Raw genomic sequence first — 140,206 nt, forward strand, 5'->3', positions numbered from 1 at the left:
TACACATTTACTTTCCCCTACAATTATTGTCCCCATATTTTCCCATGAACATGTTAACATACAACATATGAGGTATTATTTTACATAATATAAATAAACAATGTTTTAAATAGCACCTACAGCTATTTGTCTTTGATCTATATATCATTGTGCTTAATAAATTACTACTAGACTAAATTTTTCAATTGGAGCCAAACATTAATATTAATCAATATAATATTTGTCTTTGTAAGTTTTGTAAAGTTGCCTGAAAAATGTGTAAAATGGTTTGTGGTGTTAAAAATGAATCGTGGTTTATTATTTTGGTATCTCAACACTCTTACTTTTCTGTTTATAAAAAGGAAAAAAAAACTTTTAATTGTCATAATTAGAGTGGAAATACCAGAGGAAATATCCTACTTTAATTATTTCAAATAACTTAATTTAATAGTCAATATGTTTTTTTTTTTTTGGATATTTTGTTTTGGGGGCCTTGAATTCAAAAAGGCTATGAAGCACTGCTCTAGATGCAGTATTATGGAATAAATAGTAATTAATAATGGACTGTTTTGGACTAGAGGGTGACACAGGAGTGGATTTTCAAATCTCTCCTGTCCCACTCCCACAAAAAAAAAAAAAAAATAAAAAAAAATCCTGTCCCGTCCCAATCCCAGAAGAATGACTCCTGTTCCCTTTTAAAATCCTTAATCTGTCAGTTACAGTAAAAAGTAAAAAAATAAATTAAGTATAGATGAATGCATGCTTTATTTGGTTGAGTATATATATTGTATGTTTTTTTTTTGTTTTTTTGAACTGAAAGCCATCTTAAACAATGCACATTGTGCATTGCACACACATTAAATTTCATGTAAATCATCCATGCTAACACACACGTTTTCTTTTTTTTATTATTATTATTTGAAAGTAGACATTTCACTCTCTATTGATTTATTTTTCATACACAGAGTTTCAAAGTTTCTCGCTCAAGTTCACACGACCGAGATGGCAGAAAGCGCATCTTGTTTGCTTTAATTATTTTACAGAAGCGCAATGTTTCGTTGTTATTCTGAGTGCACACAAATAAACGTAGAGTCTTTACGCATTCAAAAGATGTATTACTTTTATCTGTATGACCAAAAATTACGGAGTATTTTAAGAGCAAGTGAGAGCATCAGTGCCTTCATCTGTCCTACTGTGAGCGCGCTGCTGTTCAGTTTCCACACACACTTCAATAGCGCACATTTCTGTAGGTTAACATTAGATTGAGTAGTTACTACATACATCTTTTAGATGAAAAGCTATATTTGAGGTCGATGAATGATAGGTGGGCTTTTGAATGTCCTGCCCGATGTAGGCTACTGTATTACCACACAGACCAGCCATTAACAATCTGTCTGTCACGCTTACGTCATTCACTTAACCAGCCACACCAAAGCAAACAGGAGGAGAGCATACAGAGACAGGGCAATTAGAATTGAGTTCAAAATTAAAATATAGGCATACAGTTTATAGTCTATTTATCTAAAAGGTAGGCTAAATTTGTGTATAAAGTTGGGGATCTAAGTGTTATTACGATTCCCGGTCCCGCCCACTCCCGCTGACATTTTTTCCTGTCCCGTCCTAATCCCGTGATTAATAGTGATTTTGTTTCCAATCCCGTGGGATTCCCATGACCCGCGGGAGTCCCCAAAAAATGTCAGCCTCTATTTTGGACTAATTAAGTTCCAATTTTGTATGTCTGTGTATAATTTCCTTTTAAAATCACAATTCAGTGAATGTCACAGCAAATAAAATTCCAAATCCGATCTTCCATTAAAATTCCAACTCATGAATTGAAATGGAGCCAGTTCTTAAATTCCAAATTTTGCTGCTCCACACACTGCTGCTGCCTTACAATAAATACTCATTAGGAAAGAGGGCTGATGCATGATAAGTGGAGCAATATGCATTTCTCTCCCCATGAGAGAATGCATTTTCACTTGATAAATGCTAATTATTTTTAGACCAGTGAAAGATTATATATCCCCGCTGGTTTGTTCTTAGAAGGAATCAAGCTCACAATCACACAAATGGGTGGCAGTAGCTGTAAAGTAGTAAGTCAGGGACAAATGAGGCTTTGTGCATAACATTAAGAGGTGGGCAGCCTGGCCCTTCAAGAGTGTTTCTGTCACATGAACAATGTCTGCTTTGCTGCATGCCTCATTATTTCCTAGTGTGCTCATGTGTTTGGCATAAACAGTCATATGGCATTCCATTCAATGGAAGCAGAAGATTGCTGCCTCATGCCATTTTTAAGTGACAAAGGGGGAATTCATGAACATGAACTCAACATAGCTTATCTCTCTCTCTCTCTCTCTCTCTCTCTCTCTCTCTCTCTCTCTCTCTAAGTTCCGTCAATCGATTAAAAAATTAATCACACTTAACAGCAAAATTTGTAATTATAAACAGATTTTCACATTGACTCTCTGAATGAATGGAGAAACAACATTACGATGGAAAATATAATATTTGTTAATGGCATCTTTTTACTGAGTATTATGAATGAAGGCAAGTATTATCAATACCAATACTGATGCTGATGTCTCTGTTTTTTCAAATCAATTTCTCGGGATTAAATGAGTAAATATAGCCATTTAATATCACAGTCAAATTCATGCCTTTTTAATCATTTAATGGGCCTAAACAGTTACAAAACATTAAAAACATATTAGACTAATAACTTTTAATTTAAGTGAAGCTCTAGTAATAGTGATGTTTCTGTCTCTGACAATATTGTCTATCTCAATTTCAATGCTCAATTAATTTTTTTTCCACACTAAGTTTATTTTTGTGCATTCATATACATGATAAATAAGAAAATTATTACAGTTGTAGACAAAAGTTTTGGCAGTGACATAAATTTTGTGTTTTGCAAAATTTGCTGCTTAAGCTGTTGTGGTGTTCAATCACATTGTTTCTAGATTATTGCTAAAAGCTTCATTGGCCAAAAAAAAAAAAGGAAAAATAACTTTTTACAAAAAAACTAATTTCACTGTTTTTTGATCATGACTCAAAATGACAAGCTAACATTAATTGGCTTATCATATCAGCAGCACATGTGAAAGTGTGAATGAGTACTGGTCAGATGAAATCACTATCTTACTAAATAGATTGTAAGAGCAGACTGATTGCTATAAAAGGAGGGAAGAAGTGCTTCCAATCATTGTGTTCTTGTTAGCTCCAAGAAACATGCAAGGAAATTGCTACAAAGAATATTGCACCTGAAAGAACCATTTACCGGATCATCAAGAACTTCAAGGAGAGCGGTCTGACTGCAGTGAAGAAATCTTCAGGACGTCCCAGAGTGTACAGCAAGCGCCAGGACCGTCTCCTCCTGAGGAGTCAGCTACAGAATCATGTCACCAACAGTGCAGAGCTTGCTCAGGAATAGCAGCAGGTTGGTGTGAGAGCATCTGCACGCACAGTGAGGCCAGGACTTTTGAACAACGGCCTGGTGTCAAGAAGGGAAGCAAAGAAGCCACTTCTCTCCAAGAAAAACGTCAAGGACAGACTGAAATTCTGCAGGAAGTATAAGTATTGGACAGCAAAATTATTTCCTCTGATGAAGCTCCCTTCCGACTGTTTGGGACATCTGGAAAATCGATTGTTCAGAGAAGAAAAGGTGAACACTTTCATGAGTCCTGCGACATGCCAACAGTGAAACATCTTGAGACCATCCATGTGTGGGGTTGCTTTTCAACCAAGGGAGTGGGCTCTCTCATAATTCTCCACAAAAACAGTCATGAATAAATAATGGTATCAAAACATCCTGCAAGAGCGATTTCATGATCCATGAGCAATTTGGTGATGATCTGTGCATTTTCCAGCATGATGGAGCACCATGTCATAAAGAGTGATAAAGAAGTGGTATGAAGTGGTATTACATTGAAATTTTGGATCCATGGCCAGGCAACTCCCCAGATCTCAATCCCATATGGCGCTTTTCCACTGCGTGGTACGACTCGGCTCGGCTTGGCATGGCTCAGTATGGTACAGCATGGCTCGGCAAATTATTTTGCCAATAAAAGCCTTTAAAACTTATGATATGCTGATCATTGTTTTTCAGTATACCATAGAAACGTGAAAAAATAATCTACAAATACTGAAGCAGCAAACTTTGCAAAACACAAAATTTATGTCACTGCCAAAACTTTTGGCCATGACAGTAGTTAAAACATTTGTTAAATAAGGTACAAAGATTTTAGAGTACCTGACATGCTGTTGTACCCCTAAAGGTCCAAACATCCAGATAATCACAAAAGAAAATGTGTCTGTTTGGCATGTTTTTAATTTAATTAAACGTTAAAAATTTGAACGTTAAAAAATTGTAATAACACTTTTATAACAAAAATGAATTACAGATTTTCTTATTTGATTGGTGAATTTGATATATTACAGTATCATGAATATTTCTTCTTCACTGTATGTTTTACATGTTTAAATTGTATAAATCACAGATTTTTAAATCTTTTCGGCCACAATTTTTCCTCTTTTGCTACAAATGAGGCGGGAAAAGTCCTCTTCACCCTTCATGGAAATGCACTCTTGGATTTTACAAGGTATTAATCCCAGATGTTTAACTTGTATGTTTGGAAAAGTGGCACACCTGAGATACAATGGCTTACGTTATTCCAAAGTGCCCGAAGGCAATGACAGCAGCGGCAACATCTGGGAATGTTTTTCAGATGTGTTTTCAGATGTGTTGAGTGTTTACTCAAAATAATCGTGTTACTGAAATAGACAGACAGGCTTCTGAAGAGACACTTTAGCAGCAAAGCAGACATGCCGGTTGGCTGACATAGATAAACACCCATTTATCTTGGTGTTTTCTTTTTGGGTAGGGGTTCAGGGTTGGATTACAACTGATAGAAATGAGAGAGATCAGTCAAAAGGGATTCTTTTGGGCTTTTGCACATATTAGCCATGTTTCTGGCTTTACACTAATCTATAGTTGTTTCTTTTCATTTTGGCCTTCCCTGACTCTCCCCTTGAAATGGATTTTCATGCTCTAATTAGGTGTATCATCATAATCTCTGTAGCCTCCTCCATCGTCATCTTCTTGTCATTTAGAGATGCTCACTTCATTGTATCCCTGACAGGCCTGGTTCAAACTATGTGTACAACATGGCTCCATATTGACTGTATCAAATCCAATCCCATGGTGCTTTGTTGAAGTGACCCAAAGTGTGTGAAACAGTGGCTTGAATGGCTGCAGCTCCTTTGAAACAGAAGCTAAATATGTTCACACCCTCACTTGTGGCCTGCGCCGCTCTGATTGGTCACAGTGCATCTGTTTGAAAGGTGCAGAAACAGAGAGAGTGGTTAAAGATGAGGATTTGTTCACAAGCATGATGACAGGCCTAACTGTGTGAATAAGAGCAATACGGGGCCCCAAATCTTTCAGCACGAGCACTGAAGCATGTGCACATGCACACACCCCGCAGGAGATGAAACTGTAGACACACAAAGGCGCCCATCTTAAAATCTGCCCTCTCCCTCTGTGCGTCTCCTGATCAATAGAGGAGAGAGATGTGTGTGGTTCGGGGGGTGGGTCACCGAGTTGGTGCCCTAGTGTTGGTGACATCTGCTACCTTTCAGTAAGAGCCTGATTGATTGAAGACATGGTCAGTCTTGCGAGGAAGGCCAGAGTGACTGCGAAGTGAGAGAGAAAGCATTGAGATAACCGAAAAGAGCAGTGACAGTTTTGTTCCCCTCTTTTTAAACCATGGGAGGAGATTGATGCAATTTTCTGGCTTTTGAGAGCAAGTAGCATTGGGTTAGGGTTTATTGTGTTCTGCCTGTCACTCCATTCACTCCTCAGACACTGACGAGAGTCGTGTGAATGCCCCCTCCCCCAGCCATTGAAGCAAATTGAGGAGAAGCGAATTGTCATTTAATTATGAAGTTTAATACACTCGGTCTGAAGGGAATACTTTCCTATTTAAAGTTCATCTCTCTAATTTATACAAATAAACACAATCTTTTAAATATTTTCACACTTATTACTTTGTCACCTTTGGTGTTTGGTGCTTTTGTTGTGGAATGCTAGTGAACAAGCTGTTTTTAGCTTAAGTCTCATGAAAATATTGTTTTGATAAAACTGCGACAACACTTTTTTTTTTCTTTTTAATTTGTTGTTGTGTGACTACCATCCATAATAATAACCATATGGGGTGACAGGCCGTATGTGAGAACATACAATATCGAGCAAACTAATGAAACATCTGCACCAAGGTTAATAGTTTTTCAGAAAACAGCAAATTATCATGATCCTGGTAGTGTAGTGAGCATGAAAACTGAGCACAATAGAGCATACGTGTGGTCAAAATGTGTTCTTCCAAGAATACATAAGCACTGATTCCCTATTATCAGTCAAGAATGTGGGTAATTTATGCTGCCTGTGAGCAGGACTTGAAGAAAAGAGATAATTGATTGACATGGCAGACATCGTTACACCCATTACCTGTTCTGAAATACTGGGCTGCCTCTCAATGAAGTCTCTTTGTCCCAGTGCAAGCTCCCTCCATGGACTAATTCGAGCCTCACATCAGGAAGCTCGAAGTAGCCCAGCAAGGAAATTGCAGTAACCTCACTGATACAAAAGAAGCATTATTTTCACTCTGTTGCTTAACCTCGGAGACACTGGGTTTCCATGGTGCCGTATGCTTCTGGTGTGGTGCTCTAGTGGGGGGCACAAGCCAAACATAAGTGGACTTAAACAGAGATGGAGTGAAGCTAGATCAAAAGCACTTGATGCTGGCGTAGAAGATGCTTTGTTTAACTGGTTTAAATTAAATGATTACATTTATGGCACACTGGTTTAACCCTCGATATATTGCAGTAGCAATACTTTCTGTTCAACATTTGTCATTATCTATAACAAATCAAGGCGAAGGCTTTAGTTGTTAATATATCAGTTATTTTCAGTGCCATCAACCAAACTCTCGAGATATCAGGCTTTAAATGCTTTAAAGGCACAGTTCTCCCAAATTAAACTCTCATGTCATTACAAACATGTATGACTGACTTCTGTTGAACACAAAAGAAGATTTTTGGAGAAATGTTTTTATGTCCGATTCTAGTGAATTTCAAGATAACTTCTTTTGTGTCCCATAGAAGAAAGAAAGTCATATAGTTTTGGAATGCCACGAGGGAGTACATGATGACAGAATTTTCATTTTTGGATGAACAACACTCATTGCTATGAGTGCAGAGACGATCTTCTAGAAGACTAATCAATCATCAGACAGATATCAAAATGACCAAGGTGTCAGGCCCTGTACGTCCATTAGAGGAGACAAATATACCCACCATACCCATCCATCAATCCATGCATTCTTCCATCCAACCATTGATCTTTCCATCCACCCATCCATCCAATAATTAGTAATCATTATTCAGTTTTATCAAACAGTCTGAACTAGGTTTAGCCATATTTCATTATTGCTAAACAAAAAGGTATATTCACTCATCTGGAGTGAATTTTTGCTCTGAACAAGACTTCGAAAGAAATAAAACCAATGGATTCCTATAACTCAGGGGTCGGCAACCTTTTCGGCATGACATACCATTTTTTATATTTCTGGTTAACCACTGTGCCAACAGCCAACTAACCCCCCCCCCCCATTATACAGAATGCATTAATGCTTTGTACAGTACATACACATTTTAAATGATATGACCAAAAACAATAGGCCTCTTTGATTTTCATGCAAATAGTTTCTGAAGATTTTTTTTTTTCATACATTGTTTTTTAAACTTTTCAAAAGTTTCTTAAATAAAAGATATACAGTGTGAAAGTACTGAACATCACTGTGTGTGTGTGACAAGGCCAGTGCATTAAAACCGTTCAATATCAATGCGCTGCTTTAATTGATGCGCGCGCATTCAGAAGCTCATTCAGAAGCTCATTTTGAAATTGACGAGCGCTGTTAGACTGCTGAGGCTTTGATCTGAAATGCCTATGTGCAGCGGTCGCGCGCGCATCCGTAGACTAGCGCAAGTTTATTCTCACACTTTAATGGTATTTATAGCTCCTAACAGGCTGTGTGATTATGAATAGTTATTATCTGAAATGTATGTCAGTATGCAGTTTTCCCTATTGCTCGTGTGCCAGCGAATATCCCTCTGCGTGCCACTGTTGGCACGTGTGCCTTAGGTTGCCGACCCCTGCTATACCTTATTCACACTAGGGACAAAATTTGACAGAACAGGGTGTTTTGTCTCATAGCACTGGGGTCATTAAGATTTAATAATAATAATAATAATACCTTAATTTTAGCAAGAACACATTAAACTGATCAAAATTGATAAATACATTTATATTGCTAAAAGATTTCCATTTCAAATAAATGCGATTATCAAACAATCCTGAAAAAAGGATCCGTTTTTCAGAATAAATAAATAAAGCAATTGTTTTCAACATTGATAAAAAGTGTTTCTTGAGCACCAAATCAGAATATTAAAATGATTTCTGAACGATAATGTGACACTGAAGACTCTCCTCCCCAAAAAATCTTTTGAAAAGTAGTGTACATTTATGCATACATTTAGTCATTTAGTAGATACTTTTATCCAAATGAAGAACTTTCAGAAACATTACAAGCGATTTATGATAAACTGCCAAAAATTCTCTCTGTGCCACAAATGGCATGTTTTAAGTGCAGAATCTGGAGCAGACATTAAAATATAGCAGAGAACAAGAAAGAATAAAAGAGATTTCTAATAGAGTTTATTTATAGGGAGTACCTTGGATTGTGGTTTAATTTAAGTGCTCATAGAGGTTGGGAGCTGTTTCTTGTGATATTCTCAGTTGATTGGGCAGAGGTTGGAAACTCATAATACCAACAGAGTGAATGTTCTGGAAAGTGACTTTCACATGCTCAAGATGGGAGAGAACATTTGTAGGATCATGTTCAGGTAAAAGGGTGCTGTTTCAGTGCCAGTCATTAAGCACCAGTGTTGATGCTATAAAACAAAAATGGATGATTGTCGAGATGTGAGCAGCAAAATCAATTTGATCTTTAAACAATACCCCCAGCTTTTTGTATGTCCTGGATGGCTTTAGTGTTGTAAAACCCAGATGTGGTCAACCAATGGGGAAACTGTGTACCGGAGCTTTTGGGTCATCATATTACAGTATGTCTGTAACAGATATTCCAGAAGTTGATATTGAGCACAGTGAACATGTAAAAATACATAAAAAAATGATATGAAAAGCAATTACTTACACAATGGAAATATTCAAATTTATACTATACTGTACCATGCATCATTCTTTTAAAACAACGTTACAATTGGTTAACGCTACATTTCTATATTTTGCGTTCACTTTTACCACATATGAATTCTGTTTGTGTGTTGTCTCTTTCCTTAAAGCATGTGAATGACCATGCCTTTTCGCTTCACAAAGAAGTGAATAGAGTGACTTTGACAGTTTGTTTCACTTTTTCTTTTTTGTATAAGCACTGTCCTTGATGAATCGAATTTTATCACTTATTTTCTTCACAATTATCTTCTCCTAAAAATGTATGTCAGCTTATGTGGACGCTTTATTTGGATCTTTTATAGATTGATCAGAAAGACAGAAAGGCAAGTGTGTCCATTTGGAGTATGAATAGTGTTCTCCAGAACACCACTTCACCTTTGAGGCAACTCCTAAAAAAAATTTCTTAGCTTCTCTGCACTCTTACAGTGCTCTGTGCACTCGTTGGCTCTACTTGTTAAATTGTGCACTTAAAGCAAATGCAATATCACAAGGCTGACACTTACTTGTATCACAAACTCCCACACACATTGACAATGTCCTTTAGTATCAAAGGTAAACTGTGGTTCTTTCTGTGAATGTCATGCATTGCCACAACTGTACAGCAGCAAAAATGAGATGTCTAGAAATTCTGCCTCTCTTGGTTTTAAACTTGCTTAGCTGCACCCTCACTTATGAACTAGAGATCTGGTCTACTATGCACTACTTAAAAAAAAAAAAAAAAAAAAAAAAAAAAAAACTCTTCCCCTGCCGCAGCGCTTCTCAAATGTGGGATTAAATGCAAGAACATTGGACACAGAGTAGCTCAGTGAAGCTCAGGGCTCTAGCTGTCGCCCATGTTGGTTAATCCAGGGCAATGTGACACCGCAGAGTGTCCCACTGTAATTGAGGAGTTGTTGCATTTGTGTAGTTTTGACTGGCTCAGCATTGTTGTTGAAAGCATAGGTCTATTGACGGTGACATAAGCCAGGAACAGCTAATTAACTTTTTCATAAAGTAATGCTCATGGCTGGATTAGAGGACTCTCTTCAATATAAAGTTTCTCTTGTTTGTTTTAGGTCACAGAGGGATTGAGCCAGAAGAGCCTTGCAGCTATGTGACTTATACTGGAAAGGATGAAAGATACAAGCAGACTTTCTTATTGGGAGCATGTCATAATTCCATTAAACAAACTTCAGATGTCAGAAAAAAAAAAATGGCAGGCTATCATATTCGAAGGAAGATCAAATTTTAAAATGTTACAATGGGTGCAGTAAATTCTTCTTTACAAAGAGAGGGTGGAAAGAAAGAGATACAGTAAACTTAAGCATTTATGTAACTTTTCATTCAACCATGCCAATAAGCCATCTCCATACTGTAACATGTAAATGTCAAGTAATAATCTATGCCTGTAATATCCAATACATCAAAATAAAAGAACAAAAACATGCTTGAAGTTTTTTGATTCATGAGGGAGCAGAGCATGCAAATACACCCTGGCTAGTGGTGAGGGCACAGATGCACAGGCCACAAACAAAACATTTGCATATATTTCTTATGATACACACTGCAGCTCATGTCCAAATGTTTGTCTTACTTGAAAATATACAGTAACTCTTGTGCAGAATTCATATTTGAAATGAAGACATGCACAGTTTTTGTTTTATCCAGCTGTATTTACTCATCCATATAGTGAAAGATATAACACCAAAAAAAAAAAAAAAAAAAAAAAATTCACTGAGTTTGAAAAAGGATCATCCCCTCCTAAAATGACTTGTAAACTCAATCAGGTGTAGCTAATCACCTTCTCAATGGCACACAAAGCCATTTGACTTTTAACTGTGATCAGCTGTGGTCATTTTGATTATCTCAGCATGAAAAAATCTTTCCTGGAGTGTTTCAGTCCTTGGTCGTGCAACTGAAGCAAACAATCAACGATGGGTGACAAGGCACTGCCAAAAGATCTCAGGAATAAAGTTGTGGACAGGTACAAGTCAGGAAATGGATACAAAACCATTTCAAAGGCTTTATCAATGCCTAGAAGCACAGTGAAGTCTATTATTAAGAAGTGGAAGGTATTTGGTACAACACAGACCCTCCCTGGATCAGGACGTTGCTCCAAAGTAGATGAAAGAGCCAGGAGGAAACTGATCAGAGAGGCTACAAATATGCTACAGCAACTCTGGAGCAGTTGCAGGAATTTATGACCCAGAGTGAAGAGTGGTCATTTGTGTGCATGGACAACAATATCCCAAATTCTCCACAAATGTGGCTTGTATGGGAGGATTCCAAGAAAAAAAAAAACACTCTTAAGAAAGGCAGCATGCAGTCATGACTGAGCTTTGCCAAAATGCACCTTGAAGATTCTGAGGCAGATGAGACTAAAACTGAATTATTTGGCCTCATCACCAAATGATATGTCTGGTGGAAATCCAATACAGCTCACCATCCATAATAACACCATTCAGTAAAGCATGGAGGTGGTAATATTCTGTTATGGGGGTGTTTCTCTGCAGCAGGGACTGGAGCACTTGTCAGCATAGAAGGAAAAATGAACGGGGCAAAATACTGTCAAATTCTTGAGGAAAATCTGCTGCCCTCTGCCAGAAAGTTGTCAATGTGAAGAAGGTTTACCTTCCAACATGACAATGACCCAAAGCACACAGCAAAACCGAGCACACAGTGGTTGAAGAAGAAAAAGGTGAATGTCCTTGCATCAGAGCCCAGACTTAAACCACACTGAAAATCTGTGGAATGACTTGAAATCTGCAGTCCACAAATGGTCACCATCATATTTAACTGAACTTGAGCAGTTCTGCAAAGAAGAGTGGCCAAATATTGCAACGTCTAGATGTGCAAAGTTAGTAAAGACAGAGACATCCCAACAGACTAAAGACTGTAATTAAAGCAAAAGATGGTTCAACCAAATACTGACACAAGGGGTGTTCCTTTTTCCAACTCAGTGATTTTTTTTTTTATATCTTTCACTAGGATGTTATAAGATGCACTGAGTAAATACATCTGGATAAAACAAAGACTGTGTCCATCTTCTTTTCAGTCTGCAAAACAACAAAATGTAATTCACAAGTTCGCACGTACATATAATTGGATTGAGTAAATAGTAAGCATATTTGGCGTGCTGTCCTGAGGGAGGGCTCCAGGAGGGATGCCGGAAAACCGTTGTTGGACAGAAGTAAGTTGGCTTTATTTATATATATATATATATATATATATATATATATATATATATATATATATATATATATATATATATATATATATATATATACGTATTTTGCTAGTTAAGCTGATTAACTGAATGAGTTTAACCTGTCCTGTGCCAAATTGGTTGATTATCTGATCGTGCTCCTCCCGAACCTTGTAAATAAAACATCATTTATTTTAAAGGGGGTGATTCTTTACTATACCCACTGTATATGAGTGGAGCGCCCCTCTCTGCTCAAAGTGCCCTTTGCCCCAGAACCACTCCATGTTTTCCAGTAATGCTCCATACTCAATGGTAAGAGAAACACCAGTCTGAGCGATCATGTGGCAACAGAAAACTGCAAAAGATTTGACTTTTAACAACCCGCTCCTCTTTGCTACAGGAATAAAATATACAGCTCTGCTTCCATTGCAAGGGATAAAATGCCAGTGCTCCGACTTTTTTTTTTTTTTAAAGGCTCTTCACTCCAGGCAAATCTGCTTCCTCTCAGCACCGCACACATTGAACACTGACACGCGGACTGATAAAAACAGTGAAACATCCCAGTGCTGCATCCGGAACTGAAGGCAGTTACCTGGCTGTCCAGTCATTCAGGCAGTGTTTTGTGTATAAAGGCAACGCTTAAGGAAAATTGTTTCAGACAGGCTTCCAAAGCACCATGTAATAGTCAAAATCAAGTGAGCTGTAGAGAAAATCAAGATAGCAGGCACAGGACCTTTTCTAGATATGTGGTAGGTATAGATACAGTATATACACATACACAATCACACTTACATATCACATGTATGTACACTCTCAGAAATAAAGACACAAAAGCTGTCATTGGGGCGTTACCTTTTTAAAGGGCTAATAAATATGTACTGTATTGTAAACTAATATGTACTCTGTAAACGCACACACACACACACACACACACACACACACACACTTGGAATCTTATATGCAATGATTTAGTGAAATGAAATGATTTAATCCAATATATTCATTTTATGGTAATAATAGTTTAATTCAGTAAATTAATTGGTGACGAGAACTAAAATATTTTCCATCACTTCAAATTTTAGATAAAGTTTAGGTTTGTCAACTAGTCTTTTTTTAAATAGCTTGGTAAAAAATGAAGATCTTGAACTCACTTCTCAGGAACATTGAATCATCTTGACGAGGTTTTAATTTGGTCCCTCTCTGCACACTTTGGCCCCTCAGCGCACAACCCCCCTTGAATCCTACAGTACAATCGCCACGGCACCTTGGATACGCTGACTGACATCGGCACCTCCCCTCAATGCAACGTTTCCCCGATGAGCGATGCTCCTGTAGCACACTAACAGAGACTTGTACATTTTGTCAGCCACTTTCACTAGAGACAATAAGTAGCGCGCAACCACTGTTTTCCCAGAGTTTGTGGGGACTGAGGCTCCCGAGGCATGCTTCACGGATGGCCGACAGTGTTGTGGTCCCTTTGTGAGTCTCTCCACAGTGCTCTCCCCTGGCTGAGGTTCGCTGCAGCTGTGGCTTCTCAATAGGGCTTATTGTAGACGCGCGGAGTGTGAGCGAGCAGCGCAGTGATTGAGCGGAACGGAGGGAAAGACGCCTGTAGTGCAGGATGCTCCTGAATATGTTTCCTTCACTCATTCGGGAAGAGCGCGTCTAGAACGGCTGCGGCGTGACGGAATTCTTCTGCATTTTCACAAGAACATTTACAATTTATAAACGCGAAAGACCAGAAGGAAAAGGTGAGTCTGATTTATGCGGTGTTTGCCGAGGTGCAATAATACGTACTGAGTGTATTTGCGGTGCATGTGTACACATTAGGAAGCTACAAAATCATATTATAGCAATCTAAAAGTTGAGAAATGGCAATACCATTATGACATTATTTGTTATTTTTATGTACTTCAGATTTTTCTTACTTTAATTTAACGTACTTGCATTAAAGTATAGCATAAGGAAATATAAGGGAAAGAGAAATCTGAAAAAAATGAACGAAACCTTTTTAAATTTAATCTAACGTTAACAAATATATTCACGCGCTATGCACTTTCAAACATTGTCGAACAGTGTGGTCAGCATTAAGATCTGAAAGTTTCTCTCACTGCCTGTGATGCTTTAATATTCAGCGCTTTTCCCTCAGGAGCATCTGTGATGTTATAAAAGTTAAGGTCTGGCAGTCAGCATATTAATCGAGTCTCTACGAAGTACAATTTCTCAGTCCTAAGAGCAATGCTTGGGACCTTGCCAGGGACTCGCATTTGTGATGCAAATACTGTCGTCTGTGCGACTGTGAAAGACTTTTTGATGTGAAAGTACTTCGGTGTGAGTTAGAGGTTTTTTGTTTTTATTTTGTGTGCGTAGTGTTATAGCAAAACAAAAGCGGATATCACAAGTACAGAGGTGCAGATTTTCCTCACACCTCCGTATCGATATCAAATACCTCCCTGTCAGAACGCCACTGCAATGCCAACAACAGCACGGAGGCTCGTAGTGGAAACGTCGCTTGTAATGTCAAGCTGACGGCCGCTAGGTGGCGCGTTGAGTGAACTGTGAGGCCAACTTGATGTGGCTTATATCCAGAAATTAATTCTGGCTTTGGGCGTGTTTGGGCACTTTAGTTTGTGCCCATGCATAAACTGGGCTGTCGTCAGGGAGGGGTGACCAAAAATATTGTGCTGTAATGTTGGGGTCCCAGTAAAATTTTATATGGTGTAGACTATGGCTGTCTTTTTGTTTTTTGGCCCCCTAGGACAAATTATGAAAATGGGACCCACTGGTGTAAAAATGGTATGAGATTGATGACGTTTTGCCAAGTCATGCTATACACTGAAAAAAAAAAAAAAAAAAAAAAAAAAAAAAAAAAAAAAAATCACGTCACAATAAATGACAAAGAAACAGCAAGTAACATATTAAATTAAACATGAAATGTTGAAATAGAAAGACTAAAACAGTATTTCAGGAATCTTTGTTTTAGTTACATATTTGAAAAAAGAATCAATTACATTGTATATCAGATAAGAAGTGCAGTATGCCTGTGTCGAAAATTTGAAATCTGCAGATTTTTCAGGGATGACCTCATGGGGCGGCCCACCCATACAAATTTTGTCCCAGGCCTTTTGAATTTAAGTGACAGATTTGTGCATAAACAGAAAGAACTTATTGCAAAAATATTTTATGAACAGGATATTTTTTTTCTTTGCCAAGCATATAATGAAACTCTGCAAGAAAATAGTTTTTTAATATATTATAAATTTATTCTTTATTAGAATTTTCATCTAACCTGCTCATAAGCAATCATATCCAGCCCAGATCCTTGCGTAATCTTGTCGTAGTCACCCTCAAGAGTCTGCACAGCGAAGGGCAGCCATAATAAGAAGGCCATATGCTACCAGTCCGCACTGTGCTGTGTTTGATGTCCAGATGCCAGGAGCCTTGCTTTGCTCTGTGTTGGAGCATACCGTCCCTGGTGAGTGCCACAATCGCTCTTGCACCGCAGGGGGGCTATGACTAAAGAGTGTGCTGAGATGGGTTTTTGGAGCTGAATCGCTGGCTGTGGCTGTGGGCGCTCTCTCACAGGGCGGTCTGCACTGAAGCCTCAGCTCCTCTTGTCAGATGGCATGGGGGGCTAATGAGACTTCATCATCCTGTCCCAGACCATTTTGGGCGATCTGTGCTGAACACATAGTCCGGGGCCTCAGCCAAGCCCGGCAGTGAGCAGATTCGGGCGAGGAAAAAATGTTAGTGGGGGGCTGGAAAGAAAAGAGGAACAAATATAGTACAGTCATAGCATGGCATATAGTTGCCTTGTAATGTACAGTAAATCGTTTTTTAGTCATGATCCATTTTTGATTAGTCTAAAAAATTGCTGAAATATCGTATGAAACCAAAAATGGGTTTGGGAAGGATCCCAATGCAAAGCACATAGATTTTTTTTAAATGTATAGTGCCAATACAGATTGTTTCAAAGCAGCTTCACATTAATAAACAGGACAGTGTTAATGTTGTAAAATTCATCAATTATGAAATATTTTGAATCATAACCTTTAAAGAGCTCCAATGTTGTTAATCAATGGTATATGCTTTCTCATCTATTTGCATTTTTTCAACTTATTTTTTTTTTTTAAATAATCATGTTTAACAGTGAAATTCATGGAGAATAACTACATTACACATGATGCTGTACAGAAAGTTTTTCTGAGTTTTTCCTTCACTAACTGTTACTTACACAGTCTTGTACCTCTGTATTTTTCTTTGATTTTCAAATGGGACTCTATATGAGGAAAAAAAAGTTGGAAAAATACAAACAGGACAAACGCTGCAAAAAAAATTGGGCAGGCATTAATGCATTCTGTGGTGTCATTATTTAATTTAATTTAATTTAATTCAGGATTGTTTCGAATCAGTTGAATAACTGTGTTGACGTTGCAAAGTTCATCAGTTATAAATCGAGTTAAATTCAGCTATAACAAGCTCTACAGAAAGCAACAGTGTCATTATACAGCTCATGTCAGTTCAGTGTTGATTCAATTCAGTTCATTAGCTGTGTTGATTTTGTAAAGGATCTAACTAAGACTGTGACATGATGTCCTCACATTAATTTCTGAAAAATCAGATGGTATTTCTGTCTGTTATGTAATTTGTTTTTTACTTATAGTATGGGACCAAAGCAATTTGAGCAATTTTGAGAAATGCAAACATGTCCTGAGATATTGCTTCAGACACACAACAAAAAATCCCAGGGCTTGTTTCCTATGTCCTTGTTTGCTGTGTTTTAATGCCAGCTTGATAAATGATCCATATCACCTTCCAGCTCTCTTTATTATTCTCCGCTACACTATAAGCATTCCAGACTCGAAGCTCTTTTTATTTCACAGTGGTTTCATGTGGCACTTCAATTAAACTATTCGAGGGCTGAGATAATTGAGACGTGTAGCGGATTATTTTGCCATAACTGTGTTTTCTTGATACCCGTCAGCCATTTTTGAAAACTTTTGTTGAATCTACTCAGTCAGACGCGTAAAGATCTAATCAGTCACTAAGCACTTGTAATTCCCATATAAAGTGAAGCTTACGATAGAGATTACAGGCTTTAGATGAGACTTTTCCCCACTGAGGGGTCCTGGCACTGTGGTCTTCTGAAGCAAAGCGCAAGACGTTCTGTTCTCCTCCAGCAGTGCTGGTGCTTTTGAGCTCGAAGGGAATACAAGGAGGGAATGGATTCCCTGAGGGATGCCTTGTGATTTACTCTTCTGTTCACCTTCAGATTCCTAGCTTCAAATATGCTATTATTTAGCACAGTTACAGCATCTGTCATATATTGCTTTAATGTCTCAGATGTGTTTAACACCTTTTATTTAAACCCTATATTACCATCAACACTTTTTAATAAATGTAATGCTTTAACACTTTCAAATCATTGCATCATTGTTTGAAGTCCATCTGAACTGCAGGAAATATCATAATAAATCTTATGCACATGCTGCAATAATTGCAAGGTTTCAAATAGCCATGGACTTTAAACCCAAGATAGGAGTTGATCTGTTTGTATAGAGTAGGTCAGATCTCATCTTTTTTCGGACAATGAGGGATTTCCTTGGAGATTTCGACATCCTCTTCAACATCAAAATAAACTGTTGGGGCGTGAATCCTGCTGCTGTGGGTTTGAACTGCTGGAAGGACAGATTTCTCTAGAGAACGTATATGTGCTCTACCCAAATCCCTTTTTAACAATTTTTTTCCAGACTTGTAAGTGTTTGACTTTAAAAGAATGTTAGAAACACCTAAAAGGCTCCCTCGGACCGAGAAGCTCCAGGGACCCCTTAGGAGAAATTTGTGCCTGGAATTTTGTCACTTCAACTTAGAGTGCACACTTTTAAATTGTAGTTCTCCATTGCAATTTGGAGCATGAGGGTTTTTTATACACTATAAAAAATCCAGTGTCACATAACATAACACACTTTTATGGTGTGGTGAGGCTTTGTAGTTTTTAGTAGCAGCTCTTAAGCTAGAGGTTGTAGGGTCAAACCCCAGATGGGGCCATTCACGAGCCACTGACATTGTGCTCTTGAGCAAAGTACTTAACCAACCCCAGTGTGAGTTTTAGACCGTACAAAAGTACCATAAGTCACATTGGATTGGAAAGTGACTGGTAAATAAAGAATAATTTAACACTGTAGCATACTTGTGATATACTGAGAAGCTGTGTCTCAATGACATGATTTTTTTTTCTTTGAAAAATGAAATTCATACATATAATGACCTGATACACAACACCACTTCTATGAATTTCCATATACAGGTGCTGGTCATATAATTAGAATATCATCAAAAAGTTGATTTATTTCACTAATTCCATTCAAAAAGTGAAACTTGTATTATATTTATTCATTACACACAGACTGATATATTTCAAATGTTTATTTATTTTATTTTGGTTTTTATAACTGACAACTAAGGAAAATCCCAAATTCAGTATCTCAGAAAATTAGAATTTTGTGAAAAGGTTCAATATTGAAGACACCTGGTGCCACACTCTAATCAGTTAATTAACTCAAAAACACCTGCAAAGCCTTTAAATGGTCTCTCAGTCTAGTTCTGTAGGCTTCACAATCATGGGAAGACTGCTGAATTGACAGTTGTCCAAAAGACGACCATTGACACCTTGCACAAGTAGGGCAAGCCACAAAAGGTCATTGGAAAAGAGGCTGGCTGTTCACAGAGCTCTGTGTCCAAGCACATTAATAGAGAGGCGAAGGGAGGGAAAAGTGTACAAGCAATAGGGATAACCGCACCCTGGAGAGGATTGTGAAACAAAACCCATTCAAAAATGTGGGGGAGATTCACAAAGAGTGGACTGCAGCTGGAGTCAGTGCTTCAAGAACCACTACACAAAGACGTATGCAAGACATGGGTTTCAGCTGTCGCATTGCTTGTGTCAAGCCACTCTTGAACAACAGACAGCATCAGAAGCGTCTCGCTTCAAAAAGGACTGGACTGCTGCTGAGTAGTCCAAAGTTATGTGCTCTGATGAAAGTAAAATTTGCATTTCCTTTATATATTATGGTCCCAGAGTCTGGAGGAAGAGAGGAGAGGCACACAATCCACATTTCTTGAGGTCCAGTTTAAAGTTTCCACAGTCAGTGATGGTTTGCGATGCCATGTCATCTGCTGGTGTTGGTCCACTGTGTTTTCTGAGGTCCAAGGTCAACACAGCCGTATACTAGGAAGTTTTAGAGCACTTCATGCTTCCTGCTGCTGACCAACTTTATGGAGATGCAGATTTCATTTTCCAACAGGACTTGGCACCTGCACACAGTGCCAAAGCTTCCAGTACCCGGTTTAAGGACAATGGTATCCCTGTTCTTAATTGGCCAGCAAACTCGCCTGACCTTAACCTTAAGAAAATCTATGGGGTATTGGGAAGAGGAAGATGCGATATGCCAGACCCAACAATGCAGAAGAGCTGAAGGCCACTATCAGAGCAACCTGGGATCTCATAACACCTGAGCAGTGCCACAGACTGATCGACTCCATGCCATGCCGCATTGCTGCAGTAAATTCAGGCAAAAGGAGCCCCAACTAAGTATTGAGTGCTGTACATGCTCATACTTTTCATTTTTATACTTTTTAGTTGGCTAAGATTTCTAAAAATCCTTTCTTTGTATTGGTCTTAAGTTATATTCTAACTTTCTGAGATACTGAATTTGTGATTTTCCTTAGTTGTCAGTTATAATCATCAAAATTAAAAGAAATAAACATTTGAAGTATATCAGTCTGTGTGTAATGAATGAATATAATATACAACTTTCACTTTTTGAATGGAATTAGTGAAATAAATCAACTTTTTGATGATATTCTAATTATATGACCAGCACCTGTATGTGACCCTGGACCACAAAACCAGTCTTAAGTGTAATTTTTTTTAAAATTGAGATTTCTACATCATCAGAAAGCCGAATAAATAAGATTTCCATTGATGTATGGTTTGTTAGGATAGAACAATATTTGGCTGAGCTACAACTATTTGAAAATCTGGAATCTGAGGGTGCAAAAAAATCAAAATACTGAGAAAATCGTCTTTAAAGTTGTCTAAATGAAGTTCTTAGCAATGCATATTACAAATCAAAAATTAAGTTTTGATATATTTATTTTAGGATATTTACAAAAAATCTTCTTGGACCATGATCTTTTCTTAATATCCTAATGTTTTTTGGCATAAAAGAAAAATCGATAATTTTGACCCATACAGTGTTTTTTTTTTACTTAATGCTGCAAATATACTCCAGTGACTTAAGACTGGTTTTTGTGGTCCAGGGTCACACACATACAGTATATATATATATATATATATATATATATATATATATATATATATATATATATATATATATATATGTGTGTGTGTATATATAAATAATTCAGACTATAAAATCATTCACCTTAAAATATATCTAATATATTAAAACCTTTTTTTTTTAATGATTAAGATATTATTAAGAAAATATGTTATTACAATTTACTTAATGGTTAGACCACGGCATTATCATTAGGCTTTAGAATTTATTTATTTTTTCTTGAAAATGGTCTAAACATTTTTCAAAACCATATAAAACCAACATGAATACAAAGTATGTGTGTTTTAAACTGGATTATTTTTTTTAAAAACATTTTAATTTGACATTGACCCATATGGTGTCTTGCATAAACTGAGTATGATAATGGAGCTACTCTTTCCATTGATGGGACTTGAGATGGTATTATCATATTTGCTTTATTTCTCCAAACCTTTGCATTGGAGTTATATCCCTCTATTGGTTCCCCCTCCCTCCTTGGTTCCCTTCAGCCCTTAAGATTAATGTGCTATTGTTTCAGCAGTGCTGTCAAATACCCATCCAAAGGAAAGAGCCACATGTCCGTTTTGCTCACCTGTAGCCCTCTGCCTGCACCAGCATCTCATACTGCAACCTCTGAAATGCCAAAAGTCATGTTGTCTTAAGTGGTATTGTAAAAACGACAGTAAATCAAGCCTGCATCTGTGCTGACAGACTCTGGTTTTGTATATTTCTTGGACTTGTTTCTCTCTCTCTGATTTTCTTCAACCTCTCCCCCTGATGTCTGTTCTCACCACAGGTTTGAGAGCTTCAGCTACAATCATCGTTCATTCCTGTGGTCTCTCCCATCAATCACCAGTCAGACGGTCCCGCTACCCACGCCAGTGCTGAGGGTGGTGCACAGTTTCCTAGGAGCCACCTCTTAGCCTCAAGATCTTTGGTGCCTCTTCAATACGGAGGAGTGTATTTTTTATTTCCTTCTTTTTTTTTTTTTTTACTTTCATCCTTTCATCCAAATGATGCAGATCGGCTCTGCAGTGTGGACTGGACTGACTGTAATGACTATGTTGCTGTTAGCCCAGCTGGACATGGGCTGCTGTGGGATGACTCTGAATTCTATCCCCCTTCATCCAGCTTCCCTCAGGCCCCTCAGAACTAGTGTGGGTGCATCTCTTCAAAGACACAAGCGCAACTGGGTGTGGAACCAATTTTTCGTCCTGGAGGAGTATACAGGAGATGACCCTCTTTATGTTGGCAAGGTAAAGCTAAATTTCTCCAATATTTTAAATGTATCAAGTGCACTGAGGTCATTTATTATTACAAATAGGGCTGAGTGATATCATTTAATTATTATTCTCTTTCTTTTTTTAATTCATTAAGTGAAAAAAGGGAAACACATAAATGTAGGAATTATTAAAAGGCTGAGAAATATACTAAAACATTGAGTTGCTTTCAACTCAGTATTGTAATTCTGTAATATTTTTCATTCTTTTGAGGATATTTGTTGATATTTTTTTAACCCAGACCCAATGACATGTACATTTTCTGTACTAAAACCTTGTTTGCTCTGCTTGTTGTCATAATGTGGTGTTACATCTCATTCAACCACTTTTAGTCAGATACAGTGTGGTCACATTTTCGATCACCTCACCTCTGAATGTAGTTGAAGTGGCACAATCTTAAAATGTTTTGGACTTTCTTTTCACAAAACAAATCACCTGAAGTGAATCTTAATACCAGGTGTAAACGGGGTCTTACATCTCAATCAGTGGCTGCCTGTTAACTGAGCTGACATGTTTATTTAGATAATGTACTTGGGGTGCCCAGAATCCTCTACAGCTGTCCAGTCGCTCAGACTTATTTCTCTGGAGTGTCTGGCAAAGTCTTGTGCCTCAGCCGCACATGATTGCCGTTTCTGTTAAACATGTGATGCTGTTTAAACATGACTATGACCAAGTGTGTGCTATTGTGCATTCACTTGGCATACAGGGACCTTGCTAATAATTTTAATTTTAAAGAAGTCATATCATAAGGAATCCAATTTTGCTTAATCTTTTGATATATGTGCCATGAACATAAGGTTTAAAAGCTTTGATTGTCACATTTTCTGAACTGATGTTTGGGGATAGCAGTGATGTATCAGCCAGTTAGCAAGTGTTCCTTCTCATTAATGCCAAGTGAAATCATAAAAAAACCTCACACGTCTCATGTTTCTACCATGATGAGGATTAGTAATACTTTGTGAAAATGTGTCAGTCAAACTCTTAATGAAGTACGTGTGAAGAACAGATGCTCTGCCTGCTTATTTCCTATAAGAATGTTTGAATCAGTCATATATCATTGCTCTAAGGTAGGAGTGTGCAATAACACGATTTTTGATCGTGGAGAATTTAAATGTCTCAACGATCTGCTTTTGAAGAAATATCATGGTATCGTGCTACAGTGCACATTCTATCAGTTTCAGTTCTGGCGCCTCCATCTCAATAATACAACATGACATACATTCCCATCAAATGTTAACTCAGCTGTAGAGTTACACTCACGGGACACTACACTTATTTGCAGTCATAAAAGTGCATTATTTGTGTGTGCTTTAAAGCCTTGCCGGTTAAACATTTAATTTGCTTGCTGTTCTGATGTGCGCTTTTTCTGAGAAAGCACACCTGAAGCACACACACACTAAAAAGCCTGTCAAACAGCGCCTGATTGGTTATGTTGAAAGTAAAAGAAAACAGCTGATAGTAAAACGGATGCGTGCCTGCAGACTTGACAGCAGACTAATTGTAGTTAACATGCCACCACTTGTCAAAGGGATGGTATCACGCAAAATGTTAAATTCTGTCATTATTTCACTCTCATGTGGTCCCAAACCTGTATTAATTTAGTTCTTGTGCTGAACACAAAAGAAGATATTTTGAAGAATGTGGGTAAATAACCAGTTGCTGGTCTTATCTTTGATAGTAGAAAAAAAGAAAGAAAAAAGAAGACAAAAACACTAGGAAAGTCACTGTGGACCAGCTGTTTGGTTACCCACATTTTTCAAAATAAATTTTATGTTCACCAGAATACAGGAATTCATTCAGGTTTAAAAGAACTTGAGAATGAGTAAATGATGACAGAATTTTCATTTTTGTGTGAACTATCTCTTTAATGTTAATAAAACACAAAGAGAAAAATCATTCACTGCTCTTGACTGAAGAACTTTAATACATTTGCTTTAATAAGAATCAATGTATAATTTATACAATGTATTATTATTTTTTAAATTTATTCATTAAATTAATTTCTTGAATGCTACTGCTAAATACACCCACTGTCCCTGAAAAATAAAGCACTGTATGTTTTATTTGTATATAATGTGTATTTGTATCATGTATCTTTGTTCTTGTATCTTAATAACAAAGATAAAATAATGACAAATTTTATCTTCACCCATTTTGGCCTAAATGTTTGCCATTCCTTTTTATTTTATATTTTGTTACCTTGTATGGCTTTGTTTTTAAAATAGGGAAATAGGTTTGGCTGTACTGCTCAGACAACTTGCAAAATAGTAAAACCAACGTGACAAAGAATCATGATAAAATCCTGATGTTCCTGGGAAAAAAATAATACTGTGAATTAATTAAAACATTGCGATATGATATTTTTGCCATATCGACCTCCCCTATTCTGAGGGTATTTTAAAGGCTTTGTCTTATATTCATTTTCAGACACCTTAAATTAAAGCACTGGGAAATGGAGGTTGACGTACAGTATACTATTCAATCAGTCTGGGCTTTTAAAGTGTTTAAGCCATCAGTTTTCCTCACATTAATGTCAGTGTGTAAATGAACATGAAGAGCTTGTGAATACATGATGCATTGTTTGATCAAAACACTTTGGCATGTGTATGATCATGTGTTTAATAAATGTCTCATGTATTAGACTCATGTATCATGTAGCGTATGATGAGATCTTTTTGATGCAATGTGGATTTTATAGTTATACTCTGAGCTACAGTAAATGAGCCACACAAAGAGGAAAAAAGCATTGTCACAATAGGAAGCATCTTTTCTTTTATGTATTGGCTCCAGTCTAGCAATGTGATTGCTTTATACACACAGGCTTGTAAGTAGTTAGCTCGATGCTAAACGCGAAAACAGCCAAACACTTTCCCATTTTAAAGATAATGAGCCAGATATTCCAGCATGCCACCTGCTCTACTATCCTTGGCTTATACAATACATTATCTCTCAGCCTCTACATCACACACACACACACACACACACACACACACACACACACACACACACACACACACACACACACACACACACACACACACACACACACACACACACACCTCTCTACCATCACACACTCTAACCCTGACAGCCAGGTTGAACCTTATTAGATTTTGGCTCATCTCCAATTCACCCTAGCCGGAGGGATCTGGGCAAAAGAGAAGTGACTGAACACAAATGTTTCCCCCGCGCTGAATGATGATCAGTGGAGTAATGTACAGTATGGGGTGGCCTATCTCTCTGTCTTCCCATAGGAAAAAGAAGCCTCAAATGACATCTCTCTAAGCCCTCAGATGTTTCTCCTGGACTGTAAAAAGATTTTTACTTTGGTTTCCTGCTTCTTAGATTAATTTCAGAGAAAATAGCCCTAATTTGATAACTCTATACTCTTGTTATATGTCAACATCTGAAATATTTGTGACTTCCTTAGATTCCTTTTTTTTTAAGTAATTCTGGGAGAAATATCTGAGACAAAGTTCATTAGGCAGAACTGAGAACTCCATTAAGAGCAACCTCTGAGCAATAACATTTTACTCTTGGTTTCTCTTTTAAATTTTTTATCTTTTGCTTCTCAAGTGATGAATGTATTCTGTAAGATGGTCATTGGCTGGCTGCTTGTTCTCCTTTCTTGGCTTTTATGTAGACATCCATCCTTTGATCATTAGTGAGCATGAAAGATGGTCTTATTCATCAGGATAAGGGTAGCATAATACAGACATAAAAGACAGGGTCCTCACAAACAACTTACCATGAGATCTTATAGACCGTTTTCATATTCTCTTTCTTTTTATGCCTATGCCCCTTTTCATGGTATCAACAGCAAAACAATAAAGATATGACTAGTGGTTGACCGAGATGGGTGTTTTCATGACTGATACTGATATCCAGGCAGCTGGCAAACTGATATGTTGATTTGTACTTACATATTTTATGTTACTACATATTTTATTAATTGTAATTAAATTATGATATGTATGCATAATTGCTGAATTATCTCCTATTTTACATAATTTAATTTTACACTATATTATACTATATTGTTAAATCTCAAAATGGCCAAATTTCAGGTAATTAATTTTGGACCCAAAAGTTTTTTTTTTTTTTTTTTTTTTTTTTTTTTATCTTCAAAACACAAGTTTCATGCATATTACAAAAACATATCATGATAATGTTACATACTGTACAAGTTAGAAATGTTACATACAAGGTAGATAGGCGTAAGTTGTTTATTCTGAACTTTTTACCCTGCCTTAACAGTGAGCAGAGACTAAACCCTGTCAGCAACAGTTGGCTTGATGATACTCCAAACTTCTAAAAGCCTATTTTTATGTTTGTGCAGAAAGTTGAAAGATACGGTATGCTCTCATATACATAAGATAAACACACTTTCCAGGCAGAAATTTGATGTTGAGACTCCAGGCTGATTGAAGAAGGACTTTGATGCTTCCAGAGAGTAAAATAGAAGAACCTTTTGAAGCCATTTTCACATCACCGATCTCCATCATACACATCTTGCCATTTACATCTTTGTTTTTTGGGCTTCAAACACTTTGCAGGAAGCATAAGAAACTTTTAATTTCCGTCTGTAATCAACACTTGAAATAACATTTTCTGTTCTTGGTTTTATGCTTATCGATTGTCTCTCACTTGCAATTAATGCTGGAAAACAAGATTTTTTGTTACTCTGAACAAAGAGCAGAGAAGCGAACAGAGAGGCTTATCCTCAACCAAATATGTTGTCGAACATACCAAAGTCGAATCTGCTCACCCGTTATTATCTGCGAAATTATACCAGAATGAATTTAATGAATATATCTTTGCCATTTTGATATCGTACCATTAGCGACTGGGATTATTGCCCATGGTGACCTCTTTGCAGCCTGATGAATATGGATATGATAGGTCCAGCTTGAATAAAATGCTCAAACGCAAGGGATGTCAAAGAGAGCGCAATGAATAATGCATATCCGTGTCTCCGGGGTGAGTTCAGTAATATCAACAATTATTAGAAATGACCCCAGTGTCCCCACTGAAAGTACACATTCATTACAGCACTTCCAGGCGAGTTCACTTCAGAATAAGCATAAACAAGTGTCCGATGTCGTTAATAGTTCCATCGCACTAAGTTACCTGGACTTGTATCCTGCCACGTAATTAAAAATCTTGCCTCTGGTTCGGAATCACAGGAATGCATCTCTGATTATCCGGCACACTGTATCAAGGCCTCTCAGCTGCTTGCTGTCCTCTCATTCCCGTATTTGAGCTTCATAGGATGTGCAGGGCCCGTCGGTTTGAATCCCTCAGCTGGGCATTGAATGCCCAATCAGGTTCTGCCTGCCTCACTGAGTGCACCAGAGAAAAATGCTTTGAATTCAGCCTTAATTGGGGGGGGGGATCCTTTGATGGTGCAGTCTGTGTAATAGCAAGGGTGGGGGAGAGGGGGAGCGTTCCCAGGCCGACTTCCGTCGCAGCCCATTTGCATTTCCTTTTTCCTAGCCTGCCAAAAACAACTCGTAGCTCACCTTCTAAATGCGCACTTAATGAGAAGCAGACCAGGAGTGCTGCTGTAACCCCGTGGCGAGGATGAGAGATCCACACTTCTCTCCCCTTCTGGCCACTGGGAAGCTTTTCGTCAGCCAGGCCGAGCAGATTAAACGTGCCCTCTGTCGTGCCGGCCCTCCCACCACATCAATGATTTGCGCAAACTGAATTAAACAAAATGAAACAGAAAAGAAAGAGCTCTTTTCATGTTGTGGATCAACAAGCGTTCCCCAAATCCTCTCTGGAGTGATTTCTAACATATGCTGGGTAATTAAATGCAGCACTGGAGAAGATGGGCCGCTTTTCATCTGCTTCCAGTCCGTACTGGTCCATGCCATGGCCATTTGTCATCAGTGCAGATGAAAGTCATTGGTTTGGCAGTCTCTTCCTGGGCTCTGGTGCCAACCTTGCGAGTGCATGCGTGCGCATATATGCTCCCTGAGTGCGCACAAATGGAGATGGTGAAGAAAGTGAATCGTGTCTTTTCAGATAATTAAGGCTGTGGGCATTGAGGGTGTCTAGTCACAGAGGTGCTTTTTAATAGAATCCGGCTGAGTCTTTCTCATATGGAGAGTGATATGAGCTGACACCACTGAATCTAATGACAGGGAATAAGGAATCTTCCACAATAAGGCTGAGATGTGGCTTGCACTTCCTCGATGAAGAGCAGCTCGGCTACACAATAAAATACGATTTGCATTTATATAGCACTCTGCAGGTGTTGATTCAGGTGAAATATTACAAGAGGGGGAAGAATCCCACACCATGAGAACGTATTGAAAGGCACTGGCAAATAGATCCAGTATGTAAAAAGCTATCAAGTACAAATGACTGCCTTTCCTCAGACTCAGTTGGTTTCCTTTATTATAGACCGGATTTTAGCCCGGCTCTTGATTACCCGGGGTGGTAAGATGGTTTTAAAGCAACGGAAAATGACATTGGAAAACGTTACATCACTTGAGCTTGGCACAGGGAAGACAATGCACATCTCAGTTCTGTCATTAGCAGTTAGATGTTGCAAACAAAAAGCATTGGTGTACGCACAGCTGCAGAATCCCATGCTAGGTTTCTTTCACCTTTAAACTGTGAGCCAATGGTATCTCTTAGGCAACTGTCGCTTTAATGAGACTGTGCAGGTCTATGTGCTTACGCAGCGATTAATGACAGCTGACAAATTTGTAACATGCTTCACTTCAGACCTTTATGCTAAAGGTTTGTGTTAAGAGCTTTTGTTGTGAATGTGAATCAGAGTTTGATTTGTTTGATTCGTGTGAATGCAGCTTTCTCAATCTAAATGTGTCTTAGTAATTTATTGATTATTGATGGATGCAGACATTTTGTTGCAAAATATTTCGTTTCTAACTAAAATACTAAAATTATATTCCCTTACCTCTGTTATACATTTAATACAATATACATCATACATGTCTTAATAATATAACAACATTAATTATGAATATACCACATTTTTGCCAAAATACCATGGTAACAGTTAGTGTTAGTACAGTAAATCCATAACAGATGTTGGCTATTTGTGGATTGAACAGCCTTCTAACTTGTTTATTCCACAAAAATGGTACTAAGAATGACAGAACCATTTCATTTGGACTTAAATTAGTTTTAATCACCAAAACATGTCAGGTTTGTTACAGAACTTTGTGCCAAATCCAAATGCTTCTCTCTGAACATAGCAGCACAGTTTAATAGTGATGTTCCATGGTCGATCTGCAAGCACATAATCTGAGCTTGCGCTGCACTGTCTGTTAGGCCGAACTGATAAATGGTCCATGCTACATGCTTCAGAAAGTTAGCACTCTTTCTTTCCGCTTTTGAAAAGTGTGCCATTTGATTTTTCTTATGTGCACAGCCCATAATCAAAGAAAGTTATGCAACTTGCAACCTCTAACAAAACTTACAGAAAAATAGTTTTGTAAAAAATGCAATCATTTAGTCGCAGTATGGAGCCCTGTTAATGTATAATTTGCACATTCCTGTTCATGTTAATTATGGTATAAAAAAATCTCCCATAGCTGATTGTCTCAACAGCTCACATTCTTTGCATTGCAATTCATTTATGGCAGACAAATGCAAATGCTGTTTTTGGCTCTTAAAGTTTTGGGGGTAAATCCAAGGTGACAAAGATATGAATAAAACCTTCCTGAACAATTACCTAGCTACAGTTTTGCGTAGCACTCATGGTGGTACTTATGTTGAAGACGGTCGCCGTGATTTTCGATTGATGTTCCTGGATCAACATCTTTTAATGATCCTGGATCACCATGATTGTCCAAAAATATAGACTTAACCCAATCCCTACCCCTAAACCTAACCCTACCCATAATTTATTCCTAAAATCAGTGGGAAATGATAACTGATTAACAAGGGTGTAGAAGAACCTAGCCTTGATTGTAAGCCCAAAGCAGAAATTTGTTCCTGTGGCTCAGTGGTAGAGCATTACGTTAGCAGCGCAAAAGGTCGTGGGTTTGATTCCCAGGGAACACACATGGCTAAAAAATGTATAGCCCGAATGCACTGTAAGCTGCTTTGGATAAAAGCATCTGCCAAATGCATAAATGTAAATTTCCTGAAAAGTTATATCTCAATTCTGATTGGTTGATTGGAATGTTGTTCCAGGATCAACAAGGACTTGGTGAAATCATGCTTTTCATTGAAAACAATTTTGAATAATATCTTTTTTTCATTCTAACTATATGAAAATAACTTTTCCCAAAAACTAAAAATGTAGCTTTCGCCAACAAAATATTATGATACAAAACAGATAATGGCATTTTAATGCGTCTAATCAGATAGGCTTAAATCCCTTAGCTTTAGTCTAATGAAGCATGAAAGCTAATTGCAGTAATGCTAACCAGCAGCCATGTGGAAAACTCGTAGATGAATCTTAAACAAACCAGATGCTGAGTCACTGTGCTAACCTTGATGTGGTGGGAGTTTCCCCTGCTTGTCAGCCTGCAACAGAGCACAGTCATCCTCAAAGAGCAATGCTAATCATGCTATCACTGCAAAAAATAGGTTACCCTCTCCTCCAGGAAATGACAGAAAGTATGAAGGTTGTTTGATCCAGTACTTGAAGCTAATACGACTAGAAACATGAAAAGCAGGCCTACTGTTTCCATTCAGAGTTGTTTTATGATAATTTACCACAGGTCTTGCATAATGTCTAACTGTGGGGTTTTTATAATGACTGTAGAAGGTAGATAAATTATGGTCTGTATGTAGTAAAAAGCTATGGTCTGATACTGTGATATTTCTTATGATGAATAGTAAATTTTGCTGTTTTGTGACTGTTATAAGCCTGCAAATGTTAAACTAATTAAACTAACTGCAAATTATAACTTTCCTTCATCAATTATTTAGTATGAATCTACAGCATTTCTTGGCAAAGGACCATGGTAAAACATGGTAAATGTGCATTAGTCTCCATACAGTTCATACTGCTTCTATATAATACCACTTGAAAGATTTGTGGTTAATTAGATTTTTAAAATGTTTTTAAAAGAAGTCTCTCATACTCAACAAGGCTGCATTTATTTAATCAAAAGTACAGTAAAAAAAAATTGAGATTTACTATTAAAAAGTTTCTATTTTGTTGTATATATATATATATATATATATATAAAATTATTATGATTAATATATATATAATTTCCAGTGATGGCCAAGCTGTATTTTGACAAGATATTTCTGAAGTCTTTATTGTATGTTGATTTGGTGCTCAAGAAACATTTATTATCAATCTGAAATGAAATGTTGCTGCTTAATATTTTGTATTATTTGTATGTATTTGTACAGTGCATATAAAAAAAATAGTAATTTCTGTATATATCTATATGATGTGGCAACATCATATAGAAAAGACAAGATGCATGTTCATTGCTTTGATTGAGTAGATGTAGCTAATTAAAGGAGGCACCATCTGTAATATATCTTGCTGTTTGATTTTGGTCACAGATTCTGAATCGCTATGGAGAATTTACAATAAGTCAGAGTCAGAGAGAACGCCTCGCCAGTGCCGATCACTCAAGTAATGGCATTCATATCAATTGTGTTATTTATTACAAAGTTCGTTTCAGCTTGAAAGTTTCTCATTAGGTGGGATTGTGAGGAAAGTAATTGATGTGCGCTGGCAGGCAAGGCAGTTCCACGTTTGCCATATCCATAATCTTTCTGTATTTGGAGGGAGTGAGAGCGGGTAAGAGACAGAGCGTCATATTAAGGGCACCCCTGCAGGATCCAAGAATGAGACAGATGAACATAAATTAGCGTGTGTAAAACAGGCAGCGTTTGTAATCTCACGACGTAATTGGGCTCGCTGGTTTCCCAGAGACAGATGACAGGGACGTAATGACACTCTTCATTTATCTTCTTTATTGTGGTGGAATGTGTTGGCAGCGTGAGACTGGTGCCCGTCCAGATGAAGGAAACGCTATGTTGTGCTATCATCTCCGTCAACAACAACCTACATTGCTGATTTACACACTCAGACATAGCATGACTCAGCCAGTTTGTTAGGGGCAGCAAGATTGCCAGCAGGTTTAAATAAAGGCTGAGAGAGAAAAGGTGAGCACTCATCCCAAGACTTCACGGTCCTAACTGGCTTCCTCCAGTAGTTTCCTCCTCAGGCTCGGTTCCTCCTTCCTCTCATTCCTGTTTAGATTGTTGATCTTGTTCTCAGCAGCTCATTAACTTGCCAACTTTAGTCTTTCCATCTCTCCACTTCTTATTTGGTTCTTATCTCTTTCTCTGAGCTGAAAAGAGCCAAAGGCTGAGAGATAGAGGACTAAGTCAAGAGACGACCTCAGGGTTGCATTCCTGCATAGGAGAGTGATTCACGTTTTCCTCACATTCACACGGACACAAACATATAAGCTGTGCTCAGAGAGCTATCTGAAAACATGTATAATATTGATTTGAAATACTTGGCACAGACATTCCAATGTTGTTTTAAGTTCTAATGTTGTTTTCTTTCCTGTGTTGTAGTGTTTCCTATCAGTGGCGGCTCGTGGGTTTTAAAATAGAGGAGGCACACTAATTTTATTGGTCTGGTGATCCCTGCCGATTATTATTATTATTATTGTTTGCTTAACCACTTTAAAATGGCTTTTTGTTTGATATTAGTCCGAAAACGTAAAGAAAACGCCACACACACAGCAAGATAATATAATTTCACTTACCTGGCCTATCACTTGAGGCAAACATCCAGCCCTTCTTAAAAGTCTGTGTTAAAAGAGCCGATTACTGTAAGGTTAGCCTATATCCAGCTTAGTCGTGTTCTTCCTTTATTTTTAACTTGTATATATACTGTTTGAATGACAGCTTTGGTAAATCTGTTGGTGTTCAAATATTTAATATCGGTACTCATCATAAGTACTTGGTACATTATCAGCACAGCCTGAGCCGTTCAAACTAATATCACGTAATTTACTGTACGTCTCTATGATGATTGGTTGATATACCAGAAGCTAGCCTCCTCTGCGAGGTTTCCTTTCTCAACACTCATCAGTGCTGAAAGTGAACACTCAATGATGATTGGCTATTTTTTTTTTTTTTTTTTTACCAACGGAGGCATGAGAGCTTAGCTTTCCCCAGGCCTCCACCTCCCCTTCTCTATCATTTAGCGGTTGTAATTACATCAGCAAATTCGGCACATTCGCGATAGAAAAGAAGCGCTTTCCAACTTCATTAACATGTTATGGTATTACAAGTGTGAAATAACAAACAAAAAATACACATTCTGAGACATGAACTGAAATGAATTGGGAATTTTATTAACATTAAATCGTCCTCCTACCATTTTCACCTCAAATTTCTGCCTCCCCCAGCAAGCCGCCATTGTTTCCTATTGAAACACAAAGTTTGGGTGGGCCTTACTGAAGGGATTTTTTTTTTCTTCTTCTTTTTTTTTTTTGTTTTAGTTATGTCAGACATGAATCATGATTTGCTACTTGGTAGCTGGTTGCATTTTGCATTAGGGTGAGGGACATCTCATAGAGAGATTGATTTGAAAAAAAAAATCGATGTATTTCCGAATGAGACATCAATTTTATATTGTGTTATTTATTTATATTTTTAGCATATACACTGCTCTTCAAAGGTTCATTATCGGTAAGATGCATTTTTATTCTGTTTAATTTAACTATAAATATAATTGCTGTTTTCTATAATTAGAAATTTCAAAATTTTATTTATTCCTGTGATGGCAAAGCTGAATTTTCAGCAGTTGTTACTCCAGTGCTCAAGAAACATTGCTTCTTATTATTAATGTTGTCCTGCTTAATATTATGATGGAAACAGTGATACTTTTTTTCAGGATTCATTGCTGAATAGAAAGTTCGAAAGAATGGCACTTTTTAAAAATGGAATCTTTTGTAACATTATAAATGTTGTTAATGTTGTTAATGTAATGTTGTTTGATGGTAATACGTTTGACAGCTTTATTCAGATAAAAAGATATATACATTTATCATAATCCGTTTGGATGAGTTTGCAAGCTGGGGCAGTGTAGCTGAGCACACAGAATCTAATGATCTGCAGCCATTATCATGGTGAATTATGGTCAGAATAAACATTAAAAAAAAAATGCAGAGCCGAGCCACACAATAGTCATCAGACCGGTGTTGGCCTTGGTGAATTGCCAGCACTGACATCCAAACACACATTTACTTTGATTAATTAGCCTCAAATGTCATTAGCGCACTCCGTTCCTGCACTGAAACCATTGTAATTTTTGATTAACTGACATCATATGTGGAGCAGCGCTGTTTTATTGGCAAGTAAATGGCAACCTAAACCAGATGTGACTAGATGGGAGCTTTTTGTTTTATTTTTTTTGCAGTCCTGTGGTGCGACAAATGAATTAAAAATACAGTTCCATATAGAGAATGTGGTCATAAACTGCATGCGTAATATAAAATCATTAGAATAATGCTGTTTGAAATGGTTTTAGATGAATTATAGCATGTCACACCACAGGACACTGTTTGCCATCTTCCCAAATTCAGTCGTGGGTTCACTTTGTCCCATGAAAGCAATGCAGCTATGATGCACCAGCCAATCATTGTGAGTCTGTTTAAAACAGCATCATAAAGACTTATGATATGAAAGGACTGCTTAAATGAAGCAAATAAGTTGTCTTTATTTACTAGATCCTGTACATGAAAGTGTTGTTCCACAGTTAAAGCCAGTCTCTTGAGAAATGTGGTTTTGAAGACAAAAAATGTTAGATTTATATAATGGAAAGAAAAGCAAAGGGAGGAAAAGCTAAGGACTTGGCTTATAATCCCCCAGAGAGGGAAATAAAGTCTTTCAAGAAATAAACAAGTAAATAAAATCACTCACTGCTGGTGACAGAAATACCAAGTCAGTTGCCATAAAATGGTAATGGCGTGAGAACATTTCTGGACTGTCAATTAAATTGGCCAGTTTTTATGGTTTATTACGAATGTGCATTTTTGGCACTATTTAAACAATGGTTAATATAAAATAACAATAATTGTCAGGCTTCTCACAAAACAACTGTACACTCATAAATCTGACTAAACATTCAGGACAGAACAACTGACCGTGAGATTTCTGAGATTTCCCCACTGCCGTTTGTTTTGATTTTATTTTTTTTTTAAGCTGGAAAAGTATCTTACAGCAACAGCACCTCAAGCCATATTCTAACAAGATGGATTAAAAAAAAATTAAAATAAAAATCCACCCATGTGTTCTGAAATGTGTGAGGAAGAATAACTTGTGAGATTTGACATTTATTCAGTACATACCCTTTTGTTGACTTGCACAAATCTGCTGGAGATGGTTTATCCCCATTTATTATTTAAAGCGCTGCAGAAGCTCTTTCTCCCGAGTAAAAACAATTACTGGCATTATTCATTACTACGCTAACTAGACAACTGTTACAATTATAATAGATATGAATTACTTGTTTTTTTTTTTATTATTATTTCTTCTTTCCCTGTAGCTTCATTCGGATGTGGACAAAGGTGAGGGCAAAGTAAAATATGTGCTCAATGGTGAAGGTGCATCCTCTATTTTCACCATCGATGAGAACACAGGCGACATACATGCCACGAAACGCCTGGACCGGGAGGAACAGCCCTACTACACGCTGCGAGCTCAGGCCCGAGACCGTGCCACCAACCTGCCAGTCGAACCAGAGTCTGAATTTGTTATCAAAGTGCAGGATATCAATGACAATGAGCCCAAGTTCCTGGATGGCCCTTACAATGCTCAAGTCCCCGAAATGTCTCCTGTTGGTAAGTGCCTTGGATTTGTTCATATAAAACCAATTACCAAAGAGGGATGTTAGGAATACACAATATATATGCAGATTTTTAAAATAATTTATTAGTATTGGTTGATTTTGGACATTTTTATGTTCATTTTCTTTAAGTACGCGTTATATGATGGCAAAGGTAATGTCAACATAATAAAGTTAATATTGATAAACTTAAGGCAAGACACTACAGGCAAAATTATTTTTCATTCACTGGTCAATTTTGAGATTTTGGCTGTTCATAATGTGTTGTTTCATAGAAATGGACAGAAAACATTATATATACAGTATATATACGTATATTGTAATTTATATACGTTCCAAAGCCATTGAAAAATAAATAAATAAATAAATTTAATTCCCGCCAAAATCAGTATTGTATCTGATCATTATTGAAAAGTAAATTTTTAATTTTATGCAAAATTTGATATCAGCCGTGTTATTCTGTCATGTTTTCTCCCTATCTTTCCAAACCATGACACATGCCAGTCTCCCTTCTCTGCAGAATGCGATACATCCGCTCAACCAATCACAGCGCACCATTCCATGCACTGTAAACAGTAGTGGCAGCGATTTGAATTCACCCGGCATCCTAGTTTTCCTTCCTCTTTACTTCTAGTTTTAATGTGAAATAAACATGAATGAACATCACATGCTTCATGTAAACGCTCATGTAAAATCAGTGTTTCAACCGCAGCTGGTTAGTGTGCTATAAATGAAGTCTAGAGAAGAGCATTTTGTGAAATATTAGACTATTATATTTTACTTTACCTGTTAGAAATGTCTTAATTATTTAATGTTTCAATAAATCTGTTATGAAACGAGTTATGAGAGGCAGTTTGTAAATTAATATATTTCAACTACAAATAGAATTTTTATAATTTAGAAGTTAATTTAAAAACTGCAAAAAATAAAATAAAATACCATTTTCACCTTGGTTGTCTTGCCTTAGTAACAATAGCTGTTAAGATTATCTTTAGCAAATCTCAAAATGAATAACCATTTTTTACACTGTACATTATAATGTTATTAGCCTAAATTCACTTTAAGTATTTAAACTGATTATATATATATATATATATATATATATATATATATATATATATATATATATATATATATATATATATATATATATAATATATATATATATATATATATATATATATATATATATATCGATATGTAGGTCGAACTGACAAACAAGTGCCCTGTACGGGTGCATTCATTATGTATATTAGTGTTCTTAGGTGATCCGTGGCTCACACTCAATACCTAAACAAATTCTTGACAAAATTATGTAATATATATATATATATATATATATATACATATATATATATATATATATATATATATATATATATATATATATATATATATATATATATATATATATATACAGTACAGACCCAAAGTTTGGAAACATTACTATTTTTAATGTTTTTAATGTTTTTGAAAGAAGTCTCTTCTGCTCATCAAGCCTGCATTTATTTGATCAAAATTACAGAAAAAACAGTAATATTGTGAAATATTATTACAACTTAAAATAATAGTTTTCCTATTTGAATATACTTAAAAAAAAATAATTTATTCCTGTGATGCAAAGCTGAATTTTCAGCATCATTACTCCAGCCTTCAGTGTCACATGTAACATCCAGTCTATCACATGATCATTTAGAAATCATTCTAATATTCTGATTTATTATGAGTGTTGGAAACAGTTCTGCTGTCTAATATATTTGATGAATAAAAGGTTAAAAAGAACTGCATTTATTCAAAATAAATTCTAATAATATATATTCTAATAATATATTTTCTTTACTATCACTTTTTATCAATTTAACACATCCTTGCTGAATAAAAGTATTGATTTTATTTAAAAAAAAGAAAGAAAAAAAAATCACTGACCCCAAATTACTGACCAGTAGTGTATATTGTTATTACAAAATATTTATATTTTAAAAACATAGCTTTTTTTTTTTTTTTTTTAATTTTTATTCATTAAAGTATCCTAAAAAAGTATCACATGTTCTGAAAAAATATTAAGCAGCAGAACTGTTTCCAACTTTGATAATGAATCATTATATTAGAATGATTTCTAAAGGATCATGTGATAATGATCCTAAAAATTCAGCTTTGCATCACAGAAATAAATGATAATTTAAAGTATAATAAATTTAAAAACAATTATTTTCAATTGTAATAACATATCACAATATTACATTTTTTTTCTGTATTTTTGATCAAATAAATGCAGGCTTGATGAGCAGAAGAAACCTTTTTCAAAAACATTAAAAATAGTAATGTTTCCAAACTTTTGGTCTGTACTGTACATATATATATGCTGTCTACGTCGAGCTCGCATTCTTAAGGACTCCTCTCACCCTGACCAGACCAGCAGATTCAGGAACAGCTTTTTCCCTACAGCTGTCTCCTTACTGAACTCTGCCCTCTGACACCCCCCAATGCCCCCCCACACCACACACACAGACTCCTCACCCCTCCTCATCACCACATCTGATTTATTTAGTAATTTACAAACAAGCAAAAAACAGTAAACTTATTACTTGCACTACTGTCTGTTCATCCATAATACTGAGTCCATTGCACTAGTGTAAATGATGTACATTTGTTCATAGTTGCTGCTAATAGTGTACATACACTTATACATAATCCATCTGTATAGTATGTTCATAGCACACCTATCTGTATATCATGCTGATAATATTTAAAATCTGTAAATTATGTCCATAATACTGCCTTATTTGTATATTTAATGTACATTTGTAACATATTGTAGACACTGTATATTCAGTACTTACTGCTTATTGCACTTCTGGTTAGATGATAACTGCGTTTCGTTGCCTTGTACCTTACCTGTGCAATGACAATAAAGTTGAATCTAATCTAATCTAATATATGGACAAAATAGTCAGTAATCAGTAATCAGTTATAAAGATTTTCATCTTTCATCATTTTTATATCGGCCAAGGTTTAAATATTGGTGCATCCATAAAAGATATTTTGACATCCAATTTCAAAATGATTACATAATTTTGTCAAGAATTTGTTTAGGTATTGAGTGTGAGCTGCGGATCACCTAAGAACAGTAATATACAGTACATAATGAATGCACCCGGTACAGGGCACTTGTTTGTCAGTTCGACCTCGTAGAGCATAGTAGCTGACAATCACGCAAGCATTGACATGCTTTTTTATAAGAGCAATTAACATGCTGGCTGCCACTGTCTGTCCAACGGCGTGAACAAAGCCATTAGCCTCTGTGAATGCAAGCGACCCTTGTCCTCAATGACTGCTTTATAGATCCATTTAAATTCATTAGCAGTCAACCAGTGATGAATGGAATTGATTAACGAGAAAATGATTAATTTAATTTAGTAATTAAGAAACAGGAGATTGTTTGCAAGTGTGAGGACCACAACCTAACCCAGACACCCCTCCCTCAAGCCAGACGTCAGCATGAGGCCGAAAGGAAATTCACAACATATGCCTCATACTCCCATCCAAACACTTTTCCACATTGCGGTTTCTCTATGACGTGTATTTAAGGGCTGACCATATGCTGGTGTCCTTAACTGGCTATAAATGTACCGGCCTATTGAATCTAAAGAGCCTGAAATGATTCTACAGAGGTACAAGGTTACCTGTAAGAGATGAAATCATATCACGGCATCAGATAAAGAGTAACAGTCATTTTGCCTCGGTCCCTGCTTTGAGGTGTTACCATAGTACTGCGTTTTTGTACACTTGTACACACACTGCACACCAGATGCTTAGGTTACCAATATGACTACATCTGGGCCTGTCCCCAAATGTCTCCTTTGTTTTTTTACAAGCAAATGCTTTTAATGATAATCTGCATTTCTGAGGAACACCGCAGTCTGGAGTGGCCCGCAAACTATGCTCAAATGAAGGCCTGGCACTTTCCATTAGCCATTTTACTGTTTAAATCAAATCTGGGAAATATCAGTAAGCCAGTAAAGTAGCACTAAACTTCCCTTTGTGCTCCAGTTCTACAGAATAAATGATGACGTAATGAACCTACACTACCAAATTATTACTTTTATTTAGGTATGATGCATAAAAAGTAAAGATTTGTACATTTTTTTTTTTACAAAATAAACACTAAGCACACAGTTGTTTTCAACTGTGATGATAATAATTTTTTTCTGAGCAACAAATCAACATATATTCAAATGGTTTCTGAAGGATCATGTGACACTGAAGTAATGGTTACTGAAAGTTCTTTTAAACTAAATTCTATTTTAAAATATTTTAAAATATAACAAATATTTGAAATTGTATCAATATTTTGAAACATTGCTGTTTTACTGTGTATAAGAGACTTAAAAACAATTGTAAAAAATCCTGCCATCCCCAAACTTTTCAACAATAGTATATGTGTTGTGAAAAGCACGTGCAGGCCACATACAGAATTGCGTTTATAGTGTGTGTTTGGCTTCTGATTAGATTTGTTTTGTCCTTCTGGGCTTTTTGCAAGGATGCATGGCTTAATGAGAACTGAGGCAACACCAGCTTTGTACTCTGTAATCAAGACAGGCACAAGAATACAAAATACTGCAGAAGCCAACACAAGATATGTTTCTATCTGAAAAATAATTGTGAACATAATTTATGGATAAAGCAGCATTTCCATCACATGTTCAAAATAAAATAATCATAACTTCTGGGGAAATTAACGCACAATGGAAATGAAAGTTGTTGTCACTGGGGAAGCCACTGTGACGCTTTTATTAAATGCAATTACTTACAAAACACTCGAATGAACTTCATATATGCTATAGCGATCAGCAGCAGATGCCTCGTTTCTGTGACTGACAGCATGTCAGATGGTTGAGGGAGGCAAGAGCAGCCTCTTTTAATGCATATCACAGGAATAAATTATATTTTATAATATATTAAAAATGGAAAACAGTTGTTTGAAGTTGTGATAATATGTCCACAATATTGTTGATTTTACTGTATTTTTGATCAAATAAATGCAGACTTGGAGAGTCTTCTTTTAAAAAACTTTGCTGGAGGAGAACAATGGACATCTACTTGTGTGCATCCACATGTTTCTTTATTGGTTTACTTGATCTTGTTCATGTTTTCTGATGTTTTCCGTCTACATCAGATTTCAGTTCTGTAATCAAGTGAGGCTCAATGCCAGTGTATGTCTGGTACCATTTTGATCAAATTGCGTGGATAATTTGTTCCAGGCACATCTGTGGTTGAGGTTAAGGCGACTGACGCAGATGACCCCACATATGGAAACAGTGCCAGGGTCGTGTATAGCATCCTTGAAGGACAACCCTATTTCTCTGTGGAACCAAAGACAGGTACACACAATATTTCTTTGCAATGTTGTCAGTAAAATATTTAAGCATTAAAATGTTATCCAGCAGCAAGATTTTAAATCATTCTCACCAATCAAGCTCTTTAGGTAAACAGTGGACAATATCACAAAATCACATTTCAAAGCTATGACATGGTAACCACCAATCCCTGGAATGGAAACATGGAAACGTTAAGAGACTGCTGTTTTGATTGACTCACTTAAAGACAGAAAAAAGTTGATAGGACTTGTGATGAAGTTACTGGCACACATTACCAACTGATTACAGGGAACGAAATTCTTAATGTAATCAGCACTCTAGCTGTAACTGAGGTCATTTCCACATATGGACTCAATCAACAGGGTAAATTACAAAGCTTGATTAAACTCTTTCTCCGTTTTCTTTTAAAGTATGCAGCTAATTCTAGAGATGCCTCCACAACATGTGGAGGAAAATGAAGCCAGATATAGCAAATAGCAGCACTTATTGATTAGGATTTATCATAGCTTTCTGTGTGCAAAAAGGAAGTAGGTACTATTTAATCACTATCTGGTGTGCCAAGCAATGATAATTCAAAAACTAACAATGAATTGGAGAGAAAATTGATTTACAGTCATGCACTGGCCTCAGTGAATTTGACTCATTGTTGAGAGATCCATTATGATATGGCCTAACAAATCTGGAAAAGGTCCTTGCTATTTAGATTACTAAACGGTAATCCTATTTTAATTGATGCACACTCCATCTCCCTATAATGCAGAAGGGAAGTGATCCATATTGTAATCTAGATGCTTTTTCACAGCTTTTACAGGCCAGGAGGATATTATCATTACACAGTACATCTCATGCATCAACAACCCCCCATATTTCTTACATTTTAATCAACACTAGAGAACAAGACGTTCACTAAAACAGTCCTGCTTTTCTGTGCAGGCATTGTGAGGACAGCTCTGCCCAACATGGATCGAGAAGCACGGGATCAATATCTGCTGGTAATCCAGGCCAAAGACATGGTTGGTCAGATGGGAGGACTCTCAGGCACCACATCGGTGACGGTCACGCTTACAGACGTTAACGACAACCCGCCCCGTTTTTCAAGGAGTATGATTATTCTACCAGCTATAAAACAAACGTGGACCCAATCCATCATTAATGCATGCTGCCTCTCCATTTAATTTGCATGCAAGCAATCTGAGATGTTTAATGACTCAGGCTGATCTTGTATTATAGAGATCAAGCGCTCGCTGTAGTTGCTGTGTAATTATCATGTAGATGACCTTTGGAATAGAAATGAACAATCTTCTTTTATAATACAGGATTTTTTAGATCATTGTCATAGTTATTTCTGTCCCTATTTTTAGCCCCACGATACCATTGGTGGAATCAGTATGTGTCCGGGAGTGTATAGAGCTTAGACTATCCTCGTGCTTGCTATATCTAGAGTGGCTTAACTGCTACGGAGCAGAGAAATACATTATTAGTTCAGACCTGGCCCTAACAGCTGGGTGATAAGGAAGGAAAAAAGAGAAATAGCATCATCAATAACCACTGTGTGTGCGTGTGTGTGTTTGCCGGGCCTCTTTTGCAGAATCCTATCAGTTTGCTGTGCCTGAATCCCTGCCTGTGGCATCAGTGGTGGCCAAGATAAAAGCCTTGGATTCTGACATCGGACCAAATGCTGAGATGGACTACAGAATTATAGAGGGCGACGGCCTTGGGGTGTTCAGGGTCGTGCCAGACAAAGATACCCAGGAAGGAGTCATAATTCTACAGAAGGTAGGCCAGAGACAGCCTAAACCTTATATGTACTTTCGGCTCCATTGCTGATAGGAAATAAGTGAAGGCGATAAATTTTTCGTGCCTGTAAAGGGGGCGCAATAAGAAAATTTGCTAGATGTAAAAAGAGTGTATCTTTAGATGCTGTCAGAGGTTAATCTGAGGTTACGATTACAGAAGACACTAACAACCACTGGGATCACTTCTAATATAAGACATCTTTGAGTTCCTGTCAAAGTCATTGACTCGGTGCCAATATAAAAACTATCCAATATAAATACCACTCATGTTACACTTCATTATTAATTGTTTTTTTTATTTTTGGATTACAGATATTGCATAGCAGGTATTTTGCTTCAAAACTAGACATTGCAGCTGTTTGTCAGCCAGTATCCATGACCAGGCCTCCCAAATTGTCACCCTGACTACCAGTATCCCCCAGGGCTATGTCCTCAGACCTTTATTGTTCTTTCTGTTGACTCTCAGCCTGGTTGCCAGGCTCCCCAGCAACTATCATCAACTTTAGAGATGACATCGCAGTGCGAGGGAGATGGCATGCAGAGAGGAGATGAGAGATCTAGAAAAATGTTGAGGAGTCAACAACCATCTCTTAATGTCAACGAGACAAAAGAGATATTTGTTGACTTCAGGAAATCAACAGTGTTTGAAAACTGCTCTTCCTCTCACTGGACACCCCTACAGTGCAGACTGATCAGCATGTTATTTTCTCTGAAGCAATGTCTAAAGAAAGTTAGTAACAGAATGAAGGACAGTACTTTGGCCTTCAGCTTTTTCTGCTGTTCTTTCTTCTGGGAGAAGCCTCAGGAGTATATACACTCCTGAACTACTGGACCTGAGAACAGTTTCTTCCCATAGGTGATCATGCTCCTCAACTGCTTTGATCCACCTTACTCCCACCCTTACCCTTTGCTTATCATATGTTATGGATATAGAAATTCATACAGAGAATACATTGTGAATTGTGGGGTGTTTATATAAATTTTGGTGGAATTCATTTATTATTGTTTCTTCAAAAATATTGCTTAGTCTGTTACAAAAAATAAGGTCTGTTAGAAAAAATATTAATATTTAATCAAATTTAAAATATTAATAAACTCCAAAATCCTAAGAAAATGTAATGATTTAAAAACTTTTTTTCTTGCAAAAACAAAAAAAGAAACAAAAAACATTATTTTTTTAGTTTGAATAAAACAGTGTTTCAGGATTTATTGACCGGATATGTGCACTCAAGTGTATTCAAACTATATGGAAAGTATTTTATTGCTTTTTATTTGGTTACACCACTTGACACAGAGAAATTAGACTGAAATATTTGTATAATATTTGTAAAAAAAAAAAAAATGCAACGGACACGAATACAAAGATAACCAGTCTGAAAACTTGCATTTTGAACTCTGTATATTGTATATACAGTACAGTGTTTTATATTTGCACTGTGGTTTCCAGGGAAACTATGTAGGATAGAATTGACAATAAACTGACTGACTTCTCATTTTAAAACTACAGTTAAACGTGCTGGATTTGGCAATGTTGCACCCTCAAGGAAGTTATGTTTCATCAGTGATATGAAGAAGGTTCGGAAGGTTGTTTTCAATGTGCTGTATATTACAGCAGACAGGTGTGATAAATGACTATATGAGAAAGTATTCCACAAGACATTTTAGCATCATGTATCTCTGTCTTAAAATCAATGTACTGCTTTGACACTGTTCTTTTCTGTCCTGTCAATCGATAACAATGCTTAAATGAAATATGAGAGATAAAAGGAGTAGATCAAGAGTTCTTGGATGGATTATATATGTACACACATAACAGCTAGATTTCAAATGTGAACTCTGTTTATGAATTGCCTGGATGCTTACCACATATTCTCTGTCCTTGTTTATAATTTCAAAACTGTTTCTAAACCCCCCCCCCCAACTTTCTCTCCCTCCTTTTGTGCTCTTCACCTCAGAATCTCGACTTTGAAAAAAAGTCAAGCTACACTCTGAAAATTGAGGCATCCAACAGGAACATAGACCCACGGTTCTTGTCTCAAGGACCGTTCAGTGATACTGCGATGGTGAGGCTGACTGTGGAGAATGTTGATGAGCCTCCTATCTTCTCTCCGCTCAGCAAAATGGTTGTCTCTGAAGCTGCTAAAGTGGGAACCATCATAGGAACTGTCTCTGCTTTGGACCCAGACTCCACCAATAGCCCCATTAGGTAGGACATGGCCTAATGGAATGACTTTACTCTGCAGTGATAATAGTTTTATAAAGGCAAGATTAAATCTTGAGAAAGACTGCAGCATTTTAAATTAAAGCTTTAAAACCTTAATAAAAAAATATTACCAGATTTTGGTGTCGAGATAATATCTAATCAGACTTTAGCTGAATTGCATTATCCCCTTGCAGTCGAATGTCTACGGATAGAAATCTGACCAAAGTTATCTGTGCAAAATGGCTTGCAAAAACTCACTTAAGATTTTATGTTTTTAAAAGATGACTCTTATATGCTCTCCAGCGCTGCATTTATTTGGTCAAAAATACAATAAATAATATTGTGAAATATTGTTACATTTTAAAAGAACTGTTTTCTGTTTTAACATTTTAAAATTCAATTTATTTGTGTTATGGCACAGCGGCCATTACTCTAGTCTTCATTGTCACATGATCCTTCAGAAATCTAAAATGGTGATTTGCTGTTCAGGAAACATTTCTTATTATTATCAGCATTAAAAACAGTTTTTGCTGCCTAATATTTGTGTGGAAAATGTGATGCATCCTGAGAAAAAAGGAGAGAAAAAAAATGCATTTATTTGAAACAGAAATCTTTTGTAACATCATAAATGTTTTTACTGTCACATTTGATGATTTAAATGCATCCTTGCTGAAAAAAAGCATTAAAAATGAAACTTTACTGATACCAAACTTTTGAACAGTAGTGAACATAATATTATTCACATAGTTGCATGTGAATAAAGACAATGTGTAACAGTGTGTCTTGAGTATATTTACACAATACATTACACATTTAATAGGGTCAATTGCTATCTGATTTCAAGCCTATCACATAAACACATGTAAATATAAAACAGGCCTAAGATAATACATATCCAAGTCATTAGTGCTATTATTATTGCATTTAATTATTTTATTTGTTTATGTGGGAGCGGATGCAAATGTTGACTGTAAATGAGTTGTGGGACTCAGGTGTTTAGTGCTGAATAATTAAGTAGTTCTGTGCCTAAGAGCCACTGAAAATAATGATTGCTGTTGGGGCTGTGGCTTCAGGTCATATCTATAGAATTCATTTAAAAGTCAAAGCTTGAAAATCATTTAAACTTATTATTATTATTATTATTTTTTCAGGTATTCAATAGACAGAAACACAGATTTGGAGCGATTTTTCAACATTGAGTCAACAACAGGAGTCATCAGCACGGCTAAGCCTTTAGACAGAGAAGCCAATGCTGTACACAACATCACCATCCTGGCTATTGAAAGCTGTGAGTGACCTCAAATTATCTTGTGCAATTATTGAACTGATTTATATGGTTGCTGTTATGGTTTGAAGGTCTTCTGAAAATTTGTGAAGGGTACACTGACAATGATTATGTTTCTTGGCTGAAACAAAGAATTAAACACAAAATATGCTACGTGAAAGAGGCCTGATTTATGTACAGTAGATGTGCTATGGTATTCTTTTTTATTGTTCAACAAGGTCTGTCAATTACAGAAATTGATACTGCTTGAATTGCCCTTCATAAGTAAGCCATTCAAAAGAATATTTTATTGAAAAATACCTTTACATTCAGTTTCTATGGGGAAGTATTGAGCAGCTGCATTTTGCTTTTTGAAATCTCAAATTCTATTAGGATGAAATCCTTGATAAAATTTGAGCCTTTAATTTCACAATGAATAACATTATCCCAAGGTTCCCTGGGCTAATAGTTGGCTCTCCTCTGGGTGATCAATATTTCAAACTGTGTTCCTCGTGCATGACGCGTCTGTCTATATTTCCGTATGGCACATAGAGCATAATCGTTCAATCTGCGCGAGTGCTCTGGCCAGGCTGTGAACAGATGCTGTGCTGCTGAGGTGACCGCTGTCCACTGGCATCTACAGAAACCGTGTAGCTTGATCGAGTCTTGTCCTGATTGTAGCCGATGGGCAGAACTGCAGCTTCCTCTCCCACCAAACTTTTGAAGCTGATTTTCAACATGACCTTCACTCAAGTGCATCTGTTCTCTCGCAGTCTTCGCACAGACAGCCATAACCATATTGACTTGAGTGATAGAGGGGAATAATATCCATTGTGAGGTTACATTTTTAACCCATATCCATAAATGTGGATGCACTTAACCAAAGTTTGCAGGTTTGCCCTCATAGACAATCAGTCATTGTCAAAGGCATCCACAGTATCTAAAATGGGTTTTGGCAGAGAAGATTGAAATGTCCTCTTCTATTTGTCTGTAAGAATGAGACAGTCGTTTGCTAGCTACCAAAAGGTAGCCTCAAAGTCATTTGTCTTTAGGCTATATGTAAGGTGTTAATGGCCCTGAAAATCATAAAGGAGGAAATCTAAATTTCTGAAAATGGGTATTTTAGATTCTAAGGGCAACCATAGTTGAAAGGCACATTCAGGATAAAGTTGCTCTGTGTGCCAGAATCTCTTCAGAAGCTGTTGTAAAATGACTATACATGTGGCTACATAATCTATATTGATGTGCAATTTGCCATGATAGTTGCTGTAAACAGCCTACAGTTAAGAAGAATTGACTATATTACTGAAGCACTGTTTATTAATTGTTCCTAGGGCTGCAGAATATTGGAAAAACTTAGATTGTTTTGTTTTTCTGTAATACATACTGCATTATGAAAAATTTTCAGGAAATAATTAATCATTCTAAAATGATTGAGGTGATTTTAGGGGGGGTGCATCTGCAGAGAAAACAACAGTATAAATAAAAAAAAAACAGCTGTAAAATTAATTTTATGCCTTGAAGCTTTTTGTTTGTTTGTGAACCATCATTTTTAGACCTGAAGCACAAAGCGAGATGAACAAACTCAAAGTTGCAGATTAAGTTTTGAGTTTACAAAACTGGACAAACCCAACCCAGTTTAGATCAGGATCAGCACAAACTCTGTACAAATGTTCTCTGTGAACTCAGGTGTACTCCAGAGTTTGTGAGGCGTGTGCACCTGAAAGTGTGCTGCAAACAGCCAATCACAAGGAACATTTCATTGTTCACAGTGCCATAGAAGAACATTTTTGTCTATATGGTTCTATAAAGAACCTTTAACATCGGAAGAAACTTTCTATTTGACAAAAGGTTCTTTGTGGCGAAAGAAGGTTCTTCAGATTGCAAAAAGGTAAGAATTATATGGTTGTTAGATTATAATTTGGTTGGGTGGTTCTTTTTGGAACCAAAAATGGTTCTTCTATGCCATCGCTTGATGAACCTTTTGAAGCACCTTTATTTTTAAGAGTGTGAAAAGCATCAGTTTGATTGACTTATCACGAGAATCAGCGCAATTCACTTTTCTATTGAAGATGAAAAGATTGTTATGGAAAAATACCATGAATTGAAACACATTTACAAGGTAGGAATAAACACTGCTGCAGTGAAAGTTTGAGAAGGCAGCCACTAATTATATCGATGCAAGTTAATCAACTGAATTTAAATAACTGATATTACAAGGAGCTCAAAAGAAAACAAGCTTTATCAGTTTAAAGAGCTTTATATACTGAAGCTTGTGTTTATATGTATATAGATATAGCCTATTGATTTAAATGTTAAGTGTAATATTAATTGTTAACTCATATAATTAATTATATGAATATATTGTATGAATTATAATTATAAATATAATAAACAATTAGCAGCAAAAGATTTGTCTCTAAGTGAGAGATAAAGTGGGTGGCTTTATTGCATCAGATATTGCTCAAAGCTGATTGGTCCAGCTTTGGACCAAAATGTGGACTAAAATTTGCTCAAACTAAACATGAACTTAACTGGGTAAAAACTGAAACTGGCTTTGTGCTACAGGCCTCTGAACGAATTTAAGAAATACAAACAAACAAACAATCAAATAAAAGGGGTGTTATTTTGTACTTTAAATAAAAGTACAAAATAGAGTAGAAAATAAATAAAAAATAAACTCATTTTCCAATTGAGTTATCATAGGCCACATTCCCAACTGTTTTTGATACATTTGCTATGAATAAAAATAAAAATGATTATTATTATTAAATGAAATTATAAAATGAAATATATTGTAATAATACTAATAGTAATAATAATAAATAAAATTTTTTAAATTAAAGTAATACATATCATTTATATAATACAACTGTAAAAATACAATTCTACAAATATGTTGTGATTTTTTTTTTCAAGCGAAATCACAATATTGATATGATTAGCTGTGCAGCCCTAATTAATACTTATACCTTTAACTGTTTATTGCAGATTGGTCTTATTTGTCATAGCACTGTATTTCTAAAAGCAACTCACTTTACCTTGACCAGACATATAATATCAGTGCATATTTACTGTTAGTCCACAACATTGCTACCTGACAAATCTGAATACCTGAAATAAGTAATCCAGTCATCTCTCCATAATGATTTCTCATAACAGTCTTTATCTAGTAATCACAAATGACTGGAAAGGTCTTGGAAAAGTCAAGGAAATTCATTGGTCAAAAAACTGCGGTGCTATTACATTTGTGACTGCACTTAACATGGCGAATTATGAGCCAGTGCCCAGGGGCGTCAGTTGTGACATTATAGTCACCGCCACGACAATGTGCTTAACAGCCACTGTCCTTGCCATCAATACTGAGGTAACTTATCACCCATTTTATTGTTTAGAGCATTGTAAAGCAAGTTACGACACACATCCAGCGATGGCAGTCTGCCTGGGTTTAATTCAAGGTAGATCCCTCATCCTCTAAAAAGTGAAATTAATAGATGAATTAGCTCAAAGCGCACGTCGTCTCTCTCTCCCCCCGCCTGCAACTCAGCATGTTTCCTGCAGGTGTGTACGGCAGCGAGGCAGATGGGCTCTATATATCTTGGATGGAAGATACTGGGAGGCACGACTCATATATTTATTAGTCCGGTTTTGTTGGGATATGCGTTTTCCCTAAACCAGAACAGCATTTGGATTAGACAGTTAGGCTAAATTCTGCTAGCCATGTAAAGAGTCAGGCTAGTGTGGTACGTACAATAAATCACTGGGTTTTCAGTTGAAATCAACTTCGAATGAGCCAGCATATTTCCAGCCCAGTGCCGGTGCATGTTCACACCTGCAGAATAGATTTATTTTTGCTCTCCATCAACTCATTTGGCTGAAGACCATGACCTCGTTTTGTCCTCCTCAGTGCCCTCAATATCATCACCGCTGCCAAAATTATGGAAAGCTTATAATGACAGGACTGCTTGAAGAAATGCATAGAGATTTCACAGATTAGCACACAAAACCTGAAATGCTATTATTGGTTTTGTAGTGCATTGTGAGCATGCACCGAATGTACTAGCAAACAGCAGTCAGCCTACTCAAAGAATACTAGCAGCTGTGTCTGTTCTGGTTGACTAGAGGCGGTATGCCCGCAACAGGTGTTTGCTGTTGGCTTGTGCTTAAGCACCAATACCATTTGAGATATCTACATTGCATAGTTACGCAACAAAAATAACCTCACGCCCTTGTAAAGTCTGTTCATTTGTTGATTGCCAAGTGCAGTATGCCTGGTGGTTGAAAATATCACCTTCTGTGCTAAAAGTAGAGCGAGAACACAAATCAAATGTGCACTGGGCTTAATGTTCAATATGCTTATATTATACCCGAGTCATACCAGAAAGGCCCTTATGTCTGCTGTTTTGGATCAGATTGCTGATAAATGGGATGATGTTGCGACTGGTCTGTTTAGACAGCTCAAATTTGATTCAAAGTCACATTAAATTCTAGTGTGTGTATTGCAGCAATAAATTTCCTGGAGTCCTTTTCATGGTCCTCAGCACTCATGGGACCAAAACAAAAAACCCCAGCAGCTAATTCCTATTTCAGATTCCTGTATTGCATCAATCGTCGTGACTTTCATTTCTAAGATTTACTCCTCACTGCAGTTCTGTCTGTATGTATATAAAGGGTCAAATTGTTAATGTATCTAAAGCTTCTGAACAATTGTGAGATATAAATGACTTCTCATTTATTTTTGGATAAAATAAACCAAGAGAACAAAGTTTAGAATGCCGCAGTAGGAGAAGTGCATTTGCAATCACTTGTAAGAACATCAATGGGAATATTTAAGTGAAGCTCTAAATGAAAGTTCAGGTGGAGCATGTTCATCTAATACTGTCAATCTCAACGCAAGTGTAGTTAAACAGCTACTTAACTCACTTTTGTGACAACTGCTTCAACATTCTCCACAAGCCCTTCTATACCTTTATTATACATAGATACTACGGATGCTACAATTCTCAATATAATATTGAGCCGTTCGGTAAAACATCCATGGTTCAATATGCACTTGTGAATTGTGTTTTTCCGGTTTTGCATTTCAATAATTTCCGTGCATTTTATTTCACTCTGAATTGGCTTGAGTTTACATGGTGAGATGAGGAAACGCCTCCCCTTATCGTTTCTAAACCAGCTGTCCAACAAAACAGTATGTTTTCGCTGTTGTGTCTTTCTTGGCTTCATGTTTCATCATTCATCATCTTCTTTTTAGTCAGCTACAGCGATGGCTGGATGTCTTTGTTCGTATTATGAGTTCATTTTTTGATGCACATGTGAGTTTCTGTGCGATGGCACACACGTGTTTATAGCGTTCGATAGTGTCAGTCTGTCATATTTCGTGTAAAAATAGGAAAAATAATACTTCTCTCAAATGAAATTTGAAATAGTCATTTATTGTACCCGTGTTTTCTCCAGTGTACAGAAGTGTAGTTTTTTTTTTTTTTTTCTATTTTGTTAATTTGTTTTAAAAATCGCATTTTAAATCACAAAAAAAAAGTTTAATGTGCCAAGCCATCAGAACCTAACCGAATGGAACAAAAACCGTGGCTAAAATAAAGAAGGTATATATTGTATTGTGTAATCCCTAATAGATTTATAATGAATGTACTTTACTGTAATACTTAATTTCATACTATTAATTTTAGCTTTATTCTTTTTACATTTATTTTTTATTTTATTATTTTTATAATATTTTCAAATGATACAGATCAACACTTTTGTATTATTATTATTTGTTTTTTATTTAGTGAAGTAAAATCTTTTTATAATACAAACAATTTCACTTCAGAATTACAGAAAATTATGATTTAATGCCTTCAGTGAGAAAAACCCACAGTGGCCGGGAAGATGGCAAGGCACATATTTAAATAAATGGAATCTCTTAAATAATGTAACACATTTAAATAAATGAAACATATTGGAAAAAATGTGCTGGTGTCCTCGGTTTTTTTCTTCTGTTAGCCTTTTCATGCATGCATATTTTTCTCTGTGATTTCAGTGGATCCGTCGCAGGTTGGGAAAGGAGCGGCTCTGATCACAGTGATGGACATTAATGACAACGCACCAGTCTTTGCCATAGAGTATGAGACCATCCTGTGTGAAAGTGCTGGGCCAGGACAGGTATTGTGGCTCTTGATTCTTCAACAGAAAGGCTTTCATATCAAATGCGATTTGAAACCTGTATAGTCCAGTAAACAGAAATGATTATTCATGTCACAACTTTTCTAAATACTGCATGAAATTAATTGTGCAACATTACTGTTGGAAGCACCTAATAAATGAGAAGAGATCTCATTTTCAGATTATGTATTGCAGTGTGCAGATTAACATGGTTTAAACCAAGGTTATAATAATAAAAGTCTTTTATTTTTTCATTCGTTTATATGTATATATTTTGATATCCTTCATCAGAAACTCAACCAGAAAGAATCTGGACCTTAGTTACTGATCCATAGCCAGTAAAGAGCAGTGAGAGCCACAGATGGACAAAATGATAGAAACAGGATTCTGGTGGCTTTCTGCTGCAGATTACTCTAATCACGGGATCAAAACATTGTGCACTCATGCAGAAAAAGCTTTACACCGATGCAAATTAGACAGAGGTGACTGTGGCATGAAATTGGTTTGTTGGGGAGCGTGGCATTGTATCAAGTGGCCAAATGTGAAGTCCTTCAGCAGGCAATTGCAGAAAACACACACAAGCAAACCAATGGGTTCCTCATTTTCGAGCCAGCAACATGCCCTGATTTAAACACATCCTCGCATTCATATTCCAATGTTTGTCAGAACGTCATTACTAAGATGAACATGGTATAAAGGGCATTACGAATGCTTCATACTAAACAATCGCTATGAGTGCATAGAGGAAACATTCTGGACCTTTGTTCAGTCCTAATGGGAATCATAAAAGCCACTGACAAATTTTGTGGTGACATTGATCTTGAATGCGCTGGGTAATGTCAGAGGACCAACACTATTGGTGAAAACGTGACTGATTCTACTCAACTATAGGTGCCTTTCATTCTCAGAGCTACACAGAAAGAAGTTCATGTTAATATTCTAATGCTGCATTTATTTTCTAATTCTGATTGTATTGTCTTGTCATTGCAACTTTATCTCACAGTTGTGACTTTATATTTGACAGTTGTATTTATTTATCTTAATTTGTGACTTCATGTCTCACAAATTTCTCATAATTTTGACTTTATCTCACAATTGCACCTTAATATCTCACAGTTGTGAATATTTCTCACAATTTCAACTTTCTTACAACTAAGACGCCATACTGTATCTCACTGTTGTGAATATAATTCTGACTTAGTTGCAGTTATTTCTATTTCTATTTCTATTTCTATTTCTACTTATTTTTTTATTTTTTTTTCTTTTTGTTTGTGTTTGTTTTTTTTTTTTATTTGTGACTTTTCTCACAACTGTGACTTTATATTTCACAATTTCAAATGTATTTATTTTTTGTAAATGCAACTCATGACTGCAGGTTTATGCCATTGTAACTTATAATTATGATTATTTCTTTTATTTGTGACCATATCTCACAATGTGAATTTCTTCTTTTAAGCTGTATCTCACAATCAAATTTTATAATTATTGTTGTTGTTATTATTATTATTATTGTTTTATTTATTTATTATTTTTTATAAATCATAAGAAACAAGCTTCCATAGAAACCCTGCTTAGTAATTGTTTCATTGTTCATTCATTTCATTGTTTCATTGTTTATTTAGAGGAGAATTAATAGTCAATTTGCAGAGGTGCTTGAAAATCTTACTCACTCAATTATAATGTTTTTATTAGTGTATCAGAAATTGACTTGATCTGATCATTTCTTTTGGGAGCAGTCAAAGAATACTGAAGGATGTTTTTCTTTTTCTTTAGAAAAATAAGCCCTCCCACAAGAGCTCTCAAAACAAAGAAAGAACAGAACAAGGCTACAGAGTTTACTGAGCATGAGATATAATCCCCTGTAGTGGCATGATTGTCTGGGCCATAATAATTAGTCCTGGCCTGCCTGTGTCCCAGAATAACAGGGAACCGTGTTTGTTTTGCCTAAGTGAAAAGGTGCTGGTGGGCTCTTTTCACAAATGCTATCTCAGCCTTGAAACACATTACCATAGTCCCTCAAGAACACTCTCTATGTGTTTTGGACACCCCAGACTTCTATCACTTCTAACTATCAGAGCTCTCTCTCATATTAAAGGCTAAATTACTCTCCCGCCTCTCCGAGGAACAGTAGAATGGTCTCTTTCTCTGAATAGAAATGAATGTGCCTATATGTTTTCATAATGATATATTTTCCCCTGTGATTCATGTTCACTTCCATATCTTCAGCCATGGGAGTGCTTGAGCGATGCTGCAGTGATAGTCAAATGCTGTCTCGATAGTGCGGATCTCTCTTGTGATTCTTAGCACGGTGAATCTGTCCTTATAACGGCCCTTTAACCGTTGTACCTGCAAAACAGAGGCTCTCAGACATCCTGGAGTGCTTTTGGAGACCGAATTTGAAAGTCAAAGTCTTTGAGTGAGGCGTTCTAGAGCTGTTAGAAGAAGAATTTTGATCAGACAGAATGTTTGCCGTGAGGCACAATATCATCAACAGACAGTGATGGCACTTTTACATTCTTTGTCACATCAGTGGCTCGCAAAATAGTTGCAAATGCTGTTTGTCTATTTCCGTCTGAGGTGAAATAGGCTCTTTTTCAGCCAGCCTTCATGCCTGTTGTTACATTGTTATCTGCAAGTGTATCTCCACTTTGTTGTTTTCATACACCTCATCTGCACATTTGTATATTTAGAGCTTCACACCTGCTCCATCAAGAAGCCAGACACTCTGAAAGAGACTGTATGGAGCTCTTGAATTTGAATGAACTCCTCAGCATTGCCTGGAGGAAGAATGAATCGTTGCATATAGTTGCGTGGTAAACCTGTTGCCTGGTTTTTGACAGCAAATAAAACCAGGTTTTGAGTGCAAATTAAATTTTCCTATTTTTTTTTTCTTTATACTCACTTGCCGTGGAGAGAGCAAAAACTACATAATTTCAAAGTTTCAAAATTGAAAAGCAAGTAGCGCAATATCACAAATCAGAATGCAGTCTCAATATGTGTTTTTAAAAGTTGCTCTGGCATTTTATTTTTAAAATGGAAAGTTTGGTTGGATTACTTACTGTATGACTGTGTTAAATTGTGTTAAATTATTTCTATTTGAAAACATTGTTAGTGCATTGTTAATATCTTATTTTCATTAGCAGTATCGTTTATTTAGTGCAGTTTCATCTTCACTATTGTTGACAATTCCTTCACATTTAAAGAAGGGTCTCTAAAATTCTGAAAACTATAAAAATATCTAGATGAAGTCAGTTGTTGGATGATTAGGCAATCATAATCACCCATCCCTTATGTACATGATACGAGAGGGAATATTCCCCATCATTGCATCCGAGTCTAAAACAGATGGCTTGTTGAAAAAGGTCCCCAGATCCCCATTCAACAAGTGCCTGTAATGGGGTCACAGGCACCAAACGTATGTCTTCACCTTCGTTTCCCAGCACAAAGCTCTTTTCTCTGTGCCCTTGGTTTCTCTTTTGTTCCTAATATGACTTTTGAATTTAATAGAAACTTAATATGAATTGAAGCTGCGGTCTCTAAATGAGCCAGGTGATTTGTTACAGGTGATTTAACAGATTAGATTATGAGTAGTGAGTGTTTTCCCAGGGGTTTTTATCTCTTTAAGGTCGTCTATATTCTGTCTTGATTCTTTATGCCTCAGAGACATGGTCAGCAGTGGCAGGCTGACAGACTGGTGTTTTAAAACTCTCCACGGGCAGACTCACCACGGTGAAGATTTTGTCCTCTCTAAAATCAGGCGGCACAGGACAGATTCCTTGCCCTCCAGCCATTTTTACATGTACAGCAAAAATGCTTAAATCACTCATATTTTTTCCATATAATGCACTTCTTGGCTACACAAGCCATTTTTTTTTTTTTTTTCAGAATTATTCTAAAAATGATTTACTTTTCTACCTCTTTTCTACCATCTGGCAAGATGTTCTTATTCATTTTAAACAAACCCATTGCCTCAATGATTTTATCAATACACTTTGCATTCGCCTTAATAGACTATCTGTAATTAATTTTGTCACAGTTTACTGTAATCAGCGCTCAGTGCTGAGGGAACATCCTGCTCTGCTTGTGTCGTTTATGCAGGTTTTTAATAGCGCAACGTTTTACGATTTCAAAAATATTTACAGATAAATGATAAATCCGTCAGAGTTCCCATTGCCAAATACTCACTTAGTGTAAATGGAGGGCGGTGTTTAATAAAAATAACTGAGTGGAGAATTAAATGGCTGAAAAGCTCTTGGTTAGTACAAGGTCATATTCCTCGGATGAATGAGGAAATGATACTGGAATGTCCGCTAGCCACCGCTCCGCTGCATTCATCCTGTGAGTAAGGTTTTAGGAGATTTTTCAAGCAGATTGAGTTTGTGCTGACTGCAGCCTGTCACAAGGGAAGAGCTGTGCACACAGTATTTAACCCAGCCAAAGCCCACAGATTAGGCCACAACAGTGTGTCAAGAGAATCTTCTTAGCGTACCACCTGATGGGTCACCCTGATGTTCATCACTAAAATGCAGCACTTTGCCCAGCTTTGGGAGTTTCAGTCCAGATTTAGACCGGGATGGCCGTCTACTTTGCTAAATCCTTGGATACCGAATAAGCGTAGTCTCACTCAGATATCTTACTGGCTTAGTCTGTCCTCCTGATGTTGTTTTCAGCATGATTTAAACTTGTGAATTGTTTTGTTTTATTTTTCCTCCCAAGTTCACCACCTTGAATTCAGCTGATGGTTGAAATTTATCTGTGTTGTAACAAAATGTGGGCATCAATTCAACATGTTACATTAGCTAATTATTATATAAAAAATGTGTTCAAAATGGCAGGGATCTTGATGTTGAATTTAAAAAAAAAATAGTTTTTTAATTGTCTCACAGTCATGGTGGAAGATGCTGTAATGCCAGCTAGACACAACACAACTGCCAAAGATGTTTGTCTGATGTATGTGTACATAGACCAATAAATAAAAAATTGCAAAACAGGTTGTTGTGGATGGTAAACATGTTTTTGCAAATAATCTAGAACTATTCTGTAGCATCTAAATATTTAAATTCAAGTAAATATAGTAGTTCATTTGACTGATTCACTTATATGAACACAAGCAGTAATGATCAGGTCCGGTAGATATAGCTGCTTGAAGAATCTGTGAATATATTTGTACAGTGTATGTTCAATTATATGGAAATAAAATATATTGACTTCTTTTAATAATCATAATTAATTGACTTATTCAGTGCTTCAACTTGCCACAATAATCTAATATCTTAATCTTCCCTTATTGATATATCCTATTCATTTAATTTTTTTTTTTTTTTTTACTAATTAATAAATATATCAAGTAATTAATTCCGTTTATGAAATATTCAGGTTTACCTATAATCTCAAACATTCATTTTTATAGCAACACTGCAGTGTTTTGAACGAGAAAGCTGTGGATTATTTTGTCTGGAGTGAGGCAATAACAGCAGTATTCATCTTATTGTTCTTTACTCCCTCTTCGACACTGTCTTAGGTCATTGAAACCATAAGTGCTGTGGATAAAGATGAACCACCCAGCGGGCATCGCTTCGTCTTCTCCCTCACTGCAGAGACAGCTGGGAACATGAACTTCACCCTCCGAGACAATAAAGGTACGTGATTTCATTAAGACAGTTTATAGCGAATCCTCGAAACTCTTCTTATTCCTAATAAGACCAAAAAGACTGATATCACATCTATTTCTCTCTGCAGACAATACCGCTTCTATTCTAACTAAGAGGGGTGGTTTTCAGAGGAGGGAACAGGCTATGTATCGACTGCCAGTGTTGATAGTGGACAGCGGGACCCCTGCTCTCAGCAGCACTAACACACTGTCTATTCGAGTGTGTGACTGTGACCTTGATGGGACACCCCAGTCATGTGGCACAGAGGCCTTCATGCTGTCAGCTGGACTCAGCACTGGAGCTCTCATTGCCATCCTGGCTTGCATCATCATTTTACTTGGTAGGAGATACACTCAACCCTCAACACTCAACACATAAAGCAATGGTTAAAAGGATAGTTCACCCAAAATTGAAAACTGTCATCATTTACTCACCCTCATGTCATTCCAAACCTGTATGAATTTTTTTCTTCTGCTGAGCACAAAATAAGATATTTTGAAGAATATATAGGTAACCAAACAGTTGATAGTAGCCGTTGACTTCCATATTATATATATATATATAAAAAAAAAAACTGTTTGGTTACACAAGTTCTTCGATCTTCTCATGTGTTCCATAGAAGAAAAAACATTAATATAGGTTTGGATGATGTAAATGATGACAGAATTTTCATTTTTGAACTGTCCCTTTAATAAGAGTGTTAAATGATACTGACTGAATTGACAAAGTGCTGCATTTCTTTGTTTGCTTGCCAAACATTTCCTCAGTCTTCCATAAATGTGAAAAAATGGATAGTCCTGCATCAAACTCATGCCATTTGTTGAATCAGTGTTGCTTTGTCCAGCTGGTCGGGATGATCAAATCAACACACAAATGGCTTTTTTATGAAACAGCATTTAACTTTTGTAATGTGAATATTCAGGAGGAAAGGATTTAGCGTGAGAGTTGATGTATTCATCAGGGTTTGATTTGATTGATAAAAAGAAAATAGTTTCAGAGGCTGAAAAAGTTGCATTTTGACAAAAAAAAAAAATGTTTTTGAACATACACTACTTGAAATGTTTGGGGTCAGTACATTTAGATTTTAATGATTGATTGATTGATTGATTGATTGATTGATTGATTAAATTATAAGACTTCTGTTCAGCAAGTATGCATTAAATTGATCAGAAGTGATCAATTTCAAATAAATGCCATTTTTTTACTTTCCCTTCATTAAGTAATCTTGAAAAAATGGAACATGGTTTCCACAAAAATATTTAGCAGCACAACAGATTTCAACACTGATGATAATAAGAAATGTTTCTTGAGCACCAAATCAGCATATCAGAATGCCATCATGTAACACTGAACCCTGGATTTATGGCTGCTGAAAATTCAGCTTCACCATCACAGGAATAAACTACATTTTATAATAGCAGTTATTTTAAACAGTTGAGCTTATTGTAATTGTAATTATATTTCACAATATTACCATTTACTGCATTTTCTTTTCCTTTTCTTTTTTTCAAATACATGCAGCCTTGGTGAGCATAAGAGATTTCTTTCAAAAGCAATAAAAAAATGACCCTAAACATTTAAACAGTAGTGTATTTTGATTGATTGATTGATTTTTAAATAATGTGATAAATCATGCGCAGTAGGACCAGGGACATTTATTAATAAAGCATATAGGGTTGATTTTGATTTCATGTTGTCTTTAGGACAAAGCTAGTGCTTTCTTAATGCAGCTTCTAATCAAAGGATATTTGTCAATTTATGTTATTGTTTAACAAAACCATTTGTCAAGAGCTTTATTGCATTTCCACCTCCCCCGTACTGACATTCAGCACACAGACAGGCTGCCATTACTTTAGAAGTGCTGGCACAACAGCTCCAACAGTTGGGACGTGGTGTGCACAGAGAGGTCTGCTTGGCCACAATTGACTTGTTTACCCTCTCCAGGGAGGCTGCTGGTCTGTATGATTACTTATTATTTGGAGCCTTATTAGCTGATTGTTTGATGAGTGACCTCTACCCTATATGTACCATTCACTTGGCCTGATTGGTTGACTGGCGTGTCTTTGTGTTGATTTGCTGACCTGAAGACTGCACAGAGGGAATGAATGCAGACCTGATGGTTTGATTGATTTCTTGATTATACCATTGATAGGTTGTCTCTCTGCCTGTGCTAGTGGTGTGGAGATCTGTCCATGGACACAGCCACAAGTCTATTTGCTGACAGATGTTGTCTCTGTCTTTAAAAAGTGTGCTGTTATTGTGACAAGATCTTGAATTGAGCCCCAGTAATTTCCATTGTTTGATTATTCTCTCTCTCTCTCTCTCTCTTTTTCCTGAGTGCACAGAGGACAAATAAGTAACAAAGGAAGCGCTGTCTGCTTCCTTGGTGCCATTACAAGTATGAACTAGTTTATGAGGGCCTGTATAGGCCATAATTACGGAAAAGCATCTTACAAACACTAGTTTAATGAAAATCATTGATAAACCTTAGTGAAATTCATTCGTAAGCATAAGTGAAATAAGTAAATATGTCAGTAGATGATGAGAGCTAATTTCACTTGAAACGGCAAGCTGCGTATGCTCTTCTGTGTCAGCCATGCTGCGAGGATGCGCTGTTTTCGTTCAAATCAAAGCATAAATACAGGTAGGAAACATATCCTTGTGTTGCGGCTGACAGTGAAGAGCGTAGGCTGCTTGTGTCCAGTCGATATTTTTTGGTTTGGAGCCGGGAGGCTTGTGACTGTCACAGAGGAGACTAATTGTTGAATACAGCCGTTATTTTTTTTTTTCTTCGCATACAAAAAGTATTCTTATCGCTTCATAATTTTACGGTTAAACCACTGATTGCAGATGGACTATTCTGACAATGTCTTCCATAGTTTTCTGGACCATGACAGTGTAATTTACTTGGCATTTAATGGTACAGTCACAAGCCTCCCGGTTTTCATCATAAATATCTTAAATTGTGTTCCGAAGATGAACAAAGCTTTTAATAGTTTTGGAACGACATGGGGGTAAGTGATTAATGACAAAATTTTCATTTTGTGGTGGAGTAACCCTTCAACTCTAAAACACAACACAATACAGTGCAAAATTAAAAATACTGCCATATATAGTACACTGCATTAATGCAATTGCAGTGTGAAAGTTAAATAAGCTAACACTGACCGTTCCCTTGTCTTTAATTGCTAATGGAAAATCCCATATATAGCCTTCAAATTTAAAACTGGTAACTGCTGAATAGAAATTGAAAACAATAAAGTAGCTTACAAAATTAAATACTTGTTAAATGTGCTAAACAATGTTGGACGTGCTCCTCAAGAGGACTACAGTAGCCTATTATCAAAGTATCTGCTGCATGCAGTTCTTCAAAATACAACTCTGCTGTTTATGTAGTAGAAAGATAATAAGCAAAAGAAATGTAATAATAAATTAATACTGATTTGCATTATGTTATGTGCAGGGAAAATCACAAATTTCTGTGAAGTAGTATGAAGAGATGCAGAAGTCTGTGCTGTCAGTTCAGTGGTGCTAGCGAACACATCCTCCCCGCGCTGTCGACTGTCGAGTGTCGCAGAGTCGCACCGATGACAGGTCACCACGGCACAAGCTCTGTAACATCCCGCTGTTTTGTCCCACTTTCGGAATTGTACTTGACGATGGTAAAAAGTTGTTTATATTTACTAATAGCTTCAGACAACTTACGACTTACTGCCATTGAAGAGTTTGTGAGACACGCGCCAAATTAAACAGAAGTGTTGACCGCTTCCATTTCAAGTGAGATTAGCTCTCATCATCTACTGAAATATTTACTTATTTCAGTTATGCATATGAATGAAATTCACTACAGTTGATCTTTTCGTTTCACTCATGTTTGTAAGAGTTTTTTCAGCTATGCATATGAATAAATTTCACTAAGGTTGATCAATGTTTTTATTAGTGTTTGTAAGAGTTTTTTCAGTTATGCATATTGATGAATTTCACTAAGGTTTATCAATGTTTTCACTAGTGTATGTAAGAGGTTTTCATTAATGCATATGAATGAATTTTTTTTACTAAGGTCAATGTTTTTCATTTCACTAGTGTTTGTAAGAGGCTTTTCAATAATTATGGCCTATACAGCCCCTCATACTAGTTCATTTCTATCTCCATAGAAACGTTACAGCTAGATGGTAGATCTGAAATAATACACCACAGTGAAGCCAAGTGCAGTATGTTTCAATTTCACGTTCTTTTAGAACTCTGCTGTTCTCACACATGACTTGGAGCACCATATATAACATCACTTCAAAAAATCTTTTTCTTTTCCAGTAAAAAAAAGAGAGAGAGAGAGAGAGAGAGAGAGAGAGAGAGAGAGAGGGGAGCAAAATTGCGTTAAGACTTTAAGACTTGATTTCAGAGTTGAACGGTAGCGTACCTCAAGAGAAATTCTCTGAATATAAGAAAACATGTTAATATTTTGCACAGATTTGCTTCGTAATTAGTACATTTTATCTTTTTGAAAGATATTTTAGATGTTTTTACCAGACAACACAAAAAATACTCTTTAAGAGAAGTGTTTTTGCATTGATTCTTGCGATGTTGCCCTTCCACAGGTTCAATAGGAACCTGTGAGAAATCTACTCTAAATAGCACAGCTTGTGGCCCACAGTGGCAGACTCCATCCTCGTGTTGATTGATCGTTGTCTTTAAGCATTTATCATCTGAATGTGAGCTCAACTAACAGCTGTAAATGATGTCAAATAGTCTGTGGTTTGCCGTCTCGTGTGAATGTAGGGTTCTCCAGTGCCGCCAACCCTACCCCCCGTCTCATCCCAAACTACATGAGTTGGATTAGACCACTGCGCTGCCTGATCTGAGCAATGCAGTTATTTTTGGCAAAGAGAGTCCGTCCCCAGGGGCTTGAGACTGCTCACTCATGGTTGAAGGGAGGAGGAGACAGAGGAGGATGGCTTCAGAGGAGGAGAGCTACAGAGGGACAAAAAAAACTTCTTTTTCTGCTTTTATCTTTTTTCAGAGTAATCAACAAGCTTTTTGCCTGCTGTTGCTTTAGTTATCAAAGCAGCGCACAACTAAAACCATGCCAGGGAATGAATGATATACATATCAGCTTCGAGTCTTTTTATTTTTATTTTTTGTTATTATCTAACAACATACAAAACAACTTTTTCCATTAAAGGAATTGTTCACCCAGATTATTTACTCAGCTTCATGTTATTTTACCTCGTATGACTATTTTTTTTTTCTTTCATTGAACATAAAAGATGTTTAAAAGTATGTTCATGCTGCTCATTTCCATAATCAGCAGACTTTTAAAAATCAAGGTTCTTATAGTTGGCGTACATGGAACCTTTCCATTGAACAAAAGACACTTTACAGTGGAGAAAGGTTCTTAAGAATATTTTAGAATCTTTGGAAGTTCTTTAGAATTATAATGTTCTTCATAGTAAGAAAAAAAAATGTTTTGTTTACTTAAAAAATAAAAATAAAAATCTGTCTACTGAAAGTGGATGCTGACTTGAGGACATCAAGCTCCAAAAAGCACAAAAATCATCATAAAAGTAGTCCATGACTTATTCACTATATATTCAAAGGCTTCTGAAGCCACACGATGAGCTTTGTGTGAGAAAATAATCATTATCCACTGAAAATCCACCTTGACAGTTGGTTACCATTCACTTCCATTAAAAGGAACAGAGCACTTTCTTGTTCTGCTATAAATAATTCTTCTAGAAATCCGTGGGGGAAAAATATACGTTTAGAACAACATGGGGTGAGTAAATGATGACAGATTTTCATTTGAACTCTCTATTGCTTGCTTGCCTAGTGCTATAACAACATCTCAGTTTTGCTGTCAAGCCCAAACATTGATAATAGTTCATAAAATATTTGATAGGAAGAAAATGGAGTTCAAAAGAAGGAATCCGACCAAACTGCTGTGGTAAACACATTGCTATTTATCAGTGTTTGCATAAAGTAATCTAAAGGATTTCAGGAGCGCATATAACATGATGACAGCCGCTGCGTCACTCTAGTTGTTCTGAGTAAAACCTTGAGCTCATTATTTCAGTCTTAGGTGGAGGAACACAGAGAGGTCAGGTAAGCCCGAGGCACTGTGATGCATTCATGTCCACGGGTCACCCTCGCAACAGTGACATCACCTTTTCAATCTCTGCTCGACCGATTGCAGGGCATCTTGTCTTCCAGGTGTGCTTCCCCTATGGCCTCTGACAGTGCCAGTGGACGGTAGTCAGTGATACTTATGAGGACCCTTAAGGCGATGTAGTGTGCTCTTACATCACCCAGAATAAATCATATTTTATTTTGCAGATAATGTCGCCCCTGTGAAAACACAGGGACAGACAGGTGTCATAAAGCACAAACACCTTGTGTTGGGCAGCGCCATAAATGTCAACAGCCAGATAGAGCCGCATATCGCCAGTATATCTTGATTAGTCTTCACTGCCTTGGGCTATTGGCAGTAGTTGAGATATGTGAAGGGAACGCATGAGAGCGAGAGAAAGAGAGGGAGGGAGCGAAAGAGAGAATGAAGGGCAGAGCATAATCTAGTAGTCGTTGCCTCATTTTTAAGAAGTCGATGAGAACGAGGCCCCCACAAAATATCCCACTTGTTGTTTAATTGATTCTGGATGACGGATTGTTTTCTCAATCCAATTACTGCAAATTGGGGATAATGTTAAATTGATCTGCTGCTCCCGTTGAACATCCATCTTGTGTCAAAACTGCAGAGAGGGTAAATCAAGCCTTAAAGTGGGCAGTGTTTGTAACAGTTAAGAATTTAAGACTGCATTAGATGTATTTAACTCCTTGTAATCACATAGCAGTGGTGTAAAAAACTCAAACCTTGCATCAGAATTTTTTTTTTCCCTTGCTCGTCACTGGAGCAGTACCCTTAAAGAGACTTCTTCGTACCTTATTTACCCTAAAAACTAGTGCCCTGAGGGTACATATTACAACTCAAAGGTACTAATATGAACCTTTTTGGAGTCAATAATGTTGTTTTGAATAAAACAAGGCTTCGTACAGAATTAGATTTCAGCAAAATATGAAGTTTTTGCTTTAAACTGAGTTGCTTTGAGTTTAAAAGAGAAAAGAACTGTTTTCATGTTGCAAAAATGCTTTGTTTTTGTCCTAGAAAAAATTTAACTCACAACTGTATAAATATATGATATGCATGTGTACATTATTAATGGATAGTTCACCCAAAAATGCCATTTGTCATGAGCTACTCACTGTCGTGTTGTTCCGAACCCATTTGACACCCATAAGATATTTTTGTATAATACTGCTCTTTTTATATACTAAAGTTATTGAATGTTTTATTTAAAGCATTTAACATTTTACAAAGCAAACAAATAAACAAGCAATAATACAGACACAAAGAATATATCAAAAAAGATATAAAATATAGTACAAAAGAACCAAGTAGATTATAGTAGATTACCCAGTAATGAAAAAATGGATACATTATTGCACATCATTTCATGTTTTATTTTCTATGTTATACCCTAGAAATCACATCCAAAGCAACCTGAGCTGTTTTACTGAAATCAATGATCACATTCAAGATTTCTAAGAAAAATCCCAGCAATTTCATACTTAATTTACTCCATATGTACACAGTACCGTTTCTAGGCATAGGTGTAATTGCTGCCCTCATTGGATCCCTCAACTTCATTGGGCTAGACTCGCTAGAGAACTGTCAATCTGACGATGCTTATATGCACACTGAATCAGACCACTGTCAATTGCTTCCTGATTGTTGCATGCAAAGTTTGCATTTGGAGTGCTCAAAACACCATTAGATCAATGGGTTCTGTCAGTGCTTGTTGTTTTGCCATGCAATAAGCAAGTTCAAAGGCCAATTTAAAATATTGGTACAATAAAAGGGCACAAAATCAGTATTTTGTTTAGACCGTATTTGTGGTCTAATGTAATGTTTAATTTCATAATTAAACATTACTATAATTATAAAATTATTCCAAAAGGTGTGCATTTTTGCACCAACGCATTGTTAAAGGAACAGTGTGTCATGTAATATCCCATATAAAACTTTAACAGCCAATTTAAAAATATTAAAGTAAAATTCTGTAATTCACGAGATCAATACATCCTTTATTAAACTGCTTTGTCGAATTTAATGCATCCTTTCGGAAGTGTCGAAATGCTGAACCAGTTCTTCAAGAACTTTTAAAATCCATGCGATTTTACTTTAGTTAAAGGCTGTTGAGCTTCAAAAAGGACAAAAAGAAAGAGCAATTTAAAATTATTTCAAGTGAATAATTTTTCTATACACGACCTATACAATAGCTTTGAGTAAGAAAAAGTATTAAATGTATAATATATAAATGGATTTATTTATTTATAATTTACAGAAAATCTTGCCTTGAAGCCATGGTCACCCTTCACTTACATTGATTGTATGGCAAAGAGCATCTCGGACATTCTGCTTTTAATATCCTTTTGTGTTTCACAGGAGAGAGATAAAAAAAAAAAAAAGGTTTTCAGAAAGACAAGAGGTTGAGTAAACAATGACAGATTTGTATTTTTTCTATTGCTTTATCTTCAGTTTTATAGTAGTTTCTTTGTTTTTACCATTAACCCCAGTCTAAGACTGTTGCTCTTGAATTTTAAGGTCAATATCGGCTTTGCTTTTGTTTATATCATTCCCGGTGTGTATGTGTACCGTTATTTTGACTGTACATGTGCAGCCGCTGCCTCGCCAGCCCACTCGCCCAGCTTGTCTGCCCCTGCAAAACGACACTAGGCCTGAGGATGAAGTATGAGACTTTGGCACCATATTTCACACTCGCTGTGGCAGGCCTGAAGGATGGATCATTAGACGTTTGCCTCCCTTTCCCTCCACTCTATCTTTCTCTCTCTCACTTCAGCCTGCTCCCACTTACACCTCCTCTTTCTCTCTCCCTACTTTTTCTGCTCCCTTCCCTTCCCCTCGAGCTTGGTATTGGCAGCCAAATACACATATGTGCTATCTACGTTGAGAGAGAGAGAGAGAGAGAGAGAGAGAGAGAGAGAGAGAGAGAGAGAGAGAGAGAGATAGACTCACGTGGGAGTACTGTGTTGTGGCTGTACTGTAAGTTCCTTTGCATTCATGGGTCTGAGAGCAACAACACGGAGGATTGGTTTTTGCATTCCACACACCACAAAAAATGGATCTATTTCCTTTTTTTGTGCATGTGTCTTGTTATGTTAATTATTTCTGGCTATGTGCTTTCCCTTTTCTCTTTTTGTATTGATAGAATTTCTCAGTTGCTTTCACGTCATCTTTTTCCGTGCATTTGACCCCCGGTTTGAATCGCAGGGACACACGGCTTTTGTGCGATGGTGCAGCCTTGCCTCTTGTTGATAGTTTTGATGTGCTTGTATACGGAGTCTGTGCTTTCAAGGCAGGGTGATATTTTCCGACTGACATATAATCCAGTCTTATTTTACACGTACAGTAGGCATATGCCGCACTCATTAAAAGGATTTAATGCTGGCCTTTTCCGAATAAGCAGCTTGTGTATGAGTGGGTAGGAAGCAAGTGGCTGTTAAAGCCCCATATTTACAGCACACATCCTGCTCTAAATCTCGCTCTTCGTGCATCTATGTGTTCATCTCTGTCTGTTTGCTTATGTTCACACATGACAGAGCAAAGAGTGAGAACACAAAAGTGCTAGCATGCGTTTAATTCTCAGCCACGCATGTGTTTTTGTGTGAGGAAAAGGGTCTGTACGGTTAATAACCGTTGTAAACAAACATGCAGGATGAGATTAGATCAGACTGTTACTCCTTTAACACCTCCTGCTCCCAGGAGCACCTCCCATGATGAAACACGTTATTAAAATCACTACTACCCAATCTGATGGACTTATAGATAAAACTAATGTTCCAGATCTGCCCTAATTGAACTGTAGAGATAATTCATCTTATCTTTCATGTTGAAGCTTAAAGTGTCAGGCCTTGAGGCAGAATTGGTCTACAGTATAGAGTGGAAAACAATGAGAAAGTACTATTTTGGTCCGGTGTCATAAATATTGTTGAGATACAGTCATGGTTGAGTGCTATCTGATTCTACACCTTTTATGTCGTTGCTTATCTTGAATGGAGAGTAAATGGACTGCTTGAGAGTGTGTGTGTGTGTGTGTGTGTGTGTGTGTGTGTGTGTGTGTGTGTGTGTGTGTGTGTGTGTGTGTGTGTGTGTGTGTGTGTGTGTGTGTAGGTGTTTTAAAGCTTTGGTGCCTCTAAATCTTTCCTGGTCCCTGATATTTCATGGAATTGTTGTTTACGGTGACAAGGACATGAATCTGTAATGAAGCAATTTATTAAACACTCTACTCCCATAAAAAAGGGGTTTCTTGTTCGCATTGTTAGCAAATTGTTAAATCGTAATGACTATTTGCACGAGGTGTAAACAACACTGTGCAGCTATTTGCTCCCCAATAGTCTGTTGTAAACCAACAGAATTAGGAATAAATGCACTTTTAGAGAAGTGGCCTTGAATTTTTCTTTTTTTTTTTTTTTTTGTGAGCTGTGTGTAGATTTTTTCTGCATATTTGTATTATCCACTCTTACTATCTCTATTATTAAAAAGAAAAAAAAATATATATATATATATATATATAATATATATATATATATATATATATATATATATATATATATATATATATATATATAATATAAATGAAAACAAGTTACTGTTAGTACATAATGTTTTTAAACTGCACTGAGAAAATTTTCAGTTTTTACTCAGAAACAGTAAATAGTAAATAGTAAATAAATTTCACAAACAATTACAAAAAGCTGGCAAGTAACACATTGAATTAAACATGAAATTTTGAAGCAAACCTGAAATCATATATTCTTGTAAAATAAAATTTTTGTAAAACCATTAAACAGTCTTTGTTTTATTAATAACTTCAAAAAATCTGACAGTTACAATGTCTATATAAATTAACTATAATAGTAATACAATTAAAAGTAATTTTAAAACAAATTATTTATACTATTAGTAAATATGCTATAGGCAGTAAACAACATGCATATTATTATATTACATAAGAGTATGTTACAGTATTATAAAGCATATAATATTATGGTTTACACACACACACACACACACACACACACACACACACACACACACACACACACACTATTTTACTTTATATACTATTAGAAAAAGAGTATACAGTAAATAATATGTATTATTATGTCATTATATGGTTTTAAAAAAAATTCTTGACAAAATTGCCATTAAAAAGGTTTGGGGTTGGTGAGATTTATTTATTTATTTATTATTATTTATTTTTACAGTAATATTATAAAATATATTATTACATGTTAAATTAGATATTTTCAAGTTTGATAAATGTTATATAATAAAATATATTTATACAAACCTTTCCTATCATTATAAATGTCTTTACTATCACTTTTGATCAATTTAATGCATCCTTTCTTATTAAAAGTATTAATTTTCTTTAACAAAAAAACAAAAACAAATGTTTGAACAATAGTGTATACATAGTGTCTTGCCTCTGTGATGCTAATATGTCATGTCACTGATGAAAGCTCTGGTTTGTTTATACTAACAACGTGTGATTCTGTTGTCTTTGGTTTGTAGTGCTGGTGCTGCTGATTGTGACAATGAGGAGGAGGAAGAAGGAACCTCTGATCTTGGATGAAGACCGTGATGTGCGGGAGAACATTGTGCGCTATGACGATGAAGGCGGAGGTGAGGAAGACACAGAGGCCTTTGACATGGTGGCATTGCGAAACCTCAATGCCGTGAGAGACAGCAAAGCCCGCCGAGACGTCACCCCGGAGGTGCCCACCCTTTACTGCTCCCGCCCCCCGCCTTACAAGATCACCCCAGACAACGGGATCTTCCGGGAGTTTATATGGGACCGCCTGAAGGATGCTGACGTAGATCCTTCTGCTCCTCCCTATGACTCCTTGCAGACATACGCTTTTGAGGGCAGCGGCTCAGTGGCCGAATCCCTCAGCTCCCTAGATTCCCTGAGCACAGACTCGGAGCAGAACTATGACTATCTGAGCGACTGGGGACCTCGCTTCAGGAAGCTAGCCGACCTGTATGGCCACAGCGACAGCAGCAATATATTCTCCTCCTAGCCGGGATTAAAATTCCTGCCAAGGTCTGCTCAATCAAGGGCATAATGGAAATGAACAATGATCAAGAGAATACCACTGACTCATTGATGCTTGGCAGAAGAGGGGAGCAAAAAAATGGGAACATTCAATGCGCAGAGGGGAGTTATATCTGCAGAGAGCAGGGGTTTTGATAAAGAATAGACGGTGGAGATTTGAGTCTGAAGCACTTCTATTTAAATTGCAGTTAGTTGCCAAGTCTGGACTTGGGGTGTGGTTGCAAGCACCCAAAGAGCGATGTTCAGGCCTATGAGAATAATGGACAATGGACTGCAGGGCCATGTGAGCTGGTCCAGGAATACCAATCGTTTTAAAGAGACATTTGAAGTGCTCTCCCCATGGTTATAAATGAGAACAGTGCCATCCAGCTAGCCACACTGCAGTGATGTGGTCAATCACTGAAATAATACATGAAAGGTCAATTTTCTGTTCTATCAGATGTTTCTATGGAAAAAAAAAATTCAATATAAATTCAGCAAACGAGTACACCATTATCTTTTCAAAACACATTCCCTTGCGAGGAACTGCAGCTGTTGCTTTGTAAAAAATCCTTTATGCATAGCTTCATGTTTGTTATCAGGCCATAGTTCTGCGCCAAAATTTGGGTCGAGGCGCATCGCTATCACAACTTCTGAAGTATCCCGCAGTTCCTCAGACCAAAATACAAGTCAAACTCATAGTGAATAGACTTTGATGTATTGAGCAGGACAGGTCGGAGTGGATTTAATCATTGAAAATGTATAGTACTTGCCTTTCGGTTGAGGCTGTCAACCTGAGTTATTTTGAGATGTTATTTTGTAAGTTTGTAGAGAGAACCCTTATGACAGCGAGCGTTTGAAGGGGAGTCTTTTGTATTAAGCCTATTCCTTTCTTCGAAAACCTCAGTCTCAGTGGAGAAACTCAAAGCGACGAAATGTTTTTGTAGTGCTCTATGCTGTCCCATGTACAGGTTTTTTTTCTTTCTCTCTCTCTGCAGTGGTTCTTGCTGAATATCTTGTGAGAGCTGTTTGTTTTAAAGCAGGCCTGTTGTCAGTGTGAGTCTGAGTGGCAAACTGTAAGGGAAAAAAGAATGTAAAGAATGTAAAATTACCCTAAATAATATCTGGCGACGTGTGAAATGGTGTATAACATACGGACAACTCAGACCATATTACTACTACTACAGTATATTCAATGTTTAGCTGTTGTCCGACAGGTTATTATCATGATTTTGAATTGTATCGATATGAAATGACAGTAACACATGCTCAATCCTAAAGCTGGGAAGACATTTTGTACAGGTTTTTGTAATAAAGCACTTGAATTGCAGCATACATTGTGGCCATTTCCTCATGACTGCTTTCATTCATTCGGACTGCCAGATGGTGGTGCATATTTTGATGTGGAGATCTTACTACTAAAGTGGCTGCTTTTGTTTGTGGAACCGGGTTGTTTGCACACGGACATGATGTGTAATCAAGTCTAGCCGAGAGAGCCAATGGAGCCTTGCGTTTGATGAATGACACAAGGCTTGTCAGAGCATTTAAAAGGACTCGGCTAAATTAGCCTCCAAGAAAGGAGATTGATGATCCAGTTAGTGAATGCAAGCATACATCCAGAAATACGATTGCGCGTCTAAGAGCGGGTGTGTTACAACACAGTTGGACGTGAAGCTTGGGCTATAAATTGTCTTGCCTGGGTTAGTTAGATCCCTGCAATGAGTGTGTTTAAACTGAGCCTAGTCTCTCTGTTGGACTCATAAACAGCTTGACATGTTAAGATGGCAGTTTTTCCACGAACGCCTGTTGCAGCCTGGCCTGCGCTATCGCAGTGTGAGATAGCTGTGATCTTTTCTGAGTCATGAAACATGTTCCATTTTGGTTTCTTCCCCAACAAATTCTGGCACTCGGATAGATGCTGTAAACTGTTTTTCAGATGGCATGAATGTTTGGAGATTGAATCTCAATGTCCAAACAATACACAATTTCAATTTGTCACTTTGTTCACACACGCTCAGTATCAACTGTTGTTGTGCCTGTCAAAGTCGGAGATATAAATTCGAATTGAATTCAATAGGATATTTTTGTCTTTTGTCCAGTCCAGATGATTATAAAGTAATCATTTTATGCCGTCGGTAATGGATTTGGCTTTCAACGCAAGTGATAACTTGTCATATTGATTGTTTATCTGATTAATGGTAATAAAGACTGAGAATACTGTCTGTGATCATCAGAGGGAAGCTGCTATCAGAAAGCAAATGTAATTATTTGTTAACTGGCTCGCTAAATGAAAACTAAAAGGGCAATTGAAATCTCGTTTGACTTGGCACTAAGTAATAATAAATACAGTTTTAATTAAGCAAGTCACTGCAGCGAGCAGATAATGCAGACAAAGGAGGATAGGGTCACCCCATCATTGTTCTCTTTACAGACACAAGACTTTATAACACATATATCAAAGGGACTGAAAATCAATGTCAACTTTTCTTTTCATGAGTTTGATTCTGTTTACTTTTCCAAACTGGTCGCTGTTTGGTTCGGGATTACGGACGTGTTTAGGAAATGATCTCATAAGGCACATGAGAGGAATGCTGGGCTTGTTACAAGTGGCTGGCAAAAGCAATGGAGCTTAATAAAACACACTAAAAAGAAAACTCATTCATTCACTGTTTCGAGATCTCAAGCAGACATTCATAATTTATTCAGAATAATTATAAAAACAGCTCTCTGTAGAAAGCCTGCTCATCCTGTTCTCTGTTTCTTTTTTATTTAATTCACATTGAGTTATGTCTTCTCTTAATGGCTTCATACATATTTTCATTCAGTAATGTGAACTCAGTGTCAGGCTGAGAGTGAATGCCCGGATGTCTAAAGAGAATGCTTATCTTTCGTGTGGCAGACAATCAATGCCCTGATATTCAACAGCTTCTTCTCAAAGATTTGGTGTACAGAGGCACATGTTCATGTTTGCAAAGGAAACCACTTCAATGCATATGTATCATTTTTTATAAAATAATTGATATTGTTTCGGTGAAAGTACAGTGCAAGGTCATTTCAGCTGCTCAGTTACTGAGTGATTTAAAAGTCTGATAATGACAACTTCAGTCCAGTGGCTGATATTTTTGGAATTGATATGACTTATAAAATGAGTTTAATGCCATAGAAGTAGTCCTTACTTTTTCCTCAGTTGATTAGCATGATTTAAAAAGCAGTTCTGGAATGGCACTTATACGGTTAAATGTCTTAACGAGCACAGTTTTCTTTCCTGTGATGTTTTTCTTATGAAACAGGAAGTTTGAGTGAGGCATATTGAAATACATACACTCTTTTATAGCAAACAGAGTGCAGGAGTGCCTGCCCACTTATTCAGCTGCCTTGGTTCCAGAAGTATCATTCCCATAGGGATTTTTAAAAAAGTGTTACAAGTTACAATGTGATTCACAACATTACAAATTTTGATTTGAAGCAAAAAAAAAAAAAAAGTATTTGAAAATTGAACAAAAAGACAAAGGTATAAGTGTGTCCTTAAAAGGAAATACCTACAACCCCATGAAGCATTGTGAATGACATCAAATTAAAAACAATGGAGAAATAAATTTTTTGAAGATGCTGATTTTATATAGTAACAATATATTTGTTTATTTTAAAATATGCATATATGTATACAAATATTTAAGTACACTGAGAAAATCTGCATCATTTGCAGGAATTCATGGGAGTGGGTGGGTGCTAAAATGTTCTTTTAGTGTGATTCTTTGTTGCAATTTAGCTGCAAATTCTTTGCAGATTCATGGACAATGTCATTTTCCACCAGAAATTCCTCTGTTGAATATGACTATTTAAAAAATAAACAAGTTGAAATAATATGGATTGATGCTTGAACAAAAGTCTATACCACAAATTAACCATCTTGTAGCTCACAGTATGTCTGTCTTTAATGAGTTAGAAGTTAACTTTCAAAATCAATTCCCCTATTGAGAAAATGAATGGGATTATTACTTCTAGAACCTGACCGCCACACTCTATGGGCTTTGGCTATGTCAGCCAAAAACCATAGCAGTGTCCAAATTTGCGTACTGTCAGAAAATGTAGCCTACAGCATTTTTTTTTTTTTTTTTTTTTGAAGACACTCATGCACAGGTGTCAAAGAATAATAATCCTCCAATCCATAATCCCTAAAGCATACTCATGTTGCAGTCATCATGCCTTACATAAGAGATATATCTATAAGACCCTAAGTAATTCATACTAATAAAGATGCAAATTGGACAGACGCTAACTTTAAATGTGAATTTTGTCATCATTTAGGCAACTTCACAGCAGACTCACATCACTCGTTTTTATTTCTTGAGGTCTTTTAAGGTGCCTGGACCTGGACCTGAAAGAGCACAGCTACAAGCATGTCATCTTCACACAGCACTTGCATGGTGTTTGCAGCTGTGAATCAAACCACCTCAGCTTTCCAACTTACTGCCCTCACAGATTTTAAATCAGTTTGACAGACACAAATGTCAGAGAGAGAGAGAGAGAGCTCAGCAATATTGATTGGAAATGTCCGTTCTTGTTTGACTAAAATATGACGGCTTCAGGCTTTCTGTAGAAAATTGCAGTCCATTTTGAAAATTAACAACATTAATAAAGTCTCCCTAACACAACAGAATATCCGATTCTTGCTTATACGGTTCCCATGAAACACTTATAAAGCTCATGCTTTGGATTTACAGCTTTCATTCAGTAACGAGATGTTAGTGTGTGTGTTAATATATTGCCTCCCTCTCCTCAGCGGTACTCATTGTACGTCCACAACGGCTTGGCATGAAAGCAGCCAACGACACTCACTTCGCCATCGATTTCCTCTCTAAATTAAATATACGATTTTATGCATTTAACAAGATTGCTCCAAGAAAAATCCAATTACCACTTCAAGCCAGTGGAAAACTCATTAAAAAAGCCAGGATAATTATGCAAGCAATGGCTGTTTTAAACCAAGCAAAAGGCTAGCGAAAAATTTGCAAATGTTATGAAAACATCCGGGATTCAGGATGTTTGAAACCCATGTAATATCATTTAAAAAGTTTATAATAATAATAATATATATATATATATATATATATATATATATATATATATATATATATATTAATTATAGGAGAGATATGCAAAGGCAAAGCCTTTAAGGGATCTTCTAATGGTGTTCTGATCGATAATTTTAAAGAGCACGTCTTAGATCTGTATTCACAATCAGGCACATCCAGCGCTGGACAAATGCAGTGCTGCCTGGTGCAGACTGCTGTTTTCAAGTCGTATATTGACATTCTTGTGGATTTGTCCTCTAAAGCTGAGCCCTAGCTTGTGTATGTTTAATGTAGTATGCTGTAGTCCCATGCACATTGCTGAGTGTGCCTCTTATTTGCTTTGAAATGACCTTGGGATGACTGTGACGCTCCACTTTAAAGTGTTGATTCTGTCAAAACAGTCAAATATACGTACACATACATAAAAACCTCTCCGTTGTGTTGCTCTTTCTCTTGGTTGTTTTATTTAGTGCTTTGTCTTCAGTATACAGTATAAATTACAAAATAGTTTAATGTAAAAAAAAAAAAAAAAAAAAAACTTTGAAGGAAATTTGCTGTTTAATATTTAATAAAAAAGCACATTTAAGATACTTTTGTAGCAGTCGACAGCTGCGTGCACAGTTCAAGCGTTATTTCAGCCTTTCTTACAGCCAGATTTGCTTGTTCAAATTGGCTGGATGATGCTTGTGCTCTCCAAATTTCAAGTAGTTTGACAGATCCTCAACTGGAGTGAGAACAGGGCTTTGACTGGCCCATTTCAACATTGAATTGCTTTATTCTTTAGCCCCTCCAATGTTAATTTTGCCTTTTTTTTGTCCTGCTGAAAAACTCTCTCATGAATTTAAGCAGCCTGAAATACGTATACGCATTTTTCTGCGTTTTGCACCATCTACTGTTCTCTTCGTTTTAACAAGATGCCCAGTCCTGCTGATAAAAATCAGTCTGGCAGCATGATGCACCACCAGCAGAACACTTCTCTGAAGGTATGGTGCTTTTTGGAGGTGTGGGCAGTGTTATATTAGCACCACATGCATTGTGTTGAATTTTGGTTGGAAAGCTTTATCTTGGTGTGATCTAACCATGAAATCTTTATACACTTTGCGATGGAGTCTCTATTATGGATTTTTAAAAATCTCCAGACGTGCTTGTAATGGTTCTTTTTGTGGGGGGAACTTACATTATGAAATAAATGTTTTTCCCCAAAGCATGTTGGCCACAATTATTGGCACCCCTAGAAATTCTTATGAGTAAAAGATCTCTGAAGTATATCCCCACATAGCAAACGGACTTGGCCCAAATGTGGCCTCAAGCTGGCACTGCTGGCCTCCTGTTGGCAATGGCATGTACCCTTTCAGCCAGAGCTGGGCCATGTGTGGCAATGATGGCACGGCGTGGATCATGACAAACAATCTGAGGGCCGGTTGCTGGTGGGAGGAGTGTGGCCCAGATCAGTCCAGTGATATGTGGCCCAAATGGCAGCATATTATGTGACCAATGATAAACAAGATAAATACAATATTGCATGATAATGGTTAAATGATCATATCAAGTATCAAGTCTTTGAAATGGCAAGTCAAAACAGAATGAAACATTATCATTTCAAAATTAAGCAAATCAGTACATCAGTCAACTGCATTAAACTGCACTTAATAATAATTTTATTAAAATTTATTGGTACAAGTAATCTTATAATCCTTACATGAAAAGAGAGAGAGAGAGAGAGAGATCATTTAACCATTATCATGTAATATTTATTTGGTTTACCATATGGGACACATCATTTTTATTAGTTTGGTGTCATGCACAAGCACTAAATAAAATTATCATGAAAGTATTTTATTTTTATTTTAATCCTCGGTATCCATGTGATGCTTGGTGTGAGGAACAGATCCAAATTCAAACCATTCATCGGCGATATGTATCTCCTTCCTCTGTAGCTATAGTAACAAATAAAAAAAATGCCATTAAGAAGTTTTACAACAAGTTTTATGGCAGCGAATCAGCGATGTCAAACGCTCATTGGCTCTCGCCGGTTTCGTCATAGATTGCGACATGCCGTGTTTCCAGTGACGCGTGTTTTTTTTAAGTGATGTGTGTTTTGAATGAGTGGATCGGGATTTTATTTTGTGGGCGTTTAACAACTTAAATTATACCCTGCTCCTCGCACTACTATTATATTCTGCCAGAGAGGACTGCAACTGCAACTCATCGTCATTTGGACTACTGTGGTACTGCTCTTTGACACATCTGCAGTAAATTCTTATGATTAAGTTACAGGTGTCTTTCTGTTACGTTTCTCTCATGTACTGTATACTTTATACACTCACTCTTTATTGGTTGATTTGTTCTTTATAAAACTAGAAATCAATGCAATATGTTTTTTATTGCACAGTTACATGATTTGTGGATTTTAAGTCTGATTTTCTATTCAGTTTAATGTTCTTTATTGACATAGTTTGTGTGTACATTACCAAAGCATGTCACAAAATGAATAATCGCGATTATAGTAATACACAATGCAATAATATGAAATATTAAGATTCTGTATTGGGTCTGGGCTATATAAGTCTAAAGTGTGGCTCAGATTTGGGGATTCTGGTTTACTTAAGGCCGAGAATTGGCACCAATAATAAAACCTTTTTTGGCCCAGTTCAGGGCCAGTTAAGGGTGATTAACTGGCTGAGATTTGGGCCGGTTATGGCCCATGTGTGGCCCTCGTCTTAAATCAGAAAAGCCAGAAAACATTTGCTATGTGGGTTCCCATTCGTATTTTAGCACACCAGGGTGACTAGGAGAATAAAATTGTCCAGCCATGACTTCCTGTTCCACAGGATTATAAATATGATCAACACAAATCCAAATTCCCTTAATCATCCATTACAAGGAGTAAAACCAAAATAATATAGTTCTAATGTGCAGAACAAGATTGTTGAGCTTCACAAAATAGACAGTGGCTGTAAGAAAAGAGCTAAAGCATTGAAAATCCCTATTTCCACCATCAGGGCAGTAATTAAGAGGTTCCAATCGACTTAAGATGTTACAAATCTGCCTGGAAGAAGACATGCGTCTATATCGTCCTAATGCACGGTGAGGAGGAGAGTTGGAGTGGCCAAAGACTCTTCAAAGATCACAGCTGGAGTATCGCAGAGATTTGTTGAGTCTTGGGGTCAGAAAGCCAATATATATATATATATATATATATATATATATATATATATATCAAACAGCCCCTACATCACCACATGTTGTTCGAGAGGGTTTCAAGAAAAAATCTCCTCACTCATCCAAAAACAAACTCAAGCATATTCAGTTTTCAGACACGACTGGAACTTAAAATGGCACTGGCTTCTATGGTTAGATGAAACTAAAAAAAAAATTGCTTTTTGGCAGCAAATCCACTAGATGGGTTTAGTACAAACATTGTTAAAAAGTACTCCATGCTCACGGTTAAATATACTGCTGGATCTTTAATGTTGTGGGCCTATTTTTCTGCCGGAGGTCCTGGACATCTTGTTCAGATGCATGGCATCATGGATTCTATCAAATACCAACAGATAAAAAATCTAAACCTGACTGTCTCTGTCATAAATCTTATAATGGGCTGTGGTTTGATCTTCCGTCAGGACAATAATCAAAAAACAAAAAAACAAAATCAAAACAAAAAAATGGGTTTAACATGCTTTTACCATGGCCGTCCCAGTCCTCTGACCTGAACCCTATAGAAAATGAGGGGGGTGAGCTGAAGAGAGGAAGCACCAACACGGAGCTGTGAATCTGAAGGATCTAAAGAGATTCTGGATGAAGGAATGGTCTCTGATCTCTTGTCAGCTGTTTTCCAAACTCTTCAGGCATTATAGGAGAAAACTCAGAACTGTTATCTTGGGAAAAGGACGTTGCAATAATTGGGTGCCAATCATTTTGGCCGTCATGAACTAGAGAAAGCATTTATTTCACAATGAGATGAAAAGAACCTATTCTTTGCCATTAAAGTGAAATAACTGAACCTATACACAGTAGCCTTATAAAAATGCACATTTTAGAAGAAAATTTCAGATGGCACTTAGAGGCTTTTGCATCTGAACTCTTCATATATATTCACATTTTTTCATCACTCTAAAGCTGAGACAATATGCTGTTATTGACAGGATTATCTGTTTTTCAGAGTGCAGCTGGCAGTCTTACTGCATGCATTTGCACCTTTTGATGAATAAATATCATACATCTCTGAAAATATTTTAAAGTTATTGACTGTTTTTATTTATTTTTACATTAAATATATTTGATAGTGTGAATCAAACCAAAAAAGTCTCAGAGCTGCTCTCAGTGCCTGTTATTAAGGCTACAGCTACATTTGCACATTTCACATCTCACAAGAACACAGCAGAGAGCTGGGAGAAGTTTAAATTCTTGCATTTGCTTCAAAAACAGCAGATCATTAACGCACACTTCAATTTCTCAGTTTTACTTGAGGAAAAAAGGAAAAACTAAAATTTTTGCCTTGTGATTACCTTCTTTATTTATTTTTTTTATTTTTTCTACTCAGTCAATTGTTATGATCGAAATAGGGTGCTTGAACAGCAGCGGAGACAAAAAAAAGCCAATCAAGAGCAGGAGGACATAGCTTGGGGGAGGGCAGTTCCCCTCAGGGAAACCAAGAGCAATCAGACACACATAGAGCTATCAGAACCTCAATCTGCAGATTAGGACAGACAGGCCTCAGGCTGCACAACTTTAGGATAAGACAGACCCTCTACGCCTTTCTTAAGTGTCCGCAAATCAACTGTAAATTGCCACTCAGAAAATGAGTTCTCTAGACCGCCAGAGCAAGACAAGTTTTCAAACCTTGTAAACTCTTTAAATTATCTTTGGAGATAGGCCGCCAAGCTGTGTGTCACAGTTGCAAAGTTTTGTGTTGCCTGGCAGAAAACTTTTATGAGGGGCAGCAGGCGCGAAAGTCATATCTAGATCGTGTCTCATCTGACGAGAGCAGTAAGAGGCTCTCAGTTAGAGTTGAGTCTTAAGTGCTCTATCTGCTTTGATGCTCTCTCATCATTCTTCAGCCAAATCTCTTCACTTTCCTTCTGTTAAATGCTGCCACTTCATATCAAAAGCATGCCATTATACAGTACATCTTCTTGCATCTTCAAAGAGAGATGTTAAAAAAGTTAAATGCCGTTCCACAAAATGGACCATTCTTTTGTGGAGAACACTGTTGGCAAGCCACAAGAGAATGTGAACATTGTCACATACAGTACCACTTTACATCATACACAGAAGCTGAGCTTCTATTGATTCTGTTGCCTGGAACTAAAACACAGCCTGCAAGCACCACTTCTACTTTGTTTAAAACTGGTCAAAATACTTTACCTGCGGTCTACTGCAACATGCAAAACGTCACACATATCTTGCAAAAGCAAACACTTTATTCAAATTTATTTTAACTCTTCCAAAAAATTATTTTTGCATATTAACTGTCTACACCAGGGATGGGGAAACTAGGTCCTGGAGCAGGGGCGTTGCACAAGATCTCAGGCCCTATGCATAGGCAGTTCTGATGGGCCCCCTTGAAAATATCCAGGTAAAATAAAATATATTCCGGACTTTTCAAGGGCCCTCTCTTCCTTTGGGGCCCTGGTAATCAGTACTGGTTTTACCCCCAGTCCGACGCCCCTGCCTGAAGGGTCACTGCTCTGCAGAGTTTTGCTCCAACCCTGATCAAACTCACCTGCCTGTAGCGTTCTAGTAATCCTGAAGACCTTGATTAGCTTCAGGTCTGTTTAATTAGGGTTGGAGTGAAACTCTGCAGGACAGTAGCCCTCCAGGACTGAGTTTGCCCATCTGTGGTCTACACAAACTTAAAATAATAATCCATACACCCCAATCTACACAGAGGTGAAAAATGCAAAACACTACTCTTGTGTATCTTTTGCTTGTTCAGAGTACAGTGGAGTGCACATGAGTTTGTCATAGCACTCGCACATACATATGCACATATACACTGTATTTACTGTCTGCATGTACAGCTGATGAATTTTGCACAGTTATGCAACTGAACTGAATCAATACCGAACTTGAGCCGAATAATGACACTATTGACTTGTTAGAGCTGCTTTACAGCAGAATTTGACCGAAAACCAGTCAGTATCTGGTGTGAGCACCATTTGCCTCATGCAGTGCAACACATCTCCTTCGCATAAAGTTGAGCAGGTTGTTGATTGTGGCCTGTGGAAAGTTGGTCCACTCCTCTTCAATGGCTGTGCGAAGTCGCTGGATATTGGCAGGAACTGGAACACGCCGTTATATACGCCAATCCAGAGCATCCCAAACATGCTCAATGGGTGACATGTCTGGTGAGTATGCTGGCCATGCAAGAACTTGCATGTTTTCAGCTTGTGTACAGATCCTTGCAACATGGGGCCGTGCATTATCATGCTGCAACATGAGGTGATGGTCATGGATGAATGGCACAACAATGGGCCTCAGGATCTCGTCATGGTATCTCTGTGCATTCAAAATGCCATCAATAAAATGCACCCGTGTTTGTTGTCCATAACATACGCCTGCCCATACCATAACCCCACCGCCACCATGGGCCACTCGATCCACAACGCTGACATCAGCAAACAGCTCACCAGATGCAGATGAGCTTCCCTGAGATGGTTTCTGACAGTTTGTGCAGAAATTCTTTGGTTATGCAAACCGATTATTGCAGCAGCTGTCCAGGTGGCTGGTCTCAGACGATCTTGGAGGTGAAGATGCTGGACGTGGAGGTCCTAGGCTGGTGTGGTTACACGTGGTCTGTGGTTGTGAGGCCGATTGGATGTACTGCCAAATTCTCTGAAACGCCTTTGGTGACGGCTTATGGTAGAGAAATAAACATTCAGTTCACGGGCAACAGCTCAGGTGGACATTCTTGCAGTCAGCATGACAATTGCACGCTCCCTTAAAACTTGAAACATTTGTGGCATTGTGCTGTGTCATAAAACTGCACATTTTAGAGTGGCCTTTTATTGTGGCCAGTCTAAGGCACACCTGTGCAATAATCATGCTGTCTAATCAGCATCTTGATATGCAGCACCTGTGAGGTGGATGGATTATCTTGGCAAAGGAGAAGTGCTCACTAACACAGATTTAGACAGATTTGTGAACAATATTTGAAAGAAATAGGCCTTTTGTGCACATAGAGTTCAGCTCATGAAAATGGGGACAAAAACAATAGTGTTGCGTTTATAATTTTGTTCAGTGTGTGTGTGTGTGTGTGTATATATGTATATATATATATATATATATATATATATATATATATATATATATATATATATATATATATATATATACATGTATGTGTATGTATATGTACATGTACAGTCGTGGCCAAAAATATTGCCCCCCTTGGTAAATATGATCAAAAAAGGCTGTAAAAAATCATCTGCATTGTTAATCCTTTTGGTCTTTTATTTAAAAAAAAAAATCACAAAAATGTATCCTTTCATTGGATAATAAGAATTTAAAACGGAGGAGAAATATCATTATGAAATGAATGTTTTTTCTCAAATACTCGTTGGTCACAATTATTGGCACCCCTAGAAATTCTTATGAGTAAAATATCTCTGAAGTATATTCCCAGTTATATTCACAATTTTGAGCACTCCAGCATGATTATAAACATGAAATCATCCAGCTCTGGCTTCCTGTTTCACAGAAATATAAAGAGGAGGGAAAACAAAGCCCAAATTCCCTTTATCATCCATCACAATGAGAAAAACCAAAGAATATATTTCTGATGTGCAGCAAAAGATAATTGAGCCTCACAAATTGGTGAAGTGGCTTTAAGAAAAGAGCTAGAGCAGTGAAAATTCCCATTTCCACCATCAGGGCAATAATTAAGAATTTCCGACCAACAAAAAATGTAACAAAACTGCCTGGAGGAGGACGTGTGTCTATATTGTCCTAATGTGCGGTGAGAAGGAGAGTTTGAGTAGCTAAAGACTCTCCAAGGGTCACAGCTGGAGAATTGCAGAAAATAGTTGAGTCTCTGGTTCAGAAAACCTTTTTAAAAATTGTCAAACAGAACCTACATCAACACATGTTGTTTGGGAGGGTTACAAGAAAAATTCTCCTAGCTCATTCAAAAACTTTCATTCAGCCATGACTGGAACTTTAAATGGGAATGGCTTCTATGATCAGATGAAACAAAAAAATGAGCTTTTTAGCAGCAAACACTCAAGATGGGTTTGGTGAACAGAGAAAAAAAATACCCCATGTGTACAATGAAATATACTGCTGTATTTTTGATGTTGTGGGCCTATATTTCTGCTGGAGGTCCTGGACATCTTGTTTAGATACATGGCATCATGGATTCTATCGAATACCAACAGATAAAAAATCAGTAAGTGACTGACTCTGTTAGAAATCTTATAATGGGCCTTGTTTGGATCTTCCAACCGTACAATAACCCAAACACAAACCTCAAAAACAACACAGAAATGGGTCACTGAGCTCAAAACAAGCTTCTGCTATAGCCATTCCAGTCCTCTGACCTGAACCCTACAGAAAATGAGAGGAGTGAACTGAAGAGGAGAAGCACCAACATGGAGCTGGGAATCTAAAGGGTCTGGAGTGATTCTGGGTGAAGGAATGGTCTCTGATCTCTTGTCATGTGTTCTCTAACCTCATCAGGCATTATAGGAGAAAATTTAGACCTGTTAAACTGACAAATGGAGGTTTCAAAAAGTATTGAATAAAAGGGGGGCATTAATTGTGGCCAGTGTGTATTAGAGAAAAACATTTATTTCATAATGATATTTCCCCCCATTTCAAATTCTTATAATCCAATGAAAGGATACATTTTTGTGATTTTTTTAAATAAAAGACCAAAAGGATTAAAATTTAAAATTTATGCATTTAGCAGACACTTTTATCCAAAGCGACTTACAGTGCATTCAGGCTATCAATTTTTACCTATCATATATCCTCCCGGGGAATCAAACCCCCAACCTTGCGCTTGTTAACACAATGCTCTACCACTTGAGCTACAGGAACACTAGGATTAACAATGCAGATGATTTTTTTACAGCCTTTTTTGATCATATTTACCAAGGGGGCCAATATTTTTGGCCACGACTGTATACACACACATAGTACAGTATATAACACTGTAAACAATGTAAACAGAAACGTAAGGGGGTAAAAATACTTTCTTTCTCAAAACACTGTATTTTGATTTCTAGATAAAGAAATTATGTATAAGTGTTTTCACACATGATCACTGGGTGTAGGTCATCAGTAAATGAGTGTGCCATTTACTGTAAATGGCAGTGTTTCCCAAATGAAACAAAAGAGCGGTTAGTTTTGAATGATGCGTAATGTAACTGTTTAAATTTTGCAAAATGTTTGTTTTACAATAGCAAACTGAGTTTAAAGCACGTAATGTACTTGTAGACTTAGTCTAAAGATTAGGTATATGAGTGAATGTTATCACTGAGTGGGCCTCGGGTACACTTTTAGTGTCTAAGCAGTTTTTAAAAACTGTGATATATTTTCATGAAATCTCTTATACAGTACACTCACCAAGACTGTATTTATTTGACAAAAGGCACAGTAAAAGCAGTAATCTTGTGAAATATTTTTAATATTTAAAAATAACTAATTTCTATTTTAATTTATTTGAAAATTTAATTTAAATGCAAAGCTAATTTTCAGCAGCCATTTTTTCAGTCTTCAGTGTCACATTATCCTTCAGAAATCATTCTAATTTGGTAGCTGATTTGATGCTGAAGAAATGTTTCTTATTATTATTACTGTTGAAAAAGGTCATGGTTTTTTTTTTTTTTTTTTTGTGGAAACTCTGCTACAAAAGTAAATGATAAAATAAATTAATATAATTGGTTATATAAAAGAATAAATTAAATGAATTTTAAAATCACCAACATATTTTTATATTCCTAACCCCTTTTTAGATTTCTGTCACTTAGAAAAATGCAAATCTAATTTGGCTAAAGTAAGTGTTTTAAATTTAAGAAGGTAAGTTCCAGATTTAAATTGAGACTTTTTTATATATACATTTATTGGCATTATGAGCCAATAATATGGTTGAATTTGCCTGTAAAGGATGGTTTCTACACTTTAGAAGCCATTCGCCAATGAGCAGTACCATAATCAAATGGCAAAATTTTAATTATCCAGGGGGCATTCTGCTGACTTCTGCATCTTCATCCACAGGGAGAACATCTCAAGGGCGCAAGATATTTGGTAAACTGTGCTTGTAGCCAGGCGTTTAAATGCAGTACTGGAGGCTGGAACATTTCATGTAAATGAAGTTTGGAAAGAGATTGACCTGCATCCTTGATCACTGCGGCATCATTCATTCTGATTAGGGCATAGATCCACACGGCTCATCTAGGCTGGTCTGATGGATTAGCCGGCCAGACTGAAGCCTCCTACAGGAATTCAAAAACCCTTAGAGTTTAATCACCCTCAAAGCTAATGGATGACAATATTTAAGAATGGGCAAGCAGCAGTGGACTGGAGGCATAGCAACATGATGCTACTATTTCTTAGATTTGCTAAATAAAATCCACAAGTGAGAAAGAGAAGCCTCTCCACTATGACACCATTTATGTCTCCTTCTAAATCTTACCTTCTATCTGCAGTGTAAACGACATTGCAGGAGAAAAAGACCCTCTGCAAAGTCACTTTGATTGGATCGCTACTGAAAAAAAGGCGAATGGCCCTTCATTAGCCCTCGGTGAGAATGAATATTGACTTTAATATACACTGTCAGGTTTGTTTTTCAGCTCTTCTTAGTGCCTGTCATACTCAAGGGCTTTCTCACTGCTAATACTGAGTAGCACAATCACCACCCTATTGTCTGCGAATGGGCTCCTGCTGTCGAACGACTGTATTCCTGTTTATCATCCCAGAGCAGTTATATCCTAACCCACCGTACAGGATTATCACGGACATAGAATAGCCATAATCAGGTTAATCTGTGCATGGGGAGCCGGTTTTAAGGCATACGGCTGTGCTAGCGCAGGGTGAAATACAGCTGCGGTAACATGTTCAGACACAAGCCACATATGTTCTGCCACATTAGTTGTCCTCTGTATGGAGCATTGCATCACATCAGTGTACTCGATGAGCCGTTGTCCTCACAATCAACATTCATATAGAACATTGTTGCCGTTAGATATAGGACAAAGAACTCTTGCTGATATGGTGAATGAATTACATATTAGTTTCAGTCACTGATTCTGTACTTTGTGTGTGTGGTGTAAGCCCTGAAGGATTTAAAAAGCAATTTGTGTGTGTGTGTGCATGTGCGTGTGTACATTATAGGGACTGAGGACATAAATCAGTGTTGAACTTCGAAGCGAGGATACATTAAATTGATCAAAAGCAACATTAAAGACATTTATAATGTTTCAGAAATATTTCTATTCCAACTAAAACATTTTCTTTTGAACTTATTATTCTTCAAAGAATCCTGAAAATGTACTATGGTTTCCACAAAAATATGAAGCAGTACAACTGTTTTCAAAACTGATAATAAAAAGAAATATTTCTTGAGCACCAAATCAGCATATTGGAATGATTTCTGAAGGATCATGTGACACTGAAGACTACAGCAATGACAGCTGAAAATTGAGTTTTGCCATCACAGGAATAAATCAGGTTTCCTCCAGGTGCACTGTTTCACCAACAATCCAAAGGCATGAAGCATAAGTAAATTTGACACTATAAATTGCTCGTACTGTAGGTGTGTGTGTGTGTGTGTGTGTGTGTGTGTGTGTGTGTGTGTGTGTGTGTGTGTGTGAGAGAGAGAGAGAGAGAGAGAGCCCTGCAATGGACTGGCCATCCATTCAGGGTGTATCCCGTCTGTGGCCAAAGACGGTGGGATAGCCTCCTGCCCCCCACGACCCTGCAGAGGATAAAGTGGTATGGAAAATAATATTTAATGATAAAAATAAGGTGACAGTAAGAAAAATACAATAAGCATTCAACAAGACTTTAATTATCTTATATCTTATTTTCTTATCCTGATATATTTGATTCTTTCTATTAAGCATATATATATATATACACACACACACACACATATTTCATCTTGTATTGTAATCACTGTTTTGTTTGCCATGTGCAGTACTGTCTTCTTAACTTGAGAGGGGCTGTATACATATGAAACACTGAATTGACAAATTAAACATTGAATTTGTTTCTGGTCAGATTAATCTTTCGTAGAGGTAGCTACAGTTATTCAGTGACCCTGAATTTCAAACAGAATATTACCTAATGGTGTGAGAAATCTGATAAAAAGTGACCCTGGACCACAAAATCATCAAAACTGAGATTTATACATCATCTGAAAGCTGAATAAATAAGCTTCCATTGATGTGTGGTTTGTAAGGATATGACTGAGATACAACTATTTGAAAATCTGCAATCTGAGGGTGAATTAAATAATAATATTGTTGAGATAACCTTTAAAGTTGTCCAAATGAAGTTCTTAGCAATACATATTACTAATCAAAAATTACGTTTTGATATATTTACAGTAGGAAATTTACAAAATATCAAAATATCTTCATCGAACTTTGCTACAAATATACCCAAGCAACTTAAGACTGGTTTTGTGGTTCAGGGTCACAAATAAACTGAATTTCAACATGAATCGAACCAATTTTTCCTCTGTGTGACACACCAGTATGATATGAAACACAAAATAAGGCGGTTAGATCAATGAATACAATTGCTCATATTGTTGGAGGGACTAAGTTGGGTCAGCTTGCAGTTTCTGCTTACAAGCCTCTGAAGATCCAGAGCTGTTACATAATAAACGTCAATTTCTCCTTCATAGCTCTTGTGGGCTTGTGAGAGGAGAGCATCGGCTAAGGCTGAGCACCTAAGCATAAAAAGTGAATCTTGGAAGTGAATTCCACTGAACTCCGGGGATTTTTCCTTGGGCAGAGTCCAAAATCACACTGAGGTTGCATCTTTCCTTTTATCAAATGGATCCAAAGCAAGCTGACAGAAGAAATTTTAGGGGCAGAACACTTGCTCAAACTGGCAGGCCGGAAGATTCACACTTTAAAGGTGTGGACAGGGAATTATAGATTTTTAACCTGTGTAGTCACACCTGACAACACAGTGAGTTGAGTCATGATATTGGTCATTTCATACGTCAGTAAATATATAGCGTCTCTGACCGTCACGACACATGACTTTTGGCATTTTAATCTCTTTAGTGGCCAGAGTGATACATAGCCCGCAAGCTCTCTGGAGAAAAGTCTGCTGCAATCTCAGTGCCATCATCCTCTGTACCTGTGGCTTCACACATCTCACACCTAACTGGCTCACATCACCTTCACCTTGTGATGTGAATAGAAGCATTCAGATCGTGTTCGGGCTCTGGTGGAAAAACAGCTGGATTAATATTTATACAGTGGCCAGTAACTATACAGTGTGATATTGTATCCCTTCTGCAATCCTCTTGCATCACATATGGCCATGGCAGAATTTTACATTTTTTGAAGCTTGAGGTTATATTCAACAGCAGAAAGTTATGTAAATTTTGTCAGGTGGGTCTCAGAGTGAGGCATTACTTCACATTTTACATAGATATGCACACTGACATTTTGTGCTCCATTTAGAGCAGTCTAAATATATTACCTATATAGGAAGCTGATATGAGATGTCTTAAATTATGTTGCTCTCACCAAGAAAGCTTCACTATACTTGAGTTATGAAGACTAAAGACTTGTCAGGGTACTTTATTATGGTACTTTTTAAAGCCACTTTACATTAAAATAATATTATTGGTATGCATATGTGGAGTAATGTTGAATACCACAAAAAAAAAAAAAAAGAAAAAAAAAATTGCATATCGTTCATACCCATAACAGTGAGTATTTTTATGTTTACTGACCGGCCCCATTCACTTCAACTGTAAGTGCCTTACTGTAACCCAGTGTTTTTTTTTATTATATATATATATATTTATTATTATTTTATTATTTTATTTATTATATATATATATAATAAAGAGGAATGGCTCACAATTAATTTTGCGGTAATAAACATTATGCCACAAATGCTTTTGACTGAGTTTAATTTATAGTGAACCCAGAATATTCCTTTAAAGAGTCTGAAATTGTCTAAATTGTAAAGATATTTTAGTACATCAGGAAATGTCGAGGAAAACAAGCTGAAACCATGAATATTTAAACAACAGTTGCAAGATTTCCCCCCACCACTGTAGTGCATTTTTCAAACCAGCATTTAACAGTTTGTCAAACTCCAAAGGCTCACATTATTCAGTGCAATCTCTCTGTCACATGCATAGCAGCTACAGTGCAAGTACATACAGTACATCACCTCTCATTAGCTGCTTCTCTCTGTGTCTGACTTGTTTACCTACTCCTCTCTGCCTGCTGGCAGTTGAGTCACATCCTGTGGTGTTCCAGGCTTGCCGTCGGGAGCCAGCAAACATGTAGATGATCTGTGCAGAGTATCCTGTCCCAATTGAGATTGACAGGCTGGGGCTGCGGTGGACCATACAAGTCCCTCTACCCTTGGAAGCATTCATGCAGGTATACGTCTATCCCTGTTGCAGGCGGTGAGGGGGCTGGGGTGCCTAAAGCTGGATCTCTGCATCCTGGGGCGCACCACACAGTTTGCTCAAAGTGGGCTGAGGTAAGTATGATTAAACACTGAGACTCTGTGGGGTGAGGGAAAGGTTAGTTTTGCAGCCACAGAAGGGAGAATGGGTTTGATATTGTTACATTATTATTATTATTATTATTAATGCAAGTTTTGTAACACATTTTGTTTTGAAGTCTGTGTTGTGCTATGCATCTTGGATATAATATGTGTTTATGTCACAACTAACCCCAATAGCAGGAGCTGTAACAATAAACAGAAATCATTGACATTTTACATTTTGTGCATAAATTTATTGTGATAATCATTTTTTTAAAAAATAACAACTTCAATATTGCTATTGTTAACTAAAACTTAAATTATTAAAATGTATATTTGTTAACTGAAATAAAGCTGAAAAACTATACAGATGACATGTTTTTCAAAAATTAAAACGTTTTTCAAAAATTTGAAAAATTAAATTACTAAATACTAAAATACTAAATTACTAAAATTACTAAAATTACTAAAACTGAAATTAAAATAAATGCTACATATAAATATAAAAAAAACTAATGAAAATGAAAAAGTAACAATTACTAATTACTGGGTTCTGGTCGTTCCAAACGTCTTCCATTTAAGGATTATGGAGGCCACTGTGCTCTTAGGAACCTTAAGTGCAGCAGAAATTTTTTTGTAACCTTGGCCAGATCTGTGCCTTGCCACAATTCTATCTCTGAGCTCTTCAGGCAGTTCCTTTGACCTCATGATTCTCATTTGCTCTGACATGCACTGTGAGCTGTAAGGTCTTATATAGACAGGTGTGTGGCTTTCCTAATGAAGTCCAATCAGTATAATCAAACACAGCTGGACTCAAATGAAGGTGTAGAACCATCTCAAGGATGACCAGAAGAAATGGACAGCATCTGAGTTAAATATATGAGTGTCACAGCAAAGGGTCTGAATACTTAGGACCATATGATATTTCAGTTTTTCTATTTTAATAAAACTGCAAAAATGTCAACAATTCTGCGTTTTTCTGTCAATATGGGGTGCTGTGTGTACATTAATGAGGAAAAAAAAAGAACTTAAACGATTTTAGCAAATGGCTGCAATATAACAAAGAGTGAAAAATTTAAGGGGGTCTGAATACTTTCCGTACCCACTGTATATACCTCTACTGTCATTGTTGGGAGTGATCATACATTACATAAAGTGCATTTCTAATTGATTTAACCTCCTGTACTACAACTCGCAATGTTCAAATATTCTGTGGACTGACCAGACTGGCCATCATCAGTTTTGACTTGGAAAATAAAGAGGCACAAAAAATTTAGTTTATTAAGTTTAAGTTAATTATGTAATACACCATTGTGGTAGTGTTTCTATTTAAGGCAAGGTATTGAAATCAAACTGCTTGCAGAGGTGGTCTGTCATCAGTGTATGACAGCCGAGGGGTGTGGGAAGTGTCAGCACTAACTATAGCAGATAAGTGTCAAATTGAACTGTCAATATCAGCATCATGGGAGATGAAGAGGAGAAATGTTATGGTCTTCAACTGTTTGTGTGGGTAAAAGCAGTGTGTGTTTACAGCAGCTTTGAGGTGAAATCAAAGTCCATAGTGTTGTTTACACACACACACACACACACACACACACACACACACACACACACACACACACACACACACACACAACACAAACACACACACACACACACACACACACACACACACACGCACACACAAATCTCTCTACAAAAAAAAAAAAAAATCAAATGCTTTTGGTGTCTCTCTTGAACACCATCACTGGTTGACTGAGAGCAGAGAGATTCTTTGACCCAGTCCGAACATCAAGAAGCATGTTTATACTGATTTAAGTCACTGCCATTAAATTATACATATTGTATTTGCATGGTTCTGTTCTGAAGTCTCAGCCCGTGACATCTGAAGAATTTTTGAGCTTTGTAAATAGGAAATGATTGACAGGCTCCACTGACTGCATCAGCACATGCTTATTCTGACTGATATAGAGCAGTGTTTGCTTTAGTTGAGTTATTGCCATCATAACTTTGATATTTTTGGAATGCTGTCTTGGAGATCTGCCATGATATTGTAGAGATGCCTGGGTTAAAGCAGAAAGCTGACAAATACATTAATAAAGGAACACGTTTAAAGTGTTTCATTTTGTGGGTTGATTAAGTTTTATTGTTTTGTTTTGTTTTTTTTCAATGACAACTGTTATTGTTTGGAAATGAATTACCTTCACAAGAACTTTGAAGATAAATAGCTCATTTCAGTAGCAGCATTCTTCTTAAATTAAGTACCAAGTGCTGGCATCATCTTAACATCTTTAAACCACATATTTGCCATCACTTCAAAGGTTGACTTCTCTTTGCATCTATCCAAAAATCAAAGTTGATATTCACATGTTCCCCTTAAGCGCTACAGCAGCGTATGGTTGCTAAAAGATGAGTGACATGTTGATGCTGGAGCTTGATCACAAAGAAAGGACCTTCAAGGTTAGAAGAGATAACAGAAGCGAAACATGCTGCACAACAGTGAAGATGCGTGGCCTTAAACAGCAAGTATGAAAGAAGAATTTACAATAACTGCTACGTTCCTGTGAGGCAGATGAGTTTCTTGTTCAAGGACAAGAGGTTGAAATACTCACAGAGCAATAAAGAGAAACACTGAAGGAGAAAAAAAAATACACAAATGATACATTTTGCCCACTGGTTTGAACTCCCGCTGCGCTGTTTTGAGATTTATATATACTGCTTAAAGAAGAGTCTAATAAAGTGATGTTATTTTGTCAAAATGATAGCAAATAGTTGTTTTGTCTTATCTAACATTTAGTTCTATATCTTTTACCAAAAGGAATATTCAGTGTTTTATTTTAATCATTATTTATTTATTTATTTACCACTATTCAGCTTTGAGATGCATTTTCCTCACTAGTTTTATTAGGCAATTGTCAGACACAGACGAGGACACAGAGGATTCAGTGCAATAGGGTTTAATTATATTCAGAGGTTTCAGACACAGGTGAATCTTGACACGTAGACAGACAATGGTAACACAACTTTCCTTGAGGTGATGGTGATACAGGTGGTGATTCTGACGAAGACGATGGGAACAGGTAGGCAGAGGAGGATGAAGAAGGTACAACAGGTCAGGTAGGTTTGACGAAGGGCGTTCAGGTAAGTAAGGAGATCGGTGCAAGACCAGACGATGAGTGATGGTGACTGAGGGCTTTATGTGTGGCACTGGTGATGATGCACAGGGGTGTTCAGAATGCTGGTGATTGGGAACGAGTGGGCGTGGCGTACGTGTCTGATTCAGGGAGTGTAGATGGTGTGGCTGTGACAGTACCCCCTCCCCCACGGGCGGCTCCTGACGGCTGGGATCTTGAACGACGACGGGGTCTACCACGGCCACGGGGAGCGGGGGGCGGTCTGGATGGTCACGGTGAAAGTCGGTGAGCAGGCTAGGGTCCAGGATGTCATTACGATTAACCCAGCAACGCTCCTCCGGGCCGTAGTTCTCCCAGTCTACAAGGTACTCCAGTTGAGGACCCCGTCGTCGAGAGTCGAGGATAGCTCTCACCCGGAAGATGCTGTTGTCTTCTTCGATGGCGGGAGGAGGAGGTACGGCATCATCACCAGGCTCTGTGGATGGAGGAGACAAAGGTTCAGTGAATGGTTTGAGGAGTGAGACATGGAATGAAGGTGAGATACGGTACTGTGCTGGTAGTTGGAGTCTATAGGTCACTTCGTTCAGTTGCCGTTCGATCTTGAATGGTCCGATGTATCGAGGACTCAGCTTACGGCAAGGCAGCCGGAGGCGGATGTCCCTCGTCGAGAGCCAGACCAGCTGTCCAGGTTGGTATTTGGGCGTAGGTCTTCGACGAGCGTCCGCCTGCTCTTTATGCCTCCGAACTGCCCGCTGGAGATGCACGTGAGCCGAGTCCCAGACCCTCTCGCTCTGGCGGAACCAGTGATCTACCGCTGGGACCTCCGAGGGCTCACCCGACCATGGGTAGAGTGGAGGCTGGTATCCGAGGACACATTGGAAGGGGGTGAGCCCGGTGGTAGATTGCTGGAGGGAGTTCTGTGCATATTCTGCCCAGGGTAGGTACTGGCTCCAACAGTCCTGATTCCGGTGGCAGTAGACCCTCAGGAACCTCCCGATCTCTTGGATCTTCCGCTCAGTCTGGCCGTTGGTCTGTGGATGGTATCCTGATGAGAGGCTGACGGATACTCCTAGGAGGCGGAAGAAAGCTGACCAGACTCTGGAGATGAATTGGGGACCCCTGTCGGAGATGATGTCTTCTGGAATGCCAAAGTGACGGAACACATTGTGAAATAGTGCCTCTGCCGCTTCAAACGCTGTGGGAAGTCCTTTGAGAGGTATGAGTTTGCATGATTTTGAAAACCTGTCGACTACTACCAGCACACAAGTATTGCCTTGAGAAAGGGGGAGGTCAGTCATGAAATCTACACCTATATGGGTCCATGGACGTTCAGGAATGGGCAGAGGCACCAGTTTACCTTCCGGGAGTCTCCTAGGGGTATTCGCTATGGCGCAGACTGAGCATCCTTTGAGGTACCGGGAGGTATCCTGACTCATCGAGGGCCACCAGTAACGTTGTTGCAGGAGCGAGAGGGTCCGCCTCCTGCCTGGATGTCCAGATCCCGGAGAGGTGTGAGCTAAGTCCAGAAGGGTAATCCGATGTTGAGGAGGGACGAAGAGTTTCCCTTCTGGACCTCCCGGCGGAGCAGGGTGTTGAAGGTTTTCTTGTTCAATCAGACGATTAAGGTCCCATTGAATGGGGCTTACAATCATGGCTGGAGGGAGGATCGGTTCGGGAGATTCTGGTTCGGGGTCTGCCTGATGAAGGCGGGATAGAGCATCAGCTCTATTGTTCTGGGAGCCAGGGCGATACGTGACTTTAAAGTCGAACCTCGTGAAGAATAAGGCCCATCTAGCTTGGTGATGATTTAGTCTCTTAGCTTCACGGAGGTATTCCAGGTTCCGGTGGTCAGTGATCACCTCGAAAGGGACCTTGGCTCCCTCCAGCCAATGACGCCACTCTTCCAGAGCCAGCTTGATAGCCAGTAGTTCACGATTTCCTATGTCATAATTCTGCTCCGCCGGGGATAGCTTCTTCGAGAAGAAGGCACATGGATGGAGTCGTGGAGGATCCCCCTGCCGCTGGGAGAGAACCGCTCCGACCCCGGTCGAGGAAGCATCCACTTCCACTATGAACTGTCGGTTGGGATCAGGATGAGCTAGGATCGGAGCGGTCTTGAAGGCTTGTTTGAGATGGTGGAAGGCTTCAGTGGCCATGGGGTTCCAGGACAGAGACTTGGGCCGGTTCCGGAGGAGTGAGGTTAGAGGTGAACTGAGTAAACTGTAATTCTTGATGAATCTCCTATAAAAGTTGGCAAAGCCCAGGAAGCGTTGGAGTTCTTTTATGGAGCCAGGTTGGGACCAATGTGTGATGGCTTCCACCTTCCCCTGGTCCATCTTCACGCCACGTGGGCTGATGATGTATCCCAGGAACTGGACTGAGGGCGTGTGGAACTCACATTTTTCTAGCTTGAGGTACAGATGGTGTTCCCGGAGTTTTCGGAGTACAAGGATGACATGTTGGATGTGTTCTTCATGGGATGTGGAGTAAATGAGGATATCATCGATGTAGACAATTACGAACTGATTAAGGTATTCTCTGAAGATTTCGTTCATGTAGTTCTGAAAGACGGAAGGACTGTTGGATAACCCATACGGCATGACCCTGTATTCATAGTGCCCGGAAGGAGTGATGAAAGCTGTCTTCCACTCGTCCCCCTTCCGGATGCGGATTAAATTGTAGGCGCTCCTCAAGTCCAGTTTTGTGAAGATCCTTGCTCCGCGTAGTTGTTCTAAGGCGGCTGGGACCAGGGGAAGAGGATAGCTGAATTTAACGGTTTGAGAATTGAGATGGCGATAATCTATACACGGCCTCAAGCCTCCGTCCTTCTTGGCCACGAAGAAAAAGCTGGAAGCGGCAGGGGAAGTAGATGGTCGGATGAATCCTTGAGCGAGAGCTTCCTGTACGTACTCCTCCATGGCCTTCTGCTCCGGGATGGACAGAGGATAGACTCGTCCCTTGGGAAGGGTTGCTCCAGGCAGGAGGTCGATAGCGCAGTCCCATGGCCGATGAGGTGGAAGTTTCGTTGCCAACCGCTTGCTGAACACATCCTGGAACGCCCGATATTCTGGAGGGATGGTATGTTCCACCTGAGTTTCGGGGCTTTCCACTGATGTGGACTGGACCGGTAGGGATGACTTCTTGATGGATGGAATGACCTTGGGAACTTTGACTGGTGGAGTGATGCAGGTAGAATGGCATGATTTTCCCCATTTTAGGATCTCACCTGTGGGCCAATGGATGTGTGGTTGATGTTGGTTAAGCCACGGGCGTCCCAGGATGATGTCTGCGGTGGATTCCTCCAGCACCATGAACGTGATGTCTTCCTCATGCAGGGAACCCATGCGGAGGATGACTGTGGGGGAGAAATAGCGGACATGACCTCGGCCCAGCGGCTTTCCTTGAATGGTTGTGATTCTGAGTTCGACGGGGCTTCGATGACGCTTGACACTGAGACGATTTAAGGTTTGCTGGTTGATGAAGTTCCCCGCTGAACCGGAGTCGATGAGGGCTTGTACTGAAATAGAAGAGTGGAGATGTCTTAGAGTAACCCAGGTTTGAGTTAATTGAGCAGTTTGAGGTGGTAGATGGATGGTACTCACCGCTGGGCGTGGAGGTCGTACGGGACAGGATGGTAATAGGTGTCCCTCTCCCCCACAGTAGAGACACAGCCCGGTGTTAATCCTCCGCTGACGTTCTGATGTAGATAGGTGGTGTGAATCTACTTGCATGGGTTCATGTGCTGGAGGAGCGACAGATGGTAGAGCGGGCGGAGGACGTACAGCGGGAGTGAGGTGTTGACATGCCGTGAGTCTCTGGGCGACTCTGATGGATTTCTGGATTAGGCACTCCAGTCCCAGTGAATCTTCATATACAACAATCAAACTTTGTATTTTTGCACATAGACCGTGGCGATATGCTGTAATTAAGGCCGTTTCATTCCACCCGCTGATGTAAGCGAGGGTACGGAAGCGAACAGCATAATCGCTCACGGACTCATTTCTCTGTTGGCGAATTGTAAACAGTTGATCATGGACAGATAATTCAGACGTTTGCTGACCAAAGACGGATTTTAACTGGGAACAGAAATCAGTAACAGATCCAGTAGCAGAGGAATTCGATTCCCAGAGAGATTGGGCCCATTGGAGAGCTTTACCTGTGAGCAGATTGATGATAAATGCAACTCGACTGCGTTCGGTGGTGAATAAGTGAGCGTTGGACTCCAGGTAGAGTGAACACTGTAGCAGAAACCCGCTGCAATCCTCCGCCGCGCCGCTGTATGTCGCTGGTTTGGCCATGGGACTCGCAGGGGCAACTGAAGAAGTGACCGGAGTTGTAGCGGTGTTTTGATGGCGGTGAGCAGTTGACAGCAGGTGAGGGAAGTTGCATGAGTGAGGACCGTACAGCGTGAACCAGTTCAGTGAAGGGATCCGCGGTGCGGTCCCCGCCTGTGTCTGAAGAGCTCTGCATGAGGTCTGGTCTTCTGTCAGACACAGACGAGGACACAGAGGATTCAGTGCAATAGGGTTTAATTATATTCAGAGGTTTCAGACACAGGTGAATCTTGACACGTAGACAGACAATGGTAACACAACTTTCCTTGAGGTGATGGTGATACAGGTGGTGATTCTGACGAAGACGATGGGAACAGGTAGGCAGAGGAGGATGAAGAAGGTACAACAGGTCAGGTAGGTTTGACGAAGGGCGTTCAGGCAAGTAAGGAGATCGGTGCAAGACCAGACAATGAGTGATGGTGACTGAGGGCTTTATGTGTGGCACTGGTGATGATGCACAGGTGTTCAGAATGCTGGTGATTGGGAACGAGTGGGCGTGGCGTACGTGTCTGATTCAGGGAGTGTAGATGGTGTGGCTGTGACAGCAATATTATATTATTAGGCAATATATAACTTTCATTTCAGACAAAATGCCAGTTTATGTATTTTTTGTTCCACCAGTGAACAGCATGAATCAGTATTTCAAAAAATAATTTGAGTGAACGATTCACTGACGAAACCGTTTTGTTCAAGAGTGAACCAGTTTTTGAATTAATATAGGTTGAGTGAATGATTTGTTTACTCACTCATGAAGACAGCTCATGAATTCAGAAACCGCATACTACTCATATATACTGGTAAAAATAGTAGTATGATAGTATGCGGTTCTAAATTCAGCAAGTCTCTTGTTTTCTTGTTTTCTTCCAGTGTTCTAAACAAATTCACACATAAAGACAGTCGCTTGTTGCTATTTGCTGGTGAAACTATCCCTACATCCCACACTGGTTTTGTTTCTTGTTTAGGTTTTCTTGTCTCTGTTCCTGGCTTGTCATGTGTTTCCCCGACCCTGTCCTGTGATCCTGCCAAGTGGTCCTTTTGTTCATGCGTCTTGTTCCCATTGGTTCCTTTGTTGTATGTGTCATGTTCATTGGTTGGATTATGTCATGTGACCCCTTTATGTTTGATATATACATATATAGCCCTTGTGTTGCCATTGTGTCTTGTCTAGCTTTGTACTATGTAACCTGCTATTGGTGAGTTTTGTTCCTGGTCATGTCAAGATGTATATTAGTTCTTGTCTGTTTTGTATTACGTTTTGGTTTGTTTTCCTCTTTTGGTTTATTAATAAAAGCTGCACATGAGTTCAGCTATATTACAGTATGTGAATACGTTTTCCAAAGCATATGCTGAAAAGAATATGCCAGAAGTCTATTTAAAATCAAGAAAGTTTGCTATTCCCAGTAGATTTCCAAAGAACTTTAAGGAGAGAGGTTGGACTGCAGTGATGAAGTCTTCAGGACGTCCCAGTTGTCCAGCACATGCCAGGACCGTCTCCTCCTGAGGAGTCAGCTGTGGAATCATGTCACCACCAGTGTAGAACTTGCTCAGGAATGGCAGCAGGTTGGTCTGAGAGCATCTGCACGCACAGTGAGGCCAAGACTTTTGAACAACGGCCTGGTGTCAAGAAGGGCAGCAAATAAGCCACTTCTCTCCAAGAACAACATCAAGGACAGACTGAAATTCAGCAGGAAGTACAAGGATTGGACAGTGAAAGACTGGTGCAAAGTTTTTTTCTCTGATGAAGATCCCTTCCGACTGTTTGGGCCATCTGGAAAATCGTTTGTTCAGAAGGAAAAGGTGAACACTATCATGAGTCCTGTGACGTGCCAAAAGTCAAACATCCTGAGACCATCCATGTGTGGGGGTTGCTTTTCAACCAAGGGAATGTGCTCTCTCATAATTCTCCACAAAAACACTGTCATGAATAAATAATGGTATCAAAACTTGTTTCAAGATGGTGTTCTTCCAACGATCCATTAGCAATTTGGTGATGATCCGTGCATTTTCCAGCATGATGGAGCACCATGTCACAAAGCAAGAGTGATGAAGAAGTGGCTCGAAGATCATTACATTGAAATTTTGGATGCGTGGCCAGGCAACTCCCCGGATCTCAATCCCATAGAGAACCTGTGGTCTGTCCTCAAAAGGCGAGTGGACAAGCAGATGCCCACAAATTGTGATCAACTCAGAAAACTAATAAGGCAAGAATGGATCGCCATCCATCAGGATTTGGCCCAAAAGCTAATATCCAGCATGCCAGAGTGGATTGCAGAGGTTATGAAGAACAAGGTTCAACACTGTAAATACTGACTCATTTTATATATATATATATATATATATATATATATATATATATATATATATATATATATATATATATATATATATATTAAAAAATAAATAAAAGCCTTTAAAACTAATGATATGCTTATTATTGTTTTTCAGTATCCCATAGAAACATGTGGAAAAATAATCTACAAAGCAGCAAACTGTGCAAAACACAAAACTTTTGGCCATGATGGTATACAGTACTTAAAGTCTGCTACATTTTTCAAACCAATTTTGTACTTAATGCATTTTAATTCTGCAGAGGTAGGGCTGAAGTACAACTAAAGACATGCTGAATTATATTTGATTATGCTAAAGTGAACTATTGCAAGTATATTTTACTTACATTTTAAATTTCTTGCATTTAAAGAATATTATTCAAAGATCATCAGCACAATCCTCATCAGCAGTGACATTAAAACACATTTTAGGTTTAATATTAAGCATTGCATTGTGCACAAATAGTACTCCAAAAACAGTTTAATTATAATTTTATATCAGTAAATATCAAACGATATGTCAGTAAATATGTTAATAGATTTTAACTTTACTTAGTATGAAATAAATGTATTTTAATGGGGTCAGCCTAATGATTAGAGAATTGGAAAGTTACGGGTTCGAGTCTCAATACCAGCAGGGATTGTAGGTGGGGGAAGTGAATGAACAATGATCTCTTCTGCCTTCAATACCACGACTGAGGTGAGACTCTTGAGCAAGGCATCAAAGCCCCAACTGCTCCCTGGGCACTGCAGCAACAATGGCTGCCCACTGCCCCGGGTGTTTGTTCACGGTGTGTGTGTTCACTATTCACTGCTGTGTGTGTGCACTTGGATGGGTTAGATGCAGAGCGCAAATTCTGAGTATGGGACACCATACACAGCTACACATCACTTTTAAATATATTACTTTTTTACAAGCGCCATTAACCCATAAATATGTTATTTTGCAATGACAAGTCATGCTTCTCAGTGTTCTCAGATGAATGTGCTACTTCTTTTCTTTCCAAAATGGACTGATACTAACAGTGAAAAATCCCAATGCTGTTAGACTATGTATCAGCACTCTGGGAATAAAATAGGACAACTCTAAGTTTCATTTGAGCATTGCAGGTATCACTCGATGCTTAATTTACTGTCATCTTCTGATAAACTCCTTAACACATTGATTTAAAGTGAGGCAGTGGGAACACACCCTCACGCTTCAAATCTATGCATACATTTGCCCTGTTCTTGTTTTTGGTGATGAAACAGCACCTGCGGGCTGATATTGACTTGTTTCTTGAACTTTATTAGATTAAAGCAACATTTGGACGTCCAGCTCTGTCTCTTGACGTGCAACCATGAGCTTCAGGAAAACATTCCAATAGGAGCTTCTACAGGGGCATGAATCTGATTTATCTCCGCGCTTTGATATCAGCAGGCTTGGGTTTTGCATCAGAGGCCTTTCCAGCTTTCACCATCAGCCGTCGCTTTGATTTGCACAACAGAAAGTACTGTAGATTTCCTACCTATAGCACAGTGCTCGTGTGTGACACATTCATATGTGTGAATCTTTTTATTGCACCTTTTCGTCATATGAATAATGAGATGGCTTCAGTACATTCTTTATTACTGACTGTGCAGAACGATTTTTTAGAAAAAAAAAACACAACTCAAGTGAATTTGAATTGCATATAAAATTTCCAGCCATTCAAATTACAGTAATAAATATAAATATAAATAAACTGATAAACTTAATATGCACATTAATATGCATATATGCTATTATAAGCATGACATATTTTATTAACTATTTGCCTCAATTTGGTTTTATTTAAATAATCATATGTTCAAAATGCATTAATTCAAATTGCTTAGAATCAATTTGTTTACTGTGAAACAATTAAACTTATTCAGTTAAAATTCAGAAGTATGAAGACTTGGCTGGCTGTGGAGCAAGCAATATTTAATATGTTAAAATGTATGATATTGAAACGAAAGTGATGCACTGATGATAAATATATTTATTAAGGCACAATCAGTTTATTAGTACTATTACAGAAATCAGTTTCAATTATGTATGATAAATATGTATCACATTTATGCAAACATGGATGGAATTATGCAATTTAAGCCATTCAAATACATACATCTTAAATTTAGGCATAAATATTTAGCATTAATTGTAGCATTGACTTCAAGATTAACTAATGAACTTCAGTCATTCAGGTGCTCATTAGCATAACATTATTATGCTTAGTGTCTAAGAAGGGGCAAGGTAAATGATTGAACATCTGTTTTATACAGAAACTAAACAGACATTAACCGCTACCAAGGTTATCTGCAATATAACCAAATTAGTGAAAAGTGCCAAATAGTCCTTTATCACGTGCACAGGTCACACTTCATCTTCTTTGTTGCCTATTTAAATGCAGCAATAATTGTGTGAGGTAAGCAGAGAGGCCAAATATGTCCAAATATTGTGTGTTTATCTTATTGTTCCCCTTTTGCCTGTCATTGACATGCCCAGTCCCTGTAGAATCTAGCATTATACCCTAGTAATGATGCTCATTATAAAGCTATGCTTAAGACCTGCTTCATCAGATAAAGAGAAAGGTTAGTCTGATCTTTCTACTATTTTTTTTTTCATCCACACACAAAAAAAGTGTCATCAGTCCAGCCTTTATTCGCAGCCAGGTACCCCTCCCCCTTCAGACGACTCAAGTTTTCCTCCATTATCATGGAGAAATGAATGTTTTGATATGTAAATGATTTAATTAATTATACTTATCCTTTTGGTTCTTTTGAAAAAGAAAGTTGAGAGGTTGAATAGGCTCTATTATGCCTTTCTCTCATGCAATCTCATTCAAAAGACCCTGTATTGCTGAAATTAGTTTGCTGCTGTAAGTTACACTTGAAAATTTCAACTGTTACCTTTCATCCTTAGAAATAAAATATGTGATGGCATTCAGTCTTTTTGTCACCTTTGTGAGTGAATATATTCTATTGTTTCCCAAAGCATGCGTCATGCTATATACTCTGAATGCTTGGTGGCTTGTGACAGTTTGACTCACAACGTAAACAGAGACTAATACTCTGCAACAAATAATTACTAATCTGAGTTCCACATCAGATCATGCCAGTGTTTGAGAGAGAGGCTTTGGGAGAAAACCTGGTCCCACATTCCTAGTTTGTGCATGGTTTAGTCCATTGTTTCCTATAAATTATGATCTTAACTACAGTTGGCTGGGGTTTACATGAGAACAATACAGTTAAACAGGAGCATTAATGTAGTTAGGTCAGTTAGAGTCCATGCATGCATTTGTTGGACTGCTGTATATTACTGTGGTACTGTAAGGGCTGTATGTTACTGTGATGAGTGGGGCAGGGCTGGGAGCCGTGGGAATGGAGAGAGGCCAGTGGAATTAATGATAATGCACAACACCTGCACCACTCACCGGCCTCGAGACCCACGGAGGAGCTCCGGAAGGATAAAAGGAGGAGTAACGACAGTAAAAGACGAGAGAGGACCAGGCCTGGATTTTATGTAGTTTTTGTTTTGTTTGTGTGCAGCAGTCGTCCATGAGGGGCTGTCGCGCTACTTTCAGGTTTTTATTTTGTTATTAAAGTTATTACTGAATGTTCACCGGTTCCCTCCTCCTTCTTCCTGTGACTACGAACGTTTGTTACAGTTACTTGAATAATTTTTCTTTTGTTACACTGACTGAAAAGGCCATGTTAGAAAAGAGGGAATATTTTATTAAATTAATTTTAGATATAAGGATTCCAGGGTAAATCTTATGGGGATCACAACCAATAGACTGACAGAATGTTTATAAAATATTTGAGAGACTCTTGAGCAGATATGTTTGAGATATTAATGTCAATGTGAATTGTCGTTGGCCAGCCAACAATATGTTTGTAACCTAGCCTGTGTAAATGACATCAGTGGAAAAGGAAAGTTGTTTTGGAGGAAGAGTGAGGTATTTCATTTTTGGTGGAATATTTTTGTCTCTGGAATAATATGAATCATTCAAAATAAGAATGTGTACATGGGGTGACTTTTAATTTCAAAGGAATATGAGGAATATTCTTTTCATGCAGAATGGGGTTTAACCAACACCAAGCTGGTCTTCGTTAAAAAGTCTCACAAGATATCGACTATGCTGCCGAAATCACTGAGAAACTTAGCAACAAAAGGTCTCGGTTGCTTTGTGTTTCATCTTCGATGCAGAACCATAGCAGGCATCTATTTCTTCAAAAGCCTTTTCTGCGTATCCTCCTATGCCAAAAGAAAGGCTGGATGGAGCAAGACATGAAATATCCTCAGAGCATTCTCTTAGTTTACTGGCAAGAACACTCATCCTTGTTTAGAGTGGATTAACTTAGTGTCTTTTGAGGAGGGTGTTTGGTTCAGGAAGTTTGTGAGCAAGTGATGGAACATCAGCAGAGCTAAATCCCTCTCAATCAACCTCTTCCTCTAGCTATTGCCCTTCTTCACACATCCGCCCAAACATATGAGCTGTCAGAAACAGATGGGGTAAAATGCACTGTTTCTTTATATTTTGCTCTTGGGAGACAATAGTGAAGTAGACAGAGGGTTAGGTTTAGTGAGGACACAGTGATCCATTTTCCCTCTTGTGTTTGTGCTTTTTGTGACTGCTTCCTGGCAGAGCATACAGCAAACTATTTCATCATACTGTATATACAATGTATGAATTTTTAACAGACAATCAATGAAAAAAAATCTACAGTAAAAACATTACCATATGTGTAAGTGACAAAAGGATCTATGAGATGATGAAAAGTAGAAATATGAGGAGATTAAGGAGATATGTTCTCGTCCTTATTTGATTTAATGATTCAAGTCATTTAAAAATGTCAAGTGATGTTACCAATTGCAACAAGGGACTATGATATTTTCCTTGCATATACATATTCCTTAAATGCATGAGTCTAAAAGGTATATTTTCCAAGATGGATAGATAGATTTAAGCCCCACAAAATAGTAAAATTATTATTTTTTTAATTAAGAGGTGTATCCAGGTACTTTTTTAAATGACTTTGTAATAGAACTGGACAAAACAAAAGTCACATTATTGATCTGTAGTATAGGTTATATTAGATTTAACAGAACATTGCATGTCATTTTACTGTAACATATTGTAAAATTGTGTTTTGGGGAAGTAAAAGTATTTGGGGGAATTAAAGAACAATTACCAAATAATTTATAGTGATATTTTGACTCATTTTAAATTGTGTCATTATGGTTAGCATTTACATACATTAGTGTGTTTAATGATACATTGTATATTGATTAGTTCACGATTAATGTGGGCTAGGTACTTGTCTATGTACAATATGTAACACTCTACTACTTTGTGTTTATAGCTCATGGAAAGGCAAATTTAAGTCATCAGGAACAAAGTGGATTTCAGTACTTCATATACTAAGCAAACAAATAAACAACGACAAAAAAAGTTTCAGGATGACACAACGGCAAGTTTCTATTCCTGTATAGACTTGATATAACTTAGTCTTTGATGGACTTGGAATTTAAAACCAATTTGCTTTCAGTAATGAGAATCTCCATTAGAAGCTCCAGCCTAATTGAGAGAAAGTGAGGGAGGAAAATAGAGGGCTGGTGCAGTCAGAGAATGAGTCGAGGGGGAGGGGCGCAGGCGACAGACAAAGTCACATTTGCACATTAATTACCGGGCAGGTGCTGGCAGTCCGTTTTAATGGGCTGAGTGAAAGGTCAAGAGGGTTTAGCTGTCATTTTTTTCCCTCCCATTATATCCTTTTTGGTATTTCACAGTCTAACTTTCTCATTTAAATATATCAGTGTCTTATTAAGAGGTTAATGAACCGATTGCAAGGGGAAGTTTGTAATCATAGTTTTATTTTGTAATCATGGTTTTATTTTTCAAAGACAAACTTCGTGATTTTCTTGTAATTAGAGCTCTACACATGCAAAAAAAATAATTAAAAAAATTAAATGGCGTGAACATTGAGTGTCAGCGATCTTCTCAGCACCTTATTTCACAGCTATTCCATGACAATTCGAATTTAATGAAATTCTGGCACTGTTTTAATTTTAACAATGAAGCATGAATCAAATCGGTCCTGACAGTCCAAACACTCAAGCATGTACCCAGTAAAAACTCCTGGGCATCCACAACTCCCCTAGACGCATCTGCATTCTCTACATGACAGTGTCACCGCGTACAAATTGAAATTTCAAAATGTGTCGCATTAGTTGCTCAGCAGAGAGTACTGAGGCTCTGAACGGCCAGATAGTCTCATTGAAATAAGAAGGGCAAACTTGTTTTTGGGAACACTCAAAGCTTAATATGACACATTACAGCAATTATTTGATGTTTTCCACTATTAATAATTCAAATGCTGTCCTGCCACTCTGAGATGCCAATCCATCATAAACAAAAGAAAACTCTCTGTGACGCCAGAGGGAAATTAGGATCTTTTGTTGCTCTCTAGCAATATTTCTAAATCTAAACGCCACTCTACAAACCACGCCATGCACTTTCAGGCCCATTTTTCTGAACATCAGCATTTTATTCTGCTTTGTCTTAGAGCAAGAATGCCATTTAGTAAGTAGGAATTGTTTCATGAAATGCAGTGGAGGACAATAACAATGGTCCTTGAATAACAGCACTGGATGAAAGGCCTTTGAAAGTCTGATGAGAGTCCTCTCGGAGGTGTTTTGGATTGATCAGTGCTACAACCTTGACACTTGTCCTTTTTTGTTCACACAGAGGGAAATGCTGACATAGTCACATGGAATTCATGCCTAATTGTAAGTATTTGTCAAGGAAATCTAAAATCCAGATCTATGCAAGATCTATTTGTTTTTGTTCTTTTATCTTTTCTTTCTTTTTGTTAAAAGAGAACATATAATCTCTGGAGTACTTGATTTTGATTGGTCAGTTGAGGCATTTCGAGGTCAAATATTTTTGTACAACAACCACTGAACTATATTTGACTGTTGCCCCTGGCAACCACTAAAAGACAGAAAACAAACACAACTACACTGAAAAAAATTGGTGAAGGATTTACTATGAAACAATTTTCAGTCAGAAATTGCTAAATGTCACAAATAATTACAAAGAAGAGGCAAGTAAAACACTGAATAAAATGTGAAATGTTAGTAGAGTGACTGAATTAGTATTTTCTTGTAAAACACTCCAAATATCTTTATTATAAATATCTAATATATATATATATATATTATATATATATATATATATATATATATATATATATATATATATATATATATATATATTTTTTTTTTTTTTTTTTTGTGTAGATTTTCCCGATGAGTGGTCAGTCATACATTGTTTTACGTATACATAATTTGTGCATCTGCAGAGATTTTCTTTCTGTATTCCTTTTAGCTTATATTTTGCATTCCTTTTAGCCCACCTTATGCTTATTGTACAAACAGGTACTGTATAGCCATTTTTAACTTGAATGTACCTGTCTTCCAGTGTCAGCTATGCAAAAACTTAGAATGCTTGATTCTTGCAAACTGGTATTTGTTATCATTTTTTCTTGTTTATCCACACAAGTATGTTCTTTCTTAGAGAAAAATGGTATCTGTGAGGATTTCCCATCAGGATTTAGACCGTATCATAGTACATAGACTTCTCTCATCAGAGTTACAAATTACCTGCTCTTATCATCCGATCATGGTTGTATCTCTCTACTAGTGCTACTGGATCTTAGCGCTGCGTTTGACACTATCAACCACAACATTCCTTGAAATAGTCTAGAAAATCATTTTGGCATTAGTGGAATTGCATTGACATGGTTCAAATCATATAAATCATTATCTGACTGTCATCAGTTCGTAGCAGTGAATGAAGAAGTATCATATCATTCACAAGTGCAGTATGGAGAACCACAAGGCTCAGTACTATGACCACTGCTTTTCATGCTTTCAGAATCAGAATCTTTATTTGTCTTTTTTTAAAAATACAACACAATTATATGCAATCCTATTATTCAAAATCAATCTCAATCTACCATCTTAAATCCAATTATCCTATGTGCAATTTTTTTTACCATGTACTAAATTTTACAAATAAATTAATAAATAAGTAAATAGACCAGTGTGTATGTATATGTGTATATGGGAATATTTACATGCTACACTTGGGACATTTCATCAGGAAACATGGTGTTAGCTTCAATGTTATGCTGATGATACTCAGCTCTATATTTCATTGCAGCCCATCAACACATACAAATTTTCAAAACTAAAAGAATGCATAGCTGATATAAAAAAAAACTGGATGACTAGTAATTTCCTACTGCTAAATTCTGAAAAAACACAGAGGTTTTAATAATTAGACCAAAATCCTCTGCATGTAATAATCTAGAACACTGTCTAACACTTGATGGCTGTGCTGTAAATTCTTCATCATCAGTTAGGAACTTAGGTATGCTATTTGATAGCAACCTTTCCTTTGAAAGTCATGTCTCTAGCATTTGTAAAACTGTTTTTTTTCCATCTTAAAAATATATCTAAATTACAACCTATGCTCTCAATATCATATGAATTATCAAATTAATTCATGCGTTCATGGCCTCAAGGTAAGATTATTGTAATGCTTTATTGGGTGGTTACTAGAACCAGGAAGTATGACCACATTAGCCCGGTTCTGTCAACAATGCACTGGCTCCCTATTAAACATTGTATACATTTTAAAATATTGCTAATTACTTACAAAGTCCTGATTGGTTTAGCTCCTCATTAATTGAGCCAGCTTTTATCGCATTATAGTCCTTCGTGTCCGCTGCAAACTCAAAAATCTGTCCATTTGATAATATCTAGAATATCAAAATCAACTGCGGGTGGCAGATCCTTTTCCTATTTAGTGCCAAAACTCTGGAACATCCATTAAAGGATTGTTAAACTGCAAACAGAACAGAGAAAACTTCCCATAACACCCAATGTAGTCGCTACATCATAAGAAGAATGGCATCTAATATTACTAATATTAGTCTGTTTTATTTTTATTCTGAGGTCACTGTAACCATCCAGATCCAGCCCAGCCTAGATCAGATGGTCACTTCAGTCACCTGGATTCAGGCCATATCCAGTCCATATGGTGAATCAGCACCTGGAGATGACCTATACAGCCCTGAATGTCGGTGAAGAATCCGTGAACTAGACGAATCCTAGAGACAGTTCCCCTGTAAAGACCTTGTTGGCCATCGACACAGAGGAGAACTGCCCCCCAGACTGAGCATGGTTACTTCTAAGGTCACCGTCGCCCCATAAAACATATACAATATATTAATCCATATTTCCTCTAATTTCTTATGTTCACTTAAGACACAACCAACTGTGTACACATTTATGCATTTAGGAGACACTTTTATCCAAAGCTACTTACAGTGTATTCAAGCTATACATTTATTTTATTTTTTTTACCAGTTATGTGTTTCCTGGGAATCAAACCCACAATCTTTTATGCTGCTAACGCAGTGCTCTACATTTATTTTTTTTTTTTTTATATGTTTTGTGTTTGCTGGGAATCTTCTCAACTTCCACCTCGAGGAGGTCCCCAAAGCCAACCCAATGGCCAACACGAGAACAAGTAAGTGATAAAACAATCTTTATTTAAATATTTAAAAATAGCTTGGGGAATAGGGAAAGGGCAATTAAAACTAAACTCTGACTCGGCCCTCCAGATGGGCTATGGCCGGGAAGAGGTCAGGGAGCAAGGGGGCCACGGGGATCCGGGGCGTGGGACTCGGGCCCCGGCCTGAGTCTTAGGTATCCGTAGCGCCCTCCTTCTTCCTCCTCTTCGCTGAATACAGCTCACGGTAAGTACTGGTTCACACAGTTCGTTCTCGGGGTGCTCACTCTCTTTCTCTTCCTCCACAGGCAACGGCTGGGACACAAAGGCACAGTTAATTCGGCTTGGTTTTGCTCTCACCTCTTCGCTGATTGCAGCTCACAGTAAGTACTGGTTCACACAGTTCGTTCTCTGGGTGCTCACTCTCTTTCTCTTTCTCCACAGGCAACGGCTGGGACACACAGGCACAGTTAGTTTCAGCTTGGTTTTGCTCTCACCTCTTCGCTGATTACAGCTCACAGTAAGTACTGGTTCACACAGTTCGTTCCTTGGGTGCTCACTCGCTTTTCTCTTTCTCCACAGGCAGCGGCGTAAGTACAGGTTTCCTCGGTCTCTCCTCGTGTTACCCACTCTCTCTCCTTTTCTCTCCACAGGTATCAACTTGGGCACAATAGCCACAGTTAGTTTGCTTTGAATGGCTCTCACCTCTGGGCTGGACACAGCGTACTGTAAGTACAGGGTTCGCTCTATTCCTCCTCGTGTTATTCACTCTCTCTCCTTTTCTCTCCACAGGCATCAACTTGGGCACACTAGCACAGTTAGTTTGCTTTGAATGGCTCTCACCTCTGGGCTGAACACAGCGTACTGTAAGTACAGGTTCCCTCTGGTTCTCCTTGTGTTACTCTCTCTCTCTTTCCTTTCCTCTCCACAGGTATCGACTTGGACACAAAGCACAGTTACTCTGCTTTGGATGGCTTTCACCTCTGGGCTGGACACAGCGTACCGTGCTATCTCCGGAGATCTGAAGCACGCTCACAACATATACTGTACTGAACTAGGCTATGACCAGCAGTCTCCTTGTCCTCCCGCGACGAAGTGCGTGAAGGCGGGGGTTTATCTGACAGGACACACGGCAATACACAGCATCCCACAGCAATATACAACACCACGTCAAAATTATAGGTTTTCACAGCACGAAGACTCACCCACCACACTCAGTGTACGAAAAGGACACCCGTCTTCCTTCACTTCGCTTGGTTCGGATCTGGCGATGGAATATGCGGCCTAGCTAGTGATGTCGTCGTTGTGACTACTTCAATAAGTATTCCTTCGGCTCTCCCACCACGCTATATTAGGGGTAGGGCCGCCCTCCTCCTCCTGGAGAGATCTACACAACGCCAGGTCAATATACAGGGCACTTTCGACTGGCTCTTAGTACTCACATCAATGCCGCTTCCAATCCCCTTTTTCACGTCGTCTCAGTTCGCCGTATAATCCGTTCACTTCTCAACCTTTAAGGTTCGCGATGTCTTCACAATCATACAATTCCAGCCTGAGGGAGAGAGAGAGTTAGACAGCCACCAGCAGCGCACCAAGACGGGCACAACACAGTGGTTTCACACACACCAGAAAGAGCTCCCAGACTGTAAAATAACTTGGCCTTAAGTACTGCCTTGTCCAGCGTATCCTCCAATCACCAACCGCTGTCCCTAACTAGGCACAGGTGCATCGAATTCCCTGATTTTCCTTCTTACGGCGCTACCGGAAGTTCCGGTGTTCTGTTTTTCCGGTCCGGGCGGAAACACTTCCGGGCGGAACCAAACTTCCCGAATTTTGGTTCCGCCCCTAAAGATCGTCACCTTGTGACATCCTCCCCCGCCAATCCGTTCTAGTCCCTAGAACGTCCTCGGGCTGTCCACTCCCCATAGCGGGCAGGGGGTCGGCCTCGGTTCTCTCGCTGGGATCGTCTCACTGGTGAATCGGGCTCAGCTTGTTCAGGGGCTGCTTCTGGTTCTCTCGGGGCGATCGGGGGTGGTGCCACCACGGGTCTCCCTGGTACCACAGCCCAACCTTCAATCCAGGGGGCCGCTGGTACAGGTTCCGTGGGGACTTCTTCCACGGCTTCAGGGTAGTTAGGGCATGGGCGAATCATGTTCCGGTGCACCACACGGTCGGGGCCTGACTTCCCTTCTGGCCGGATGGTATAGACCGGCTGTCCCGGCCTCTGCTGCCGGCAGACTACATAAGGGGTGGCCTCCCAACGGTCACTCAGTTTCCCCTTCCCCTGCCGCCGATTATCTCTCACCAACACCCTCTCTCCTGGCAGTAGAGGGGCTTCTCTAGCAGTCCGATCATACAACCGCTTACTTTTCTCTCCTGCCGTCTGTATCCTTTTCGACACATGCTCGTAGGCGAAATGCAAGCGCTGGTGATGGCGCCCCACCCACTCCGTTACACTTGCTTCCTCTTGGTCGGCTGTCACTCCTAGGACCAGGTCAGTAGGCATTCGTATGTGTCTGCCAAACATCAGGTAAGTGGGGGCTTAACCCGTAGTACTATGTATACTGTTGTTATAGGCCTGTAGGAGGTTTGGCAAGGCACTCACCCAATCGTCCTGCCCGTTGTGGTCCAAGGTCCCCAGCAGCCCCAATAGGGTCTGATTGACTCTCTCACAGCCGCCGTTCCCCTGAGGATGATACGAAGTGGTGTGAGTTTTCGTGCAACCGTACAACTGGCATAGTTCTCTAATTACCCTGGACTCAAAGTTGGCTCCTTGATCGGAGTGCAGAAACTCCGGGCATCCGAACGTCTGGAAGACGGCCCGCCATAAAACTGTAGCGGTGGTGGTTGCAGTCTGGTCGAGGGTGGGGATAGCCCAAGCGTACTTTGTGAACAAATCCGTTATTACCAAGATGTTCTGGTAGCGATCTCGTGGTCGGCCCAGTGTCAAGAAGTCCATAGCCATGATATGAAGGGGGGCCTTCGCATGGATGGGTACCATTGGCGCTCGGACCTCCCGTCTGGACTTAAACAATATGCATCTCGGGCAAGCTTGAATTAGGGGCGTGCACCGATGCCTCTAGCCCGGGCCAAAAGAAGAATCTCCTAAGCAGGGACACGGTCCTCTCCTGTCCCTGTGCCCCAACTGGTTGTGGTACGCCGAAACTAACGCCGTTACCTCATCTGCGGGTACCACGATCTGGCGTACTTCTTCGCCCAACTTCGGGTCACTGACCCTTCTGCACAGAACGCCATCTCTCAGCTCCAGCCTGTCCCATTGCCCCAGCAGCCTCCTCCCAGTATCCGTCTGGGCTAACCTCTCCGCTGGCGTCAGCCGTCGGCCCTGTTCCAGCCATTCTCTTACCAGCCGCGCACATCTTGATCCCTGGCCTGTCTCTCCCTCCACCGACGGGGATCCCATCCCCAGTTCTCAGGCACGGCCTCTTGTCTGCTGCCTGGTGCCTCTACTGCTCCTACCATATAGCCCTCCTCCGGGCTGGCCCCTCCGGGGCTTTCCGCTTCGGGCAGCCTTGAGAGGACGTCCGCGTTCGTGTGTTCACGCCCTGGTCGGTACTGTAGTTGATAGTCAAAGTTGGCCAGTTGGGCCACCCCCACCGCTGCTCCACGGCTCCCAGCTTCGCCGTCTGTAAGTGTACTAATGGGTTATTGTCTGTAATGATCGTCACCTTGGCACCCCAGAGGTAGTCTTTAAATTTCTCACTTAGGGCCCACTTCAACGCCAGCAGCTCCAATTTGAAAGAGCTATAGTTCGCATCGTTCCTCTCGGCTGGGTGGAGGCTCCGGCTGGCGTACGCGATGACCCTCTCGACTCCGTCCTGCCGTTGAGCCAACACCGCTCCCAGCCCGAGATTGCTGGCATCTGTATACAAAAGGAATGGTTTTGTGAAATCTGCGTATGCCAAGATAGGGGCCTGTAGCAGCTCCTGCTTCAATGTCTGGAACGCCGACTCACAATTTGCATCCCAGTCTACGTTGGGCGACCCCCGGCCCCGGTTACGACCTGTGCCAACCAGCAACTGATTAAGGGGTTTAGCAATTTTTGAAAAGTCCTTTATGAAACGCCTATAGTATCCCACAAATCCTAAAAAGGATCGCACTTGCCTCACTGTCCTCGGGGCCTCCAGTCCTTCACGGCCGATACCTTTCCAGGATCTACGGACACTCCAGCCGCACTGACCACGTGGCCCAGAAAGTTGACTTCTCTCCGTAGTAAGTGACACTTATTGGGCTGTAGTTTCAATCCGTACTTCTCCATGGCCCGAAAGACTTCCTCGAGGTGCCTCAGGTGTGAATCAAAATCTGGGGAGTAGACAATCACATCATCCAGGTAAACTAATACTGACTCCATTAACTGACCTCCCAAGCACCGCTGCATCAGCCGCTGGAAGGTGGCCGGAGCGTTACAGAGCCCGAAAGGCATCCGGTCCCATTCAAATAGTCCAAACGGGGTTGTAAAGGCAGTCTTCTCCCGGTCTGCTTCGGCCACCTGCACCTGCCAGTAGCCACTGGCCAAATCTAAGGTAGAGTACCATGCCGACTGCGTGAGGCTGGCAAGCGAATCTTCGATCCGTGGCAAAGGGAAAGCGTCTTTCTTAGTCACGAGGTTCAGCTTACGGTAGTCCACGCAGAATCTCCAAGCCCCCGTCTTCTTTTGCACCAGCACTATGGGGGCCGCCCACGGGCTGCTGCTTTCCCTGACAACTCCTTGCTTCAGCATGCCTTGCAGGAGTGTACGTACCTCGGTATACAAAGTGGGCGGAATTGGGCGATACCTCTCCCGGCTGGGCCCTGCATCCCCGGTAGGTATATGATGTTGTACCACCTGGGTGCATCCGTAGTCTTCATCGTGGGTGGCGAACACATGCTGCCATCTCCGAAGGAGGGCCTGTATCTTCTGTGTCTGGGCTTGCTCTAAATCCTCCCCTTGTAATGACTCACCCACCAGGTGGCTCGGCACACTCCTCTCCATACCACCCCATGGGGTGTCTACTTGTGTCAGGGCCACCTCGATGACAGTGGGGCACACCTGACGAAAACTAATATCCCTCTCTTCCCTTACTTGGTGGGGTGTAACCGTTGTCAGACGGGCTAATCGTTGGTGCCGATGTAGTTGCACCGCGTATGGGTGTACATTCCGTATCCTCACGGGGACTCTCCCCCCCGCCGGACCGTCGCTAGTCCTCGTGCCACTTCCACTTGTGGACAATCCACATGGGGCTCCACCAGCACCCACTCTTCTGGGCCCGCTCTTCGGGGCGGTACTCGCGCCCACACAACAGCCTCACTTTTTGCGGGGACAGACAAAGCAAAACGACACATCACTCTTCCTACCTCTTCCTGTTCTCTGCGGACTTGGCTCATTTGCACCCTTCGACAGTCAGCTACCACACACTCCCACTTGGGCCTCTCTGCAGGTGGTATCTTCGATACGGGCCTAGCCCGAAATAGCTCTTCCCAGCAATCAGCGAGGACATTCATGCCCAACAGGGCTCGATGTGCACCCAGACAATGGTCTTGCACGATAATCACACCTTTCTGGGGGACCATCACTCCGTGAACCTCTAGGTCCGTCAATCGGTAGCCAATATATGGGATGTCGAGGCCGTTTGCGCCCTTCAGAGTAAGCCAGGGGGCCTCCGCCCCTGGTGCCCCTTGTTTCCCAAACACTTCTTCGGATAAACTCTCAGCAAATAACGTCACTTGGGAGCCTGTGTCTACCAGGCATTGAATCTCCTTGCCGCACACTCTCACCTTCGCCACGGGGCTACGCCCAATCATCTGGCTCCTAGAGCCATATCCTCTTCCAGGGTCTTCTCGAGGGGTCCCGGCCACACGACCCACAGTGGCCGGCCGACCTAAAAACCCCCTTCTGACGCCCTGCGGGGCCCACACTGGCGGCTATAGTGACCTGATTTGCCACAGCGGTTGCAGATGGGTCGCCCTTGCTCGTCCCATTCAAAACGGGGCCGGTTAAAATGGTTCGGGCGCCTGAACGGCTCTCGGCCTCCCTCTGAGTACACTCGGTCTCGGGGCGCGCCGGCCGTGGTTCCTCCCCGCGCCCGTCCTTGGCGCAATTCTCCTACGAGGGCTTTAGACAGTTCAGACATCTGATCGCGGACATCTTTCAAAAGTTCAGCCTTCAGTGCTTGCTTCCAGTCAGGGCCTCCGGGTTGTGCTGGTGCTACTTCACTGACGGCCGCACACACTGGGGGACCACTCACCTCAGTCTCATCACCTTCCAGGGCCAGTGCCTCTTTCTTCAGATCTTCGAACGTAAGACCCGGGTCCCTTCGAAACTGGATACGTAGGCTCTGTCTCACCGGACCCTCCTTCAACCCCAGAAGAAACTGGTCCCGCAATAGAGTCTCTCCATCTCCCAACCCGTGGTCCCGACGGGTCTGTAGTCGGGCGAATTGCTCTCGCAACCTCAGGGCGAAAGCTCTAATCGGTTGGCGGGGGCCCTGCTTACAATTGAAGAACTGGGAGCGAAGGACAGCTACGGGGGTGTGGTCACCATACTGTTCAGTGAGGAACTGGAACACGGTTTGGGCGTTGGCTCTAACGGCTTCGGGGGCGGCATGCACCTCTCGCCGCGCTTCTCCATCCAGGGAGTTTAACACAAATTGAAGCCGCTGGGCTGCACTAAGGCCCTGTAGGTCGGCCAGGTACTCTAGTTGAGCCTTCCATTCAGACAATCGTACCTCGGATTCTGTCCCCCCATATTTTTGGATCCAGGGGCTCCCCATAAAAACGGGCATGGCACGGGGTTGGGCTGAAGGCCCCGCGTTGTCGGTCATTGGACGACCTTGGTTACTCAACTCGAGGTGGAAACCCTGCCGACTACGCCAAATCTGTCACACCCAGGGGCTGGCTATGCTTGGTTTGACTAAGCCACACCCCTTCTCAACTTCCACCTCGAGGAGGTCCCCAAAGCCAACCCAATGGCCAAACAACACGAGAACAAGTAAGTGATAAAACAATCTTTATTTAAATATTTAAAAATAGCTTGGGGAATAGGGAAAGGGCAATTAAAACTAAACTCTGACTCGGCCCTCCAGATGGGCTATGGCCGGGAAGAGGTCAGGGAGCAAGGGGGCCACGGGGATCCGGGGCGTGGGACTCGGGCCCCGGCCTGAGTCTTAGGTATCCGTAGCGCCCTCCTTCTTCCTCCTCTTCGCTGAATACAGCTCACGGTAAGTACTGGTTCACACAGTTCGTTCTCGGGGTGCTCACTCTCTTTTCTCTTCCTCCACAGGCAACGGCTGGGACACAAAGGCACAGTTAATTCGGCTTGGTTTTGCTCTCACCTCTTCGCTGATTACAGCTCACAGTAAGTACTGGTTCACACAGTTCGTTCCTTGGGTGCTTACTCTCTTTCTCTTTCTCCACAGGCAGGCGTAAGTACGGCTGGGTCTCACTCGTGTTACCCACTCTCTCTCCTTTTCTCTCCACAGGTATTGGGCTCAATAGCACAGTTAGTTTGCTTTGAATGGCTCTCACTCTGGGCTAAGACACAGCGTACTGTAAGTACAGGGTTCGCTCTATTTCCTCGGGTTGCTCACTCTCTCTGGGCTTTCTCCACTCCACAACTTGGGGCACACTAGCACAGTTAGTTTGCTTTGAATGGCTCTACCTCTGGGTGAACACAGCTACTGTAAGTACAGGTTTCCCTCTGTTTCTCCTTGTGTTACTCACTCTCTCTCCTTTTCTCTCCACAGGTATCAACTTGGGCACAATAGCACAGTTAGTTTGCTTTGAATGGCTCTCACCTCTGGGCTGGACACAGCGTACTGTAAGTACAGGGTTCGCTCAGGTTTCCTCCTCGTGTTATTCACTCTCTCTCCTTTTCTCTCCACAGGTATCAACTTGGGCACGGTTACTAGCACAGTTAGTTTGCTTTGAATGGCTCTCACCTCTGGGCTGAACACAGCGTACTGTAAGTACAGGCACACCTCTGTTTCTCCTTGTGTTACTCACTCTCTCTTTCCTTTCCTCTCCACAGGTATCAACTTGGGCACAAAGCACAGTTACTCTGCTTTGGATGGCTTTCACCTCTGGGCTGGACACAGCGTACCGTGCTATCTCCGGAGATCTGAAGCACGCTCACAACATATACTGTACTGAACTAGGCTAGGACCAGCAGTCTCCTTGTCCTCCCGCGACGGAGTGCGTGAAGGCGGGGGTTTATCTGACAGGACACACGGCAATACACAGCAGCCCACAGCAATATACAACACCACGTCAAAATTATAGGTTTTCACAGCACGAAGACTCACCCACCACACTCAGTGTACGAAAAGGACACCCGTCTTCCTTCACTTCGCTTGGTTCGGATCTGGCGATGGGAATATGCGGCCTAGCTAGTGATGTCGTCGTTGTGACTACTTCAATAAGTATTCCTTCGGCTCTCCCACCACGCTATATTAGGGGTAGGGCCGCCCTCCTCCTCCTGGAGAGATCTACACAACGCCAGGTCAATATACAGGGCACTTTCGACTGGCTCTTAGTACTCACATCAATGCCGCTTCCAATCCCCTTTTTCACGTCGTCTCAGTTCGCCGTATAATCCGTTCACTTCTCAACCTTTAAGGTTCGCGATGTCTTCACAATCATACAATTCCAGCCTGAGGGAGAGAGAGAGTTAGACAGCCGCCAGCAGCGCACCAAGACGGGCACAACACAGTGCTTCACACACACCAGAAAGAGCGCGCAGACTGTGAAATAACTTGGCCTTAAGTACTGCCTTGTCCAGCGTATCCTCCAATCACCAACCGCTGTCCCTAACTAGGCACAGGGTGCATCGAATTCCCTGATTTTACTTCTTACGGCGCTACCGGAAGTTCCGGTGTTCTGTTTTTCCGGTCCGGGCGGAAACACTTCCGGGCGGTGTAACCAAACTTCCCGAATTTTGGTTCCGCCCCTAAAGATCATCACCTTGTGACATCCTCCCCCGCCAATCCGTTCTAGTCCCTAGAACGTCCTCGGGCTGTCCACTCCCCATAGCGGGCAGGGGGTCGGCCTCGGTTCTCTCGCTGGGATCGTCTCACTGGTGAATCGGGCTCAGCTTGTTCAGGGGCTGCTTCTGGTTCTCTCGGGGCGATCGGGGGTGGTGCCACCACGGGTCTCCCTGGTACCACAGCCCAACCTTCAATCCAGGGGGCCGCTGGTACAGGTTCCGTGGGGACTTCTTCCACGGCTTCAGGGTAGTTAGGGCATGGGCGAATCATGTTCCGGTGCACCACCACACGGTCGGGGCCTGACTTCCCTTCTCGCCGGATGGTATAGACCGGCTGTCCCGGCCTCTGCTGCCGGCAGACTACATAAGGGGTGGCCTCCCAACGGTCACTCAGTTTCCCCTTCCCCTGCCGCCGATTATCTCTCACCAACACCCTCTCTCCTGGCAGTAGAGGGGCTTCTCTAGCAGTCCGATCATACAACCGCTTACTTTTCTCTCCTGCCGTCTGTATCCTTTTCGACACCTGCTCATAGGCGAAATGCAAGCGCTGGTGATGGCGCCCCACCCACTCCGTTACACTTGCTTCCTCTTGGTCGGCTGTCACTCCTAGGACCAGGTCAGTAGGCATTCGTATGTGTCTGCCAAACATCAGTAAGTGGGGGCGTAACCCGTAGTACTATGTATACTGTTGTTATAGGCCTGTAGGAGGTTTGGCAAGGCACTCACCCAATCGTCCTGCCGTTGTTGGTCCAAGGTCCCCAGCAGCCCCAATAGGGTCTGATTGAATCTCTCTCACAGCCGCCGTTCCCCTGAGGATGATACGAAGTGGTGTGAGTTTTCGTGCAACCGTACAACTGGCATAGTTCTCTAATTACCCTGGACTCAAAGTTGGCTCCTTGATCGGAGTGCATAAACTCCGGGCATCCGAACGTCTCTGGAAGACGGCCCGCCATAAAACTGTAGCGGTGGTGGTTGCAGTCTGGTCGAGGGTGGGGATAGCCCAAGCGTACTTTGTGAACAAATCCGTTATTACCAAGATGTTCTGGTAGCGATCTCGTGGTCGACCCAGTGTCAAGAAGTCCATAGCCATGATATGAAGGGGGGCCTTCGCATGGATGGGTACCATTGGCGCTCGGACCTCCCGTCTGGACTTAAACAATATGCATCTCGGGCAAGCTTGAATTAGGGCGTGCACCGATGCCTCTAGCCCGGCCAAAAGAAGAATCTCCTAAGCAGGGACACGGTCCTCTCCTGTCCCTGGTGCCCCAACTGGTTGTGGTACGCCGAAACTAACGCCGTTACCTCATCTGCGGGTACCTCGATCTGGCGTACTTCTTCGCCCAACTTCGGGTCACTGACCCTTCTGCACAGAACGCCATCTCTCAGCTCCAGCCTGTCCCATTGCCCCAGCAGCCTCCTCCCAGTATCCGTCTGGGCTAACCTCTCCGCTGGCGTCAGCCGTCGGCCCTGTTCCAGCCATTCTCTTACCAGCCGCACATCTTGATCCCTGGCCTGTCTCTCCCTCCACCGACGGGGATCCCATCCCCAGTTCTCAGGCACGGCCTCTTGTCTGCTGCCTGGTGCCTCTACTGCTCCTACCATATAGCCCTCCTCCGGGCTGGCCCCTCCGGGGCTTTCCGCTTCGGGCAGCCTTTGAGAGGACGTCCGCGTTCGTGTGTTCACGCCCTGGTCGGTACTGTAGTTGATAGTCAAAGTTGGCCAGTTGGGCCACCCACCGCTGCTCCACGGCTCCCAGCTTCGCCGTCTGTAAGTGTACTAATGGGGTATTGTCTGTAATGATCGTCACCCTTGGCACCCCAGAGGTAGTCTTTAAATTTCTCACTTAGGGCCCACTTCAACGCCAGCAGCTCCAATTTGAAAGAACTATAGTTCGCATCGTTCCTCTCGGCTGGGTGGAGGCTCCGGCTGGCGTACGCGATGACCCTCTCGACTCCGTCCTGCCGTTGAGCCAACACCGCTCTCCAGCCCGAGATTGCTGGCATCTGTATACAAAAGGAATGGTTTTGTGAAATCTGCGTATGCCAAGATAGGGGCCTGTAGCAGCTCCTGCTTCAATGTCTGGAACGCCGACTCACAATTTGCATCCCAGTCTACGTTGGGCGACCCCCGGCCCCGGTTACGACCTGTGCCAACCAGCAACTGATTAAGGGGTTTAGCAATTTTTTGAAAAGTCCTTTATGAAACGCCTATAGTATCCCACAAATCCTAAAAAGGATCGCACTTGCCTCACTGTCCTCGGGGCCTTCCAGTCCTTCACGGCCGATACCTTTCCAGGATCTACGGACACTCCAGCCGCACTGACCACGTGGCCCAGAAAGTTGACTTCTCTCCGTAGTAAGTGACACTTATTGGGCTGTAGTTTCAATCCGTACTTCTCCATGGCCCGAAAGACTTCCTCGAGGTGCCTCAGGTGTGAATCAAAATCTGGGGAGTAGACAATCACATCATCCAGGTAAACTAATACTGACTCCATTAACTGACCTCCCAAGCACCGCTGCATCAGCCGCTGGAAGGTGGCCGGAGCGTTACAGAGCCCGAAAGGCATCCGGTCCCATTCAAATAGTCCAAACGGGGTTGTAAAGGCAGTCTTCTCCCGGTCTGCTTCGGCCACCTGCACCTGCCAGTAGCCACTGGCCAAATCTAAGGTAGAGTACCATGCCGACTGCGTGAGGCTGGCAAGCGAATCTTCGATCCGTGGCAAAGGGAAAGCGTCTTTCTTAGTCACGAGGTTCAGCTTACGGTAGTCCACGCAGAATCTCCAAGCCCCCGTCTTCTTTTGCACCAGCACTATGGGGGCCGCCCACTGGCTGCTGCTTTCCCTGACAACTCCTTGCTTCAGCATGCCTTGCAGGAGTGTACGTACCTCGGTATACAAAGTGGGCGGAATTGGGCGATACCTCTCCCGGCTGGGCCCTGCATCCCCGGTAGGTATATGATGTTGTACCACCTGGGTGCATCCGTAGTCTTCATCGTGGGTGGCGAACACATGCTGCCATCTCTGAAGGAGGGCCTGTAACTTCTGTGTCTGTGCTTGCTCTAAATCCTCCCCTTGTAATGACTCACCCGCCAGGTGGCTCGGCACACTCCTCTCCATACCACCCCATGGGGGTGTCTACTTGTGTCAGGGCCACCTCGATGACAGTGGGGCACACCTGACGAAAACTAATATCCCTCTCTTCCCTTATTGGTGGGGTGTAACCGTTGTCAGACGGGCTAATCGTTGGTGCCGATGTAGTTGCACCGCGTATGGGTGTACATTCCGTATCCTCACGGGGACTCTCCCCCGCCGGACCGTCGCTAGTCCTCGTGCCACTTCCACTTGTGGACAATCCACATGGGGCTCCACCAGCACCCACTCTTCTGGGCCCGCTCTTCGGGGGGCGGTACTCGCGCCCACACAACAGCCTCACTTTTTGCGGGGACAGACAAAGCAAAACGACACATCACTCTTCCTACCTCTTCCTGTTCTCTGCGGACTTGGCTCATTTGCACCCTTCGACAGTCAGCTACCACACACTCCCACTTGGGCCTCTCTGCAGGTGGTATCTTCGATACGGGCCTAGCCCGAAATAGCTCTTCCCAGCAATCAGCGAGGACATTCATGCCCAGCAGGGCTCGATGTGCACCCAGACAATGGTCTTGCACGATAATCACACCTTTCTGGGGGACCATCACTCCGTGAACCTCTAGGTCCGTCAATCGGTAGCCAATATATGGGATGTCGAGGCCGTTTGCGCCCTTCAGAGTAAGCCAGGGGGCCTCCGCCCCTGGTGCCCCTTGTTTCCCAAACACTTCTTCGGATAAACTCTCAGCAAATAACGTCACTTGGGAGCCTGTGTCTACCAGGCATTGAATCTCCTTGCCGCACACTCTCACCTTCGCCACGGGGCTACGCCCAATCATCTGGCTCCTAGAGCCATATCCTCTTCCAGGGTCTTCTCGAGGGGTCCCGGCCACACGACCCACAGTGGCCGGCCGACCTAAAAACCCCCTTCTGACGCCCTGCGGGGCCCACACTGGCGGCTATAGTGACCTGGTTTGCCACAGCGGTTGCAGATGGGTAGCCCTTGCTCGTCCCATTCAAAACGGGGCCGGTTAAAGTGGTTCGGGCGCCTGAACGGCTCTCGGCCTCCCTCTGAGTACACTCGGTCTCGGGGCGCCGGCCGTGGTTCCTCCCGCGCCCGTCCTTGGCGCAATTCTCTTACGAGGGCTTTAGACAGTTCAGACATCTGATCGCGGACATCTTTCAAAAGTTCAGCCTTCAGTGCTTGCTTCCAGTCAGGGCCTCCGGGTTGTGCTGGTGCTACTTCACTGACGGCCGCACACACTGGGGGACCACTCACCTCAGTCTCATCACCTTCCAGGGCCAGTGCCTCTTTCTTCAGATCTTCGAACGTAAGACCCGGGTCCCTTCGAAACTGGATACGTAGGCTCTGTCTCACCGGACCCTCCTTCAACCCCAGAAGAAACTGGTCCCGCAATAGAGTCTCTCCTCTCATCTCCCAACCCGTGGTCCCGACGGGTCTGTAGTCGGGCGAATTGCTCTCGCAACCTCAGGGCGAAAGCTCTAATCGGTTGGCGGGGGCCCTGCTTACAATTGAAGAACTGGGAGCGAAGGACAGCTACGGGGGTGTGGTCACCATACTGTTCAGTGAGGAACTGGAACACGGTTTGGGTGTTGGCTCTAACGGCTTCGGGGGCGGCATGCACCTCTCGCCGCGCTTCTCCATCCAGGGAGTTTAACACAAATTGAAGCCGCTGGGCTGCACTAAGGCCCTGTAGGTCGGCCAGGTACTCTAGTTGAGCCTTCCATTCAGACAATCGTACCTCGGATTCTGTGTCCCCCATATTTTTGGATCCAGGGGCTCCCCATAAAAACGGGCATGGCACGGGGTTGGGCTGAAGGCCCCGCGTTGTCGGTCATTGGACGACCTTGGTTACTCAACTCGAGGTGGAAACCCTGCCGACTACGCCAAATCTGTCACACCCAGGGGCTGGCTATGCTTTGACTAAGCCACACCCCTTCTCAACTTCCACCTCGAGGAGGTCCCCAAGGCCAACCCAATGGCCAAACAACACGAGAACAAGTAAGTGATAAAACAATCTTTATTTAAATATTTAAAAATAGCTTGGGGAATAGGGAAAGGGCAATTAAAACTAAACTCTGAGTCGGCCCTCCAGATGGGCTATGGCCGGGAAGAGGTCAGGGAGCAAGGGGGCCACGGGGATCCGGGGCGTGGGACTCGGGCCCCGCCTGAGTCTTAGGTATCCGTAGCGCCCTCCTTCTTCCTCCTCTTCGCTGAATACAGCTCACGGTAAGTACTGGTTCACACAGTTCGTTCTCGGGGGCTCACTCTCTTTCTCTTCCTCCACAGGCAACGGCTGGGACACAAAGGCACAGTTAATTCGGCTTGGTTTTGCTCTCACCTCTTCGCTGATTGCAGCTCACAGTAAGTACTGGTTCACACAGTTCGTTCTCTGGGTGCTCACTCTCTTTCTCTTTCTCCACAGGCAACGGCGTAAGTACAGGTTTCCTCGGTCTCTCCTCGTGTTACCCACTCTCTCTCCTTTTCTCTCCACAGGTATCAACTTGGGCACAATAGCACAGTTAGTTTGCATGGCTCTCACCTCTGGGCTGGACACAGCGTACTGTAAGTAGTTCGCTCATTCCTTGTGTTTTGCTCTCTCTCTTCGCTTTACAGCTCACAGGTAAGTACTGGTTCACACAGTTCGTTCCTAGCGAACAGTTGTTTGCTTTGAATGGCTCTCATCTCTTTCTCCACAGGCAGCGGCGTAAGTACAGGTTTCCTCGGTCTCTCCTCGTGTTACTCACTCTCTCTTTCCTTTCTCTCCACAGGTATCAACTTGGGCACAATAACACAGTTAGTTTGCTTTGAATGGCTCTCACCTCTGGGCTGGACACAGCGTACTGTAAGTACAGGGTTTCGCTCTATTCCTCCTCGTGTTATTCACTCTCTCTTCCTTTTCTCTCCACAGGCATCAACTTGGGCACACTAGCACAGGTTAGTTTGCTTTGAATGGCTCTCACCTCTGGGCTGAACACAGCGTACTGTAAGTACAGGTTCCTCCTCTGTGTTCTCCTCCTGTGTTACTCACTCTCTCTTTCCTTTGGACACAGCGTACTCTCCACAGGTATCAACTCTGGACACAAAGCACAGCTTTTACTCTGCTTTGGATGGCTTTCACCTTTCCTTTTCTCTGGACTTGGACAGCGTACCGTGCTATCTCCGGAGATCTGAAGCACGCTCACAACATATACTATACTAAACTAGGCTAGGACCAGCAGTCTCCTTGTCCTCCCGCGACGAAGTGCGTGAAGGCGGGGGTTTTATCTGACAGGACACACGGCAATACACAGCAGCCCACAGCAATATACAACACCACGTCAAAATTATAGGTTTTCACAGCACGAAGACTCACCCACCACACTCAGTGTACGAAAAGGTCACCCGTCTTCCTTCACTTCGCTTGGTTCGGATCTGGCGATGGAATATGCGGCCTAGCTAGTGATGTCGTCGTTGTGACTACTTCAATAAGTATTCCTTCGGCTCTCCCACCACGCTATATTAGGGGTAGGGCCGCCCTCCTCCTCCTGGAGAGATCTACACAACGCCAGGTCAATATACAGGGCACTTTCGACTGGCTCTTAGTACTCACATCAATGCCGCTTCCAATCCCCTTTTTCACGTCACGTCGTCTCAGTTCGCCGTATAATCCGTTCACTTCTCAACCCTTTAAGGTTCGCGATGTCTTCACAATCATACAATTCCAGCCTGAGGGAGAGAGAGAGTTAGACAGCCACCAGCAGCGCACCAAGACGGGCACAACACAGTGCTTCACACACACCAGAAAGAGCTCCCAGACTGTGAAATAACTTGGCCTTAAGTACTGCCTTGTCCAGCGTATCCTCCAATCACCAACCGCTGTCCCTAACTAGGCACAGGTGCATCGAATTCCCTGATTTTCCTTCTTACGGCGCTACCGGAAGTTCCGGTGTTCTGTTTTTCCGGTCCGGGCGGAAACACTTCCGGGCGGAACCAAACTTCCCGAATTTTGGTTCCGCCCCTAAAGATCGTCACCTTGTGACATCCTCCCCCGCCAATCCTTTCTAGTCCCTAGAACGTCCTCGGGCTGTCCACTCCCCATAGCGGGCAGGGGGTCGGCCTCGGTTCTCTCGCTGGGATCGTCTCACTGGTGAATCGGGCTCAGCTTGTTCAGGGGCTGCTTCTGGTTCTCTCGGGGCGATCGGGGGTGGTGCCACCACGGGTCTCCCTGGTACCACAGCCCAACCTTCAATCCAGGGGGCCGCTGGTACAGGTTCCGTGGGGACTTCTCCACGGCTTCAGGGTAGTTAGGGCATGGGCGAATCATGTTCCGGTGCACCACACGGTCGGGGCCTGACTTCCCTTCTGGCCGGATGGTATAGACCGGCTGTCCCGGCCTCTGCTGCCGGCAGACTACATAAGGGGTGGCCTCCCAACGGTCACTCAGTTTCCCCTTCCCCTGCCGCCGATTATCTCTCACCAACACCCTCTCTCCTGGCAGTAGAGGGGCTTCTCTAGCAGTCCGATCATACAACCGCTTACTTTTCTCTCCTGCCGTCTGTATCCTTTTCGACACCTGCTCGTAGGCGAAATGCAAGCGCTGGTGATGGCGCCCCACCCACTCCGTTACACTTGCTTCCTCTTGGTCGGCTGTCACTCCTAGGACCAGGTCAGTAGGCATTCGTATGTGTCTGCCAAACATCAGGTAAGTGGGGGCGTAACCCGTAGTACTATGTATACTGTTGTTATAGGCCTGTAGGAGGTTTGGCAAGGCACTCACCCAATCGTCCTGCCGTTGTTGGTCCAAGGTCCCCAGCAGCCCCAATAGGGTCTGATTGAATCTCTCACAGCCGCCGTTCCCCTGAGGATGATACGAAGTGGTGTGAGTTTTCGTGCAACCGTACAACTGGCATAGTTCTCTAATTACCCTGGACTCAAAGTTGGCTCCTTGATCGGAGTGCAGAAACTCCGGGCATCCGAACGTCTGGAAGACGGCCCGCCATAAAACTGTAGCGGTGGTGGTTGCAGTCTGGTCGAGGGTGGGGATAGCCCAAGCGTACTTTGTGAACAAATCCGTTATTACCAAGATGTTCTGGTAGCGATCTCGTGGTCGGCCCAGTGTCAAGAAGTCCATAGCCATGATATGAAGGGGGGCCTTCGCATGGATGGGTACCATTGGCGCTCGGACCTCCCGTCTGGACTTAAACAATATGCATCTCGGGCAAGCTTGAATTAGGGCGTGCACCGATGCCTCTAGCCCGGGCCAAAAGAAGAATCTCCTAAGCCAGGGACACGGTCCTCTCCTGTCCCTGGTGCCCCAACTGGTTGTGGTACGCCGAAACTAACGCCGTTACCTCATCTGCGGGTACCACGATCTGGCGTACTTCTTCGCCCAACTTCGGGTCACTGGCCCTTCTGCACAGAACGCCATCTCTCAGCTCCAGCCTGTCCCATTGCCCCAGCAGCCTCCTCCCAGTATCCGTCTGGGCTAACCTCTCCGCTGGCGTCAGCCGTCGGCCCTGTTCCAGCTATTCTCTTACCAGCCGCACATCTTGATCCCTGGCCTGTCTCTCCCTCCACCGACGGGGATCCCATCCCCAGTTCTCAGGCACGGCCTCTTGTCTGCTGCCTGGTGCCTCTACTGCTCCTACCATATAGCCCTCCTCCGGGCTTGCCCCTCCGGGGCTTTCCGCTTCGGGCAGCCTTGAGAGGACGTCCGCGTTCGTGTGTTCACGCCCTGGTCGGTACTGTAGTTGATAGTCAAAGTTGGCCAGTTGGGCCACCCACCGCTGCTCCACGGCTCCCAGCTTCGCCGTCTGTAAGTGTACTAATGGGTTATTGTCTGTAATGATCGTCACCTTGGCACCCCAGAGGTAGTCTTTAAATTTCTCACTTAGGGCCCACTTCAACGCCAGCAGCTCCAATTTGAAAGAACTATAGTTCGCATCGTTCCTCTCGGCTGGGTGGAGGCTCCGGCTGGCGTACGCGATGACCCTCTCGACTCCGTCCTGCCGTTGAGCCAACACCGCTCCCAGCCCGAGATTGCTGGCATCTGTATACAAAAGGAATGGTTTTGTGAAATCTGCGTATGCCAAGATAGGGGCCTGTAGCAGCTCCTGCTTCAATGTCTGGAACGCCGACTCACAATTTGCATCCCAGTCTACGTTGGGCGACCCCCGGCCCCGGTTACGACCTGTGCCAACCAGCAACTGATTAAGGGGTTTAGCAATTTTTGAAAAGTCCTTTATGAAACGCCTATAGTATCCCACAAATCCTAAAAAGGATCGCACTTGCCTCGCTGTCCTCGGGGCCTTCCAGTCCTTCACGGCCGATACCTTTCCAGGATCTACGGACACTCCAGCCGCACTGACCACGTGGCCCAGAACGTTGACTTCTCTCCGTAGTAAGTGACACTTATTGGGCTGTAGTTTCAATCCGTACTTCTCCATGGCCCGAAAGACTTCCTCGAGGTGCCTCAGGTGTGAATCAAAATCTGGGGAGTAGACAATCACATCATCCAGGTAAACTAATACTGACTCCATTAACTGACCTCCCAAGCACCGCTGCATCAGCCGCTGGAAGGTGGCCGGAGCGTTACAGAGCCCGAAAGGCATCCGGTCCCATTCAAATAGTCCAAACGGGGTTGTAAAGGCAGTCTTCTCCCGGTCTGCTTCGGCCACCTGCACCTGCCAGTAGCCACTGGCCAAATCTAAGGTAGAGTACCATGCCGACTGCGTGAGGCTGGCAAGCGAATCTTCGATCCGTGGCAAAGGGAAAGCGTCTTTCTTAGTCACGAGGTTCAGCTTACGGTAGTCCACGCAGAATCTCCAAGCCCCCGTCTTCTTTTGCACCAGCACTATGGGGGCCGCCCACGGGCTGCTGCTTTCCCTGACAACTCCTTGCTTCAGCATGCCTTGCAGGAGTGTACGTACCTCGGTATACAAAGTGGGCGGAATTGGGCGATACCTCTCCCGGCTGGGCCCTGCATCCCCGGTAGGTATATGATGTTGTACCACCTGGGTGCATCCGTATTCTTCATCGTGGGTGGCGAACACATGCTGCCATCTCCGAAGGAGGGCCTGTAACTTCTGTGTCTGTGCTTGCTCTAAATCCTCCCCTTGTAATGACTCACCCGCCAGGTGGCTCGGCACACTCCTCTCCATACCACCCCATGGGGGGTGTCTACTTGTGTCAGGGCCACCTCGATGACAGTGGGGCACACGTGGCGACGAGTAATATTGTTCTCTTAGGTTGGTTGGTGGGGTTTAAGGGTTGTGAGACGGGCTAATCGTTGGTGCCGATGTAATTGCACCGCGTATGGGTGTACATTCCGTATCCTCACGGGGACTCTCCCCCGCCGGACCGTCGCTAGTCCTCGTGCCACTTCCACTTGTGGACAATCCACATGGGGCTCCACCAGCACCCACTCTTCTGGGCCCGCTCTTCGGGGGCGGTACTCTCGCCCACACAACAGCCTCACTTTTTGCGGGGACAGACAAAGCAAAACGACACATCAATCTTCCTACCTCTTCCTGTTCTCTGCGGACTTGGCTCATTTGCACCCTTTGACAGTCAGCTACCACACACTCCCACTTGGGCCTCTCTGCAGGTGGTATCTTCGATACGGGCCTAGCCCGAAATAGCTCTTCCCAGCAATCAGCGAGGACATTCATGCCCAACAGGGCTCGATGTGCACCCAGACAATGGTCTTGCACGATAATCACACCTTTCTGGGGGACCATCACTCCGTGAACCTCTAGGTCCGTCAATCGGTAGCCAATATATGGGATGTCGAGGCCGTTTGCGCCCTTCAGAGTAAGCCAGGGGGCCTCCGCCCCTGGTGCCCCTTGTTTCCCAAACACTTCTTCGGATAAACTCTCAGCAAATAACGTCACTTGGGAGCCTGTGTCTACCAGGCATTGAATCTCCTTGCCGCACACTCTCACCTTCGCCACGGGGCTACGCCCAATCATCTGGCTCCTAGAGCCATATCCTCTTCCAGGGTCTTCTCGAGGGGTCCCGGCCACACGACCCACAGTGGCCGGCCGACCTAAAAACCCCCTTCTGACGCCCTGCGGGGCCCACACTGGCGGCTATAGTGACCTGGTTTGCCACAGCGGTTGCAGATGGGTCGCCCTTGCTCGTCCCATTCAAAACGGGGCCGGTTTAAAGTGGTTCGGGCGCCTGAACGGCTCTCGGCCTCCCTCTGAGTACACTCGGTCTCGGGGCGCCGGCCGTGGTTCCTCCCGCGCCCGTCCTTGGCGCAATTCTCTTACGAGGGCTTTAGACAGTTCAGACATCTGATCGCGGACATCTTTCAAAAGTTCAGCCTTCAGTGCTTGCTTCCAGTCAGGGCCTCCGGGTTGTGCTGGTGCTACTTCACTGACGGCCGCACACACTGGGGGACCACTCACCTCAGTCTCATCACCTTCCAGGGCCAGTGCCTCTTTCTTCAGATCTTCGAACGTAAGACCCGGGTCCCTTCGAAACTGGATACGTAGGCTCTGTCTCACCGGACCCTCCTTCAACCCCAGAAGAAACTGGTCCCGCAATAGAGTCTCTCCATCTCCCAACCCGTGGTCCCGACGGGTCTGTAGTCGGGCGAATTGCTCTCGCAACCTCAGGGCGAAAGCTCTAATCGGTTGGTGGGGGCCCTGCTTACAATTGAAGAACTGGGAGCGAAGGACAGCTACGGGGGTGTGGTCACCATACTGTTCAGTGAGGAACTGGAACACGGTTTGGGCGTTGGCTCTAACGGCTTCGGGGGCGGCATGCACCTCTCGCCGCGCTTCTCCATCCAGGGAGTTTAACACAAATTGAAGCCGCTGGGCTGCACTAAGGCCCTGTAGGTCGGCCAGGTACTCTAGTTGAGCCTTCCATTCAGACAATCGTACCTCGGATTCTGTCCCCCCCATATTTTTGGATCCAGGGGCTCCCCATAAAAACGGGCATGGCACGGGGTTGGGCTGAAGGCCCCGCGTTGTCGGTCATTGGACGACCTTGGTTACTCAACTCGAGGTGGAAACCCTGCCGACTACGCCAAATCTGTCACACCCAGGGGCCGGCTATGCTTTGACTAAGCCACACCCCTTCTCAACTTCCACCTCGAGGAGGTCCCCAAAGCCAACCCAATGGCCAAACAACACGAGAACAAGTAAGTGATAAAACAATCTTTATTTAAATATTTAAAAATAGCTTGGGGAATAGGGAAAGGGCAATTAAAACTAAACTCTGACTCGGCCCTCCAGATGGGCTATGGCCGGGAAGAGGTCAGGGAGCAAGGGGGCCACGGGGATCCGGGGCGTGGGACTCAGGCCCCGGCCTGAGTCTTAGGTATCCGTAGCGCCCTCCTTCTTCCTCCTCTTCGCTGAATACAGCTCACGGTAAGTACTGGTTCACACAGTTCGTTCTCGGGGTGCTCACTCTCTTTCTCTTCCTCCACAGGCAACGGCTGGGACACAAAGGCACAGTTAATTCGGCTTGGTTTTTGCTCTCACCTCTTCGCTGATTGCAGCTCACAGTAAGTACTGGTTCACACAGTTCGTTCTCTGGGTGCTCACTCTCTTTCTCTTTCTCCACAGGCAACGGCTGGGACACACAGGCACAGTTAGTTCAGCTTGGTTTTGCTCTCACCTCTTCGCTGATTACAGCTCACAGTAAGTACTGGTTCACACAGTTCGTTCCTTGGGTGCTCCCTGTAAGTACTCTGTTTCTCCGCTTTCTCTTTCTCCACAGGCAGCGGCGTAAGTACAGGTTTCCTCGGTCTCTCCTCGTGTTACCCACTCTCTCTCCTTTTGTCTCCACAGGTATCAACTTGGGCACACTAGCACAGTTAGTTTGCTTTGAATGGCTCTCACCTCTGGGCTGGACACAGCGTACTGTAAGTACAGGGTTCGCTCTATTCCTCCTCGTGTTATTCACTCTCTCTCCTTTTCTCTCCACAGGCATCAACTTGGGCACACTAGCACAGTTAGTTTGCTTTGAATGGCTCTCACCTCTGGGCTGAACACAGCGTACTGTAAGTACAGGTTCCCTCTGGTTCTCCTTGTGTTACTCACTCTCTCTTTCCTTTCCTCTCCACAGGTATCAACTTGGACACAAAGCACAGTTACTCTGCTTTGGATGGCTTTCACCTCTGCTCTGGACACAGCGTACCGTGCTATCTCCGGAGATCTGAAGCACGCTCACAACATATACTGTACTGAACTAGGCTAGGACCAGCAGTCTCCTTGTCCTCCCGCGCCGAAGTGCGTGAAGGCGGGGGTTTATCTGACAGGACACACGGCAATACACAGCAGCCCACAGCAATATACAACACCACGTCAAAATTATAGGTTTTCACAGCACGAAGACTCACCCACCACACTCAGTGTACGAAAAGGACACCCGTCTTCCTTCACTTCGCTTGGTTCGGATCTGGCGATGGAATATGCGGCCTAGCTAGTGATGTCGTCGTTGTGACTACTTCAATAAGTATTCCTTCGGCTCTCCCACCACGCTATATTAGGGGTAGGGCCACCCTCCTCCTCCTGGAGAGATCTACACAACGCCAGGTCAATATACAGGGCACTTTCGACTGGCTCTTAGTACTCACATCAATGCCGCTTCCAATCCCCTTTTTCACGTCGTCTCAGTTCGCCGTATAATCTGTTCACTTCTCAACCTTTAAGGTTCGCGATGTCTTCACAACCATACAATTCCAGCCTGAGGGAGGGAGAGAGTTAGACAGCCACCAGCAGCGCACCAAGACGGGCACAACACAGTGCTTCACCACACCAGAAAGAGCTCCCAGACTGTGAAATAACTTGGCCTTAAGTACTGCCTTGTCCAGCGTATCCTCCAATCACCAACCGCTGTCCCTAACTAGGCACAGGTGCATCGAATTCCCTGATTTTCCTTCTTACGGCGCTACCGGAAGTTCCGGTGTTCTGTTTTTTCCGGTCCGGGCGGAAACACTTCCGGGCGGAACCAAACTTCCCGAATTTTGGTTCCGCCCCTAAAGATCGTCACCTTGTGACACTACCACTGAGCCACAAGAACACTATTTACTATTTACTTTACTTACTATTTACTTTTCGTGTTTCTTTATCGATCCTTTATCATTTTTTTATCATCATGTCAAAAATTAAGCAGTACTGTGAAACTGTTTTGTCATACTGCCTAGTCCTAATCAAGAGAATGGCTCAAGCTATTTTACTGTCAACAGTAAAGACTTACTACTAAAAATGCTGAGATTTAGCTGTTAAAGGGCTCTATGTAGGATTCAGAAACCCTTTTTATTAGTGACACTGGTAGCCATTAAGTGAGCTGTAGCCAGCAACTTATTGATCATGCTCTTGTACACACTGTCAATGTCTGGTTGGTGTGTCCATGTAAGGCCACCAGAGGGCATGCTTCTTTGTTTGTTTCTCTGGACTTCAGTTCCCATCACCCTTTGCTTTGACAATCAAGTTTAGTTTCATTCAGTGTCTCATTTATCCTGTTAACTTATCCTCATATAAGCCAAATTTTTTGTGTCTTTGGTTGCTGGTTTATTATTTTCTGTTATGTGTTTTCTGATGCTCTGGTTTGCCCTGATTTTGAATTTTTTATTTTTATTTTTTTTTGGTTGGGGGTGGGGGGGGGATGTTTTACAATACATGCTGCAGTTGGATCTGCTTGTTTTGGAGCATTCCATGACAGAATAAACCAGCCATTTACAGATCCAGCAGCTAGACTGAGATATTGACTTGTGGACCATAGGCATTCAAATTCTTCCTCCTGTTTCAAAGAAAGAGTGGAAAGCTTGGCTTAGGATGTTGGCGGATCTTTGGCAATAGGGGATGCAAGGGGGTGGACTGGCACAGACTGTTTGGATATTTGTGGTAGGATTGGAACTTTGTGATTCTGAACTCAGTCAGTTTTTAATGATTACTTAGAAAATCTCTTGCCCCCTCGGGAGATGGTGGAGCTTATGACTCTCAATTTACGGAGCGTCATTGATTTTATCTGTTACCGCAACTTAGTAATGTCATGTCAATCTGAGCCGATTGCAGTGCCCCTGGAGAAACCAGATTCTGCTCCAGCTGATGGTGAATCTTCACAGTCTCTGTCTCGCAAGTGATGGTCAAGGAGGAAGAGGGCAGCAAAGACTACCCCAGTTATTCTGAGTCTGGTGGTCCTGGAGGACCCGACTCCTGTGGTATTGAGTCTGGTGGCCTCAAGTCCGGTGGTCCTGGAGGACCTGACTCCGGTGGTCTCAGATGCCACCCAATTTTACTACTACTGTCATAATCAAGAAGGTCGTCTTTGGCTTTCACCTCAGGGCTGATTTGCATGAATGGCCTGCCTCAGAGTCCACTCCAGAGCCAGCTCAAGTCCGTGAGCCCATGGAGTCCAATCTAGAGCCTGCTCAAGTCTATGACCCCACCAAGTCCACTCCAGAGCCCTCTCCAGTACATGAACCCCCTGAGTTCACTCCAGAGCCCGCTCTAGTCTGGGAGTCCTCAGAATCCTCTCCAGAGTCTGCTCCAGTCAAGGAGCCTTCAGACTCTACTACTATCAGGCTCCTAGACTTGCCTGCCCTGCCCTGGCCTTCTGGCCTGCTGGCCCCACCCTGACACCCTTGTCTACCTCAGTCTCCAGGCCCTTTTCCGCTACATGTGCCTGGCCTGGCATCCCCCCCCCTGATCTGCCTCCTTTACACCTCCCTCCTGAACTTTTGTGTTTTCTGGTGGAGCATCTGGTATCTGCTCCTTAGAGGAGAGTCAATGTCTGGATGGTGTCACCATGTAAATCCACCAGAGGTCATGATTCTTGTTTGTTGTTTGTTTTCTGGACTTCAGTTCCCATCACACTTTGCTTTGACAATCAAGTCTCATTTCATTCAGCTGTGTCTCATTTATCCTGCTAACTTATCCTCATAAGCCCGGTTTTCTGTGTCTTTGGTTGCTGGTTTTGTTATGCGTTTTCTGATGCTTTGTTTTGCCCTGATTTGGTTTATTCTTTGTTATTTGGATGTTTTACAAAAAAAGCTGCACTTGGGTTTGCTTGTTTTGGAGCATTCCGTGGCACTCTACAGTACTGCGTGCAAAAAATTAGACTGTGATAGTTTCCCTTGGATTTTCCATGATTTTCCTTGGATTTATACTTTAATTCTTTTTATAAAGCCCCTTTTTAAAAATATAATTCTGTCCATAGAAACAAGTAGTAAAATTTAGCTAGCAAGCTAATGTCACTTGTCAGTTAGCAAGCAAAGTTTTAGAGCAGGGGTGCCCAAACTTGGTCCTGGAAGGGCGGTGTCCTGAAGAGTTTAGCTCCAACCCCAATTATGCACCTGAACCAGCTAATCAAGCTCTTACTAGTCAAACTAGAAACTTCCAGGCAGGTGTGTTGAGGCAAGTTGGAGTTAGGTTATTCAGGACAATTTGGTTCCAGGACCGAGTTTGGGCACCCCTGTTCTAGAGCATCACAGCTTTTCCTTCTGGCCTGTAATAACATTCAGTGAGCAATATCTGACAGTAGATATTTTAGTACATACTTAACCAGTTTGCACTGAGCATGAAAAAAACTTTTTTTTCCCCCTCCAAGATGGAACCATGGACGAATTAAAGGGATAGTTCACCCAAAAAACTAATCCTTTTTAGTCTCCGCCTATGGATCCAATAGGATGTCATATGATTCACTTGCATAGCCAAAAACTGTAATAGGCTATAGTAGTCAGTACTATTAACACAGGTGAAGAAATATGTTTTATGTATTATTAGATTGCATTATCTGATAATAAAATTACCTACTAAAGTATTTTAAGTATTTCAAATACAAATACAATATTTAAAGGGGTTATATGATGCTGCTAAAAAGAACATTGTTTTGGGTATTTGGTGTAATGAAATGTGTTTATGCGGTTTATGGTTCAAAAAACATTATTTTCCACATACTGTACATTATTGTTTCTCCTCTATGCCCTGCCTTTCTGAAACGCGGAATTTTTTAACAAAGCTCATAGGTCTGAAAAGTGAGGTGTGCTTTGATTGGCCAGCTATCCGGTGCATTGTGATTGGCCTAATGCCTCAAGCGTGTAACGGAAATGTTACGCCCCTTGTTATACTGTGATGCATGTTGCGGTCACAACACCAGCACAACAAGACAAAAACAATAAAACCCGTTAAAAACAAGTCATTTTTTGCATCCAGTGGGGACATAATTATGGATTATAATGACTTATACTGTGTTTTTAAGCGTTGCGTTGCATCGCATCGTGTAAACATAAAACCATGTCCGCATTTTTGATCCGAGAAACGACAAACAACAAGCGCTACTCTACACCAGCGGTTCTCAATTCCAGTCCTCTCGCCCCCCAGCTCTGCATATTTTGCATGTCTCTCTTTGTTAACACACCTGATTTAGATAGTCAGCTTGTTAGAAATGAGCTCCGTGAATGAACTTTGTTCCCATTGACATGGTCCCTACACAGTGTTCATTGCTCCCTACTCTCTTGATATTGTGAATATCTGTTGAAGTTTAATTCACTTCGGAACATTCATTCACAGATTTGTGCTGCGCAATGTCTTCACACATGGACAAGTGTGACATCATATACTTCTGTAAATAAATACAATTTAAATTCAAGTCTCACACACTTCAGTGCACTTTGAATGGCACATATACATTCGTTACGAACTGGAATCATGGCGGAACATCCTGTGATGTCCACTTCTCAGGGCACTTTCGTTTGAAAAGAACAAACGTCTGAAGCCATAAGAGAAACATACAAAATGTGCAGAGCAGGGGGTCACGAGGACTGTAATTGAGAACCGCTGCTTTACACTGCTTAAAACTTGCTTTTGAATCATCACCGGCAAATCCTTTACATATGTAAACGTGCTTACATAAGACAATATACTTACAATACTTAAGACAGAACTGCTTGTGGTTCCAGCAAACCCATCGTTTCATCACACTTTCACCATCCAGTTAGGCACATCAACCATAACTCCTTCAATAACAGCCAGAAACCTTGGAGTTATGATTGATGATCAGCTGACTTTCTCAGACCACATTGCTAAAACTGTCCGGTCCTACAGATTTGCTTTATTCAACATCAAGAATATCAGGCCCTTTCTTTCGGAACATGCTTCACAATTCCTTGTTCAAGCTCTTGTTCTATCCAGGCTGGACTATTGCAATGCTCTCTTGGCAGGTCTTCCAGCCAGTTCTATCAAACCTTCAGAATTAATCGAGAACACGGCAGCAAGATTAATTTTTAATGAGCCGAAAAGAATGCACGTTACACTTCTGTTTATCAATTTGCTCTGGCTACCAATAGCTGCTCGCATAAAATTCAAGGCATTTATGTTTGCCTACAAAACCACCACTGGCTCTGCGCCCCTTTACCTAAATTCATTACTTCAGACTTTTATGCCCTCTAGAAGCTTGCATTCTGCAAGTGAAGGTTGCTTGATTGTGCCATCCCAAAGAAGCACAAAGGACTTTTAAATGAAATGTTCCCTACTGGTGGAATGACCTGCCCAACTCAATGCGAGCAGCTGAGTCCTTAGCCATCTTCAAGAATCGGCTAAAAACACATCTCTTCCATCTTTATCTGACGCTCTAACTCTAGCATTGTCTATTCTAGTTCTATTCTTAAAAAAAAAAAAAAAAAAAAAAAAAAAAAAAAAAAACACTTGTCCCTTTTAGAATTGCACTCTATTAATTTGCTGCTTGTTTTCTTAAAAAAAAAACTAATTTTTTTCTTTCTGTTTTCTTTTCATTTATAATACAATTAACAAAAGCAAAAAAGAATTCTAACACAAGCTTGCGCTATTCTTTTTCTATTCTATCTGTTTTCTTTTTATTTATTATATTATTTAAAAATCCCTTGCTACGTGTACTGTGTTAAGTTAACTGAGACTTGTTATAGCACTTGTATATCATAGCTCTTTTGTTGATTTTGATTGCTTCCATTGTTCTCATTTGTAAGTCGCTTTTGATAAAAGCGTCTGCTAAATAACTAAATGTAAATATAAATATAAATGTACTCACAGACTGTGAGTCAGAACAGCCGGCATTGTAGTCATCTCTCCCAGGATCAGGAAATAGTCCTCCTTAAAATGTGCTGCACACATCTGAATATTTGGGTTAACCTGTTCTGGAACAGTGTTGTAAATACAACTTAACCACTGATTTCTAGTTGTGTCCTCTTTTGGAAGGCCAAACCAAGTATTTTCGCTTTCACAATGAAACAGCGTCTCCAAAACATGGCGCCAACGGCAACACCGAGAATCAAAGTTACTCCTTCTTTTGGGCAGCGTTTTGCAAATCTTCCCACATCGTGACGTAGACATGTGGGGGCGTGTTTAAACAAGGCGTTTTAGGAGGGCATGGACGAGTCTTAACTTTTATAAAGAATATCTCTTTGGGTTTGAGACTTTAGTCTTTGCAACTTTACAGATCTTCTTTATGCACCAAGAGCTTGTAACACTACAAAGAGAAAGGAAAACTTGAAATTGCATCATTTGACCCCTTTAATTATTATTATTATAATTTTTTATTTATTTATTTTTTATTTTTTATTTTTTTGTCCAACAAAATACAAATTACAAAACACTCTAAAGTAATTAAACATGTATTTTAAATACATTTAATTAAAATAAGGCTGATCTCTGGTGCCATGTATACAATGACCTGCTGTGTGTATAATGATTACTGCTTACATACTTGCCCTGATAAATATCTGGCATATAACTTACATAAGCTGTAATGGAATGAAAATATGTTTTATATAAATAGGACACACTGTATGAAAATTTTTCATCATATATTTAGAAAAATAAAGTAATTCTACTCTTGAAATTCTAGTCATAGCCTTCCTGGATAAGTGTTGACATGGATGTCTATTCTTGACACCTGTCTCAACATAAAAGGCTGCAAGCTGGAGGAGTGTAGCTTTATGTAGGATGAGAGTCTGGATTGGCTGGGAATTTCCCATCAGCCTCCAGAAAAAGAATAAATGTTTTATCTCTGGAATTGTGCCATCCTCTATAAAAATAAATAAATAAATAAATAAAACAAAAAATAAATAAATAAAATAAATAAAAAAATAAAACTTTCAACCTCTCCATCATCTTTTTCATATGTACCTCCTGCCTTGGATTTAGATGTTTTCAGTTCTAGTGGATTGGGGTAGGGTACAAGAGAGAAAGCAAACAAAAAGAACAGTGTATTAAAATGTTATCTGGTTGCCACATTTGGCTGGGGCCACGATAATCCTCCAGAGTGCTAAACCGATCTTGCATTGTAATGAAACTCTAAGAACGATGTAATCTTCTCTCTGTTTGTGCACTGTACGTCTTGAAGAACACGAGCCAAAGTCAGAAAAAGACAAAAGAAAGAAGTACCTTCTGGTGGCATTCTTGAGGTTGTAACTTCAATTTGAAACATGCTGATCATGCATGTCTTTGGGAATTGTAGAAATCACCAAAAGACAACAAAAGATTACACATTCCAAAACATTGTGTATATTAAATATCACTGGCAACAATTCACAAAAAAAAAAAAAAAAAACTTTCTATTGAAATGTATATATCCTCTCTATTGAATGAAGGGAGAGAAATGTGTAAATAACAGGTTTGTGAGGAGAAAGACATGTGCGACCATAAATTTCCCAGAATTTTTGATGGAGCATGAGAATGACAAGATACACAAACTCCATTACACACTTATTGTGCTTCCTTTGCATTAGTGCCAAAATCTTGACTGAGAGAGAAATATGAAATTACCACTCAAGTTTATTTAAGCCTAACCAAAATCACTTAAAGTCGGCATGAAATTAAAATTCACCTAATGTATTTTCTAAATGTATGTTATTGAGCTTATTGTGAATAATTCATCCATGTAGGCTACAAGTAATTTCCAACAATAATTGCATAAGTTTTCAGGTGAAAATGACAAACTTCTCTCTGGTAACATATGCCCCATCATGTAGTCATCTTAAATCTCACCTTTGCAAGCTCATGTTCATCTGCCTCCACTTTTAAATGCAAAGCCAGCATCTCAAAATCCAATCAACAACCTACTGTATAAGTCCAGCCTTACATTGTTTTTTAGTGAAACATCTACTAATGATTTTTTTTTTATTATGGGTGATTTATGTTGCTTTTAAAAATAACATTATTTTGTCAAAATGCACAGCTATTTTTGAACAGTCGTCAATGAAGACATTTTCAGTTAGCAGTGGGAACTAACAGCTGAAACGATTAACCAGCCAAAGCCTGACCCCCTGCCAAACCCAAGCTAATCACTCTTCAGTACACCTGAAAATTACCATCACCTGAACAAGGCTGCAACTAAACTCTGTTGGATGGTAGATTCATATCAGGTGCAACCACCCCTGAAATGCTTGACTTGCAATGTAGGACAATAGTTATTAATTCTGTCAAATTGTTCTGAAATGGTGCATAGA

General features: G+C 40.4%; 1 protein-coding gene across 1 annotated transcript; it reads left to right on the plus strand.

The window, feature by feature from the left end:
- The first annotated feature begins 13,774 nt into the window (after positions 1–13,774).
- On the plus strand, positions 13,775–71,874 carry cdh7a (cadherin 7a). The gene is made up of 12 exons (XM_042774050.1): positions 13,775–14,221; positions 21,609–22,068; positions 35,618–35,912; positions 41,179–41,298; positions 42,229–42,396; positions 42,884–43,071; positions 45,047–45,297; positions 46,446–46,582; positions 52,599–52,720; positions 58,242–58,359; positions 58,460–58,711; positions 70,022–71,874. The coding sequence occupies exons 2-12, from the start codon at positions 21,826–21,828 to the stop codon at positions 70,528–70,530; spliced, it is 2,403 nt and encodes an 800-aa protein (XP_042629984.1). The 5' UTR covers positions 13,775–14,221; positions 21,609–21,825; the 3' UTR covers positions 70,531–71,874.
- The last annotated feature ends 68,332 nt before the right edge of the window (positions 71,875–140,206 follow it).

Source organism: Cyprinus carpio, chromosome A2, assembly GCF_018340385.1.
Source record: "Cyprinus carpio isolate SPL01 chromosome A2, ASM1834038v1, whole genome shotgun sequence".
In the NCBI taxonomy this organism is placed as follows: domain Eukaryota; kingdom Metazoa; phylum Chordata; class Actinopteri; order Cypriniformes; family Cyprinidae; genus Cyprinus; species Cyprinus carpio.

Excerpts from the sequence above, each read along its gene's own strand:
- cdh7a (XM_042774050.1), top strand. The coding sequence starts at position 21,826 with ATGATGCAGATCGGCTCTGCAGTGTGGACTGGACTGACTGTAATGACT. Across the intron at positions 22,069-35,617 it reads ACCCTCTTTATGTTGGCAAG|CTTCATTCGGATGTGGACAA; the intron begins GTAAAGCTAAAT and ends CTTTCCCTGTAG. Across the intron at positions 58,360-58,459 it reads CACCCTCCGAGACAATAAAG|ACAATACCGCTTCTATTCTA; the intron begins GTACGTGATTTC and ends TTCTCTCTGCAG.